The sequence below is a fragment of the Balaenoptera acutorostrata genome, chromosome X (genome assembly GCF_949987535.1).
Source record: "Balaenoptera acutorostrata chromosome X, mBalAcu1.1, whole genome shotgun sequence".
NCBI lineage: Eukaryota > Metazoa > Chordata > Mammalia > Artiodactyla > Balaenopteridae > Balaenoptera > Balaenoptera acutorostrata.
In genome coordinates, this window is record NC_080085.1 from 117,761,567 (window position 1) to 117,905,745 (window position 144,179).

The 144,179-nt window shown below is 43.3% G+C and overlaps 3 protein-coding genes across 12 annotated transcripts; 2 read left to right on the forward strand and 1 right to left on the reverse strand.

Annotated features, from left to right (window-relative positions):
- The first annotated feature begins 10,402 nt into the window (after window positions 1–10,402).
- On the forward strand, window positions 10,403–70,788 carry FHL1 (four and a half LIM domains 1). Of its 6 annotated transcripts, none has more exons than XM_057538065.1 (8): window positions 10,403–10,553; window positions 33,540–33,613; window positions 66,199–66,380; window positions 66,522–66,696; window positions 67,309–67,478; window positions 67,925–68,111; window positions 68,690–68,889; window positions 69,244–70,788. In XM_057538065.1, the coding sequence occupies exons 3-8, from the start codon at window positions 66,225–66,227 to the stop codon at window positions 69,325–69,327; spliced, it is 972 nt and encodes a 323-aa protein (XP_057394048.1). In that variant the 5' UTR covers window positions 10,403–10,553; window positions 33,540–33,613; window positions 66,199–66,224; the 3' UTR covers window positions 69,328–70,788. The 6 variants fall into 6 exon arrangements, with proteins under 6 accessions (XP_057394048.1, XP_057394049.1, XP_057394047.1 ...); XM_057538066.1 differs by lacking the exon at window positions 10,403–10,553 and adding an exon at window positions 10,751–10,769; XM_057538064.1 differs by lacking the exons at window positions 10,403–10,553; window positions 33,540–33,613 and adding an exon at window positions 59,227–59,361.
- LOC103019103 (chromobox protein homolog 1-like) lies at window positions 16,680–20,706 on the forward strand. The gene is made up of 2 exons (XM_057537702.1): window positions 16,680–16,716; window positions 19,997–20,706. The coding sequence occupies exons 1-2, from the start codon at window positions 16,680–16,682 to the stop codon at window positions 20,566–20,568; spliced, it is 609 nt and encodes a 202-aa protein (XP_057393685.1). The 3' UTR covers window positions 20,569–20,706.
- A 4,219-nt stretch (window positions 70,789–75,007) lies between the features above and the next one.
- MAP7D3 (MAP7 domain containing 3) lies at window positions 75,008–110,484 on the reverse strand. 5 transcript variants are annotated; one of them, XM_057538668.1, is made up of 19 exons: window positions 110,356–110,484; window positions 104,308–104,406; window positions 104,129–104,212; window positions 102,744–102,907; window positions 99,702–99,813; window positions 99,054–99,152; window positions 95,846–95,935; window positions 91,140–91,465; window positions 90,747–91,067; window positions 90,069–90,199; window positions 89,595–89,803; window positions 85,207–85,339; window positions 83,564–83,702; window positions 82,512–82,616; window positions 81,444–81,497; window positions 79,682–79,784; window positions 78,439–78,631; window positions 77,243–77,514; window positions 75,210–76,659 (listed from the first exon to the last, which is right to left on the reverse strand). In XM_057538668.1, the coding sequence occupies exons 1-19, from the start codon at window positions 110,408–110,410 to the stop codon at window positions 76,652–76,654; spliced, it is 2,697 nt and encodes an 898-aa protein (XP_057394651.1). In that variant the 5' UTR covers window positions 110,411–110,484; the 3' UTR covers window positions 75,210–76,651. The 5 variants fall into 5 exon arrangements, with proteins under 5 accessions (XP_057394652.1, XP_057394651.1, XP_057394650.1 ...); XM_057538667.1 differs by having other exon boundaries at window positions 75,213–76,659; window positions 89,595–89,800; window positions 90,747–91,465; XM_057538666.1 differs by having other exon boundaries at window positions 75,213–76,659; window positions 90,747–91,465.
- Between the last annotated feature and the right edge of the window lie 33,695 nt (window positions 110,485–144,179).

Genomic DNA, 144,179 nt, shown 5'->3' on the forward strand with positions numbered 1-144,179 from the left:
CACATACCAGCATGGCTATACTAAAAAAGACAGGCAATAACAAGTGTTGGTGAGAATGTGGAGAAATTGGAACCTTCATATATTACTGGTGAAATTGTAAAATGGTGCAGCCGCTTTGGAAAACAGTTTGTCAGTTCCCCAAAAGTTTAAACATAGAGTTACCATTTGACCCAGTATTTCCACTCCTAGGTCTATATCCAAGAGAATTGAAAACATATGTCCACACAAAAACTTGTACACAAATATTCGTAGCAGTTTTATTCATAATAGCTAAAAAGTGGAAACAACTCAAATGTCCTTCAACTGATGTATGGATAAACAAAATGGAATGGACAAACTAAATATCCATGTAGTGGTCTGTTATTCAGCCTTATAAAGGCTGAACCTTGAAAACACTGTGGTAAGTGAAAGAAGCCAGACACAAAAGGCCACATGTTGTGTAATTTCATTTATATGAAACATCCAGAATAGGCAAATGCATGGAGAAAGAAAGTAGATGAGTGGTTGCCAGGAGCTGGGAGGGGAGGGATGGGAAATTGCTAGGGGAGTGACTGCTCACGGGGTTTGTTTTTGGGTCATGAAGAGGTGCTGGCATTAGATAGTGGTGATGGTTGCAACTCTGTGAATATGCTAAAAACCAATGAATTATACACTTTTAAAGGGTGAATTTTATGGTAGGTGAATTATATCTCAATTAAAAAACCAACAGGTGTTAGTTAAGGCTATAATGGCAGTCATATTGTAATATGTAAATGTATCAAGTCAAGATGTTCTATGAAAACAGCAAAACAAAACTTGGAAGTAAAATCATAAACAACAAAAACACAAGAGTTGGAGGTGGAGGTGGGAGAAATTGTTTGGGAGAAGGATAGAGATACTCATTCCAGTAGGCTAAATGATCTAAATAGAATGTATAACTTCTAAAATGATGGTGGCAGGAAGAGAAGGAGAGGAATAAAGTCATGATGTTGAGTCAAACAGATAAACAAAAATAAGTTGCAGAGTGATATATACTAATGGTACCAGTATTATACATCAAACATAAAATCGTAAAATAAAACCAACTCATAAGAGTGGTTGACTCGGGAGAGAGAAGGGAATAGAACTGAAGGCAGTGACCAGTATTAAATATTAATCTGTACTATTTAATTATCTTATTTCCCAAAAGAGACTTAAAATATAAAGTGTTAACAGCTGTTAATTCTGAGTGGCAGAAGCATGAGTGTTTAGTCTATTACTCTTTGTACATTTTTTTTAAATGTCTGAAAGTTTAAAAAAATACATAGGGAAATGTCAAATTAGATTTTCAGCCCACTTTTATTGATTTCATGTGTAATCTTGAGCAAATCACATAACTTTTTTCTAACATGATTTTTAGACTGTAAAAAAAAGATTTACCAATTGTACTTGTAAAAATGGGCATTTCAAGGTGGAAAGGTGGGGAAGGAATCTAATATTTGCTGAATATTTGCCGACTGTATGTCTGACATTATGCTCTGCTCTTCATGTGGTATGTAATTTAATTCCATCTTCATATTAAGCCTGTGATTTAGATAATGCCAGTCCCAAATTGCAGATGTGGAAACTGGGATGAGGAAATTAAGTCAAACTAGGTTACGAATATCACTGGGGATACGTGAAGAATTGCCAGGAGTTCATGTGCACATTGAGTTGCAAAGAAATCAATGTCTAGACTTTCAACTTCCTAACATGGATCTTCGGAGAACAGTGAATCTCCCGCGGGTGGGTTCTGCTTTCCCACCTCCTCTTTGTCAACAGCCCTTCTCACATTTTACAAAAGAAAAACAATCCTCTTCCCCCACCCCCCTCCATCGCTAATCTGATTTTGTTAGGACCTCCTGGTACCTAACAAAGGGACCAGCCAAAATAAGGGTGTTGGTGTGGAAAGACGAATGACCCTATTTACTGCTTAAGGAGAACTTTTGCAACACATGTGGATTCTAATGCTTTGTTTTCAACAAAATTGCTGAAGGATTTAATGGAGTTGTCAGTTAATAAAGCATTAAAATTAATTTTTGATGATAGATCACGATGGGATCTTGGGTACGCAGCTCAGAAGAAATACAAAGAATTGTGTGACAATGCTGTGAGAAAAAATTTCATTTCCTTCTAACTGTTTCTGTGACCAAAGGTTCTTGGTGTTTACGTTTTTAAATAGTAAAAAAAGAATCAAAATAAAATCGATACTGAACCCTATCTCATTGTAGCATTAAGTCATATTTATCCACAAATGCATGAACTAATTCAGAAACACCTCATCCACCTCTAAGATACATTTCCAAAACATTTTTACATTGTATATTTAAATTATTTTTCAAATTTTATAAAAGAGTTAATTTTTTGGGATCAATTGTTTATTAAGGATAACTATTCAGACAACTTTTTTAAAACACATAGAGAGCCTTATGGTGATAGGAAATATTAAAAATTCAATTTAATTACTCTGGCGATTGATGGGAATGTAAATTGGTACAGCCACTATGGAAGACAGTATGTACGTTTTCAAAAAATTAAAAATAGAACTACCATATGATCCAGCAATTCCATTTCTGGGTATTTATCCAAAAAAACCAGAAACACTAACTCGAAAAGATAAATGCGGGACTTCCCTGGTGGCCCAGTGGGTAAGACTCCACACTCCCAATGCAGGGGGCCCGGGTTCGATCCATGGTTGGGGAACTAGATCCCACATGCATGCTGCAACTAAGAGTTTGCATGCCACAACGAAGATCCCGTGTGCCACAACTAAGACCCAGCACAGCCAAAATAATAAATAAATAAATAAATATTTTTTAAAAAGAAAAGATAAATGCACCCCAGGTTCACTGCAGCATTATTTACAATAGCCAAAATATGGAAACAACCTAACTGTCCATCAATGGATGAATGGATAAAGAAAATGTGATTTATATATACAATGGAATATTATTCAGCCATAAAAAGGAATGGAATCTTGCCATTTGCAAAACATGGATGCACCCTGAGGGCATTACACTAAGTGAAATAAGTCAGACAGAGAAAGACAAATACTGTATGATCTCTCTTACATATGGAATCTAAGAAAAAAAAACAAACAAAAAACAAGCTCATACATAGCACTGATTAGTGGTTGCCAGGGGCAGGGGGATCGAAAGGTAAAAATAAACAAATTAATTTTAATTCATGTTTTTATTTTTGTTGCAGAGAATTATATATATAGAGAGCGATCAGAAGCCAACTTATAAGCATAAAATATGTTACATTAGGACAAAATTCTGTGGGAGAAGTGGAATGGAGATATGAGTTTAAGGAGAAAAAAAGGAATGATGTAAAATTTCCAACTGTTAAAGATATTAATCATGTATTTTTAAAATAGCTGATGGTGGGTATGAAACGGCTATTGTATTCAGATTCAATTGGACAGACTCAAAAAGTGATGTAACCATTTTATTTTAGAATGTCAGTATTTACTTTATACCCCCAAATAACTTCCCTTGTAACTATTTAAACATGGGATGAAAAACGTTTAGATATCAACTTCCAATATGTGAGCAGGTAAATAGGTTTTCAAAATTATTTTAGGGAGCATGTGAGTAAAAAATGTTTTACTTAAAATTTTTTTTCTTTGTTTTTAACCTTTTTTTCTTTTTACTATAGTCACCAGAAGAAAGTTTGAAGACACTTGAGTTTATAATGTGCCCTGGGTCGTACAAGCAAGAGGTGGTCAAGCTCACTAGCTACACAGCAGTGATTACAGCACTTACTTCAAAGAGCTGGAAACTTTATAGGTGAGATAAGCTGTCTTGAGTATATTAAATGCAATCAGAGCAAGAGACATTTATGAAAAATGTTATGAGAAAAGGGAGAGGTTATTTTCAGCTGGGGTATCGGAGAGGAGTCTGAACAGGTTCTGGCATCAGGGTCTTTGTAAAATGGGTACAATTTGGACCAGGGGAGACGTGGGTGAGAGAAGGTATGAAAGATTAACTCACCCATCCGTTCATCCAAGAACCATTAACTAGAAACATATCAGCCAAATATAATAAATGAGCCTTGAAAATATCCTGATTGGAATAAACAAACTGTAAAAAACGTTTGGGAGACATCTGGGAAATTCTGAATCCTGACTGGGTATTTGTTGATATAAAGGGATTTTAGTTAATTGCTTTGAGGTATAACAATGATATTGCACTTATGTTAAAAAAAAAAAAAGAAAATCTCTATCTTTTAGCAACATATACTGAAGTATTTCTGGATGGAATATGATGTGTTGCATTTGCTTTAAAATAGTACAGTGGGGCTTCCCTGGTGGTGCAGTAGTTAAGAATCCACCTGCTGATGCAGGGGACATGGGTTCGAGCCCTGGTCCAGGAAGATCCCACATGCCGCGGAGCAATTAAGCCCGTAAGCCACAGCTACTGAAGCCCGCGCACCTAGAGCCCGTGCTCCGCAAAAAGAGAAGCCACCGCAATGAGAAGCCCGCGCACCGCAACGAAGAGCAGCCCCCGCTCGCCGCAACTAGAGAAAGCCCGCGCGCAGCAACGAAGACCCAGCACAGCCAAAAATAATTAATTAAATTGTAAAAATTCCTTTAAAAAAATAAAATAAAATAGAGTGTGTGTGCGTGTTGGAGGAAATGGATAGGGAAATGTAAATGAAATAAATAAAATTGGTGTTGATAACTGTTGAAGATGGATGTTGGGTACATGTTAGTTCATTATACTATTTTCTCTGTTTTGTATATGTTTATATTTTATAATGAAATATTTTTTAAATGTGAATTTTATTTTAATCTCAATTCCCTTATGCTCTTGCATCTAATTTTTTTCTTTAATTAATAGTAATCTTTTATTTATTTATTTATTTTTATATTTATTTTTGGCTGTGTTGGGTCTTCGTTTCTGTGCGAGGGCTTTCTCTAGTTGCGGCAAGTGGGGGCCGCCCTTCATCGTGGTGCGCGGGCCTCTTCACTATCGCGGCCTCTCTTGTTGTGGAGCACGGGCTCCAGACGCGCAGGCTCAGTAGTTGTGGCTCACGGGCCTAGTTGCTCTGCGGCATGTGGGATCTTCCCAGACCAGGGCTCGAACCCGTGTCCCCTGCATTGGCAGGCAGATTCTCAACCACTGCGCCACCAGGGAAGCCCTATAATGAAATATTTTTAAAAGAAATATTAATTGAATGCCTACCATATTCCAAGTGACTAGAGGTATAAACAGGAAAGACACATTGCCTGCCCTCAAGAAGCCTATGATCTGGTGGGGGAAACAGATCCCTCAAATCAACAGGTCTGTAAATGATCACCTGCTGTACTCACAGTATAAACCAATTGCCTTGGGAGCAACTAATTCTGACTGACTTGGTCCGGGTTTACTCCAAAGACGAGGTAAGGTTTGACTGTTTCACGAGTAGAATTTACAGGACTTGGAGACCTATTATACATGGAAGAAGGAGGAGAAGGAAATGGAAGTTTACCTTGGGCACCTGGGCGGGGGCGGCGCACCATTAACGAAGACAGGGAATACAGAAGGGGAAATGGGTCGGGGTAGGGGTAGGCATCAGGGGTATACCTTTGAAATGTACAGATGTCCAGGAAGACGTTGAAACTGTGTTCTAGGCAGAAGTAACAAAGGTTTCCGAGGGGGATGTATAGGGTGCGTTTCAAGACCCTCCTAGGCCTCAGGCTGATGGCCCATAGGGTCTGAGAGGGAAGAGGTGGGAGGTAAGGCTGGCCGCAGCGGTAATGTGCTCACTGGGAGTTAAGCTGGTCTCCACCATTGCCACCATGTGTGATGATCATGAAATGGTGCAACTGTCAGTAGGCTTGAGGCCCCTTGTGGAAGAAGGGGCTTGAACTCTGTGGGTTACATGGATAGAGAAGTCATGAAGATGAAATATTCAGCATCACTTTGTAAAAAGAATCATTTACCAGAAAGAAGCAGCCACTTTGGCTGACCACAGTAAAATTGATTAACTCTCTTCTTTCATTGATTTGGACTGTGGGCTCTGGAGCCATGCTGCTTGGTTTTAAATCCTGGCTCCAAAGTTTCTTAACCTCTTTGAGCCTCAGTTTTCTCACCTGTACAGTGTGGATAATAGTGTCTAACACAAAGAGTAAATAAAATGAGGAACAAATAAAATGATGCATATAAACTGTCAGGTATGTAATACAGTTTCAATAACTTAGAAGCACTGGTCAGAATGCACTTTTTGAAGAGAAGGCAAAGGACTCGACTACTTCATATGCCGATAAATGCTTCATATTTCCTTCCCAGGGTGCTTTAAATTCTGTCGAAATCTAAGACCCTTCTCCTCAGGCCTATTTCATTACTCAAACAGAAATGAAAAAGATCAGATCTGAGATCATACCATCTGATTTCAGTCTGTTTAATTTCTTTTTGCTTCTTGATGCTGAAAACATTACCAGAATGTGGCACACAAGTTCACAAGTTGGGCCGCCTCTTTCCTTTCATCTGTTTTGCTTATTCTGCAACACAGTCTCCCACATATTTTAAGTGGAACATTTTGTTTCCATGACCCACAAAAGTTGAGTTCAAATCCAAGGAGATGAAGTGTTCAGAGGCAGACAGGGCTGGCCTAGGGTGTAGACCAAGCGTGGGCAACGTGGGAGATCTGGGCCTTGCACCTAGTAGGAGCACGTCAGGAATATCTAAAGAAGGGAGGAAGGGAGGAAAGAAGGTGGGGGGCGGAGAGGAGGGGGAAGGAAAGATGGAGAAAGGAAGTGGGGAGGAAGAAAAGGATCTTGTGAGGAATGAACCAAAACTAACACTGATGAGTGCCAAAGGATGGCCAGAAGGGTCCCTGGGAGAGGGCCCTTCATAGAGCCCTCCATCTTGGACGTGTCTTGGCTGTTTGGGGGCTGGGCGCTGGGCTGGTACTCTATTCCGGGAGTTGCCTGCAGTGGAGCTAATTGTTCAGAACCTTCTTGGCATCAGGGTCGGGCAGATCGACTTCTTTTTCTAGCAAGCCTGAAGCCACAGCCTCTCCTGCCAACCAGAAAGACCAAATGTCAGTGCTTCTGAGGGCTCGTTATGAGAAAAGGGAAGGGCCACGCGCCTGGTGCAAGGGCTTAGGCTCTCTCATAAGGGAGGTCAGCGCCCAGTTTGTGCACCCCTGGGGAAAATAGGAGTCATCGGACTGGATTTGCTTGGTCTATACTTACGGCTGGCCACCCTCCACCCAGCCCCCTGATCAGCATCTTTACAGTGGAGAATTCCTTTCAGCAGATGGAGGGCCCGTCCTCCTCGTGGACCCCAGCTCTCATTTCCTCTGGGCTAGGCAGGCTTCTCTCATCAGCAATCCCTCCCTACTGATTATCCCTCCACATGCTCTCATCTCTCAAATGAAAAAGAGAGAAAGGAATCTTCCCTTGTCCCTAATTGTCCCTCCCGTTCCACTCCACTTCTGTTCCCCTTTACAGTGAAATATCTCAAAACAATTGTCTATACTATGCTGTCTCTACTTCAACTCCAATTTCCTCTCCGAACCTCTTCCATCAAATCCTTCCACTTCCCTTCACAGGCACCACCCTAATCGAAACCACCATCCACTTTGATAGGGACAACTGGGAAAGCATCTTAACTAGTTTCCCTGTTTCCATCTTCAGTCTCCTCTGAATCTTTCTCCACATGGTAGTCAAGGTAGTCTTTTAAACATATGAAAGAATGCTCAACATCACTAATCATTAGAGAAATGCAAATCAGAACTACAATGCTATATCATCTCACACCAGTCAGAATGGCCATCATCAAAAAATCTACAAACAATAAATGCTGGAGAGGGTGTGGACAAAAGGGAACCCTCATACACTGTTGGTGGGAATGTAAAGTGATACAGCCACTATGGAGAACAGTATGGAGGTTCCTTAAAAAACTAAAAATAGAACTACCATATGACCCAGCAATCCCACTACTGGGCATATACCCTGAGAAAACCATAATTCAAAAAGAGTCATGTACCACAATGTTCATTGCAGCTCTATTTACAATAGCCAGGACATGGAAGCAACCTACATGTCCATCGACAGATGAATGGATAAAGAAGATGTGGCACATATATACAATGGAATGTTACTCAGCCATAAAAGGAAACGAAATTGAGTTATTTGTAGTGAGGTGGATGGATCTAGAGTCTGTCATACAGAGTGAAGTAAGTCAGAAAGAGAAAAACAAATACCATATGCTAACACATATATATGGAATGTAAAAAAAAAAAAAGGTCATGAAGAACCTAGGGGCAAGACAGGAATTAAGACGCAGACCGACTAGAGAATGGACTTGAGGACACGGGGAGGGGGAAGGGTAAGCTGGGACGAAGTGAGAGAGTGGCAGTGTACATATGGACATATATACACTACCAAATGTAAAATAGATAGCTAGTGGGAAGCAGCCGCATAGCACAGGAGATCAGCTTGGTGCTTTGTGACCGGTTAGAAGGGTGGGATAGGGAGGGTGGGAGGGAGGGAGACGCAAGAAGGAAGAGATATTGGGGATATATGTATATGTATAACTGATTCACTTTGTTATACAGCAGAAACTAACACACCATTGTAAAGCAATTATACTCCAATAAAAATGTTAAAAATAAATAAATAAATAAAAATACAAATAGAACCTAGAATACCACTCGACAATAAAAGAGAGCAAACTATGGATACACACAACTTGAATGACTCTCAAGGGAATTAAGCTGAGTGAAAAAACCAATCCCCAAAGGTTACAAACTGTATGACTCATTTACATAACATTCTTGACAGGACAACATTGTAGAAATGGAGGACAGATGAATGGTTGCCAATGGCAAGAGACTGGGGGGACTGGGGAGGGGGTTGAGGCTAAAGGAGCAACAGGATGGATTCTTGTAATGATCGAACTATTTTGTATCCTGACTGTGGTGGTGGATACATGAGTCTACGTGTGATAAAGTTGGATAGAATTAAATACACACACGAGTACAAGTAAAACCAGGGAAATAATAAGATTTGTAGATCGTACTAATGTCAATATTCTGGTTATGACCTTGTACTATAGTTTTGCATCGGGGGAAACTGGGTAAGGGGTACATAGGATTTCTCTGTATTATTTCTTACAAACGTATGTGAATCTACAATTATCCCAAAAGAAAAAAGAAATAGGAAAGAAATATAAATCAGGTCATGTCATGCCCCAGGGGTGAAGCCATTCATTCACTAGCCTCCCATTGATTTTGGAATAAAACCGTCTGACTATTTACTAGGATGCAGTCCATGATCAGGTCCGTGCCAGCCTGCCCAGGCTTATGCTACCCTCCCCAGCTCTCCCCGTGCCAATCACAACCACCACCTCTTAGTCCTAAAGCAGCAAGATTTGCCCCCTCCTGGCTTTCATATGTCTGCTCCCTCTTTTTGCAAGGCTTTTCCCTGGCTCTTCCTATGGTTGCTTCTTTCATAACTTTCAGAGCTCAGCTTAAATGCCACCTCCTCCTTTCCTAACCACACAATTTGCACCCTCTCCTTTTGCTGCACAGGCCTAATCCCAAATTTGATTATTTTCTCACTTCTTAATCGTCTGTCTCCCCACTAGATTGCAAGCTCCCAGGGCAGGGTGGAGGGTGTCCTGCTCGACTCTGCCATGTATCCTCAGCGCCTGGCACTGTGCCTGGCACACGGTGAGGGCCCAGTAAACCAAAGGTTGAGTGAATGAATGAGTAGCCACGTGCCGCTTTGCCATCAGTGCTTTTTCGAATGATGCAAAGCCCTCTGTATGGTAGCTTTGGGCTCATGATGGGGCTCCTTTCGCTCCCCCCCCGGCCGATTACTAAGGGGAAGGGTCGCCGGTGGGTCCTTCGGCGTCGCTCAGAACCACGGGGCTCCTGCAGTCAGGGGCCGAATCGGGGTGCGCTCCGGACGCGGGCCGCTTTGCAGGAGGTGCGCTGGCTAGCATAGGCCCCCGGTGAGGCCACCTTCGCCCGACTCTCTTTGTTGCTCCCACCTCCCCAGCGCCGGCCGCGGCTGCCTGCAGTGACTCGTGACTCCCCGCCGGCCTCGAGGGCTGCGGCGCGAGGGGCGGGGGTGCCCCGGGCGCCCCCAGCCTGCCCTCCCCTCGGCCTCCGGGGCGGGAGCCGGCCCTCCAGGAAAGCGCTCGCCCCTATCTCCTCGAAGCCACCTTCCCCGCGCGGCCGCGCCTTGCAGTCAGCGGGCCGCCCCCGAGGCGGGGGCACGTGGCCGCGCGGGGTGCGTGGCGCCCCCGCCCCGCCCCCGGCCGGGCCGGCTCCCGCGCGCGCGCGCGCCCCGCACAGCAGCCCCCGCAGGCCGAGCCCCGGCTGGCGCACGCCCCGCCCCGCCCCGGGCCAGCCGCGCCCGCCCCCGCCCCCGCGCGCGCGCACCCTCCCTCCCCGCCTCCCCCGCGTGCCCCTCCCCTCGCGCCCCTCCCGCGCCCTAGATCCAACGCCCGGCCGAGGGGGCTCAGTCCGCAGCGCAACCGCCGCCGCCGCGCCTTGGCCTCGGTGCTGGCAGCGGCCGCCGCCGAGACAGCCGCGCGGGCGAGCATCCCCAGGCAGTAAGCCCGCTTTCTCTCCGCGTGTGCGTGCCTGCGTGTGTGCCTCCCGCCCAGCGGGCCCGCGTCCCGGGAGAGAGGCTGCCTCCTGCCCCGCAGGCGCCGGTCGCGGGCTGGCCCCCGGGGCGGGTATCCGGGGCCTCGGGCCTCGGCCGCCCGGCCGGGGGCGGGGGCTGCGGGATGGCCGGCCGCGGGGTCCCCTCCTCTGCCCTCCCGCCGGTGCGTGCCTCAGCCTCCCTCGGGCTCTCGCCGCAGGGGTGGCGGGCGGAGGGGACCGGGAGCGCCTGGAGGTGGGGGAAGTGGGAGGGAGGAGGGGGCTCTCCCTGGTTTCCTCTGCGGAATGGTGGGGAGTGGAGAGAGAGGGAAGGGGGCCCCTGGGCTTTCTGCCCGAGGATGGCGGGCAGTGGGGGGTTGGGGCGAGGTGGGGGGCACCTCTCGGTTTTCTCAACGAGGATAGCCGGCCGGGTGGGGAGAGCGGGTGAAGATGAAGTGGGGGGCTCCCCTCGGTTTCCTCCTCGAGGACGGGGAGGGAGCGAAGGGGAACCGGCCTCGGTTCGCACGACGAGGCGGGCGGGAGTGGGCGTGGGAGGGAGTGGAGGTGAGGGGCTTCCAAGGTTTGCTCGTCGGGGATGCTGCGGTGGGGAGGAGGAGGGGGAGGATCCGCGCTGGTTCTTCTCTAAGGGGATGGCGAGGGGTTGGCGAATGGGGGTGGGGAGTGGGGGGGTTTCAGCTCCAGCGCGAAACCTAGAGAAGCAGGAGGAAGGTTTTGTAACATGGGTTGAGCCTTAGAAGGTGGATTTTCAAAACTGCAGGGTGTGACCTTTCCGTCTCAAAAACCGTGAAATCCCTACAAGGTGCCGTCTGTTCTAGGCTCTGGGAGAGAGGTTTCTGCTTTCGAAGTTTCTCTTTCTCTTCCATTCCTCGCGGCCTCTTCTCAGGCGTCCAGGACTAGGTGGAGGTTTGGAAATCAGCAAGGAAAGATTGTGTGTGGTTCGTGTTCGGTGCTGTATTATCTTCTGCGTTTGAGACAGTGCGGGATTCTCAGGTTTGTTTTGATTGCCCTTTACAATAAAAACCCTGTACCAGCGAGACCCCTTGGGAAAAGAAGAGAACAACGTTTATTAAGGGGACTCCAGGTTTGGTTTTTGAATTTCCTGAAGTGCAAGAGATACGTCGTTGTAGCATTTTGCTTGGCTTTCAGAAGACGTAGAAATAGAATAAACGTATGTCTTTGCTGGAAGTCCCCTATATTCATTTAAATTATTCCATTGGGATTATCTGAGCCCCCTTTGATTTGAATTTGGAATAGAACCAGTTTTCCTAATTGGAGCCATCATTTTGTAATTGCCTGTAATTCGTTCCTGGGTTATCAAATCTATGGCAAGCTTATAGAGCAGTAGGAATAATTTTTTTTCGTTATCTTGATTGACAGTTTTAATGTAAATTTTATGTTGTTCTTTGGAAATGTGAACATTTGCAGAATAGCATACATTTAAATTATGAGCCCCTTGGAATTTTGCAAAGCCTTTCCCTCCCCAGCTCATCTCCAGGAACAGAACCCTCCCCGTTCTTTACACTGAGGAAGCAAGGGCTTCTGGGATGGTAGCTTTGCCTTTGGAAACTCATGCTCATATTTGCTTAGGAAGAATACATATTGAAAAGGTTTAGGCCTTTAATGTGGTGACGCTATACGTGCTTTCCCATTTTGGTTACATAAGGTTCCAATCTAGTCTTTACCTTCAGTCTTTAAAAATGCTTATTTAACATTTTTCAGAGCAAATATAATCTTTATGCAACAGGAAATTGGTCAGATACGCCATGATTTGTGTGAACCACCTACCAGTAAGTATATAGTCTAAGACTACCATATGGATTCTGTAACCATATATGGTTTTTGAAATTCTAGGCTACCATTCCCATATTGAATTTTTGGAGAAGGAAAGCGTTTTTTTGTTTTTTGGGTTTTTTTAACCAAGTCTAGATTTTTGAGTGAAACTTTTAAAAAATGGTGCAAGATTTAAATTGGGAAAATTCTTCATATATGACACCAGGAAATTGAAGCTAATTTCATATGGATCAAACTAATGGACCACTTGATAATTTATTTGTGTACTGGAAATGATAAACTGGAAACGTTTTAAGTGGAAATAGAGGTATTGGTCTCAAAGGTGGACGAGAATGCATTTATTTTTTTTTATAAATTTATTTTATTTATTTATTTTTGGCTGTGTTGGGTCTTAATTGCTGCGCGCGGGCTTCCTCTAGTTGCGGTGAGCGGGGGCTACTCTTCGTTGCGGTGCCCGGGCTTCTCATTGCGGTGGCTTCTCTTGTTGCGGAGCATGGTCTCTAGGCGCGCAGGCTCAGTAGTTGTGGCGCACGGGCTTAGTTGCTCCGCGGCATGTGGGATCTTCCCGGACCAGGGCTCGAACCTGTGTCCCCTGCATTGGCAAGCGGATTCTTAACCACTGTGCCACCAGGGAAGCCCCGAGAATGCATTTAAACACTATTATTTGCACCATTTCTAATGTTAATGTGATACCCATTCTATATACTGGGCAATGATCTTAAAATAATACTTTAAAAATACAATTTAAATCTGACTGTTTTTTTCTCTTATGAATAGAATGCTGGGAGTGGTGAAATCTTTTGCAGAGAGAAGCATGTGATGGTGGTGGGCCTTAAGTTTCTCTAGACAAAAGGAGTAAATGGAGTGTCTTTTACGCAGCTTTTTAAGAACCTGTTGTTTGCCCCGCGGGACTGGAGAAGGGGAAAAAAAAAGATAAGGAAACTTGAAAAATTAACAAAAATATGATCAGATATCTTTCTAAATATTCTTTAAATTTTTGCTCATATCCATTTGAAAAGTAATTTGTAAGTCAAGGCTTTGCGTAAGACATTGACTCTTACCTCTAACGTTTTGAGGTTAAGAAAAAAAACTGTTCACTGAAGGATGGCAGCTAACCTCCTGAGGCTGATCCTTCCCTCTTTTCCTGCTTCCCACCTCCCGGTTGCCTTCTTGCCCTCTTGTGCCAGCAACTTTGGCTTTTATAATCTTGTGGGAGTTGAACAAATGTTCGTGCTTGCTTGAACTTTGGGCCTTATCTGTTTGGCTGCTTTCCCCAACTTTTGCCTACAAAATTTTTTTGGTTAATTGAATTTTCCAGTTGTTTAGGTTTGGAGTAAAAGGGAGCAGACTGTAATTATTTTCTCTTAAAAGATCTTTTCTTTCAGCTCCTGTTGGACGAGAGCAAAGAAAGTTTCTTTCTTTCTTTTTTTTTGTCAACAGAGTACTTAATTAAGCAGAATATATGACCATTTATTTATTCAACCAACATTTACTGAGTTGCTGCCTCTGTTAGAGGCTCTGTACTAGGTGCCGGGATGCACAGTGGATAAGAAATGGCTCCTGCTTTCTGGTGCAGTTATTAAAATGAAAAGTAGACAGTGAATTCGTTGTGCATAATCAAGAGTTGTCCAGAGTCTTTTGGACTTTAACATAGCACTTTATGTACAGTAAACATGCTTCAGCCATGCAAACAGGGAAGCCGTTTCTTTCCAGGGTATTAGTCACTGCATAAATTCCATCTCACCTTCCCAATGAAGACATACTTTGTCAGTTTGGGTAATAACATGGTTTATAAGTCATCTTAAGGTCAATGGCCTTTTAAAATTTTATGTAAAGTAATTAGGACATAGCAGATTCCTTGATATTAAAGTTCAGCATTTTGTATGACGGTATAGAGTAGTGAAAAGACAACCAGGCCAGCATTCTTTCCTGTGACTTAAAGCAGCTTCTGACAGCAAATTGGGCCAAAAAATTTATTTTTCTATGGTCACCTTTGAATTACAGGTACTAACGAATGATGGAGCCCAGAGGAGTAGATAAGACTAAATGGGAGGGCGAGTAAACCTTTGTCCTCCTGCTGGGTTGCCTACCGAGGTGGTGGAGAATTCCCATCTGCAGATAGTGCTAGACGAGTGGTTTTTAACTGGGGCAGTTTTGTCCCCTAGGAGACATTGAACAATGTCTGGAGACAGTTTTGGCAGTCACAGCTTGGGGTGTGTCTAGTGGGTAGAGGTCAGGCAAGGGGCTTAAACATTCTAGGATGCAAGGGGCAGTCCCCCGCAACAGAGAATCATGTGACCCAAGTTGTCAATAGTGCTAAGGTTGATGTAATTTCCTCTATGAAATGCAGTAGAACTTAACTTCAGGAGAGTAGAGAACACTAACAGTGTCTTGACGTGACTGAGTTGTTGGCTGAGCTTACTTTACTAGTCTTTAAAGTGCCTAGTACCTGAACATCGACCCAAATCACGAAGACCAATAAAAGCTACCATTTATGGTATTTAGCTCTGTGCCAGGCACTTGTATACATTGTCTAGTCTCTTCATTTTTTAAATTAAGAACCAGGCTCAGAGAGGTAAAGTAATTTGCCCTCGGTTGCACAGCTGGTCGCGGTTAGGAGACATCAAAATTAAGATTGTCTTACTCCTCACAAGTTCATGGTTTTGAGCACAACGTCGTACTGTCTCCCTTGTGGTGTGCTCTATTCAAAGTCTTAACAAAATTAAAATTACTACATGTCCTATATACCATTGAGTTTGCTGGAGAGTAATTAAAACCATGAACATTAAACTTGATCATACTTGAAGTAAGTGGCCAGGAGTAGGGGGCGAAAGGGAACTGGTTACTTGAAGGCCTACTATAGTTCTAGAAAATATGTGAGTTGAATTTACACCCATTATGTAATTTGATCCTCAAAGGAACTCTGCAAAGTGGTTATGATGCACATTTCACAGATGAGGTTAGTTAAGTAACTTGTCTAAGATTGCACAACTAATAAGCGGCAGAGTTGGGATTTGAACTTCAGTCCCGTGACTAAGCCACTGTCCCTTGCTGCTTGGTCTGGAGCTTGGGGTTGCTGAAGGCGAGTGAGGCAAGGAGCCTGCTGCAGAGAGGTGGGTGACTGGTCCTGGGTAAAAAGTCACTTCGGAGGTAATGTGTTGTAGACACAGATCACATCCAGGTGGAGAATGGAGAGGTGAACTCTTATACTCTACCTTCCTCAGCTGAGGAGAATTCAGTTGAACATGAAGTTTGTTCTAGAGATCTACCCGCACTGAGCCTGCCGTTGTCATTTTGGGGAACTTTATTGTCTATCTTCCTTGAAAATTTTACTTTTTATGGTGGTAAAGCTGGAAGTTACCTAATTGTGTTTATATCCTTTCTGCAGCTTACCTTCAACCTTTTTTGGACTGTCGTATAGAACTTAACAAAGATAGCATTTAGTTTTGTAGTCTTTGTACACAATTTAAACATTTGTTTTTGCTGTGGACGTTGTTTTTATAACAAGCGTCATCAAATTCATATTTGTGTTTTCCATATGGGGGGTGTGTTTTGTTTTGACAGCTAAATATTTATTTTAACTTTTGATGTGTTGTGTTTTAGAGCATAGCAAGAGGAAAAAAAAAAAAAACCCAGCCCAATAGCAACCATATTTTGTCTGGAAAGCTTTTTTTTTTTTTTTTGTGGGTAGAAAAAGTACCTCATGTTTCATTTCATTTACTTTAAACTGGAAAGGAATTTTAACCATGATTCTCAAGGGCCAGGATGCTGGAAAAAAAAAAGTTATTTAGATAAAACGTATGTTTTGATTTCCACATAGGACTGTGAGCCATAGATTCTGATTATAATAATAATGTCCTGATTCTGACTACAGCAGCCAGCCACTTGGGTAATCAACCACTGTGTGCAGACACGCATTGCGATACTGTCTGATTTCGTACCCCCGCCCCATGATTTTAGAGTAGACTTGAGAGATCTGGTAAAACTTGCAAGAATGCACTAATCCTTTTGAAAATCAATTTTTTAAATGATAAGAGTGGTACTTTTTCATTGTAGGGAAATTTAGAAAATACAGACAAGCCTAAAGAAAATAAAAATCAGTTATAATCCACCACCCAGAAGTTAGTGACAATGTTTTGTATTTCTTTTTTAAATGCAGTGATTTTTTTCATGGTGGACTCAAGTCCATTGCAGAATCTCCAACTTATAAGTGTAGTCTAAGGTTTTTAAAAAATTTTACCAAAAGATCCTCTGAATTACTGTTGCATCTCTAGATAGACGTCATGGTCATGAAGAGTGAAATGGGAACGCCACCCGAGAGTTAGAGAATGATCATGTGGCCTCCTCATGTAAGCTCCTTAAAATTCTTCCTCCTCCAACTTGAGTAGTAGAATTTCACCACTAGAAGGGACTGTCAAGACCCACCCCCTGCTTTGTTTTAGAGATGAGAAAACTGAGGCTCAAAGGGGCCAAGCACCTGATCCAAGGTCATATGATGTGTTAATGTCAGAGCTCCAATTAGAAGTTTTAGGTCCTCCATACTAGGTAAGTTTTAATTTCCTAATTAAAAACTTCACAGCCAGAACTTTTTGTTGCCTTGTCCCTCAAAAGAACAAGTTATTATGGTGAAAGTATATTAACTATGTACTGAAGGATACCAAAAAGGCCAATTTTTTCCTAATTTCAGAAAATCATCAAAACAGTTGTTTGCAGAAATTTATCATATTATTTGCCTTACTGAAATTGAACATTAGTGGTGGGGAACCTCCTTTTTGCATCTAACCTTTGATTTCCTCTGGCCTAGGGAGCAAGTACTAGTACCGAGGCGTATCGAATATGCCTAGAGTCACAGAAATCCAGCAACGACTTCGTAAGAGTCTTTACACATACTAGCCTGAAAGACCCCAATTGGAGCCATCGCTGCATGAAAGTTTTCTTTTCCTTTATAAAATGAAATGTCTGTTAAAATTGTGGTAAAGTTCAAATTGTGGGAAAGAAATGGTAAAGACTGCATTTGCTTCCAGACTCGGGTAGGAAGTTAAGTTGTAGCAAATGCTGGCACAAGCGCATGCGCGCACACCCTCACATGCGATTGTTGTTTTAAATCTGGCGCTGTTAAAAAAAAAAAATACGTTCTTCGGCTTCCCGCCCTTTCTTTCTTCGCCCTCTTTGTTCTTTCTGTAGCTGTGTGGGCCCCTCTCTCTTCGTGTCTCCTTTGCCTGGGTGTCTATTTTACCCTCAGGGTGACCTTTTTTCGGTCCAGTGGACTCTGCCCACTTTTCTTTTTCCGGGCTCCAGAGTCATCATCATGTTTACCTGCCGCTGCGTCTTCCCCTTCCCGCATTTGCCAGTATTACAGTTACCCCAACCTGGGCCAGTTCCGTTTTCCAGCCTAGGATGGTCAGGGAAGCTGCTCTCCAGAACAGGTGTCGGGTGAGATCTGGTGTCCCTTGATACAGAAACGTCACTGTTCGAATAGAATTAAACAAAATACATCTGGAGATTACATAGGCTGTGTACACATGTAAACCTGTGAACGCAAAATCATCCCTTTTCTACGGCCAGGGCCCCAGCAAACACTGAAGCTTCGTGAAATAATGAACATGGATACCCACTGCCAAGGGCTTACTATTTGAACAAATGAGAAAATTGTACCCTTGCCTAGGGGTGTGCTGTGAAGTAGTTTTTGCTCCTGTTCCTCATTATTGCCTGCTAATGAATATGTGCATTGTCAGTGAGCCGCCAGCTCTTCCCAGCTTCCTGCAGTACACTGTATTTCTCTTCTGAAAATGGGTTTTTCTCTGTATTTAAACCAATGAGATTTGCTTGAGCTTCATTTTGGAACTACTATGGGTGTAAAATACACAGATAGAAGATACATGTGTACTGGCTTGGTAAGTGCAGTGAAACCTAGGAAAAGAAAAGAGCAGTCAAAGTAAGTCTTGGTTGCCAGCACTCTACGTTTTGTGGGATTTATATTTTATTCACGCACCTAAAAACTCTGGTTCTAGGGGCAGGACAGGAATAAAGATGCAGACGTAGAGAATGGGCTTGAGGACACGGGGAGGGGGAAGAGTAAGCTGGGACGAAGTGAGAGAGTGGCATGGACATATATACACTACCAAACGTAAAATAGATAGCTAGTGGGAAGCAGCTGCATAGCACAGGGAGATCAGCTTGGTGCTTTGTGACCACATAGAAGGGGGTGGGATAGGGAGGGAGGGAGGGAGACGCAAGAGGGAAGAGATATGGGAACATATGTATATGTATAACTGATTCACTTCGTTATAAAGCAGAAACTAACACACCATTGTAAAGCAATTATACTCCAATAAAGATGTTAAAAAAATAAAATTAAATTAACAAACCAGAAAAAAAAAACAACCCTGGTTCTTACATATATTCAAGGCATAAAATGTTCCATAGACTTTCTAATCACAAGAATTTGCAATATCCACCGAGTTCTAAATGTGCTTTTCAATACTAAGGACGTGATAGATAGGAATGTAGAGATGTTACTGTCAAGGTTGTTTTGATGAGGATGGTACAAAAGTAAATTTCTCTACTCGATTAACAAGTTTTGTTATTCACTTTCAGTTTTAGAGTGCGGATAAGGCTGCTTGGCTCCTGTCAGAATAAAAATGTGTGATTTATTAGGAAGAGGTTAAGGACTGGTTTTTCAGTGAATCTCTGCCGGGTCTAGTATTAGACTTTATTCTTGTTTGGGAAGCTGATGGCCAGCATCTGTCTATAGACATAATCAATCATCTGTACTTTCCTGTGACCAGTTGAACTGAAGTAACAGGTGCCCCCCCCCAGGTTTCTTAGAGACTAAAGAGTACACACACACACACACATAAATTCCAAAAATTTGTGTATCACTAAGCCATAGTAGTTGATTTAGACATTTGAATTAACAAAATTTTATGTTTTTCAATAGTTTGTAAGAAATACCCTGTAAATAATGGTAGTTTCACATACTTAAAACAATTTTTATAAAAAGTCCTCAGGCAGATGGCTTCTAGAAGCTAAGGAGACACTTTAAGTTCCTTGTCAAAGATTCTATGTCTCCAGATGCCAGGGTCAGTTCAAATTTTCAAATTCTAGGCCCTTCCCTTCTAGGCCATAAGATGCAGAATTTTCCAATGTAGTAAGCACACCTAACCACACTAAGGAAAGAAACCAAGCAGCCAAGCTAATAGGAGGTGAAAATGTATACTTGCATCTACAGATAAAGCAGTCGGCCTTTGTTAGAGACACTTTTTAAATATCAACTCCCCCCCAATTTATTAAAGAATAACTAACAGATATAATTGTATATAGTTAAAGTGTACGGCATGGTACAATAAATAAATCTATTTTAAATAAGTTACAGTAGATAGATTAGTTTGGGATGAACAGATACACACTACTGTATACAAAACAGAGGTTCGGCTGAGGGGAGGGCCGCTTCAGGGAGGGGCTCAGCCTCGGTCAGCAGGCTTGTTGCTTTTCTGGTCGCCACTCCCCCGGCCAGCCCGACAAGACGCGCCAGTAGCGGGGCACCGGTTCCTCTCGGGCTCGTGGGCGCTGCTCTGAGCCCCGTCACCCTTTATACCAGAAAGCTGGAGGGCACCATGGGGAAAACAAAACAAGAAGAAAGTGGAGGAGGTGCTAGAAGAAGAGGAAGAAGAGGAAGTGGTGGAAAAAGTTCTCGACCATCGAGTGGTAAAGGGCCAAGTGGGGTACCTCCTAAAGTGGAAGGGGTCCTCAGATGAAGACAGCACATGGGAACCAGAAGAAAACCTGGATCCCCCTGGCCTCATTGCTGAGTTCCTGCAGTCACAGAAAACAGCCCACGAGACAGATAAATCAGAGGGAGGCAAGCGCAAAGCTGATTCTGATGCGGAAGATAAGGGGGAGGAGAGCAAACCAAAGAAGCAGAAAGAAGAGTCAGAAAAGCCACGAGGCTTTGCCCGGGGTTTGGAACCGGAGCAGATTATTGGAGCTACAGACTCTAGTGGAGAACTCATGTTCCTGATGAAATGGAAAAACTCTGATGAGGGTGACCTGGTCCCTGCCAAGGAAGCCAATGTTAAGTGCCCACAGGTTGTCATATCCTTCTGTGAGGAAAGGCTGACGTGGCATTCCTACCCCTCGGAGGATGATGACAAAAAAGTTGACAAGAATTAACTCTCCTGAGTACCAGCCCCTGTCACATCTGACTGTGGGTTTCAAGTGGGGAAAGAAAGAGTTCTACTTGTCTTGACACCATAGAGGTGGCTTGAGAAGATGTCCTTTGAAGAGCCAGTATAGCTTCTGTGCCCTACAGCAACCCAAGTGCTTTAAAGCTGCTCCATGCTGTATAGTTTGCACACCCATCCCTGTGGAGGGGAAGGAGGGTCAGTGTTTCAAGGCAACCCATTCTGAACTTTGCTGAGAAAAGCAAAGGGCTTTCTATGAAGGACAAAACTTGCAGAATGGGATGTGGGAGAGCTATAAAGATACTGTAGATCTTCAAAGAGCATCTCTGCAACCCACAGCTTTCTTCCCAATAGTGTTAACTCTGCATTTTTACAGCATAGCATGTATGTAGTTTTTGGCTATTACTGGTGTATTATTTGGGGTGGGAGGGATGGGGGGGAAAGAAGGGAGATGGGTTAGGGTCATTTTTGTTAAAATTTGGGGCCTGATGGGGGAAGTGGTGAAACAAAGGAAAGAACAACTAATGATGATTTGATTCTGTGTCCAGAATATTTCATCCTTTCAAAAAATGTCATTGGCAACCTAAGTGAGGACTGTGAGAGACTGTTTAAAAGCTGTGAATGCCTGAAACTTAGAAGCCAAGGTGTTTCCTGCCTGAGCTTAATGCTGTTCCCAACAAAGGACCAAGCCAGTTAAGTTACCAAAGCTGCCATTTGGGGGATGGAAACTGGTTGAGGAGGAAAAGTCTTATTGGAGTGGATACACAGGCAGGTCATTCTGTCTTAGAGGTGATGATTCTTGAAATTGACAAGAAGACCCTTTCTTTTCCAATTATGAAGTTATAAATATCAGCTTCTCCATCCAAGCCACTGGCTGAAGTATTTGGGGAAGGGCAGAGGGTGGTATAGGAGGTGGGAGAGTAGGGAAAGACAAGGGCCGGTGCTCTTAGGGTGGAAAACTCTTGGAACCTCTGTTTTTTGAACTTTGAAACCATTGGTGGCAGGGTTCAGTCACTGACAGCACGAGTTCACTGAATCACTTCAGGAGTTGAATGATTTCTGAAGCCCTGGTCTCAGGAGAAGATTAAACTTTCATACTGGGGCAGTGGTTCACTTTAAAACAAAACAATATTTTTTAATCCTAAGAATTAACTAAAACCCAAAATGCTGTCTTGAATCATGAGATCCATCAGTTCTTGACATCGTCTAGACCTGCATCTAGAACCCCATTGTGAAATCATTTTAGGCATGTGTTAGGTTTCTGTGAAAACTTTTGTTTAACTGTTAAACTTTATACCAACACTGTCAGTTTTTGTCTTAATGAAAGTATAGATTTATAAAAAAAACACAAAAAACAAAATAGATGAACAACAAGGACCTACTGTATAGCACAGGGAACTATATTCCATATCTTGTAATGGAAAGGCATCTGAAAAAGAATAGATATATTCATATATGGATAAGTGAATCACTTTGCTGTGTACCTGAAACTAACACAACATTGTAAATTAACTATGCTTCAATTTAAAAAATGGTTTAAAAAATAACAAGAAAAAAGAAAATGAAGTGTACAATGTGATGATTTGATATACATGTACGTTGTGGAATGATTATCAAGATAATTTAATACCCACTGTATGGAGTATCATTTATGTACAGTAAACTGCATCCAGTTAAGGCACACAACTTGACGAGTTGCGGCAGCGGCATAGAGCCGTGTGGCGCTCAGTCCCCCCACGCTTCCTCGTGCTCCTTTTGCAGCGCATCCTTCCCCAGGGAACCACTGATCTGCTTTTGTGTGAGAGCTGCTTTCTAAACTTAGATTTGAAAGTTTGTGGATCTTTCTCAATCCAAAGACCAGCTATGAATCCAGAACGCTGTTTTCTTCTCTACATTTAAGATCAAATAATATGACAAGGAGATTCCAGGTTTGACTTCTTAGAACCTTTTCCTGGTGGCCTAAAGACGAGTACTGAAGATTTTGCCTGCAAGTAAACCACAGTCTCTTTATTGAATAGCCTCATTACATACTTGGATTGAGGGGAAATCAGAGCCAAGAGAGAAACAATCCTGATAAAACAGAGAGGCAGCATATGCTCTTCTGAAGTAGATAGGGTGAGATGTCAAATCCCTCAAGGACAGGACAAGTAAAGTAATTTGAATTTTGCTTCACACTTATTCATAAATTAAAAATGAAAGCATCAGGATAAATGTTTTACACCTGTAGGTCTATACCTCCAGCTAGTGTGTGTATGTAATCATTATTCAGGAATAACCCTATCCCTAGAGCCTTCCAAAAGATTTGAAATGGGTTTCAGAGGGAATTTTCAGTGGATGGAAGATGTACCATCTTTACACACTTACGTGCACAGCCGGCTTTTAACATGCTGAATGTTGCTTTCCCATTGATATATTCAGTTGAATGAATGATTAGGCAATTTAAGGGCTAGAGTATTGAGACGCAATTTGTCCCTTCCTCACTCACCCCCTCAAAATAATTCATGTCACCGTCCTTTTATGTCTAGCTGGCTCTCCTTTCCATTGCTGCCGCTCTGTCCTGCATCTAGTGTCCATCTGCCACTCCTGATTTCTACTGTTTCTGCCCTTCCCTGCTTTCCTTTCCCAGTTTTCTTCCTCCTCTTTTCTGTCTCCTGATGCTACTTCTCTTACGCTGCTCTGCTTTCTCATGACAAAGCTGTTTTTATAAACATCTCCAGACCAAGTCATCAGCAGACTAATTCCAACATGTCAGATGTCATCTTGGAGACTCTTTTTCTTTCTTTTTGTTTTGTGGTCCAAGAATTTCTTCAGACTCCTTTTTTTTGGGGCCATACTGGAGGTCTGAGAGTTGTGAATGGTTGGTTTTCACATAATCAAAGTTGAATATGTTTGCAGGGCTATGTTATAGTCAGTCTTTGAAACCATGAATCATTGAAAAGAAATGAATGATGTACATTACAGCGTTCCTGTGAAACTTCCCTTTACAAAGCTACAGCAATTAAAATGGTCTTGAGGTAAGGAGATGTATTGTGCCTCAGAATGTACTGGAAAGGTTTTTTTGGTTTGGTGTTTTTTTTGTTTTTTGGGTTTTTTTTTGCCACACCATGCGGCTTGTGGGATCTTAGTTCCCTGACCAGGGATCGAACCCGGGCCCTCGGCAGTGAAAGTGTGGGAGTCTTAACCACTGGACTGCCAGGAAATTCCTGGAAAGGGTTGGTTTTTTTTGTTTTGTTTTAAAAAACAAAAAAACTTCAATATTTGTCAAAATCTCTAGAATGCACAGCAGAAAGAATGAACCCTAATGTAAACTATTGACATTAGTTAATAATAATGTATCAGTGATGGCTCATCAACTGTAAAAAAAAAATGCAGTAATGCAGGATATTAAAGATAGAGGAAACTGGGAAGGAGGTATTGTGGAGGTATGTGGAAACTACTTTCTGCTCAATTGTTCTATAAATCTAAAACTGCTTTTAAAAAATCTATTATAAATATTATTTTTCACTTGGGATTCAGAAATACAATGAATATATCAGTCACTTTTTATTATTAATTTGTAGATAAAAGCGCAGTGTTTGTTTTTAAGTACTAGTAACGTAAGAGAAGTGCCTCTTCGTGAGTGCTGTAACTTGTACCATCGGTTCCCTGAATAGTGAAAATGTGAGTTCCCGGGAGAGCTGCCTGGCACCGTTCACTGCTGTCCGGTTGCACAAGAGTTACTGAGCAGGTTAGTGTGAGCACTGTGTTGGGGCTTTGTCTGTCTGCCACCACTGGGGCATCGTGCCATCTTTGTGGTGGAGTGGAGCCCTTGGCTTGACAAATCCCGTGCCCTACAACCCAGTGAGCCCTTTTTTGACCCTTGCATTTGTGGTATCCCTAGCAACAGTGACGATCGGTGAGCTCATGCCAACTCTTGCAGCCAATATCCAGGTCAGAGTTTGATTGCTTTCGGCCAGAGGCTGTTGCTTGGCTTGTAGTAGCATGGACCTGAGACCAGAACCTCTGGGCAATTACTCAGCGTGGCCAGTGTGACAGTAAAGCATGTGAAAAGATGAGGTCTTTTAAGGTCTTATTGCCAATGGTTTCTATATACTGGAACTGGGTGATTCTTTTTTTGTTGACCTGGGTGATTCTTACGAGCAACTGCAAGTACGTGTTGCTTCCTTGAGCTGGCTGTGTAAACAGAACATTCTCTGTAGGCGATAGTAGGTGCGGGGGGCAGGGGGGGTCAGGCCTGAGAAGGACGTTGAGGCTGAGGGAGACAAGCAGACATTGGGATGGTGTTAAAGTCACTGGAAGAGGAAAAATTGAGAAAGCATCAAGAATTGGAATATAAATGACGGCAGTCACTCAAGGAATCAAGGAATGGATGTCTTGGGGATATGGTTGTTCATGAAATGCGTCCATCAGGTCTGTGATTAGACGCAGGGTCAAAAACTTCATACAGTTAGCTGCAAAAATACTCATGAAGGGGGGAGTTGGTTATGGAGTTCACCTATTTAACTCATTAAATTTTATTGTATATTGGAAGAAAATTTTTAATGTATGGATCTGTTACATATACTCATTGTTATACCTGTTATTAGAGAAGCTTTCACGTATTTTTTTTCTTGATTCGCTGCTTGACTGGTCGACTGTACATGCGGTCCTACCTCTGTTGGAAGCAGCAGATTTTAACGGGGGGAAGGGGAAAGAGGGGACAGAGAGAACCTCTCCCTTGAGTCAGAGTCCGCGATGGAGGCTGGGGATTCCAGTTTGGCTGCCGAGATCAAGGGTTACCGTGGGCTGGTGGTGAACCAAACGGTGGCACAGCCGCTGCATTCCTTGTGGTCACCTTCACGATTGACACCGGGTTCTGTGAGCTGACTTGATTGTACAGCAGTTCCTGTCCATTGTAGAGGCGGCAGAACTAACCGTCTGGCCGAAGCATCCTGCGTTTGCCCCACAGGTGTAGACAGGCCCGGTCAGTCAGGAGGCCTGCCCCAGTCATGCTCCTCTCAGCCACGCTGCTGGAAATAGCTAGAAGGCCTGTGGAGGTGCAGTGGCGATGGCAGGCAGGGCGGGTATGTCACAGCGTCCTCTTGCCCCCTGTTGCTCACCCAGCCACTGCTCGCTGCCCTTTGGCTCCTCTTCATCTCCCTTTCCCTCTATCTCCTGTTTACCCTTGATTCAGTTACTTGTGGATTTTCTGTTAAGGAACAAGGAAGTAGGACCTCAGCACCAAAAAGTCAGGGTCCCTTGGCTGAAGCAGTCAAGCCCAGACTTCCCCCACTGCCGGGCTGTTACAGCTGCGTGGGCCTGTTGGGTGTCAGATGGAACTTGGGGTACTTGTAAAAGTTTCTAACATACAACTTGAAAGTTGATTTGTGTCACCTTATAAACTTATCGTTCCTTCCACTTTTAAAACCCTATAATTTTCCTTTATGTGTGTGTTATTGTCCCTATAGCAGACACTGGCTGCGTGCATGCCGATGTGAAGGGTTTATTCTGCGGCTAATTGATTGGAGCAGGGCTGCCCAGTGGCCAGCATGTAAGGAAACAGTTCATAGGGTACCAGAGGCAGCTTCTAGAGTATGAGTCCGAACACTTCCTCACGTGAAATCAGCAAACGTTTATTGACTGCTTGCTCTATGTGCTAGATGCTGTGGGGAACGTTAAAAGCAAAAAGGATCTCTTCAAGGAAGGAACATCCATTCTAATTGGAGAAGCTGTTAGAGACGCATTAAGGATGTGGTAGAAAGAGTACTGAACTGAGAGGGAGGAGGAGGGAGTCGGGAGTGTTGAATCCCAGCCCGAGTTCTACCAATACCCATCTGATCCCTTGGGCAAAGTACTTCCCCTTAGTACTTAGTTTATAAAAAGGGAATCGGACTGGATAATCCCTAAGACTTTCTATAGATTGGTTCACAAACAAATGGGTTCAAAAGGTAAACAACAGTACAAGGCAGTAATAGGATTCCAGAAGACGGTACCTTCTCTTTTGCCGAATGGAATATGCATATAATTGTTACTATTATGTGTAAATGATGCATATATTTATACTGTATAATTATCCTGACTATAGACCAGTATTTCTCAGGGTCGGGTCCTTGGACCAGCAGCATCAGCATTACCTGGGAGCTCGTTAGAAATGCAGACTCAGGGGCCCCATCCCAGACCTACTGACTCAGAAGCACTGGGAATGAAGCTCAACACTTTGTGTTTTAATAATCCCCACCCCCCCGGAGGCTGTCATGCCCACTAAACTTTGACTGTGGGCTCTAGGAATTCGGGGCGGCGGTTCTCAAACTTGGTTGCACATTAGATTCCTCTGGGGGAACACGGGGGGCACCGAGACGTTACTTGTTGCTCTGGCTCCCCAGGTGCAGCCAATTTGAGAATCACTGGTGTAGGGACGGTGGCGTGCACCCGAGCACCTGTTACTCAGTAGGGGTGACAGAGCTCAGAGGCCTGGAGTCAGCCAGAGCCAGAGCTGAGTGTGGGAGAAGGGGAAAAGCGGGCTTGAGTGTGACTGGAAGGCCTTGAATTTCATGCTAGCAATTTGGCCTTTAGATTACAATGGAGGAAAGTCGGGGGGAAAGGGAGTGATCCGTTCAAACTGGTACATTTGAAAGGTTATTCTGGCGGTTCTATGAAGACGGGAGTGCGTCCATAGTCAGGAAGTCTGGTGAAGTAGTCTAGGTGTGAAGTAATCATGCACCAAACTAGGAATGTAGAAATGTGATTATAAGGAAGAAAAAGTATGAAAGCTCTCTTGTAGGACAGATGGCTAGGATTTGGTGATAGCTGTGGGGTGAAGGCACGGTTAGAACGAGTCTTTGGCTCAGGAGTTCCTCTCTTCTGGGACAGCCAGTGCTCTCCAGATGCAGCTATCAGAATCGTCACGTTTTCTGCATCTGTACTTATCCTTTGTCCCTCATTGCTTTGATTTTGGAGTTCTAATTTGGGGGGTGGGTATTCCCCAGTGACTTATAGAAAGACACAAATTATAGTCGTCCAGAAAGCTACCCATGGTCATCGGGGTGGGGGGGAAAAATCCTATTTCTCTTGACGAAAGAATGCTTGGAGTTGTGGGAAAGTTGTAAACTTGGCAATGACTAATTCAAGCCTATCAGTCAATTAAGTGAATTTTTATTTTATCATTTGTTTTATTTGGGAACTGTTGTTAATAGTCACTGAAAGAACATCAATCTCCGTATTTTTAAAACAAAACAAAACAAAAATACCATTGAACATTAGGGCAAAGGGCAAGAATTTCGAGGTTTTACCTTTTGACTTTAGCAAATATTTGCTGCTCCATTTTTCTTGCTGGATTTTGCCATTTAATTTGTTTTTGGTTTTTGGGTTTTGGGTTTTTTTTTGCATTGTTCCTACTTGTTCCTCATGCCTGATAATTTTAGTTCCCTTTATTCTGTCATTGATGGCTTTTTTATTCCTAAGTATTCTTAATGTTTTATTATTTTTTTTTTGTTTTTCTCCTTTTCTTTAGTCTTATAAAGCTCATTAGCCAGCAGTTATGTAAAGACATATGCAGAAAATACGTATAGTCTGGGTTTTTTTAACCTTTTGTCCCCTTCACCCATTTCCCCACCCCCTGCCTCTGGCAGCTACCAATCTGTTCTCTGTACCGGTGAGCTTGTTTTTTGTTTTTTTAATTTTGAGATGCTGTGTATAAGAGAGATCATGCAGTATTCGTCTTTCTCGGACTAATTGCACTTAACATAATGCCCCGGAGGTCCATCCATGTTGTTGCAAATGGCAAGATTTCCTTCTTTTTATGTCTGAGTAGCATTCCATTGCGTATACATGTACTGCATCTTCTTTATCCATTCATCCATTGATAGGAACGTGGGTTGTTTCCATATCGTGGCTATTGTAAGTAGTGCTGCAGTGAACATGGGGGTGCAGATATCTTTTTGAGTTAGTTTCTTTGGATAAATACCCAGAAACAGAATTGCTGGATTATATGGTAGCTCTATTTTTAATTTTCAGAGGAACCTCCATACTGTTCTCCATAGTGACTGCACCAATTAACATTCCCACCAACAGTGTAAGAGGGTTCCTTTTTCTCTACATCCTTGCCAACACTTGTTATTTGTGGTGTTTTGATAATAGCCATTGTGACAGGTATGAGATGATATCTCATTGTGGTTTTGATTTGCGTTTCCCTGATGATTAGTGATGTTGAGCATCTTCTCACGTACCTGTTGGCCATGTGTTTGTGTTCTTTGCGAAAATGTCTATTCACCTCCACTGCCCATTTTTTTTAATTGGATTGTTTATTTTGCCATTGAGTTGTATGAGATCTTTGTATATTTTGGATACTAGTTCCTTATCAGATACGTGATTTGCAAATATTTTTCTCCCATTCCGTAGGCTGCCTTTTCATTTTGTTCATCATTTCCTTTGCTGTGCAGAAGCTTTTTTATTTTATGTAGTCCCACTTGATTATTTTTGTGTTTGTAGCAAAAGTATTCTTAATGTTTTAGTGTGCCAGTTAAAAAGGAACGCATGTATTTTTATTTCTTATCCCCCCCTTTGTGACCACAAATTCTTTAAATTTGCATCCAGAAATGGCCCATCGAAATTGCTCCTTAGAGCTTACTTGGGGCCTGGTGGGCACACTGCTTACCTTTCATCCTTTTGTTAGTTTACAGGTTGTGCCATATCTGGAAGGAAAGACCTTTTCTTACTAGTTGCAAACCTGTAACAGCAAATTTGATATTTTAAAGGGTTCTATATATTCCAATGCAATATTTTAAAATGGTTACCACTCTAACTTTGGAAAAGTTGTGCACTTTTTAGTTTTCTGAAGGAACTATAAAAATCTAAGGATGAATCTAGAAGGATCACAACTTGAAATGTGTAGTATATCTAGTAGATACCTTTTAAAAATATAACCTCTCTTTTCCCAGACTGAGTAAAGATAAAACCTTTCTCTTTCCAAATTTTGAAGAATATTATAGCATATAAAATAATAAATGTAGAAACTTGTGTGGAATAAATGATCTTCCAGACATAGTATAGAGTATATTATACTCCGTCTAAGGACACAAAATTAGATTTTATTATATTTCTATAACATAATATCCTCTTGGACTTTGTTTATTAAGTTAATGTGCTGGTAAAGACTCGATGATGTTGCAGATCCTGATTATGTTGAAATTATTAAAATGAGGCATCTTTTATCTGAACCATTTATTTATACCAATTAATTATTTTGCCGGATAAGAGCCACTCTATCAGTTCTTCTGCTAAAGGAAAGAAGCCAGTGGCCATCTCGTTTGTATTTCTTATTGCGTGTTATGGTAACATTTCAAATGTGTTTTTGGATGGTGCAAATGCCGATGTCTCTAACGACCATAGCAGCGTAAGCATTTGAATCGAAGCAGGATAAATGAGAAGTCTGAGCGGCTGCTCAGTACCATCACAACTGTACCTAATTAAGAAGGTATTTGGGGTTCACTGCTCTTTGGTTTCTTAGGTAGGAGAGAATATTCTGAAGGACATGATTAAGGAATGGTTACCATGACAATCGCATTCAAAGAATTTAGAGGAGACAATGAATCTGTGGGGCTCATCCATTTTGATTGATTCAACTGGTCTTTTAGATTCATTCAAACAGCTGCTGTCTCTGGATTTTATTTTCCACGTAATTCACCCAATTGATTGGTGATTTGGGGATCATTTAAGCTTGGCTGTCCATAGTGATAGGATTGCCAGTGTCTGTGACCAAAATACCATTGTTAAACCTGAAGGAGAATGATTGTGTATGTTAAATGTCACTAGAACATAGCTTCTGGCTTCTGGAATAACATAAATGGTTTGTCTAATTTCACTTATTAATTCTGTCAGGGTGGGATAAGATTAACGTGATTTATTTTAAAGCATGACTGACCCCGAAGTGTTTGGGTTTTATTTTGGATTACTTTGCTGTCATCACATTTTACCCAGTGTGTTTGGCTGCTGTTCTGTTTTTACTCTTTGACTTGCGCAATATCATCAACACAATTTGTGTTATGTCTGGTCAGAGCCACAGTTACACACTGCAGATTGAAAAGTGTACCCAACTCTACGGCTCTGAGTGCCTTTATCCCCAACTAAATGTTAAGCGGAACACAGTAAAGTGAACTGGACATAGAAATGCTGTTAAAATCTTGCTGTACGTTTTTATCTTTCTTTGTGGGCTAGTTCTTGATGGTGAAACTATGAACCGTGCAACTCAAGACTCCTCTGGCAGGGGCCCAAGTTGGACCCCCATGCGAGAGCTCTGCCTGCTCAGCCTTTGGGCCTTTCTCTCTTCTGCCCTCTGGAGGGCATCAGGGAATATGACATCCAAGGACTTCCTCTGCGAGGGAGAGCCGGCATCTTGGTGCGGTTACTAGATGCCAAGTTGTCTGGCCTCCCCTGGCCCCATCAAAGCCTGAATTTGCAGAGGTAGGGAGCAGACAGAGAGAAGGCAGGGAAGGTACTGGCAGGGTTGGGGTCTCAGGGAGGAAGCTATTCTGGTTCTTTAGAGAACGGGATTCCTTCAAGTAGAGCCCAGCATGTATCAAATCCATCTCTAGGAAAAATTGGTTCTGGAAGGGTGAGTAAAATGGGCTAGTATAATAAGGCTAGAGTGTGATGGATTCAGGTTCAAAGTTTAAGTTGGGTTCGATCTAAGTAGGGGTATATTTGGGGCCAGGTATCTGAGGCAGCATATGAAATGGTTATCCAGTTTTGATAACCTTTTCACTCTGTGCCTGCTGTAATAGTAGTGATAATTATATATCTGATATTCAGTGAGTACCTTGTATGCGTGAGGCCCTGTTAAGTGCTTTATACGCACTGCCCTGTTGCCACCTTACAGCCTCTCTGTGAGGTCAGCTAACATGAGGTTCACAGAGGTTGTACAGTTAATATGAGGCGGGGCCAGTATGTGAACCCAGGCAGTCTGACTCTGGCGCCCTTGCTATGAACAGCTGCGCCATGCTGCATTCTCCCCGCAGCTGCATGAAAGGGTGTGGCACCTTCTAGAAACTGAGTTCTGTGTGAGTGGGGTGTGGGTGGTGGGAGAAGAGACTGAGCGAAACCTTTTGTGTGTGCATACCATGCTAAGTCCTGGGAGATAGAAGAGAAGTCAGGGATTTCTGTCCCTGTCACCAAGAAGCTTAAAGTCCTTTAAGACAAATGAGGTATAATATAAAACCAATGATGAATTATTCATATGATAGAATAAGAAAATATTATCTCTACTTAAGTATAGGTGGGAAGGGGACTAGAAGGTATTCTATTGGAGTCAGTCACTTTCAAGCATTTGCTTTTGAAAGTTAGCTCTTCATCGCTGGCACAGATTTGCCTTCCTCTGGGCTTTTGATCTGGCGGACAAGACCCCTGTCCCTATAGTCAGCAGACTTGTCCATTTCAATTTTGGAAGAGTTGTCTTCAACTGTGACAGTTGTCATTAAGGTCTCTAAACAGATGAACCCATTAGCCTATTGAGCTAACTGGACCAGGTACTTATTTTCCCATTCATTAACAGTAAAAAAAAAAAAAAAAAAAAAAAATCTCTCACCACTGCTTGTTTGATGATCAGCCTGGAACCGGTTGGTTGGGGCGCGGGGGGCAGTTATGAGACTGGTTATAATCCTTGGTTTATGTTTGCCTTATTTCATTGGGTGGATGCTTCTTGAGCGCCTCCTGTGTGCCAGGCACTGTTCTGGGTGTGGGAATAGAGCAGTGAACAGAGGAGACGGGGCTGGGGGGGCCGTCCTCTCTGGGAGCTGTCTTTTCCTCAGATTTCATTTGCTCGTGTACATTTTACAGTTCATATAGAAGTGCCTTTGGTGTGAGTTTCAGGATTTCACACGTTGGGGATGATACAGTGATCACACTGCCTTGCTCCTCAGCCCCAGCCAGTCCTTTCTGAATGATGGGGGGCGGCTAAGGTGGTCATGCCAGCGTGCCCGTGGGGAGGCCTCACGGGTGAGGAGAGGGCAGCATGTCACGGTATACCGTCTTTGTGTCGTGATGGGAAAAGCACGGGGCACACCTGTTTCCTAGGCATGCCCACCAGCCTAGTCCTAATCCTGTTGTTGATTGTAGATAACTTCAGTGGTCGCAAGGCACCTCATCTCCATGGCAACACCTCTAAATATTCCTCTGGTGACTTGTGCTCTACATTCTTTCTGGATCTGAGCCCTCCTGTGGCAAAATATTCTAGAGCTGTTAAAAGAGGGGGAAAAAAAGGCTCAACTAATAAATCTATTCTAAAAGACTGAGTCATTTGTTTTGATTACCCGGGTGATTGCCAAGTGTTAATTTAAAACTGAAATAGGCCATGAGCTCACTCCGCTAACAATGCTGAGTGTTTGAGCTAATACAGCTTGATAATGAGGGGGCCAGATCCACTGCCGGTGCGAATGTTATATGATAAACAGACATTTGGGGAAATATGCAGAACATCTTGGCAGTTTTCCTTTAGCTCTAAGGGTTGTAAATACAAAGTAGAATGTGTTACCGTGAGCCATTTCAAAGGAAGTTGATTTTTGTTTTTTTTTTTGTGTGTTTTTTTTTTTTTTTTTTTGTTTTTTTTTTTAATGAGGATCTTGAATCAGATGCGTATGTTTGATTGATTGATTGATTGATTGATTTTGGCTGTGTTGGGTCTTCGTTTCTGTGCGAGGGCTTTCTCCAGTTGTGGCAAGCGGGGGCCACTCTTCATCGCGATGCGCGGGCCTCTCTCGTTGCGGAGCACAGGCTCCAGACGCGCAGGCTCAGCAGTTGTGGCTCACGGGCCCAGCCACTCTGCGGCATGTGGGATCTTCCCAGGCCAGGGCTCGAACCCGCGTCCCCTGCATTAGCAGGCAGATTCTCAACCACTGCGCCACCAGGGAAGCCCCTTGTTTTTTAGGAATTTCTAACTTTTCTTCTGAAAAGGTAACTTGACCTCTTGATTCTCATTGTTTCCTAACTTAGGTACGTCGGAGGTTGTTGTCAGCTGCGTCCCGCCCTCACTGAATACATCCCGTTCTGCACACATCCAGTGTGAGGTAAGTTTTCCGAATCGCCACCCATTCTTACCACTGATCTCCACCTCCTGATGTGTGGTGTTAGGCTCAACGTTGTACAGAGATCTCTGTCTGTACCGTAGACTTTAAGGGGGTTTGTTTTAACTGAGCTGAGCGACATCACCGCTTACCCTAGATGCTGGGTCTCTGGGGAATGCCTTTTCAAGGGCAAACACATCTCATTTGCTTTTCATTTGGGGGCGTGGAAAGTGAACGTGGCAAGCACAGCAGAACGGTTAGAGGTCTGCTTGAGGGTATAGATCTGCTCGTGTTGCCCATGAACAGTAGGGAACAGGAAAGCTGCATGGAGCAGACCCTGGGCCGGAGCCCGGCAAGGCTGGGCCGCCCGGTCAGCTGTCAGAACTCTCACGCCTGGGGTGAGCCGAGCCTAGGTGTGGAGCTGCCACTGCAGAATCTGCTGATTTGGAGTGTTTCCATGGAGCCAGGTTAACGTGGGCCGCCAGATCTTTTTCTCACTAGGACTGAAGTTCTAAGCGCAGCCGCGTGGGTGTGAGCAGTGGGGTGCACCAGGCCTTCCATTTAACATGCCCTGGATACGCATCCTCCGTCCTCTTCCTTTCGCCTCGGCGGCCTCTGGACACTCTGTGATGACGCCGGCTTACTCATTTCTCTCTCTTGAGAGATGGGGGACGTTCACCTTTGGATGTGGAAAGGGAGGGAGTCTGCAAGACGGTTCCTCCAGGCACAGTGTAAGGGGTCACGGTCTTTCTGCTTTCTGGGCCCCAGTCTCCTTGTGTTTATAAGAGAGGTGGTGACAACTACTGAAGCCCGTGCGCCTAGAGCCCGCGCTCCGCAACAAGAGAAGCCACCGCAATGAGCAGCCCGCGCACTGCAATGAAGAGTAGCCCCCGCTCGCCGTAACTAGCAAAAGCCCGCACGCAGCAACGAAGACCCAACACGGCCAAAAATAAATAAATAAATTAGTCTAAAAAATAAATAAAACACTGTTTAAAAAAAAAAGAGAGAGAGAGGTGGTGACATTTGCTGCACCGGACCACTCAGGATTTCCACTTGCATCCATCGAAAGGTGGCTGCGTTTTTGCCTTCCCCTCCACCCCACCCCATTCCATGCTCAGTCCCACATTCAACGTAGGGCCTTTTATTTCAGTTAGGGTTGATGCTTCCTCAGTGGTGAGAGTTGCCTTTCTTACATCTACTTGATGCAGGATTCTCCAGAAATTTTAAAATATATATGCAAATATATTAAACCCTAAATACGACTATAAAATATAAACCCTAAAGAGTGAAAAAGTAGGACAGCTTTTTAGAAGTGTTTAATCTGAATTTGATCAATTTCATCCATTACAATGGTAGCTGGCAGTCGTTCCCAGGGCCTGAGGCTTTAAACTGGCCCTGTGACAAAAGCTTCGGCAGTTTCTCTCAGCTGTCAGCCTCAGTCGACTCTTCCATTTTCAGATTTAAGCCCTGGCATTACTATCATCCACAGCCTTTACCTAAAAGGGTTGTTTTCAGACTTTTTTTTAAATGATGAAAGCCTGTCTTCAAATAAAAACATGAGGTCTAAAACCCCAGTAGAGAATACCCAGCCAGAACTGCCTGGGCTCAAGTAGGAGGCTGCGACTCTTCTCCTCCAAGGAGCCCTAGGGCAGTTGAAAAGCAGTGTCCTGTTTAAGGAGCAGAGGTTTTCACTCTGTGCCCTTTCACAGCTCTTACTTTTATTTTTCCACAGCAAGAGAGACTAGACTGTTGAAGGACATACACAGATGAGTCAAAAACCCTCCCATCAGCTGAGTTGGAAATGCTGGCCAGGTGAGGCTTGGCCATTCACATGCATTGTTTGCCCTTAGGAATTCCACAGCAGTCTGCAGCCTTGACAAACTCTGTCAGTAAGAAAACTTTAATAGAAACTATGTGTACAAGACTGTATTCTTAAAATGGAACATTTTAATTTGAAGTCCTTTGAACACATATTTGAAGTGGTTTTGTGATACTAAGAATACCCCAATGACATCTTTAATTTGACCAAAACTTAGCATCTTTGGGTTTTCTTTTAGAGCAGTGAGTTTCTCAAGCGAGTTAATGAAATAGAATCCATTAAGTTCTGTTTCACCGTGACAGAAATCTATGGGATTGATGTAAAACAGTTCAACAATCACGATGCAGTGGTATCTTATGATCTTTCTTCCTTTCTTTTATTCATTCATTCAGCCCTACTGTGGACTAGGCCAGGAATGTAGGAGTGAGCAAAACAAAAAGAATGTGACACATTTTCATCTGATATTCTTCAAGTATAGGACATCCCTAGATTACTTTTCCTTTTGCAGAAGAGGAAACTGAAAATTGATTTTCCTTTTTAAATTAAATTGCCCAGTATTGAGTAGACCAGTATGGGTTCAGGGGTACAAACCAAAGTCCCTGTCTCCAGTCTGCTCCTTGAGCCTGTGAATTATGCCACCTCCATATAAGTGTGTGCAAATAATAAAGGATGCCTTAATTCCTGGGGATGCAGCTGTGCCTGGGACCCAGATGCCCCCAAAATGAAAACAAATGTAAACTGTATATTTCACACTCTAGTTTTTTAAAGTTTATTTGGAAAAATTGGACAGTTTAGGAAAATGGACTCTGCAGTTTCCACATGAGGATATATATATTTTTTAATGGTAATGTGTCCCGTTTTATGTTCAGTACAGTATTTATCACAGGTAAACTTTATAATTCAGGAACTTGAAATTGTTCCATTTGGCTGCCCTTTAGGTATGGAATTACTTGGAACAAAAACTTGAACACAACATAATTCTTAATGCGTACTTGAGCTGGGTACTCTACGTATTTGTTTTTGTAGTAGAGACGATAATGAGACATTTATTTCACATCTAGGAAATATTTGTATCATTGACATATGGTCACTTTCATGATTGATTTGGCAGTTTTTAATAATCACAAACAAAATTTTTAAAAGCAGTAGTCATAGTTATTTGATTTGTACCATTGATCTTTTTTTTTTTTTAACTTACTGGGTTGACTCTTTTTTTTTTAACATCTTTATTGTAGTATAATTGCTTTACAATGTTGTGTTTGTTTCTGCTGTATAACAAAGTGAATCAGCTATACGTATACACATATCCCCATATCCCCTCCCTCTTGCCTCTCCCTCCCTCCCACCCTCCCTATCCCACCCCTCTAGGTGGTCACAAAGCACCGAGCTGATCTCCCTGTGCTATGTGGCTGCTTCCCACCAGCTATCTATTTGACATTTGGTAGTGTACATATGTCAGTGCCATGTACCATTGATCTTGACGTGACCTCTCTTCTTGGTGCACAGATGGGTCACACAGGCTTAAAGAGTTTGGAAACCGTCCATCTGGAGCCAAGGTCTGAAACTGGTGGGCTGGATCTGGCACACAGAGGGGTTCTTTTAAAATTTTAAGTGAATTGCCAAGCATTTGGGAATTGAGAGATTTCACATTTTTAAAAAAATGCAGATTTTCCTCTTCTCTTGAGATATCAGAAGATCTGGCAGCATGGAGCCTGCATTCCTGTTGGGCAACGCTAGGCTGGAGCCAGTAGCCGCTGGATCTTTAGATAGAGCATGAACTCTGAAACTTGCCACGGTCGCCAGCGCTGTGTTATCTCCTTGACACTAAGGACAAGGGTCAGGTGCCATTATCTGAATGTCTTACTCATTTGTAAGACCTGCTTGGCTCTTACGTGCATGTGACTTTTCAATCCCAGGTGTGGGTGGAATTGCGACTACAAAGTTAGAGCCATCCTTCCTCTCAAAACCTCAGCATGTGAATTTTCAGGTGCATGATACGCTGGGTGATGTTCATTTGAAGGGGGTACTTTAAAAGGGTTGAGGGTAGACATCTGAGGGGAGGGATCCCTTCTGATGGTGCCTGGTTCAGAGCAGGAGCATCGGCAGAGCTGGGGGGAATCCCATGGTCTGTGTCGGTGCTTTTCAGCCTTTAACATGTAGATTCTGGTGCAGCAGGTCTGGGGGCAGGCCTGAGGTTCTGCAGTTCCAGCAGGCAGCTGCTCATACCACGGCTGCTCTGAGGACTCGCCTCTTTGAGTGGCGAAGGGGACTCTACCCTAAAGCAGTCCTAAGAAAGAGCAGTCATGCAGTGGTGGTTCTAAATATCTCTTCCTTTGGCCCGAGAAAGAGAAGGAGATCTTAACCAGGCTCTTTGGGGTTGACTCTTCATTAACAAACCTGGGTTCACTTCTGGTTGCAGCAGGATAAATTTTTTTTAATTAATTATTTTTAATACAACATAGCCTGTGTAAAAGAGAAATCCAACTTTTATTTTAAATCTTGTTTTAAGTTAAGTGCTTCTGATAAAAAAGCTAGATATGTTAAAGGTCAAGAATCATGAAGTAGGAATTAGAGCTTTAAATTGTATAATTATAGGAGAATATATTTATGAGAGACTCCTAGAAACTTATTTAAATAAGACCACAGAAAATAGGATAATAATCAAATCCCTGGAAGTATGATAACCTTGTAACTATAAAATGATATAAGTCAGGGGAATTCCCTGGCGGTCCAGTGGTTAGGACTCCGCACTCTCACTGCTGTGGCCCAGATTCAATCCCTGGTCGGGGAACTAAGATCCCGTAAGCCACGTGGTGCAGCCGAAAAAGAAATGATAGAAGTCAGAAAGGAAGAGATCAATGGATTCAAATATATAAAAATGTGCTGAGAGAGTAGATCTTAAGTATTCTCACTACACATACACAAAATGGTAACTGTGGGGTAATGGCTGTGTTAACTTGATTGCGGTAATTATTTCACAGTGTATGCATATGTCAAGCCATCACGTTGTATACCTTAAATATGTACAATTGTTGTAATTATACTTCAGTAGAGCTGGGGAAAAAAATACTGCAAAGGAAAACAAAACAAAAGGAGATGCTCCATAACTGTTGGCTGAGTGAATTCTCCAGTAGGTGGATGGGTAAACGACATTCATGTTCTAGCACAGAGTAAATGAATGCATGAAAAAATGTTCAGCCTCACTGGTGTGCAAAGATGAGCATATTCAAACAGCAGTGAGGTACATTTTCCATCTGTAAAATCAACAAACACAAAAAGAAAGCCCAATGCTAATATGGTTACCTTGGAACCAGTAAACACTTACTCATTGCTGGTAACATTGTAAGTTGGTAAAAAGCTTTTTGGAACATTATTTGGCAATATATGGCAAAAGTCACAAAGATTGGTACCCCTTGATCCAGTAATCCTATCTGGGGAAATGTGTTCGAAGAAACAAGCTGTTTTAAGAAAAGAAAAAAGCTGTGTGTTATGGATATTCCTCACAGTGTTATTTGTAAGGACAAAAAATTAGAATTTAAACATCCAACATTAGAGAAATGGTTCATTTATTCAACAGATAGTTTTGGCTAAGTAACTATGATATCTCTATGAAGTGGAATTCCATGAATTTGTTCAAAATTAAAATGTTGATGCCTGCAGAGCAGTATGAAAATCTGTATAATACAGCTTTACTAAAAACTGCAGGATGCAAAACGGTATATGTGCTCTGATTATTACCTTGTGAAGTGATGTGTATATATGGACAAGACCTAGAAGGCACCTGGACAAATGTAAGTAGCACTCTGAGCTTTTGTTCGCATTGTTGTCCTATTGTTTGTACATTTTGGAGGTTGAGAGTCTTCAGCTTTTACCTCCTTAAATCAACGCCACATCACAAGCAGTGATGTTTCCACTGATCACACAGTAGGTGCTTAGTAAATAGCTGTGAAACATGATGAGGACTCCTGCTCAGGGCCTAAACGCTGAGTTCCAATGGTATTGTTCCTTCTTGATTGCTTTGTTCCACCAGCCCGAGCCCCCCTTTTGCTTCCTGTGGTCGGTGGAGAGGCATCTTGGTGTCCCACGTGACAAAGTGTACATGTCTGTCTCGGAGCTTCTCATTGACGTGCAGCAGGGCTGGGGCCCGGACCTTCGCGTGCCCGGGTTCCGTGTTTGCCGCAGTAGAGCCTCGGTGGAGCCGCGAGGAAGGGCAACGCCCATTTCAGCTTCTGGTTTCCTTCAGAGAAGCAGCAAAACTCCACCTCAGTGTCCTGAGCCTTCTCCCAGCGCCCCCTCCCCTCCAGTTGTGTTCCCCATGTCCCTGCTCTCAGTATACTTTTCTCCTTTAATTAGGTCAGTTACTTCATGTCTGTTTTTCTTTTTTGACATGGTTTCCTCTGGCTGTAGTGCCACATATTTTCCCCATTTGTCATTGCCTCTGCAGCTTCGTGTTGCAATCGTTTTTCAAGTGGAACAGAGAGCACACTGCTGAGGGGGGCAGCTCTTGACTCTTTGCCTGCCCTTTGCCTGCATGAGTGTTGCTATTTCTTTTGGGCCTAGTTCTGTTTGGTTTTGTAGTCTTCATCGTCAGTTATGTTTGGACTGAAAGATACTTAAGTAAAAATAACGGTAAGTCAGAGAGATGTTTGGCAAAGGTGCAGCACATTTGTTAAGGTTGCTGGTTTATTTATCTCCCCTGTCTCTATGGTGACTAAATCCGGGGCTGGGATTTAATGGACTTAATTTTGACCTCTTGTACATCTCCTGACTTTCCCAGCCTCTGATATAGAAGGAATTCACTTTCACTATAGGAGAGAAATTGCCTCACTTAGAGAAAGGGTCCTAACTGGACTCTGGAAAAGTGGTATCTCCAGAGTCTTCGATTCTTCTGCTGTCTTTGATCAGAGTTCGTGTAGCACTTGTAGAGAAAGCGGAGAAGTCTTCTAGATAAATATGCACGCGCGCGCGCGCACACACACGCACATTACCAGTGGCTCCAGTACAGCTCCCAAATGACCATGTGCTCTGCCACAAAGGGAGAAATGAATTCCTAATTTTAGTCACATGGTGTCAGATCATCAGTTCCAAAGGCCTAATGGCATATGTTACGGACAACAGCCTTCAGGGGACTCTTTGAGTGGCCCTCACTTGCTTCCAGACACACCACCCGTCAGCCTTCCTGGCCAACCCTGGTCCTCTTCATGAACGGTGTTTTCAACACCAAGTGCTCTCTGTCAGTGGGCCATAACTCAGCCTGGCCCCTGGATAAGAGCAGCATCAGAATTGGGTACGCCTCTTCTGTAGAGCCGGAAACTTTCTTGCTTTAAATAAAACGCGTACACTTGAATTATGTGAGGCCACTGCCTGGTTCTGTGCTAGCCCAATTCCTGGAGTTTTAATATTCACGTAGTTGGTTACTGTCAGCAAGCGCCATCCTTTTTTCACCTGAATGAATAGTCTTTCACGTCCTTTAAAGTGATCTCTGGGTGTTTTGTTAATCCTACTATAAGCAGTCTTTTAAGTTACTTGACCTTTTCTGTTTTTTTACTGTTAAGGAAATTGAGGTTCCCCGGGTCTCACATTGAAGAAAATATAGGTATCAATAATATTTCCCAGGGTCATGTCTTTATTGTTTGTTAATGTGGGTGAACTTTCAGTGAGAACTTTTTATAAGAGAATCTTTTCTAAGAATATTAAATCAATGGGAACATTGATTGGATATTACATTTTTTTTTTATTTTTAAAAAGTATCTCCTTTGGGCTTCCCTGGTGGCGCAGTGGTTGAGAATCTGCCTGCCAATGCAGGGGACACGGGTTCGAGCCCTGGTCTGGGAAGATCCCACATGCCGCGGAGCAACTAGACCCGTGAGCCACAACTACTGAGCCTGCGTGTCTGGAGCCTGTGCTCCGCAGCAAGAGAGGCCACGATAGTGAGAGGCCCGCACACCGTGATGAAGAGTGGCCCCCGCTTGCCACAACTAGAGAAAAGCCCTCGCACAGAAACGAAGACCCAACACAGCCAAAAAAAAAATAAATAAATAAATAAACAAATAAATAAATAAATAAATAAATAAGTATCTCCTTTATCCATTACAGGATTCTAAGTCTCCATGCATAGAAATGTTCAAACCATATATCAGAGTTCAAGTGTATTAAACTGTGCCCATGGAAGTCCACAGTAAAGGTTAGGTTTGACTAGGATTCGCACGGAAGAAGTCAGGTTTGGACATTGGAATTCAAATCTAGTGTTCTGTCCATACCTAATTGATATGAAATGAAGACATGGATCTCTGACCTCTAAGGTAGCTAGAGTCAAACTATCTTGAACTTGAGTTGGTTCAAATGATCCTTTAAAACTTTTTCTCCTCTTCCATATGATGCTTTAAGACTCACAAGGACACTCCAGTGTTAGGAAGTTTAATAATGTACCCCAAATCGAGTCAGAGTGCTTTATTTAATGCTAGTGTATACTGTGTTAGTTTACTCATGGATAATTTATCTATTTGCAAGTCCTTTCATCCTCTCTAGGAACAAATTCACTTGTGTGAATTTTCTTTAAAACCAAAACAAAGGAGTTAGTAAATGATTAATAAGGATTGTACAAAGACTGAGACAAGAGAAGCGACTTAAGTGCCCTTACATTCTTATTCCTCAATAAAATATTAGAGTTCAGATCTGTCATCAAGTTCAGTTCAAGTCCAATAGGAACTTGTGAATACTCAATGTTTTTATTAAGATTTTGTAACATCGTAAGACTCAGTGGATATGGAAGTTGTTTGAAGATTTTCTCCATCATCAACTCTTCTATTAATAGTACAGAGACTTGAGAAGCCAACACCAGATGCTCACTTGTGAAAGAGATCCATACTTGTGGGACGAATGTTGGATACTCATTAAGTTCTGGGGTTGAAACCTTGCTCATGTGGCTTATAACCGTGAACTTAGAAAACTTGTGAGATTAGGGCCATAGCTAAATCATATACATTTTATTATGGTCAGTACAATAAGCATAGCTCAGGTCCAAGCTTTTAGAGAAATCAAAACATTAAGGCCCAAAGCTGTTAACAGTGCTTGAGGAAGAGCAGCAAGCACTTCTGTTCCCATCACTATCATTGTCATCATCATTATCATCATATCAACCTTGTGTGTTGAAAGCCCAGTGTGGAGAACTGTGCTAATAATAGTTATAATTTATTTCCTCATCTCTTTAATTCTTAATATTTCAGTTTTGTTTAAACAGCTCTAGGGATCGAATCAATTTAAATTTAAAAAAGGAGAAAGTATATAAAAATGTACTTGGAATAGTAGCCTCATTCTCCTGTCCTGTCAACCAGATAAGCTTCCCCCTTTGTATAGCATCTCTCACTGAAGGATCTCCATTTACTGGATGAACAGTTAGTTTCTGTAACAGTTCTTCACCAAGGTAGGAAAGCAGTGGTCCTTAGGTAGTTTGGTGAGAATTTGTGGTCTTTGCGGGTCTGTGGACACCTCTTAAACCATGTGATACGTGTGTGTGATATGACCATTTTTATACCTTCTTCAGGGCTATGAATTAATAATTTACTTAAGATATTCCAAGTGTTTCTTTCCCAGAACCAGTGGAGTTTTTTCTGTGGATTCTGGTGACGGGTTTGTGTATGTAGTTCTCAGTGTACGTGCCTAGGGGATTCATAATCCATAGTGTCTTTTGCTCACTAAAGTGGTTCAAGTGCTAATTGGAGAGGCTGAGTTCCACCCTTGGCATTGGGCTCACGTGATGGGTTTGAACCTGGAAGCAGTACAACATATTCTGTTATTTGTAGCCTGTCCTTTATGCTCCCAGCTGTGTCCTCTGTATCGTCAGTCCTTGTAGACTTTACATAGGATCTTGACCCAACTCCTTTGGTCCTCTCCTGTGCGCTCTTTTTTATTACTAGGACAATCTAAGGCACAAATTGAGTCAAGGATTTGGTTGGGGTTACTGCCCTAAATAGTGCTCTCCTTCCCCAGGAAGCTCCCTGGGAGCAAGAATTACTGATGATTTCTCTGGTGTCCTCCAAGTCATTTATGATTTATGCCAGAGGCATTTACTGGAGATAGTTAATTAAATGAAAGGCATTTTATAAATTACAAACCATAGCATTACCGTAGTGTTACATAGGACACTCTTGGGATCTTTGTTTGACCTCCTGTTCCTCTAATATCGGTATTCCTGACATGGTTGGAGCATATTCTTGAATAGAACAGTCCCTCCTGCCTAATCCCTTATAGCATAGCATCACATTTTCCCAGCACTTTGTTATGAAGTTTTTCAGACAGACAGAAAAGTTGAAGTTACACAGTGAACGCTCCTTGCCCACCACCCGGATCCTATAGGTAAACATTTTGCTAAATTCGCTTTACTACGTACCCCTCCGTCCATTGGTCCCTCTTCATTTCTTGGCTGCATTTCAGAGCAGCCTGCGGGCATCCATACACTTTACCCCTAAACACTGCAGCATGCGTATCATTGTGTGGTTGCAGTTCTGACATTCTTAGACCTGCTGTCAGATTTGCTAAGATTCTGACATTTATTTTGCTGGTGGCTAGGAAAAGATGGTAAGTTGAATGTGAAATAAGCTCCATTTTCAGACCCGGGAGAGTTTTTGTTTCTAACTACCAGCAACTGAACAAACACTTTGTATCACTGCCCTTTTTCTCCCACTTTACACGGTCACATTATTTGTACTGTTGACATTTGGAAGGCCAGTCTAGGAAATAAAGTTGAGAGTCTGGTTTATATAAGTAAAAGCGGAGAATTGGGGTTGAGGATAGCGGGGCAGGAGGTTACCAGCGTGATACCGCTTACTTATACAAGGTCTCGAGAGGCTTTAGTGGCTGTTTATATCACCCAAGGGTGGTAGATTTAATAAACACTAACAGTACAAATAGAGGGTCCTTCTAACCTATTGGTTATATTCCGTGGAAGCCTAGAACTCATAGAAATGTTTCAGAGGTTTCACCAACATTTAAAAATCTAACATGAATTAGATTTCTTTAGAAGTGTATCGAGCTATTTAGAAAGCACTAATAAAAAACAACAGACATACTCAACCGTGTTTTGTAGTAAATTTTAACATACTGGAGAACACTTACTGAATGACTTTAAAATAAGTAAAGGTTATTCATGTCAGCTTAAAATAAAATTTTGAATAACACATGTCATTCATCAAAGTCAGGATAATATTTCTGTTGTGGGAATAAAGACAAAAGGTCTTCAGTGAGACCATTACACTAAAGCCATGGTGTTAGGGCATCGTCCTGCAAAAGCTGAAGTTACATTTTGGTTTCCAGTTACAGTGAGCACTTATCCATCTGTTATATTTAGATTTTTTTTTTCTAGTACCTTTAGGAATCTGGAAACAGACAAGTATATGCTTTCAACTTGAAACCACCATAAAAGGGGAGAGGCAGCGAAGAGGCCCCGGAGGCCGGCTCCAGTGTCATCCCTCAGATGGGGCCGTGTGAATGGATTAGGGAACCTTTCGAAAGGTCTCTCTCTTGGCCCGTAGCTCAAACCGCTCAACACAGGTCTGAAAATGCATGGGTGCAATAGTACGGTTCGTTATGAGATTTTCAGGGCTTCTTTGATTACGCCCGAAAAGCCTTACAATGGCTCTGGCAGATTTCTTTCACTTGGAGGCCGCCGTTCTCACTTTGGTCCCTTTGTTCTGGGTGGTACCACATTCTGTGCCTGTACCTAGGCCAGTACCTGCTTGTTTGTAGCTGCAGTTGATTTTTAAAATGTTTGCTCATCTATATTTTATTTTCTCCTAACATTTTATTATGAAGATTTTCAAAGTTGAAATGATGTTGCAGTGAACACCTGTATCCCCAGCATCTGGAGTCGTCTACCATTAACATTTTACTCATCAATGCATATGATTTTGGGATGCATTTCAAAGTAAATGTGGTAGATTTCACCAGTCAAATAAGTTCATATATTTTACACACTTTGAGTCTGGCTTTTCGAACATTATACAAATGTGCCTAAATTGGCATCGAGTCCTGTGAAAGAAGCTGTCAAATAAATGCCCCCTTTTCACTGGGAAAAAATTCCGGAGCCTTTTTTAAAAGTCACAGATTTTCTGGGGAACTTCCCTGGCGGTCCAGTGGTTAAGACTCCACGCATTCACTGCAGGGGGCACGGGTTTGATCCTTGGTCAGGGAACTAAGATCCCCGCATGCTGGAGCACTGCCAGAGAAAAAAGTCACAGAGTTTCTGGAATTCTGGCATGGAGTTGGAAAAGAATACTGGCTTATTTTGAAATCTGAACTTTTTTGTGACTCAGACGTTGCTGACCTCTGATAGAGAAGGGGGTTATACTTGTAAATTTTGTTTTCATCCTTGAGACAGGAGCCAGATAACTTCCAGTTCTTATAGAGAGGCAGGAAGGATCATCTTTTAAAGTGTTACAAAATACATCGTGTTGGTCACTCCAACAAAATCTGTTATATTTGGAAAGCAGGGGAGCAGTTAACTAAGGACTAAATTTGGTCTATGCTGGATCCCATCCCAAACCCTGGTGTCAAGGTGTTAAGTGCAAATTATTAAAAAAACACTCTTGTTACAATTGGAACCGTGAGACCGTGATGGAGATGAGAGATTTTAGTGTGTGGCTTTTGCCCCCTTTATGCGGAAAGCACTCCCTCCATCCTTGCAAAGCTGCGTCGTCGTTCCCTTTATTCTCAATCCCCAGAACCTTGTCTAAACACTCTCCCTTGGCCCCGGGGCTTGGCTGGGTGTATTTCCTTCTGGAAGTCTTCCCTCGCACTCCTGAGTTAGCTGGCGGGAGATCCCTTAAAAGCATTTCCCCCTATAGGGGCTAATCCTGCAGTTTCCACTTCAGTTCCAGCTGCTATTGCCTGGGTAGAAGCAGATCTCTGCGATGCTTCCAATCTCTGGACCTTGCAAGAAAATTTAATGTTTAAGAACAGAAAGTTAGGAGAGAAACTCTTTGGGGCGGGGACTAGGTGGCAGGCTGTGGGTGAAGAACTGGGCGGTTAGATACATCGTAAACGTGTCAGTAGGACATGAATTTAAAAATTACCTATAGGGAGTTGTAAAAGCTTAAGCAGCGCCTTCAGACAGACGCACTACTCTTTAAAACCTGTAAAAAGTCCTTGGCACCGTGGAAGGATAATGCCCTTTGGTCTTGGAAGAGACTGTTAGGTTGCAGAGGTTTCAGTTCCTCTACCACCGACTTGCTCTTAGATCTCAGAATGTGACTGACTTGTTCTGTGATGGTTTCTTTCATAAGCAATGATAATAAAACTGATTTACTGTATATAGTATAATAGGGACATTTAAAACTATATCTAGTTTCCGTTATAGCTCAAGTTTTTGAATGATTAACATTTAGGTATTAACATTACTCCGATTTAATTTTGTTTGAAAACTTGTTTTGTATATGAATACATTATATTCTGTCATTCATATGTACAGTACCACCCTTAAGTAAATGATAGGTCCACAAATCAGTTTAGAAGGTTCATTTCCTGACTGCAAGACAGATGTCTAAAACACATAGAAATTGATTAGACTCTATACCTGTTGCTGGCAGGAAGGTGGAAAGTTTTCTAGATTTATGATTACGACAGGTGACAGTGTGAGCTTCTATTCTTAGTTTGACCTTGTTCCCCTCTCTTAAGGCAAGACACTTAATCTTCTTAACGTCTCAGTTTATCCATGTGTAACACCTGTACTCTTCTTTCATGAAAACAGTACCTGGTTTATATTTGATAGCATTTGAGGACTTGATATAGAAGGTGGCATCAAGGTTCAAATTACTCTGTAGAAACTATTTGTATGTTGAATGATAATCTTGACAAATTACTAATTACTACATTTAGAAAGTTACAACTCTGGAGGGAATTGATATTTGATATTGTTGTCCTGTGTGTTCTAAGTTACCATCATAACAGTAGGAAAATAAACCCTGTCTTGGCTGTGTTTCAAAGGGATAAACTCACTTCTTCAAGTGGTTACTAAATCTCCAGCCCTTTAGACAACAAATAAAAAGTGCTCCTTGTTTTATTTAATTTTTCTGGAAAAAAAGTCTTCTGACTAACCTTGGCTTAATTTTTTCGTTTGCTGAGAGCTTGCCAAGTTGTTCTCTTTGTAAAGAATGAAGGATAAACCATGTCAGTTACTTAAAGCAGCAAAAATTACTCTCTACAAACGGGCAGGGGAGTATGCTTTTGATTTTCAGATCAAAGCAAAGAACCAAGATTATGTGGAGCTAGCTTATAATACATTTGTACCCAGCTACTTGTGCCTTTGCAAAGAATCAAACGTTAACTAAATAGCAAGAGGATTAAATAGCTAGATGCTGAGTAAAACTAAAATACCCATATGACTTTTTTAAATTCTATATCCTTGGAAGTTTAGGCTAATGTGAGAGAGATCGCCAGTCTTTTCACAGTGATCTGCTACTAGATTTTATGGTGTATGGTGTATAACTGTATGTGTTTACTGTGAAAATTTTGTAAGTCGTGTGAAAAATGAAATCCACTCGAAAAATTAGAAGACACTGTCTACTTAGGTACAAAGCCTGATTTTTATATATATTTTTTCTTTTACAGATATTTTATTTTGACATTACTTTTCAGTTCATACAGTACTTGGACACACATGATTTAATTTGGTTCCCAAAACCAAATTAAATCCTATAGGGAGAGCAGGACAGGTATTCATGTCCGCATTTGATCGAAGAGGAAGAAAAAATAACTTGGCTTGTGAGTAGGTCAACAGAGTCAGGGATTCTACCTGGGATTTTTGATTCCATATCTGTTGCTCATTCCTTGAGTTACAAAACAGTGAAGCCAACCAAACGTTCACTGTTCTTTTCATTAAATGCCAGCTTAACATGAATTTAGCTTTTATAACATTGTCTCTGATTACTTTGACAGAATTAACTTGTAATTGATTTTGCACTTGCTAAAACTTTCAGAATTAAACGTCCTGTTTCACAGCTCCTGAATTCGTCTCTTCTCTGTACACTTCCTTGTCCAATATGATCATTGATGTAGCATGTACTTAGCATGTGTTTCTGACATTAAATGAGTAGACAGTTGGAAGGGAATTGAAATGAATTAGCGGTATAATTTTTATTATACTCCTGGTCCTCCACACTGACCTGCTGCAACACCATGACCGAGGACCCCTATTTTAACACCTAACAAAAACTGCTGGTAGACATACTTTTTAATGATTTACATATATTATGCTGATTTATAAACATGAACCCCTTTTCCCGAAACCCAAAGAGTTAATTTTTTAAATGTTCACTGTGAGATTGGAGTCGGGGTACAAATGACACTTCTGTTTCTTGTTTGTCGGAGAAACAGGGAGGTACAATCTAAGTTGCGAAATCAGTGACACACAGAGCACGAGTCACCTGGCTTCCGTTAGTTATGCGACCTTTTAAAAACCAAGTGCCCGTTTCAGAAAAGAGTGACTTTTGAGACGACAGACATCAAGCTACTCTTCTTGCAGGGTTCATTTAAAGCTCTGATGCAGACAGAGCTGGAAAATCCCTGACAGGTTTCCATCAGGAAGGTGTGCAGTGTTGCCTTCCAGGCAGGCGAGGTGAAGGTCAGCCTCGTGACTCAGCTGCACCGGCTTGGTGCTGAGCATGGGCACCTGTGCCCAGCTCAGCTGGCTCCAGACCCTGGCTGAGAAGCCACCTTTCATTTTGTTCAATAGATAAAGAAGAGAACGTGAACACTTGAAAGTCAAATACCATAGGTACTTTATAGCTTTTCCACCTAAAGACTTGATGAACGCTAAGCGCCTCCTTAATCTCAAGGGGTAACGTCTCCGTTGTCACCAGTGCATCACGGTGCGCCACAGTGAGCACGTGTGTACGTTGTCAGGATAAGCGTTTGACTCAGTTTATTGTCTTGTAATTCATTGGCCAAGACTTGTGGTTTGGTGCAAAGAGCACTCAACTTGGAATTAAAAGCCACTTCCTGTCTGGGTGGCTTATTAGCTGAGGGTAACCTTAGCATAGTTGGCATGGGATTTCCAGATGGCGTCTTTTCTGCCTGAACAAAAATAATCTACCACTTCAGTAAGCCTTGGTGGGTGCTGCCTGATCCACTTGAGATCCCTTCATCCTTTTCCTTTCTCTGTCTCTCTTTCCTTGTAAATAAATCACAGCGCTGGTTCTTTGAGTGCAGCTGACCCTTGTCAGGTATTAGGGGAAGGCAATCTGGTCAAACTCACTACAGTACTTTTTTTAGTTGATTCATTCCATCGTTTTAAACTTTGTGTATTTCTTACATCATTGTTTGTAATAACAGGCTGGAAACAACTTAAATGTCTATCAGTAACGAACTGTAAATTGTGGTCCATCTACACAGTTGAATACTATGTACCTGTTACAAAAGTGGAGGCTCTTGACGTACTAACATGGAAACTCTCTAAAATATATTGAATAGAAAAGGCAAGCTGTAGAAGAGTATGTATAGTATATCACTGTTACGTTTTTAAAAAAGGAAAAAGAAAAAAGTGTACATGGCCACCTACTTTTCATATGCCCAGTACCTCTGGAAACATAAGACACTGGTATCATTGGTTCCTGATGGAGAGGGGGGAAATAGGTGTCTGGGGCCGGCAGGAGAGGAAGACTTTTCACTACCTTTTCATTAATAGATATTTTAAAAATGCAATAAATCCACGTGCAAGAAAGAATGTTCACAGCAGCATTTTTCATAATAGCTAAAAAGTAGAAACAATTCATGTCCATCAACTGGTGAATGAATAAATGCGGTGTGGTATATCCAGACGATGGAATATCATTCAGCAATAAAAAGGAATGAAGTACTTACACATTTACAACATGCATGAGCCTTGAAAACATGCTAAGTGAAAGAAACCAGCCACAAAGGGTCACACATTGTGTGATTCCATTTGTATGAAAATGTCCAGAATAGGCAGATCCCCAGAGACAGAAAGTAGATTAGTGGTTGCCAGGGGCTGGGGGAGGGGGAATAGGAAGTGACTGCTGATGACTATCGGGTTTGTTTTTTGATGATGAAAATGATCTGTAATTAGATAAGGCTGATGGTTGCACAACTTTATGAATGTACTAAAACCCACTGAAGTGTACACTTTAAAGGGATGAATTTTATGTTGTGTAAATTGTATCACAGTAAATAAAATTAAAAAACAACTTGGTGAAGTCATGAACATGGAAACTTTAAGAATCACTGTGAGCATATTAAACAAGGAACAACTTTCTTAAGTTTCCACCAAAGAAATCTTTCCGTTGTAAAATATTTTACGTAGTATCGCTGATGACGCCGGAAGACTTCGTATCCTTTAGCTACTTTCACTAACACCCACCAGGGATCTTTTTATTTTCTAGGGGAATATTGTTAACCCACATGAAGCCCTGGTTGATTGAATTTTAAGCAAAATAGCCGGAAAAAAGGATTTACAGTTATATGAGATGGAGAGATTGTGGCTGCAGGCCTTCCCCACTCCCTGCCACGAGGAGAGAAGGTTATGGGAGTTCTCAAAGGAGCCTCAGAATCTTTGGAGCAGCTGCCCTTCCTCTCCCCGCAGCTGATGTCAGAGCAACTCCTGCCCCTAGCCTGCCTCGCCAGTGAGCCGCCCCACACCCTTCCTTGGGTTCTCCTGGGTCAAGCTGAGTCTCGGGGTTTGAGGAGCCATTCCTAATAGGAGGGGGTTAGCCTTAGGGCTCTCGGGTGAGATCGGTGGACCTGACTCTGTGACCTCTCTTCCCCTAGTCACGGAGTGTTCACAGGTGCTGGGCCGTTGCCATCATAGCATCGGCCTGTCCGTAGGTTGGTCAGATAACAGTCTTCTGTCAGTCTTCCCAACTCCAGGTGCCTAAACCTGAGCTCATCTTGGGGTTGGGCATGGGGGGTTGAGCACAATGTATCTTTGCTCAGGGGTGGGGTAGACGACGCACATCTCAGTTCTGCCGCCCTGAGACTTTCGGCCTGTCTGTGCTCACTCAAGCGAAGTCTCTCCCCAAGCGGCCTTACCTCAGCCGAGCTGCTGAGTTCTCCTTGTAAGTGGCCTAAGAAGATAGCGTCTTCAGATGCGTGTCCTTGGCATTCATTCCGAATGAACTCACGCGATCCAAGACTAACCTGTGTTCTGGCCGGAGCTGTGGCTCCCAGTGATACAGGCAGCCTCTTCTCACTGTTGATCTTCATAGGCCAACTGAAGACCAGAGATGTGAGCCGCAGGGGGCCTACCTCGTTAATTAGTCTCATCGAAGCAAGGCTTATTCATCGTGTACGAAGGTCTGATCATCCATTGGGCTCACTGGGCCCTTACTTGTAGGAGGGATGTAGGGAAGATCCCTCCCCAGCCCAAGACTGAGCAGGAGACCTAGACCTAGTGGGTCTTTTATTTTCACTAGAGGATCGAAAGGGCAGAGTTTTGTCCTCTGTAGGTCTCCGTCATGTGTTCATAAACCCTCCTTGTCCATATGGGAGGTACAGCTCTCCCCTCTGGGCTGATTCCTCTGAGTTCCTAGGACTTTCAGAATTGTTCTTGGGTGCCCCAGTCATTCTCAGGCCCGTAATCCTCGCAGCTGGGCTCTGGGCCAAGATCCTGAGCTCTTGTCTCTTTCCACATATCCCTTGTGGATTGGTAAACTTGAGGATAAATTCCTCTTTTGCAGGAATCTGCTTCTTGGGACATCCGTATTTTTAGAGTGAAATTGAATAAATAATAACACATTGTGCTTACTGTGTGCCAGTCACTGTTCTAAATGTTGCCAGTATTTACTATTTCTCATGACAGCCCTGTTAAGGTAGGTACTCTTGTTATCCCCATTTTAAAGATGAGCAAATTGAGTCACAGCGAAGTTAAGTAATACTTGCTCGCACACAACCACTAAGTGGTGGAGGCAGGAGTCGATTCTAGACATTCTGGCTCCAGAGTCCATGCCCTTAGCCACTATGCTGTATTCCCTTGAAACTTTATAAAACAACCCCATATTAAACCCAGGGCAAATTCTATGTTATTTGTCTTAGAACAATGTTGGTTGCTCAAACAATCTCATATAAAATTAAGACTTGAATTTCTTTCGTGGAAGCCTTCAAAAATAGTCATGGTCCAGTCTAAAGCATTTCGCCTGAGTTCCATTGAATGCAGTGATCACCATCACTGTTCATCGGGTTTCCCTACCTCCGACAATCTGGTCTTGTTTACACTCGGTCCGTAGTCACATGCTTGTTCTCTTTGATTATCACACTGCTGGAAAACCAACAAGAAGCGTTGGAGTTTGAGGTGAACGTGATGTAATCTCTCCGAGTGCGTGACCTGTGGTGGCTTCTGCCACTCCAGCCACAGACTCCTTCTTGGGCTGTGTTTGCTGGACCTCGTGTCCCTGTCGTTCTGTTCGTGTGCTGCCCGCCTGGCACGGTGAACGTGCTGCTTGACTTCCAGAGCTTTGAAACGACTCGCTCGTGCTTCTGGAGTGTCAGCTGTTCCAGGGAGACCCTCTGCTCCTCCATCGACCGGGCCCTGCTCTCTCGGCCCCGTATCAGCTGCCGCTTCCCACTGAGCTCGGCTGAAGTGTACGGTCACTTTGACTAGACCCTGGCTGTAGCGTGAGAGAACCTACGAGGTGTTTTCATCCACAGATTGTAGAGCTGTCCCTTAGTCTCGGTGTTGGTGACTCAGGCACCCAGCCTCTGCCGATGATGACCAGAAGTCAAGGGACCGTGACCCCCATTGAGCATAAATAAACCCGCGTGCAGGTTTTCTGGCGACGTGAGTAGAGCCCTTGCTGGCAGCAGCGTGACGTGCCTGGAGTGGCGCCCTGGGGGGCCCGACACCCGGGTTCCAGACCTGGAGCTGCTGCTAACGCAGTGAGGAAGTCACCCCCCGTCTCTGGGCCTTAGTTTTCCCGTCCATAAGATGAGGCCTCTGCGGTTACTTCCGACTCTGTCATCATGCGGTCTTGATGAAGGTGGAGCCCGTGCCCCCGTGCCATGTCCTCCCCATGCACAGACGGATGGGGCAGTAACCTCACGGCAGGGCGCACTGACCTTTACCCCGTCTCACCACTGAGTTTTCCGGTAATAGTGCCTGTCCTCGCCAACAGGGTAGCTCTTCCCGCAGAAAGATCTTCACGTTTGCTCTCTCAGACATGAGTCACTGTGGACCAGCACCCTCCTGGGTCAGGCAGACGAATAATGGCCCTCGGGGAAACTTGGCAGATGGGGACCAAGTGAGGCTTTCAATCCTCCAGAAACCCGATTGGCCCTGCTATCAAACAGTCAACCCTGTTGCCTGACAAAATCTAGACTTCCTGAGTGATGCCCAGATCGCGGCTTGACGCCCTTCCTCCCCCTGTGCTCCCACACCCACTTCTGTGCCCCATGACCAACCCCAGAGAACCACTTGTGTTTCCAACCTCTACCCTGAATTCTGGGGCTTTCCCCTGTTTCGGAGTTGAAAGCACCAGTGCATAATGAGGGGATGTAGTAATTCCAGTCCTTTGGTACATGAGCACAGGTTGTATGTTACTAGTTGAGATCTCACACCCCAAAGCAGGGCTCGTGAGTTATTATGATCACACCTCTGGTCAAGGCAGTCGGTCCCAGGTAGCAGAATTAAGAGTAAGGAGATGGAAGCTTATTTAATTTGCTGTTCTGTCCTGTTACGGATATTAATCAGCTGGCTAAATTATAGACTAGGGTCATGGAATGTTTAGCTCTCAAGCATCTATCAGAGGCTTGAAATGTCCATAACAGGTGGGCTTGGTGAATGCCAGGAGTTAGCATGATTGAAAGGGTGTTTTGAGTCATGGCACATGGCAACGTGGAAATAAAACAGATATATCACAAGTGGGTGGTGGTGGTAGAAATAGACTGGAAGAGAATTTTAACACCTAAAATATGACAAAGATTTATCCCTACAAGCTTCTCCGTTTCATGAAATATTCGTTTTCCTCTGATCTGAAATTCTGTATTTGTATTGTGTATTTCCTTCTAAAACTATTTCTGATTTCTGTTTCGTTTCTTTTATCACTTTCTCTTTATTTCCTCTTTTAAGTGCCACTTCAAATATATATTTTTAAATCTGAGATCATCATAGTGGCTAACTTTGAAAGTCATTTGTTCATGTTGTCCTGATGGTGATTTCTGGTTAGAAGCCCACAGAAATATCTCTGGGGTGCGGTTGGTACAGTTCCTACATCTTGGCAAGAGTCTAGGAGCAGTATAGGAAGGGGCAGGCTTTGGGGACAGGAGACATTTAAAACTGTTACTAATCATGGAATGACATTTTCAAAAATCAAATGGCAGAGGCCACGGCACGTGTTTAAATGCTTAATCTCTGAGTCTTACACGGAGATTTTCTAAGCCCTGGTGAATTGTGAAATGAACAGGCCTTCACTGGAGTGAATTAGCACTTCCAAGGTGCTTGGCCATTTCCAGGGTCTTCTGTTTCATGTATCTTATCTCATTTGTAACAGGTCTTCCCCTTTCATAGCTACCCTTTCTCCTTCGCTTCGAGATTCAGAGGCCCTTTGGGGAGGAAGAATTCCAGGTTTGCTTTCATTCGGGCCTTACCTGATATAATTGCCCCTCGTGTGGTTCGGGGAGGGGGTCCCCTCGTTTTATTCTTTGACTGGTGGTCACACTGAGTTGTGACACTTAAGCGGTGACTATGCAAAATTTGGCTACTCAGTAAGAAAAAGTACCCTTTCCCACTCTGAAGGTTGACAGGAACATGAGATGGCAGAAGCTGTCCTGGGCTTTTTCTGGCAAGAGCACCTAGGACAAGAAATACTCTGGAGCGCTCAGCATGGAATCGCATTGTGTCTCGGTGCATTGCTAGGTGCCTTAATCTCGCGGTTGGAGTCACTCGGGAAAATTGTTGGTGGAGGGACTGGGGAGTCTGACAAAGTTATATTGAGAAAAAACTTGCCGTGTGTTAATGCATTAGTAGTAGGCATGGGGAGAAGAGGAAGAATGGAAGAGAAAAATTAAGATGAAATCACTGATACATCCACAAAGACTCCATTCCAGCTTGTTATCATTCTCTTGCCTCTGGCGGCGACTCACAGCCAGTAAGTGAACCTGAGTAAGTTTTCAGATTTCTTCGGGAGAAGAAAACTACAGTCAGGGGAGAAGGGTGACCACAAGCCAAGCCGTGAGTGAGGAACTCCCAAGATGTGGGCCAACTAGGTCACTGAATTTGTCATGTTTGACTCTTAGGTTGCACCCCTTTGAACTTTGGAAGTTTGATCCTCCCAGTGGTATTTGCGAGGTAGAGATTCTGAGGTTCGATTGCAGGGCAAGAATCCCCACAAACATGATTCCACTGGAACCTCACCCTCATCCCTGTTTCTCTCTTGGCTTGACAACTTGGACCCTATTAAAGGGGCTTAGTTGTTGACATCTCAGAAGAACCTCCTTATAAAGCCCAAAATAAAGTGCCGTTTTTCCCCACACCGGCTCCGCCTCCCACGTCCCCCATCGCTTCCCCGATCACCCAGAATCACGACCTCAGAGGGGTCACGGCTCCTCCCCCTCTGACATACCTAAGCCGTCCTCTTGGTCCTGCCCCACAGTGTCCCTTCCAGCTCTCCTCTCCGTGCCCACTGCCCTGGGTGCCCTCATTCAGGCTGTTGCCCACGCCATTCCTTGCCAGGCTGTGCTCTCCCCTTGCATGTGGCTGTGTGTGCCACCGTGCTCTCGTCCTGCGCTCCTGCCTGCAGGGGATCGCGTCCTGCCTCTGGAGCGGGCCATGCTCTGCTCGTACCTTTGCTCACACTGTACCCTTTCTTGGAATGGCCCCTGCCCTTCTCTGCGTGCTGCAGTATCCCCCGTTCTTCAGGGACCAGGGCACATACCATCCCAGCCATCTAGTCTTGTCCGATCCCCCAAACCCGATGTGATCTCTGCCTGTGATAAATCCCGACACCACTTTCCATCTGTCTTGTCATACTCACCGTGCTGTGCCTTGCGTGCTAGTCATCTGTACGTTGATCTTGGTACACTGCAAAGGAAGGACTGTCTCTTATTCTTTGTGACCAGCAAAACATCTTGCACTGCACAGTAGGACATGTGTTCAGCAAGTGTTCTTATAAAATCAACGAATGGGTGGGGTGGTACTATCTACAGGTGGAGCCAAAGGCAGGTTAAATGTAAGTGCAGCGTGGTTGGAGGACAAGAGTGTGTAGATAACCTGAGGCAAGTGGAGTCTCGGGGGTTCTCAGGCGAGAGGGGGCCGAGGAGCTGTGATGCCCGGCGCTCATTGAGAAGTCATCCTGATGTTCGCTGGAGCAGGGGAGGCCGGAAGGCCCGAAATGCGGCCTTCAGACGCTGAAGAGATTTGTTCCTGAAACACCAGCCAGCCCCACCAACAGCATATGAAGGTGCTTTGTAAACAGTACAGTGATTATTAGGGATGCTGGTACACACATAACGTGTGATGTGAAATGAAGGTGGCTCAGACGCTGATGAAACTGGTGCCCATTCGGGTGTCTGCTGAGGGACCGTCAAAGTTTCTGAACCACTGAGCCCCCCACTCTTCTTGCTGAGAAATTGATTTTCAGCTGACAGAGGGCCTTCTCTGTTTTGGTTTTGTGAAAGTTACAGCTTTGTGACTTGAGGACATGGGCAGTGGGGACAGATGTCAGAGCAGGTGCTGGTCGTACCGCATGAAGTTCTTCGGGAGGCCGACTTCACCTGGTTGGTGCAGACTGCAGAGTGAATGCTGTCGTCGTCGTCCGGGCTCCCGGCTCACCCCGGCTGGTCGGAGTGGCTAATTTCGGGCAAAAGAGATTTCAGTTTATTTGCTCATTTTATATGGCTCTCGGTCTGTCCGTAGTCCGTTGTCACCTTTCACTTCGTGGAGGAGAGCCTTGGGCGCGCCGAGCTTATCGTTCATGGCACGGCGAGAGGGGCGTTTAAAAACACCTCAGCTCTACCTAAAAATACACCTCACTAAAACCGAAAATTTAGTAAAGGTTAATCTTCTAATAAATTAAGAGCGTTTCCTCTGGGTGAAAAGTTTGAGTTTGTTTGAGGGGCGTGGCGTCGTTCAGACTGGCCGGTCTCCCTGCCAGAACGCAATCAGCCGAGATAAGCAAGAGGCCGCGGAGGCACGCTGGGAGCGCAGTGCCCCTTCCCTTCTTTTCCCAGGCTTTCTCTCCTGTTTTTTTATTTTTATTTTTTTGACATGTAATAAATCTGCCTGTAACGTCCGGGGTTTTACTGTTATATCATTTTCCAGCTAACTAGGAGTTACCGACAGTTTTAGCTATCTTTTAGAATAACTTTTTTTTTTAAGTTGAATGCATACCATACTTTAATAATCCAAGACAGTTCAGCTGTTTCTCTTGAGTATGTTTCATATAACCCGTATATAACAACATTGCTGTGTTTTTAGTCAGTTTTACATTTAAGGGTCCAAAATATATTTAGAATAACTTTTCATTAAACGTTTGAAGAGCGTAAGAGCCGTGAAGCTCATTGATTCATTCATCGTGAAGCGTGTATCGCTTACCTGCTGGTTCTGGGAGCAGGAAGCCAAGTAAAGCATGACCCCGGCCCTCAGCCTGGGGGGAAGATGCATGAAGAGGGTGACACCAGTGACAAGCGCTAGGTGAGACGTGGCCTGACCCGGAGCGCGGGTCGTCCCCTTTCCTTGAAGTTCAACGGCTGAAGCCACTTTTGGGTTCCAGGTGGGACCACATTTCCGTTTCATATGTGACTTGATGAACACTTTCCACGTCTTTTAATTCATTTTTTCAACATAGAGTTTTCGCGGGGAACAAATTGGGGAAGAGGTAGGGAGAGCGGGGGCGGGGAGCATGTTTGCGATGTTAAACAGGGTGGCCGAAGAAGACGGCACTGCAAAAGCGACTTGGAGCAAAGCCTTGAAGGAAGCAGAGAAGCAGCCGTGAGAGGCTCCGTGCTGAGGGGATGGCCGCCAGGACCCTGAGGTGGGGCGTGTCTGGAGGGCGCAGGGGCCAGCAAGGCGTGAGGGCGAGGGGGGCAGGGATGAGGCTAGAGGAGGACCCGGACGGGGGTTGGTGGGGGGGACTCACAGGCCCTCCTCAGAACCTCGGCTCGCCTGGAGCTCCATCCCGATGACCAGCCTCCGGCCACTGGATGACCTGTTGAGCCGTTACAGCATGTTAGGGCGCCATGTTTTCGTCCATATTTTTAACATTCATTGTTCCTGACAGTGAAGAGCGAAAGATTTCGTTTGTGGGACAATGTCTCTTCCTTGGTGTACATAGCGGGCGTGTATGTCTCTCCCTCCTGCCCTGCTCTGACACTAAGGAGATACGAGGCTAGGATTGCTGTCTTCAGTATTCTCCTGATCTCTGGTGCAGACCAAGTAGGACAGAGATAATGCCCTTGATCTGTATATTCATAGTGTCTAATTGCTTTTAATTACACTGGTAGCACAAGTCTGTCTCTTATAGTTACTTTTATCATTAACAGCACAAAAATGAATTCTTCAAAGGACCAAATGCAAGCTCTTTAGGCATATAAAGTGGATTAATGAGGGTGGCTCAGCGTTAAGGTATGCCAGAGCCGAGTCCAAATTTTTTTCCGGTACAGGGATCACTTTCTATGTGGCCTCTCTGGCTCTGGAGCTAATTTGGATGCTGAGTAGCCCCACAGGTATTTATATGTAGTGTTTGGTATTTTTACTGGGTCCTATTCTTCTCCCTTGGATCACCTAAAATGGTTAAGAATTTTCTAGTGGGATTAAGGTTGTGATCTCTGGGGAGGGGTGGGCCATCTGCTCTTGGTTATTTTTGTGTTAGCCGCTTCCCCTTAAATGTATGTTCACAACTGAGCCACAGCCTTATCAGCTGGGCTTGAGGGAAGACTGGTCTAGGTGCTGCTCCTGAACTTGGTCTCTAAGCCATGGCTTCCCATAGACACTCAGGTAAAAGCTTCATATTCTTTATCTTCTAGGAAGCACAATTTTATTTGGGCACTGAATCTTATGATTTGTCTAAAAGATACTTTTCGACAAAATGATTTTAGCCTTGTCTAAATAGTAAATCATAGCTCGTCTCTGTTCTGTCCTTGCCTTCTTCGAATGCTGTTTCCAAGACAAAAGATTATTCTTATTCAAGTAAAATCAGCAGTTTGGGTGCCTTATTTTTTTTTAATGTATAAACATACTACTGTATTGTACATTTTCCAGGACATCTTATGAAGCTGAAAGAGACTGTATGAGGAAGGAGGTTTTCTTTGTTGTTTTAGGAAGTTTTTTATTATTTATAAGATACAAATCTTCATCTTGACAGTGCTATAAATCGAATTTAAAGTGTTTAGAAAAGGTCAATCGAATATGGAGCTGGAAGGAGGAAGATTTATAACTAAGAAAGTCCATACTGACTTAACCACATCTTCTCCTTTTCTCAGAAAAGGAGAAGAACATCTTTTCCATGTTTTTTCTTCCTGAAGAAATTGCTATGATACTTTTGATATGACACGTAGGTTATTAATTGTTCTGATCAGAAAAAGGGGCAAAGGTTCGGAACTTCTAGACCGTCATTACCGTGAGAGTCTTCCTGACATTGAGGAAGCCCCTGGGCCATGGCCAAGACTCCCCCGGGATGGGGACCGAAGGACAGCCAGTTTCCCCAGAAAGCCCGGTTCTCCGGAGTCAGCCTGCTGCCGCTCTCTCCTGCGAAGCCAGGAATGTCGCCGTGGCTCTGCTGCCCTCTGCCTAAGTAACAGTCCCCTTTCGTAGCAACCAGGCACTTCGTCCCATCTCCCAGCTTTCAGATTAAGGGGCAAAGTATTATAATTATCAGCGGCAGTCTTTTGGAAAAATTAATTTTGAAAGCTTGTAACTGCTTGTCAATATATATATATTTTTTGCCTGTCAATACTTAAACAATGGAAATACTTTGAGAAATTTCTCTTTCGTTGTTTTAAAACAAATATGCTGTGATGGAATGCACTGCTTTAATGAATCAGTGTGCAATGTCTTCTCTGTTCCCAAGTGTTCAAGAGCTGTCTGTCTTTCTCCCCACCCCCCAGGAGCCATTTAACAAACATGGTACCACACGCCTGAGATTGTGGTAATCGGCTAACATACATATTCTCTGGGTGTAGACAACAGTCAGCTGTAGCACTTGTTCCAATGGACCTTGAACTCACGTTAACTCCCCGTTTTATTTACTAATTAAATGACAGAATAGGGAAATGTATCTCAAAGGTGACATATTTATAACACACCCAACCTTGGTTTTTAAAGTGCACCAAATCGTGACATTATTCTTATAGTAAATCTGGAGGCTATAACTGTGACTAGACAGATTACTGACACCTTCTAGATGATTTTTAAAATCAGGAACTATCATCTTGTGTTACATTAGGTTCATAGGTCCGTGAAAGCAGTTGAGAAAGAAGTGCTCACAGAAAGAAGCCCCACAGTACCCTGAAATGGACTTTGTGTGGACAAAATAGAGGCTCGGATAATTGGATGGATGAGAACCATTTTTAGGGACCGTCCACATACTTGAGAGGACGTTTCAAGGACAAGAATTGATCCTTTTGTTATTGAACACTTACCATCTGCAGAGTTGTGCAGATTTCATTCCTTTACCCTTTGGCTTTTCAGGTTGAGGACGGGGTGGGTGGGAGGGCAGTGAAGTCACCCAGCATCCTCTCCAGGCAGGGGTGTGACGGGAACGGGTGGGCGAGGGGAGCAGACCCGGTGGACTGACTTCCTGAAATAACTGGAAAGTGGTAGTCAGAAGCCTTGGTCGAGGGTGAAACTGAACGTCTTGTACTTTCAATGACCACCAAACGACCGCCTGCTACTTTGCCACAACTAGAAAAGCTGAAAACACATGTTGTGTTGGCTACCAGGTCAGAAGCCCTTTCTCTGCGGTGCGAGAGGCAGAACGTGCTGCACGTATTGTGTGCGACGTTCAGAAAAGCCCTGTGTCAGGACAGAGTGGCTCTGGCATAGGATCTGCCCGGGGTAAGTGCAGGGGCACGTAATGTTTCGTTTGATCATCTCTATGCAGCCCTCCTGATCCCGGGTGTCATCTAAACCGGGTTACCTGTGACCAGCAAGCCAAAGGAGAGTTGGCGGGGATTTTCCTAAACGCAGCGTACCGGCGAAGTTGCTAATAACATGGAACTGTTACCTGGTCTGTTTGTAAGGGAAAAACCACTTTCCGATTTTCTGTGCAATTCTCTGAAAGCCCACTTTTCAGTGACTCGTGAGCCCCTCCCTGTCGCAGCTGTGCAGGTGTTTATCCTCTGCGTGGGGCGGCGCCTCCAGGTGCGCAGGCGCGACTGCTGCGCAAGCCTCCCTTTCATCAGCGAAGGCTTCGTTCCGTGTGTTGAATGTTCTCATACGTGGAGTGACTAACGTCCTGGTATGTTGCACTTAGCCATTAACAGACCAGAAATAACCTGCATATTTTCCCATTTGAGTCGCTGTTCATTGTTTATACTGTACATTATACCACTCGGGGAAAGCACATAGTTAGAAAAATGCTACCTAGTCATAATACTCACTTTTTCCCTAAATATTCTTATTTTGAGCCACTTGGGCAGGAGGGGAAAAATGAAGATTAGCAAGAAATCCATGAGAGAATACATATAAAGCAGAAACAAGATTATTAAATACAAATTGGATCGTCTCTAATGAGGTTTATAGTAAAAAAAAAAAAAAACAGATGTTGCAATGTTATATTTCTTGTATGTGTACATGATTAAATCGGAAGCCAAAACTTTTTACTGAGATACTGAGGTTTATATAGGCCCCTCTTAGAATGTTGGATGTACTTCAGGAATTTTCTGAAAGAGGAAGCTTGTTTATTAAGTGAAGAATGATGTGTCTTTTGAAGCAGGCATAGCAAGAAAATCAGGCTACCATCTTGGAATAAATACCTAAAATCTGACACATTTCCAACTGCATTCCAACCAGCTAAGTCTTATAAAGGACTGTCAGTTAGACATCAGCACCTTAGGGTCACAGGCGCTGCCCCCTGATTTTCTAAAACAGAAATCTTTGTTATAAAATGATTAGTCAGAGAGCTTCCCTGGGGCAAACATGTCCTGGACAAAGGCAGGAAGGGAAGTAGTGTCCTACTGGTGTGTATCCAGTGTTTCATCTCACGATTGATGATGCCCTTTCCCAGATAACAGCAATAGGTCAAGGCAAACAGATCTGGAAGTTTTTGAAGGTTAAAAGGTTTTGTATTTCATGTACTTACAAATTGCTAAGGGGGTAAAAAATTATTCCCTAAGAGATACACCTAAGTCTATGTCATTCACTAAGATTAAAGAGAGCCCCAAAGAGGACGTGAAAATGCCACCTTCATTTTTTTCTCTATTCTTTTATTTCTAACAAGGGGAAAGAAAGGAAAGCGTAGAGCTTTTCTCTTCTCATGAAGTCAGTGCTTAACTGTAACTCATTTGGTGCAGCCCACAAATCAGGGTATTTGCTGTCTTTTAGGAACCTCTGTCAGCGTCGTCATTTATAAGCCGTTTTCTTAGAGTTGTTAACCTCTTAGAGGATAAGTAGTAACGAAATATTTTGCTCTTCTGCACATTGTCCATATTTTATGCAGAGGTCTGATGTGGTAACTATCTCATCAGCAGGAATGTATTACTCCAACTTCTTCCTAAGTACACTGTGTGAAGGTTTGAAATAGTTTTGGACCAAATAATCATAAGGTTAGAAAACCACAAGGTAAGCTCATTCCCGTTGCCCAAAGTTCCACTTACTGGATTTATTGCAAAAAAAAGTACTAAAGTTCATGAATTTGACATCGACATTGTTAACATGCTTTAAGTATTTCCAGCCTGTTTACTTATTAGGCAATAAAGCCTGCATTCCTAGAAGTGCCTATTTTATCTTGACAAATAAGTGTTCGCACACACATGAAAGAGGCTCGAGGCAGCTGTGGAAAGCTGTTCTAAAGGGTGTGCCCTTTGAAATCTGTCACTCATCTGGATACACGCTCTCTGGGTTTAAGTATGCATTGGCGGGGAATATGAGATGACCCTGGGCTTTTCATACTGAAGAAAGAAAAAATAATAATGCCTACAGCTAGGACTCAAAAACACCAAGTGGTGGGACTTTCCTTAGTGGTATTCACTGAATTTCCCTTCTGCTTGGTTTTACGACCCTGCACTGTAGGTGTGATAAAGTGGTGAACAGATTCAGTGACTCCATTTTCAACACTCTCTGGTTCTGCCATGTTCATTGCTGAGCCATGGATTAGTTCATCGTGTGGATGCCTAGAAACTCTTGGGCGAGTCGTGTTCTAGAACGATGAAAATAACCAATGAAGAACTTGGCGTTGGTAAAATAATAGTTTGAAAGTATGTGGTTTTAAGGTGGGAAAGGCTTGGCAGGTAAGATCTCTCTGGTAGTATGAAACCATAGTGGTTTTCCTTCTCTCCAAAAGCTCTAAATGGAATTCACTGTGTCTTCTGGTAGTTTGTTTTCTTGTGTGACATAAATACCTGTATTTTTACCATAAAGCTAGGATTCAGAAATACCATGAGACAGAACCATCCCTTAGGTGGGTCTCTGTATGGTACTCTAGTATAGAAATATTTAGAATCCATTTCTTCTTTGAATGACATCAAAAGAGAGTGATATTAAAATGAGTTGGGTTCAGACTTACTCTAAATAGAGACTTCGGTAAGAGAGGAGGGATTTTCAAATGTGGTCCAAGAAGATAGTCTCTAGCCACGCAGGAAGCCAGCGCTGTCTAATCTTACAAATTCTGACTTCCTGCCAAATGGCATTTAGGACCCACTGATAATTTAATTTCCTGGCACTTACTGTTACCGGAGATTTATTTGGTTTCTCTACACAGCTCTAAACAAGAAAGTAAATCTTCGCTGAGTGCACAATTTCAATATGGAAGAGCTAATAAGACAAGGATTTTATGTGACATGTGAAAGGCCAACAAGAATGAATTAAGGAGAGTGATTTTCAACATTCTATCCCTGTGACAGGCGCTCTTTCCAGTGTACATGGGGGCTAAAGACAGTTTAAAAGCTGCCTTAAGTAAACAGCGCGTAGTTCAAGGAGATAGACCCTGGTTTCATCATGGCTCTACTTTTCCTTTCTAACCCAGTTATGTAAGGGAACACCCCGGTTTTCTTTTGGGGGAAAAGTGCCAGTAAGAACTGTTCTGTAGTCTCAGTAAATCTCTGAGCTGGAACACGACTGTCCCAAGCACCTGTCTTCGCACAAGACTGTCACTCCTTGGCTTCAGTGCTCAGGGGTCTGTGTGCGGGAGCAGGAGCCGGCGGGCCTGGGGGTGCTGCCCACCTGCCCTTGTCGGCGGCCGGTCTGAGTGCGAGTCCGCCGCCTCAGCCCAGCCCCGGCGGTGCTCAGACACAGGGTGTGGTTTCCTTAGCTCACTCTGCTGTTTGGTTGCCTACGGCAACAGGATCCAAACAACTTGGACATGTGTTTGTATTAAAAAAACTGGGAATGGGACCCAAAGTGGGAGTCTGGGGCTGGCCAGTTAGTGGAAGAGCTGTGGTGAGTACCGGGCAACTGCTCGTTTCTTTTCCCTCGTTCTTTCTCTCTAAATTACTCCTGGGGTGTTCGCTTGCACAATAACCACGTTTGTGGGTAGTTGGAGAAATAGTCTCTGTTTTCCTGTTTCCTGGGCAAATTAAATAATTGCTGTCTATTTACCCGTGTAAGTTTCTTTCTCAGGGAGAGAGGAAGAAATTAGCGTCTGCTTACAGAAGTTGGGAGCTAATAGAAACTCACATTTGGTACCTCTTTGGTGGCAGGATTAACAGAGTGCTCTTTAGTGCCTGTGATTCCGGGGGCGGGGGCGGGGGCCGGGTGGGACGGAGTAGTTCATATGAAGGCGATGGAGGGGGTTCTTGGAATAACCATTTTCCCCCAGATTATACTTTAAAATTGCAAATGTCCTAAATCGTGTAGTTCATTGACTGTATTGACCCTTAGTTGCTTAAACAAAGGGGGATTTGATTTTGGCGCATCACAAAACCGAATGTCACTGTGACAGATAGTTCACATTTGCAAAACTGGCCGGTATGCGTCAAGAGTGCCTTTTAAATAAGTCCTCTCTTGCCTGATTGCTTGGGCCTCAAAAGTCAGTAAACTATCTTGGAAATAATTCTTTAGGATCTTTTCAGGGATTAAAAAGTGCTCTGGCAGATTTAAAATAAAAGCAGACATTTAAAATAAATTAATAAGCATTGCTTACGTGCCTAGCGTGGTCCAGAGTCAGCAGTAAGTTTCTGTTCAGATGAACTGCATTTTGCAGGGAGGAGGACAGCCGGGCGTCCGGAGGATGCTCTACCCGCTGAGGAAGTTGTAGGCGGGGGTTCCTGGTTCGGTCTCTAGTGAGGGCCTGGGCACCTCCCTCCCTGCCAGCTGGGCTGCCCGCCTGCAGACTCGGCCCAGAGAGCTGTGTCCTTGTCCTTTGGTGTAGGCTCGGCCTCCCCTCTCCTGCCTGCCCCGTCCCAGCCCTGCCCTCACTCACCCCACCATTTGGGGCCCCGTGCCCACCAGAACCCCTGTCCCCCTCCCCCAGTGTCCTCTGTGAGGCAGCGCTGTGGTGGGATGGCCCAGCGGGACTCTCTCTCCCGGGGCCCTGGGGCCTAACCGCGGGGCGCTTTCATCGCAGGAGTCACAGTGAAGCGCCTGTCACCTGGGTCCCGTGGTGGCCTCCCCAGAGCCCCTCGGGCCACGCTCCGGCCTTCCCGTTGGTCATTTGTCCCACCTGCTCGTCCCCCGCAGGTCCCTCCAGCTACAAGGTGGGCACCATGGCTGAGAAATTCAACTGCCACTACTGCAGGGACGCCCTGCAGGGAAAGAAGTACGTGCAGAAGGACGGCCACCACTGCTGCCTCAAGTGCTTCGACAAGTTCTGCGCCAACACGTGCGTGGAGTGCCGCAAGCCCATCGGCGCCGACGCCAAGGTAGCGGCCGCGGGGGCGGGCGGGGCTGAGGGTGGACCTGGACGGGGTGCCGGCCCTTCCGCTCGGGCTCTGGTGTGAGGGACCGTGTCATCTTGACGGGAGGCCCCGCTCACGGCGTCCGGCCCCCTGCTTGGTTCCCAGGAGGTGCACTACAAGAACCGCTACTGGCACGACACCTGCTTCCGCTGCGCCAAGTGCCTCCGCTCCTTGGCCAATGAGACCTTCGTGGCCAAGGACAACAAGATCCTGTGCAACAAGTGCACCACTCGGGAGGACTCCCCCAAGTGCAAGGGCTGCTTCAAGCCGATCGTGGCAGGTACCGGCCGCACTCAGCCCCAGGGCAGCCAGGGAGGAGGCCCTGAGGGCAGACGTGGCGTGGGGTTGCTTGCGGTGATGGGGCTGGTGCTGCTGGGAGCCGCGGCCGGAGTTCAGCGTATATATGCACGCATATATATACACGTATATATGTGTACACATATATGCTCGCACACACGCACACACTCGGCAACTAAAGAACACTGGAGAGAACTGTCTGTGGCAAGAGAAGGAAGTGAAAAGTATGTAGCGCTTTCTCACTTGGGATAGTAAGTGATCGAAGCATGCTTCTTCCTTAGGGTGTAATTCCGGGTCACGTAGTCCCCCGTTGAATCTCGGAGTCCACGAAGGCCATGGGGGTGGGGGGGGGCGGGGGTTCAGGCATCTGACCCTAAATCACTACAGCCGGGGTCCCCTCCCTGACAGAGTCTGGGTTGGCATGACCACAGGAGGACACGGTAGAGAAGCCCCTGCGGGTAGGTGAATGGAAGCGTGAGGCCAAGAACTGCAGGGCCTGCATTTCCTCCCCTCTGGAGGGCCCAGGACGGCGCCAGCGGATGCAGCCCCCTGCAGAGCACTGTCAGTGGGGCTACCCCGTCTCTTCCCCCCGCAGGAGATCAGAACGTGGAGTACAAGGGCACCGTCTGGCACAAAGAGTGCTTCACCTGCAGCAACTGCAAGCAAGTCATCGGGACGGGAAGCTTCTTCCCTAAAGGGGAGGACTTCTACTGCGTGACTTGCCACGAGACCAAGTTTGCCAAGCATTGCGTGAAGTGCAACAAGGTACGTGTCAAGGGAGTTCTGCGCTGACCATTGCTTCTAGAGGCGTTTGACAGTTTGCAGAGCACTTGCACACACACTATCCCATTCCATCCTCACGACAGCCCTGCGACGTAGGAATTACTATTCTCGTTTTACAGATGAGGAGACTGTGGTAGTAGAAAGCCGTGCCCAGGCCAGGGCAGGCTGTCCGTGGGCACACTGGCTCTGGAGGCCGGCCTCCTCCACCCAGTTGCTGTGTAGTAACCTCGCACAGGGGCCTGCCTTCTCTGAACCTCAGTGTCTTCATCTGTAACTGGGGGATAATAATAGCGCCTGCCTCCCATGGCCGTTGTGGCGATTCAATGAGATATTGTAGACCAGAGCGCCCAGCACAGTGCCTGGCACGTAGTAGGCATTCAACAAAATGGTTGTTGAATCTGAATCCGGTGCTACACTCCCTGGTCTAGGCCATCACATCTGGAGGAATCACTTACCAGGATCAGCCCTGGCATGCCGAGTGCTTTGTGTGTGTTACCTGCTCTAAGAAGCTGGCTGGGCAGCGTTTCACCGCTGTGGAGGACCAGTATTACTGCGTGGATTGCTACAAGAACTTTGTGGCCAAGAAGTGTGCTGGATGCAAGAACCCCATCACTGGTAGGCTAAAGAGTCCTTGCTAAGTCTGCCAGGCTAGGTTTTGCGCATGGTAACCATCTCTCATTTTCCTACGTCGTCGGTTTCATCCACAAAGGCCCCAAAGAATGCCCTCTCCCCCTGCCACTGTGGTCCCGAAGGCCCCCAAATAGTTTGGATTCTCCCCCAGGCCAGGTTAGCCTTTGCAACACAGAACACTTCTGACGACTGCCGACTAACTAACGCTGCTGCCGGAGATCACGAGCCTGAGACCCACGGCCACGGGCAGGCACTGCGCGGGGATGCTGGGGGGAGGGGTGGGGGGAGAGGAGCGGGATGGGCTGAGGTGGGGGAGGGGAGGGGAGGGGAGGGGAGTGGGGGGAGGCCGGAGAGCGAGAAGCTGGGATGAGAACACCCCATAGCGGAAGGCTAGCTGAGGTGCCAGTGGGCAGTTCTTTTGCGATCAGGAGCCGAGCTAATCACTTCATTCCTCATCTCGCGGCCGCGGTCCACGTGCCCTGGGCCCTCTCCCCCACCTCCAATTTTCCCATCTCCCGGGGAGCCTTGAAATGTACATTTGAGAAGACTTTTGCCATCCTCAGGGAAAAGGACTGTGTCAAGAGTGAGCCACCCAGTCTCTAAAGCTAGGAAGCCCCCAGTGTGCCACGGGAAACGCTTGCCTCTCACCCTGTTTCCCAGCGCCAACCTCCGGGGCAGGCATCCGGGTGGAGAGAGGACTTGTCCCTCGTGGGTGGTGGTTCTTTATAGAAAAAATCGAAGCTTAGCAGCTCCTCGAGGCCCGGTAAGTGCACACCCCACAAACAGCCCAAGTTTGCCTCCTGGTGGCCACTTTGATGCCATGGCCCTGACCTAAATCAAAGAAACTGGTTGTGCTGGGAGGTCGGTGCGCGTCAGTCACAGGGCGATGGCGGTGGCAGGGGATGTGGGTTCTGGAGAGCAGGGGGCCCTCGACTGAGCTCTGGCATCTTCTCAGGTCCCGGCGGCGCGGGGGACGGTGCGCGGTGGAGCGGGGGGCCGGGCGCCGGGCGGACGCTGCCCGCGTGCTTGTCGGCTCCGTGAATGGGCAAGGCGGCGGCCTGGCTGCCACCTGTGTCCACTCAGCTGTCGCTTTTGTTTGCTTTTGTTTCCTCCACAGGGTTTGGTAAAGGCTCCAGTGTGGTGGCCTATGAAGGACAATCCTGGCACGACTACTGCTTCCACTGCAAAAAATGCTCCATGAATCTGGCCAACAAGCGCTTTGTTTTCCATCAGGAGCAAGTGTATTGCCCCGACTGTGCCAAAAAGCTGTAAAGTGACAGGGGCTCCTGTCCTGTAAAATGGAATTTGAGTCTTGTTCCTCGTGTCCTCGCCCTCTGCCCAGCACCACCCATAGGGCGAGAGCGGCCTTTCACCTCTTCAGGGTTGCTCCTTCTGTCTTTCCTCCCATTTTACAGTTACTACTCAAGTAAGGGCACACAGTGATCATGTTAGGATTTAGCAAAAAGCAACCCTGCAGCAAAGTTAATTTCTCCATAGCTGCAATTAGCAAACGAACACTTAGCTAGATTGACTCTTCTGCATGTTTATCATAGAGCAGAAAAGTGCTGACCATGTAGCTGCTTAGTGATGTAAGCAAGAAGCCTAAGAGATAAAGCCCCCCACTGAGATGCCTCTTGTGGCTCAGCTGGGACCCACCGTGTCGGTCACGCGACACGTCAGAGTTGCAGCGGCTGCTCCAACTCGGCTGCTCACCCTGTTCTGTGAGCAGAAAGAACTTACCGAAATGCATGGTTTAACTTCCTCATCAAGACCTTCCTTCTGTTCTTTTGTGCTTTCAAATGACTAACACGGATTTCCAGAAAATTAACAACATTTGAATTTAGCTGTAATTCTCAACTGACCTTTTCCCCTGTACTAACTAACGTTTGATTTCCCCGTGTGGCGTGTTTTCTGAGCGTTCCTACTTCCAAACATGGAACGTGCAGGTGACTTGGAAAGTGTAGGCAGATCTGAGAAAACAAGCCTGTTTCAGAAGAACGTCATCACAGTGAATACTTCTGGAAGCTTAACAAAACTAACCCAGCTGTCCTTTATCTTTTTTTAATTAATAATATTTTCGTTTTAATTAATAGCAACATAGCTTATTGGGTTTGGAGACTTGCATGGAAATATTTTAGCCCCCTCAGACGTTCCTGCAGTTTTGAAAGTCATCCTACAGAAGTAACCATAAAACTCGAGAGGGATAGGTGAGCAGGCGCCAGGACTGTCATTGACACGGATATGACATTTCCCAACAGTGACAAGTGGAATCCCTGGTAACACAGTACTTGTCTGCTCTGTGTCCGTGTGTTAATAAACAGGCCCGCCAAGTCCCTTCTCTTGGGATTCTGAGGACTGTTCCTCAAGAGCTTAGCTGGCTCTCTGGGGGCATGCGGAGGCCACTGTCCCCGCAGGCAGAACCGGATTTCCACGTAGCGCTTACCTGAGATGCAGGATCACCTACTTACTGTATTCTAGCTACATTGTTATATTACATAGTATAATGAGACGATATCAAGAGTACACATGTAATGACAGTGCATATTAACATTCTTGTAGGAGTGGTTAGAGAAGCCGATGCCTCATTTCTACATTTTGTCATTAGCTATGATCATCTGACAGTTCAGTGTATCCTTACAGAAATAAAGCAGCATATAAATAACTTGCCTCCTGACTTCTGATTCTGTCCGGTGCAATTGTTCTAAGGTGATGATACTGCTGATCCAGAAACCTGAATACCTTTTCCTTCCTCGAGGAGATGCTCAGTTCAGTGCGGTTGAGTGCAACTACACGAATTACAAACAAGATAAAACAAACCTGTAACAGCACTTGGATCCAGTTAAAAACAGTAACAAAAAACCCCATTCTGACCCAAAATAACATTTCCCAGATGTTCATATCCCTTAAAAAGAGCACACTGATTTCCTTTGGCCAGGGGGTTGGGGGTGGGAAGGGAACTGCAGCTGGTTTGTCATCGAGAGGTCATCCCGTCCCTGTTTTGTCGGCTGCCCTTTCCCTGTGCCCCCTGGAGCCCCGAGCTGTGGCGAACGCTGCTGTGCCCTCAACTGCCGCTCCTCCACCGTCGGGCCTTCAGAAGAAGGCGCCCCCCCTTGAGGCTGCCGCTTATTTGGGAGGCTGCTCACCGGGGCCCCTGTATCTCAGGGGTGGGGGGCATGGGGACGGTGTGGGCAGAGGTGGAGGTAGCTTGTAGATCACGGCCACACCCCCGAGGCTCAGGTTCTTCGGGCATCCAAGCCGTCCATGCCATGTGGTCGTTTCGGGACGGCGTTGGGTGCCCAGCGACACGGGTGTCTGCTGCAGACTCCTCAGGTGGAAGGGTCCCCAGGATACTTCAGCTAAAGGCAGAGGCGGGAGGAGAGGGCCTCGTCTTTGAGGAGCCTCATGCCCAGGGTAATCAAAGGACAGAACCCCTTTGGGGCTAACATTTGCTGTGTGTGTTTGTTAGGAGTCCAAACCTGTCTATAGGAAACCGTGAGCATTTCTATGAATGGGGAGAGTGTGAGTGTGAGTGTGAGTGTGTGTGTGTGTGTGTGTGTGTGTCTGGTCATCTCCTGGGGTACCGAGGAAGTGGGGGTGGGGTAGGGAGTTGGGATGGCACCCCTCTGCTTCCCAAGGGAGCTGGGTGACAGGCAGTGGCAAGGGACGGAGCCTCTGCGCGGGCAAGCCCTGGACCTCGGCAGCACCCAGACCTGCCTCTGTGACCTCGCGCCTTCCCTTCCTGGTCCCCCTCCTCATCGCACTGAATTTATTACTTCTTCGCTCTCCAGTCCACTGATGGCTCCAACTACCTCTCTCAGCCCCTTCTCCCGCTTTATCTGCCCGAGATTCTACCCTGTATCACTTCCACCATTCTTGGCCCCCTCAATCCTGTCACCCTTTGATTCCCATCCCACTCGGCCTGCAAAACCCCGGCCCACGCCAGGGCCGAAGAGCTCTGCGGAGAAAAAGCTGCACAGCTAGACTCCAGCCCTCAACCCTGCCTGAGATGGCCTGTATCCCCAAGCCACCACCTTCTTCCCCCAGCAACAGGCCCACCAGCAGTGGGCCTCTAGCTATTGCTTGCCACGAGACACCTGCCCTCAACGCTTAAGTAAGCGCCTTACACAATTATACCTAGTCCTCAAACAGCCAACACGGGCACTATTGCCCCATTTTCCAAGTGAGAAAACTGAAGATCACACAGCAAGTAAGTGACAGAACACCACCCTGGGCACACCTCTAGCCCAAGCTAGAAGGCTTATGACACTGCACTGTCACAGAGCGGGGACGCCGTCTGTTCACCGCATCACAATGAGGAAAGCATCACGCACAGTGCTCAGGAGTCAAATTTAAGAGTGACAACCTAAGACTCAGGAGGGGAAATTTCTAGTTACCAAATTTTCAGCCGAGAACACTTCTCTCCCTCATAATGAAGGGGAATCAGAGTATCACGAACATAATCTACTTTGGGGTAACAGGGTGAGTTCTGGAGCTGTACTGCCTGGCTTCAAATCCTGGCTGCACAGCCACTTTCCAGTTATGAGACCTTGGGCAGGTCACCTAACCTCTCTGAGCTGGCTTCCTCGCTTGTAAAACGAGACAGAAATCCTGTCTTACAGAATCACATGCACATTGCGTGATAATACAAACGCTTATTTTATTAAACACAGCAACTGACCCAAGAAAAGCGACACCCAAGAAAAGCATTCAATAAACGTTAGCAGTTATTTTTATCTCTAGCACCAAAGATAGTATGTTATGTTACTCACCATGCAAGCCACAAGATACTGTTCCCACCCCCAAAGCGATATGGGGTGTGACTTGAGAATCAGACTTGAATTTGAACACCAGGTCTGCCTCTTTCTAGTTGTGTAACCTTGAACAAATGCCAATCTCCACTAATCTGTGTCCTAGGTAAAAATGAATACCCACAGCTCACAGGGTTGTTGTGAGGGTTTAAAATGATACCTATAAAGTACCTGGCACATAGAATGTGTAAACATAACTACGGTTATTACAACACAATTGTTGGGGAAATTATGAGACAAGCCCATCTGGAAACAAACACTGGAACTGGATTGGTGGGGAGAGAGACCGAGGGCAAGGCGGCCTTTCTGGGACCTGCTTCAACTGACCAGGCCTGTGAGGTGTGTGGGGATCAGACTGAGCCCTGATAGGACGGGCCGGGCAGTCTGCCTCCAGCTGTGCATCTTGGCACCAGCTGCTGCTGCGGTTCTACGCCCACCTCCCGACCCTCTAGCTCTCGCCACAGTGAGTTAGCGACTCCTGAGAACTGAGGGCCCTCCGAGATCCTAGCGCAGCCCCCCAGCCCGCTCACCAGACAGGCACGGCTCAGAGGGGCCATGACGGGCGCAGAGTTGCTTGGAGGGCTTGCAGCCCCCTCGGCAGGAATTCGGGTCCTCAGACCTCCTGTCCAGCATCCTTTCTAGTGTTCTTACCGCGTTTTTCTGGCTGCCGGGGACTGGAGCTGTTGAAAAGCTTCACTGCACACAGGGGCAGTGGGGGGATGCGGATGACACGGGTGTGGGAAATGCGCTATCTGCAGAATCCACCGGGAGAGGCGAGGGGCCTGCCCTCAGCCTACGGCAAGCACGGAGGCCGGGTCAGCGTCCATCACCTCAGGGCTGTCAGCAGGGTGCTCTGACCGTACTTCAGGTTGTCTGCGCACCAGGGAATGTCCTGGTTCAACAGCCCCAGTGGATGGCCCGGTACTGAATGCCAAGTGGGGAATGGCTGCCACTGTTCTCAAAGCACCAGGTGCCAAAGATCGGGGATAAACAAGGACCTCACCTTATCAAACACAAAACCTAGTGCAGTGGAACATGTTTCCAGATTAGAAACTATACATTTATGGGCAGATCAAAACACTGGTTTGGCCACACACCGTAACAGTGATGTCATGAAGGGATGCACATGTTAACAGAGCACAATTACTGCCTGAGCGCACGCTCAGACTTTCAAAAGCAAATGTGTTTTCCTCATGCGCAGCCAGCACCAAATGTGATGTTTAAAAGGGCTTCCCTGGTGGCCCAGTGGTTAAGAATCCGCCTGCCAATGCAGGAGACATGGGTTCGAGCCCTGGTCCAGGAAGATCCCACATGCTGTGGAGCAACTAAGCCCATGCGCCACAACTACTGAGCCTGCGCTCCAGAGCCCGTGAGCCACAACTCCTGGAGCCCGTGCTCCACAACAAGAGAAGCCACCGCAATGAGAAGCCCGCGCACCACAACGAAGAGTAGCCCCTGCTCGCCGCAACTAGAGAAAGCCCGCGCGCAGCAACGAAGACCCAACGCAGCCAAAAATAATAAATAAAATAAATAAATTTATAAAAAAAAAAGGGCTGGGCTTCCCTGGTGGCGCAGTGGTTGAGAATCTGCCTGCTAATGCAGGGGACACGGGTTCGAGCCCTGGTCTGGGAAGATCCCACATGCCGCGGAGCAACTAGGCCCGTGAGCCACAACTACTGAGCCCGTGCGTCTGGAGCCTGTGCTCCGCAAGAAGAAAGGCCGCGATAGTGAGAGGCCCGCGCACTGCGATGAAGAGTGGCCCCCACTTGCCACAACTAGAGAAAGCCCTCGCACAGAAACGAAGACCCAACACAGCCAAAACTAAAATAAATTAATTAATTAAAAAATAAAGGGAAATAATTAAAAAAAAAAAAAGGGCTGTGGGGAGAGGGAATGGGGAGTGACTGTTTAAAGGGTACTGGGTTTCTTTTCAGGATAATGAAAATATTCTGGAACTAGATAGCGGTGATGGTTGTACATTGTAAATGTACTAAATGCCACTTATGTGAATTTTACCACAATAAAAAGAAAGATACTTTAATCACTGGCCTCAAGTATAAGTCAGAGCCGTCACAGGGAAGAGTTAACAAGCATTGAAACAGGTGCAGGAAGAAGACCAGAGTTCAAAATTCACATCTTAATGTCCCACGGTGGAACGCCGCCAAATCACCAAGTGACTGCAGAGTGGCATCAGAGGATTTGATTACTTATCGAACATACCTGTTGCCTGTGTTCATAGCTTGGTTAACAACTGGTGTCACCTTTATACCACCACCAGTACCTTTTTTATTATTAAAATAAGAAGAAAACTTGCTTTACCTGCAAAGTTTATTGCATAGAGCACACACATTTATATGAAGGCGTAACAGTGTTTCAACATGTGAAATCTGTACAGAAAAATATCAGAATCACATCTGTTAAGATGACTGTCTCTGCCTTTTTTATAAAAGAGCTAGTGTATAAAAAGTTTTTAAATCTAAGGCACCAAGCTCTATTCTATAACAAAGGTACAGTACTCTGAATAGCAAAGAACTAGGGAATCAGAAAGAATAACTACTTCCTTTTACTAATTGAAGACTGGTGGCTACAAAGGAACACAGGCCTGCTTCAAACTATTTGTGATTCACCAGAAAACTCATTAGCATTAGGACCACTAATTTGAATTCAAGTTTTAGTCAATGGTTTAAGCAGGATTCAATGAATTTCAGGAAACATATATCCTGTGTACACGTGTGTGCGTGTACACTGTGTATGTCTCTGTGCCTATCAAGGGGGCCAAAGAATAACACTGCTCCTGTACTCACTCGCAGCCAGCCGCTAGAGAAAGGCAAGCAAATTTTGATTCCACATCTCAAGCCTGAGTGTATACTGAAGGGCAGGCCTGGAGAGCACAAGCAGAAAAAGATTATACACAGTAAACTTTTAGAGGAATTCAACATACCCCATCAGACAACAGCCAAATACTGCCCTATGTACACAATAAAAATAATAACATGTTTTTATAGATAAACCGCAGTATGTACTTCAAAATGAAACACTGACAAAAGCAGGGAAGATGCTGAAGATCACACCTTCTAGGACTCCCAGTATTTGGGGGTATCAGTGCCTGTGTACGGGGCTGGCAGACTATGGCAGAGTTAGAAATATACGTACATAGCGGTAAAATGTGATTTAATATTTTGCAACCTTCTGTATTTGTATATTAAGAACAATCCAAACAAAGCTCTTGTGAGGAATCTTGAGGCCCTCAAATAAGCCATCATGTCCTCTACAAGATCGAATGTGAGTTGTTATTGGTAAATTAAAGTAATTGTTAAATGGAGTAAACGTGATTTTAAGATTTCAAATATATACTGAGAAAAAACTATTCCTCTGGTAGAGATTCTCTTAGAAACTCAAGAGTTAGCATTTTATAAAGACACCCTCGATACACACTCAAACGTGTTGGTAGGAAAACACAAGAACGAGAGACATGAAGATTTTTACAGGAAGACAAAACGACTCTTTACTCAGAACCCTTGCTTGTGGGCAAGAGTGAAGATGATATGAGCATCTTCTGAGATAAGTTAAGATGACGTTTTGATGTTTCCCTTTTTTTTTTTTTTGAGAGTCATTTTCTTTGCCAGGTTCAAGTAGGAGGTGGAGAAATTTTGAGAGATGTGCCTGGAGGTCAAAATCCAGAGTGGAGAATGGATTCTCTTCCAGGCTGGATGAGGTTTACATATCTGACCAGAGGGAAAAAGAAAAGAAAGAAGGTTAGTAGAGAAAATGCTGGTTCCACACCAAGTGGGCCCTGGCTCCCCTCTGAGGTGGGCCTGGGACCCTCAGTAGCACCCCCGCAGTGGCTGACACACTGGTGCTCTTATAAACGTTCCCCAACCCCCAAATGGGCCCAAGCTGCCTCTCAATTTCAGAGAGCTTCTCAAGGAAAGAAAAACACAGGCCTTTTGGTTTTGGAAACACAATTTGAGAGACTGATTCCAAAAAACTCACTAACCCTCTGCCCTAAATAATTATCTGTGTGCTGTAGAGCAGCCAGTGGATCAGGAGCGCAGAGGAACCTGAGGGGTCTGGGGTTTGAAATGAACCCTACTTTGTATATCTGGCAGGAAATGCAGGACATAAAAATTAGAATCAAGTCATTTACCCTCTCAAAACTAACTTAATGGAGGGCTCTTCGACATCAACCTAGTTTTGGACCAACCACTGTCTTCTCCCTCACCAAGACAACCCTGGAACAGCTGGAAACACAGGAGGGTTCAAGGTCAACTACCTTTCACATGAAGTGAAGATGGGATGAGGCCTTACCTGATAGAGCAGAAACAGATTTGCTTGTTTTCTTGTTGTCTATAGGCGGCTGGTGACTTAGGCAGGATGCCATGGGACCTTTCAGATGGTGTTTTCGGCTATCAGGAGGGATACTGGACTTAGGTGATTCTATCTCGCCTGTGATGTCAATAATCTTGTCACAGACCCAATCCTGTGCCTCTGAATGTAAGCTCTTGGAAGGTCCCACGGTGTTGCTGGTTTCTGCCTTTCCGGTTTTGGCTGCTCGGTTGGCTGTTCTTTTGGTGGAGGATCTGGAAAAAGATATTTTAGTTATAATCCGGATTATCCCCAAACCAAGGCTTTGCCTGAAAGAAGCTTTATTATTTAATTCTAAGAAATGCCTTGGACATAAATAAACTTTCAGAATCACAGAATGGGAAGGCTGGATGGAAGGGACCCTGGAGATCACAGAACACACTGGTTTCCAAATTGTGTCCTCCCAGGTCCTAGGGTTCCATGGGAATGCTGAGGGGGACGAGGAGCAGCTAAGCACGCAGGGCTCCGGGGACGCCGTCCCTACTTCAGGCACATCCAGGACATGGCCAGTAAGGCGGAGTGAGGACTAATGTGGGTTTACCAGCTCCAGTGCTCTTTCCACGCCATCACTGAGTCTCTTAGCAGATTGTTTCCACAGGCCTTGCAGGTTAATGTCTTTTCAGGCTATCACCCAAGGAGCCTTCCTTTCCAGGAATCTGGTCCTGTTCTTCTAACCTAACCTCTGACCCTCAGTTTCCCGTATGTACAGTGAAGACTTTAATATCAAACTCAGAGTTGCAGTGAGAATTAAAATAGTTAAAATGCCTGGTATACTGCAGTCACTCAATCAATGTCCCCTTCCCTGACTGTATGAGACAACACTAACCAGCATGAATAAAAGCACAGTTTGGAGTCAGATGTATCTGGGTTTGAATTTGGGCTCTGCCCTTGAACAGTGGGATGCTGGGCAAATAAGGCCCATAATCTCTGCACGCCTGAGTTTCCTCGCCTGTAAAAATAGGGATGCTCATCCTCACTAGGCAAGGCTGCTGTGGGGATTAGTTTGTTTCTATAAGTCGAGTGCTTGACACAGTGTTTGGTACAAACTAAGAGCTCAGTCAATAACCTCATGCATCATTCTAAGAATGCCAATCATAACCCTTCCAAGTGTATTCTGATGAACTCACCTAGGGACTCACCTGGCACTCTTTGTCTGATTCAAAGGGTCTTTCACTCTTTTTTGTCTGAAGGTTTTCATGTCACAATTGAAAAGTGTTGTCTCTTTACGGATGTAGCTAGAAGTCGCATCTAAAAGCACCAGCTTGCGAGTGTTCTTCACGTTTTTAAAATGTGTTTTTGGTTTTGTGGATGACTCCGTGCCGTTTATAAAAGCTAGAGGAAAAAAAAAAAAAAAAGAGCAACAAGATTAAAACTGGAGTTTCAACAAGACAAGCAAAGCGCCTGCCGGCTCGGGAGGGAGCCTGCCTGAAGGCCGGAGCGGTCTCATGGCAGCACTTCCCGGAGCCACGGCCTGGGCTACTGCCCAGGGCACAAGCCCAGCCGGCCCTCAAAGCACAAAGCACCACCTTCAAGGAACCTGCCCTCTCTCCTTTGCCAGCAAAGAATGACGGCCAGAGGGCAGGATGGCACCACGCTCCTTGCCCCTCCTCCTGATGCCCCTCTTATTCTCGCCTCACCTCCGACCTCAGCCTTTCCCAGCGCCCCGAAGTGCTGCGCCTACCGCTCCGTCCTCGTGGATTCTGGCCAAAGTGCTTTTAAGTGCGACCAGCTTGTGGCAGCACCACGGTCTGTTCACGCCTGGCTCCCCACTGGCTGTGGTTCCTCGAGGCCCCAGTAGCTAGCAGAGCACCCGACTTGTGTGTTTGATGCCCGCTACGCCATAAAGGGTGAACGAATCGTGTTTTCTCAAATGCCATTACTGTGGCCATCAAGTGGTTCCTACTCACCAGGGAATGAACGAGACTCAACAATACACCTTAGGGGCACTCATATCACGACATGATTCTCATTCTCTCTCAGTGAGGCGGGGAGTGGCGTTCTACCTACGGTCAGTCATGAATGCGCCACAAGGTCCTGAACTGCGAGATGCTAGTAAGCCTCACACTGAGCTGAGAAAGAGCTGCCACTTACAGTCTCTCAGCACAACCTGAAACACAGTAACAGCTGCAGCAGCAGCTAATATTTATTGAGAGTTTGCTATGTGTCAGGCACTATTAGCACTGCATGATCTCACTGCAATCTCATGCCCACCCTAGGGAGAGAACAACATTGGTTTCCCCTTTTTCAGACGGGAAAACTGAACACAGAGAGGTTGAGTAACTTGTTCAAATCCACACAGCTCAGAAGTGGAGAAACCTTTGGATGAGCCTAGACAGTCCAGCTTCTAAACAGTGACTAACAGAACTCAGAAGGCAAGCAAACCTGATGGATGCATGTCATCAAAGGAATCACTGTCACTTTCCGACTCGTCCTCATCGTCTGCCTCGTCCTCCTCATATGCATCATTGCTGAATGTTTCTGTAGCCTACCATGAAAAACGAAAGTCGTGATTACATCTAATATTCAATCATCCTGACTTAGTTATTTCAAAGAAGACAGATTTCAGGGCTTCTCTGGTGGCGCAGTGGTTAAGAATCCACCTGCCAATGCAGGGGACACGTGTTCAAGCCCTGGCCCGGGAAGATCCCACATGCCGCGGAGCAAGTAAGCTTGTGCGCCACAACTACTGAGCCTGCACTCTAGAGCCCATGAGCCACAACTACTGAGCCTGCGCTCTAAAGCCCCCGAGCCACAACTACTGAAGCCCATGCGCCTAGAGCCCGTGCTCCACAACAAGAGAAACCACTGCAATGGGAAGCCCACGCGTCGCAAAGAAGAGTAGCCCCCGCTCGCTGCAACTAGAGCCCATGTGCAGCAACAAAGACCCAATGCAGCCAAAAATAAAAATAAATAAAATAAATAAATTTTTTTTAAAAAGACAGATTTCACACCTGGATTGATGGCTAATTTTTGTCATTTCAGTTAAAAGGTAAAAAAAAAAAAATCTAACCTCTTTGGCCCACAGAATCTACAGAGGACAGGACAGGTGGCCCGTGTCTTGCAGCTAGGGAAAGCCACTCAAGAATGAAAGACTTCCCTGAGTGGGAGCCAAGGGGCAACAGCTTTGGGCTGGCATGGGGGCTCTGCCAAGGTGGGGCCTTGGCTAAAAAAGTTCTTGGCTGCTGCTTGAGGCAGGGCGTCTCAGGCCAATGGGCTAAATGATCCTTGAGATGGCGACTCCCAGCACTTTTCAGGAATGACATTTCTATTCTAAATTTTCATGATATGAGTGACCACAACTGGGCAACTGTAAATAGGCAAAATATCAGTTTTGTAGCTCAGAGGGTAAAGAACACAGAATCTGGGGGAAAAAGACCTTAGATGCACGCAAACCATCAAAAGACAGGACACTGGGGCCGGGGAGGGAAGGGTGGCAGTAAACAAATACTTATGAGATATACCCTGAAAGCACTAACCATAAAGGAAAGAAACAGCTAAATTTCAGTTCATTAAAATAAGCTTCTGTTTATCAAAAGACATTATGAGAGTGTGAGGCAAACTACTGCACGGGGGCTAATAACTGCAATACAAATGTCCAAAGGGCTCAGAAGCAGAGCAGGTAAAATCTACAGATCAATAGGAAAAAGGCAGGTGACCAAATGGAAACAGGGGCAAAGGACTTGAAAAGGCACTTCACCAAAGTGAATCTCTAAATGGCCAATAAGGCACCCGACTCCATTAGTCATCCAAAAATACTGATAAATTCAGCGATGTGAAAATCAAGAACTTCTATGTAGCAGCAGACAGCAAGAAGAAAAGACAAGCCACAAACTGGGAGAAGATATGTGCAACACATACAAGCAAGGAGAAGTTTCTAGAACGTTTAAAGAACTACCAATGAGTAAGGAAAAGACAAGGCAGCCAGAAAGTTTTGGGCAAAAGACCTAAACAAGCGTTCCACACAAGAAAAAACATGAAAGCTAACTAAAGGTATGAAAACATGCTCAACCTTTTTAATAAGCAGGGAAACGTCAATGGGATATGTTATTTCATTACCACCAGAGATTGGCAAAAATTAAAAAGTCGGCAAGAATGTGAAGCAACAGGAATTCTTATACACTGCTGGTAGGAGCACACAGACTACCTTTGAGGTATTTGAATCTGGCCTTCTTGTCCGCTTCATAATTTCCTCAATTCTCTATTTAAAGGAAAATAAAAATTCAAACATGAAAACAGATTAAAAACAAAACACTGGTCCTGAAGAAGTTGATTATTTCCATGTTCCAGAAGCGGACCATATCAGTGACTGCTCCAACGCCACAGATATAACCGACGCAAGACCCTGGGCCGGCAGCTGGGTGCCTTCCTTCAAGCCCAGTTTCATGACCATCTAGAAAACACCCTGAGCAGTGACAGGTGTACTTGTTATCCTAACACAGAAATCCAAATGACTTCTCACTCCTGATTTTGCCGACATGGAAGTTTATTACTTAGACTAAGCACATATTATTGCAAACCAATTAGAACTTGTGAACATGATTTTAGTCTGAACAGACCACGAGTGAAGCCGAGTTAATGAAAAGAATGCACCCCAACAATGCGACCCCGTCAGAGGTTTTGTTACTAGAAGGAGCACAGGCAGGAGGGATAAGAGCTCCCTTCTTTCCTGAAGGCGAGGAAAGCTGCAGCTCTCTGGCCTCATCAGGGTGACTGATCTCCTGACAGAGACGCCGTGAAGTACCTTGCCCTGGTCCAGGGCCTTCCTTGCTCCCAGACAAGCCACGTGGGTTGCACAAAGTGAGTTCCTACCTTACAAACAGCCTGCACCTTGGCCTCTCAGGGAAGCCTCCACCTTCTGCTTCTTCCCACTCAGTTGCTGCAATTTCCAGCCCAGTTTAGAAGAAACTCTAACTTCCACCAACCCCTACCATGACCTGAGTGACTCTGTTCAAAGGAGCTTTGTTCCCAGAGATTTGCTGTATAGAGATATCCCTGTAATGGTCATCAGTGGTCCATGAGGGAGAGGTATGATCAATAAGAGGAGATCATTCTAGGGAGAAGGGATCAGATCCTTGGATAAGAGAGTACAGAGGGAAAACAACCAAGGCTAGCATATCACTTACTTGTCATTTTCAAAAACATGTTTTGACATCATGTGCCCAACATTGTTTTAAACAAAGAATCAAACCCCCCAAACAGAGAGAAGGAGTACCTTTTTTCTTTCTAATCTCTCCTGCAAATTCTGTAACATAATTCTCTCGTGCTCCTTCTTGCGTTTGTCAGCCTCCTCCTGAGCTTTTATTTTGGCATCACTTTTCTAGAAAATTTGTATAAAAATGTCATTTAATCTCAATATATCTGAGTGACATCAGTGAAACAGTAAGATGTTATCCAGAATAAAATAATGTAACCTTTTGACTGAGAGTACCCACATATATAACATTCATGGATCATCAATTTTCAAAGCATTAGCAAAAATATACAAAACTAGCCTAACTATTACCACAAGGATTTACAAGCCATGTTAATCCCCTTCAGGACCTCAGGGTTGTCAGACCATGATCGTTTCAAGTATGTATGTGATTGTGTAGTCTTCCACTGACACAGGCATCAGAAGCCAAGTCTTATACTTCTCAAAAGCAGCAAGAGGATTCCTAAAGGTACTTTCTCAAGGAATGCAAATGCATACAATCATTTATGTAACATATTAATTGATTTTGATAAATGATACACTAAAACTGGAATATAAATTAGGCTACAACAATAATTTAAGCTGAGTATAGTCTGAGCTCAGTTTGGGGGTTTATTTACCTGGTGATTTAAATTTACATGGGTGACATTCTCATCGGTGAATCTGATGAGGCATTCATAATTTGTATCTTATCTGTTGTGGCGCAGGTGTTAAGTGTCACCACAGAATGCAGGGCTGGGAAAACTCACACAGGACGTTTAATCTCTGTGAGCGATCTGGATTTCCCGAAACCAAGCTGTAATATTATTTATGGAGACAAACTAAAGGACTGCTCATCTGTAATTTGCTGCTTTCTGCTTTTGTTTCACTTGGAAAACATTCTGGGATTCGGCCAAGGGTGGCTGAGAACAGCTCACAGCGACACTGGTAATAGCGAGGCTGTGATGTGAATGCAACCAGAGCATGCAGCATCTGCTGGTTTTCTGTCTTGGAGAAACAGACTTTTGCTTTGGGTTTCTACTGAATTTTAGAATCTGGTTCTCATCCCTTGATCAAGTGGGGAGCCGGCAAACCTGGAGTTCTACTTTTTGGTCTTCTTGTTCTTGACTTCCTTTCTTCTTTTTTATCTCCTTTGGTGGTTGCCCATCTCCAAATTTTGAGAACTCCTCTTGTTGGCCTTCAGCTGCTTTCTTTGCTATGTCTTTCATTTTCCTGATGACACAGAATATTTAAATAACTCTTATTATGTGCATTTTTATAGTAAAGCTGCTTGTGTACAGTAATACAATTTCTATTTACACCAGATTCACCACTTTTTCTGTGTTGTTACTACACAGGATTTGCATAATTTCATATTTTTTAAATGGGGAAAACTAGCCCTTGGGAGTAGAAAAAGATTTCTATCAAGTAGTGGGCTACTTTGCGTCTTAAAACACAAATGCGCACACGCACACACACACACACATATATAAAATCACTCCTTCTTAACTGTTTTAGACGTATGCTCATACCCAGTCTCACATGGGGGTGTGACACACGGAATTTAGAGGAGGGTCTGGTGGTGCTCAGAGGAGAAAAGCCCAGTCTACAATGACTGGTATTCAAGGCTTTTAAAATGTTAAACTAGCTCTGTTTACATGAAGCAATGAATAATATTCTTCAAGTTATAGGGGTGTTTTTTCTATTCATAATGTCTCCTCCTCTTTTCTCCCAAACCCATATAAGGTATATAGAAAGCATGTGACTGTGATTCAAAAACACTTAATACTTAAAAACAAAGTCAGGACTGTAGTTATTCTTTGCAGGCAGTGGACAGAGGTTTACATTAGAAGGCCCCAAATCAAATGGGCCTTGAGATCGAAGATCAAGAAACCTTTAGATTGAGGTAGAATGCACACAACTGTACATGACAATGGCAGCCCACAAGTCATTGGAAACCCAGTAAAACACAAGAAGTATCCCTTCCAGGTTTACAAATTTTTTCTTTTTTTGGTAACTTTTTATTTTCAAACTTACAAAAAAGTTTCAAGCAAAGTTGCTTTACCAGTTACTAACTCTACGTATGTGTATATATTATTTTTATGAACCGTCTAAGGATTGAATTCTGAACTAAAAAAAACTGTATAAAGAATGTCACTGGGACAAATGGCAAATTGAACTGCTGACTCTGAATTAGAAAATAAAATAATAAATTTCCTGATATTAGTTATTATACTCTGGTTATGTCAGAGAATGCTTTTGTTCTTAGAAAGTATACACGGAAGTATTCAGTAGGAAAGGGTCATGATGTATGCAACTTATTCTTAAACAGGTTTACAAATTCTGAAGTTATAAAGGACTTTTGAAATAAAGAAAGGGGCTGATGCCAGTGAATGGCAACAGAAAGAGTCTTGTGTGATCACTCAGGTGCTCCCACTGAGATCCAGGCCCCTGACATGAGTTCAGGTCTCTATGCATCTTTACAGCACACCTGACGGCACATGACACATAGAGACTAAAAAGGACCATACACTCATCTACACACCAGCGTCCTGTCTGCTTGAAATGCTCCCCACATTTGTTTAGAAGGCGACGAGTCATTTCTGATTCACACTGAAGAAAAAGTCAGTTACTATTTGAGAATTTATAATACATCTAACTGGAGGATAAAGTCTGACTTTCAGAATTCAGGCCCCAGCCAAGATTTACAGTATAGAAAGGATGATTTTGTGCCAACCTTTGTTCCATCTCTTTTTGTAGTCTTTCTTCCTCTTTTTCTTTTTGTTCACGAGCAAGACGTCGTTTCTCTGCCAAAATTTTTGTTGCCTCCTCGGCATTCATAGGCCCTGGTGTGCTTTTATTACCAGACTCTAATTTAAATTAACATGTAAAACAGTTAAGTTTAGGGAACTTACTGCCTCTAAGTCCAACAAAGAGGTACAAGACAACCTGTGATGTTAAAAAAACCAAACAGTATGTCCGTGGTCTAAAATGTATAAATAAACTATAAGTGATTTATGTAACAGCTTTTGTTCAAAAGCCCAACTCCTGCCCCCTCTCACCCCCACCCCCCAACAAAAGAAGTAGCATATTGTTGATTTTTAACAACTACCTGTTCCAAAATGAAATAATGTACTCCTGCTTTGGTTTAGTTGTTTTGAGATACCTGACTGAATTGCCTCTATGGGAAAAAACTTAAGATATACTGAATATAGAGGAAGACAAGCTTATGCTCGGTCCAAATGAAGTGTACAGATCTTTTATTTTTTAAGTTATTTTGTCATGCCATGCAGCTTGCAGGATCTTAGTTCCCTGACCAGGGATCAAACCTGGGCCCTGGCAGTAAAAGCGTCAAGTCCTTAACCACTGGACTGCCAGGGAATTCCCTGAAGTGTACAAATCTTAATTACTCGATTAACCAAAAATATATCCAGCGTACATTGTGCATCATTTTTACTAAATAAATACTGTTTAGCTAACTGTTGATAATCGTATGTTAACATATTTGGTTGATCATAAAGTGGCTAACTGTAGATAACAAAAGAAACCAAGACTATCAGTAAAATAAGGTGACCACATGGAGGCATAACATTTTAGTTCATGTGACGAATTTGTTTTAAGTATGATGAATTTGATTCAAATAAACTACATACAAAAATGAGGATTTAAAAAAATCAGGAATAAATAATTTGTAATAAAAAGATCGTTTCTGTTACAAAGAATTCACAGTGGAATTCCTTCAAAAAGCAAAATTCATGAGTGTATTTAAAATTAAGTAATGTCAATGGATATTAAGAATGCATTTAATACCAAAAAAGAAAATTACAGGCCAATATCTTTGATGAATATAGATGCAAAAATTCTCAAAAAAAATGTTAGCAAACCGAATCCAACAACACACAAAAAAGATCATACACCGTGATCAAGTTGGATTCATCACAGGGTCACAGGGATGGTTCAACAAACGCAAAGCAATCCATGTGAAACACCACAACAACAAAAGCAATGACAAAAACCACACGATCATCTCAATAGATGCAGAAAAGCCTTCTGATAAAATTCAGCATCTCTTCATGATAAACTCTTACCAAAGTTGGTATAGAGGGACCATATCTCAACATAATAAAAGCTTCGACAAACCTACAGCCAATCTAATACTCAAAGGTGAAAAGTTAAAAGCCTTCCTGCTAAAATCTGGAATAAGACAAGGATGCCCACTCTCACCACTTCTATTCAACAACAGTATTGGAAGTCCTAGCCATAGCAATCAGAGAAGAAAAAGAAATAAAAGATATCCAAATTGGAAGCAAAGAGGAAAATTGTCATTATATGTAGTTGACATGATATTATATATAGGAAACCCACACAAGACTCCACACAGAAACTACTAGAACTGATAAACAAATTCAGCAAAGTAGCAGGATACAAGATTAACATACAGAAATCTGTTGCATTTCTTTACACTAACAATGAAGTATCAGAAAGGGGAAAAAAATCCCTTTTAAAATTGCATCAAAAACAATAAAACACTTAGGAGTAAACCTGACTAAGGAGATAAAAGAGTTATATGCTGAGAACTATAAAACATTGATAAAGGAAACTGAAGATGATTTAAAGAAATGGAAAGATATCCCATGCTCTTGGACTGGAAGAATTAATACTGTTAAAATGGCCACACTACTCAAAGCAATGTACAGATTTAATGTGATCCCTATCAAATTACCCATGACATTTTTCACAGAACCAGAACAAATAATCCTAAAATTTTTATGAAACCATACATAAAAGACTCAGAATATCCAGAGCAATCCTGAGGAAAAACAACAAAGCTGGAGGCATAACCCTCCTAGACCAGACAATACTACAAAGCTACAGTAATCAAAACAGTGTGGTATGGGCACAAAAACAGACATATGGATCAATGGAACAGAATAGAGAGCCCGGAAATAAACCCACGTATCTATGCTCAATTAATCTTTGACAAAGGAGGCAAGAATATACAACAGAGAAGACACGGTCTCTTCTGTAAGTGGTGTTGGGAAAGCTGGACAGCCACGTGTAAGTCAATGAAGTCAGGACACTCCCTCACACCATACACAAAAATAAACTCAAAATAGCTTAAAGACTATTAAAATATAAAACAGGACACCATAAAACTCCTAGAAGAGAACATAGGCAAAACATTCTCTGTCATAAATAGTAGCAATGTTTTCTTAGGTCAGTCTCCCAAGGCAATAGGAATAAAAGCAAAAATAAACAAATGGGACCTAATCAAACTTACAAGCTTTTGCACAGCAAAGGAAACCATAAGCAAAACAAAAAGACAACCTATGGACTGGGAGAAAATATCTGCAAATAATGTGACCTACAAGGGCTTAATTTCCAAAATATATAAATAGCTCATACAACTCAGTAACAAAAAACCAAAAGTCCAATCAAAAAATGGACAGAAGAACTAAATAGACATTTCTCTAAAGAAGCCATGTAGATGACCAAAAGGCACACGAAAAGATGCTCAACACCACAAATTATCAGAGAAATGCAAATCAAAACTACAATGAGGTATCACCTCACACCAGTCAGAATGACCATCATCAAAAAGTCTACAAACAATCAGTGCTGGAGAGGGTGCGGAGAAAAAGGAACCCTCCTACACTGCTAGTGGGAATGTAAATTGGTAGAGCCTCTATGGAGAATAGTATGGAGGTTCCTTAAAAAACTAAAAATAGAGCTACCATATGATCCTGCAATCCCACTCCTGGGCATATATCTGGAGAAAACCATTAATTCGAAAAGATACATGCACCCCATTATTCACAGCAGCATTATTTACATTAGCCAAGACATGGAAGCAAACCAAATGTCCATCGACAGAGGAGTGGATAAAGAAGATGTGGTACATATATACAATGGAATATTACTCAGCCATAAAAAAGAATGAAATACTGCCATTTGCAGCAACATTATTAGGATCAAGACATTATCATACTAAGTGAAGTAAGCTAGACAGAGAAAGACAAATAACATATGATATCGCTTATATGTGGAATCTAAAAAAATGATACAAATGAACTTATTTACAATATAGAAATAGACTCACAGACATAGAAAACAATCTTACGGTTACCAAAGGGGAGGGGCGGGGAGGGATAAATTAGGAGTTTGGGATTAAAATATACACACTACTAAATATAAAACAGAAAACCAACAAGGACCTACTGTATAGCACAGGGAACTATACTCAATATCTTGTAATAACCTATAATGGAAGAGAGTGTAAAAAAAGAATGTGTATATTTATATATATATGTATAACTGAATCACTTTGCTGTACACCTGAAACTAACACAACATTTTAAGTCAACTGTATTTCAATTAAAATTAAAAAACAAAACAAAACAAAACAGAAACAGACTCACAGACATAGAAAACAAACTTATGGTTACCAAAGGGGAAAGGAGCAGGGGGAGGGATAAATTAGGAGTTTGGGATTAGCAGATATGAACTATATATAAAATAGATAAACAATAAGGTCCTACTGTATAGCACTGGAAACTACATTCAATATCTTGCAATAACCTATAATGAAAAAGAATATGAAAAAGAATACATATATAGCTTATTCACTTTGCTGTATACCAGAAACTAACACAACATTGTAAATCAACTGTACTTCAATTAAAAAAAGAATGGCAGAATACCAATATGATACTTTTTGGAACCCACATACTGACCTGACGCATGTATGGTCTATGTATGGAAACTGCCCTACAGCTCCTGAAGGAAACCTGCTCAGCCACAAATGGCTGGAGTGCTCTCTCCAAGGATGGAAAGTACCTTAGAGCCATCCACTATCAGAGCTGGAAGGAAATGCAGGGACCACCTAGACCATGGCGCTCATCCAACCCACCCATACTTCCAATATCAGTTCCAAAAATGGGGGTAAGAAGTTCCAGCAAGAAAAAAAAGCAGTGTGCCAGCGTGACTGGTGAAATTCTCTTTATTTAAAAGAAAGTTCGCTTCCTAAAGTTCTCTGAACTGGGGAATAAAATGACGTTGACAGTTCCCAAACTACCTTAAGATTTTCTGTGTTGCTGAAATGAACTTCTTAGTGAAGGAACTCACCTTCACAGATCATATCCTTTTGGCTTGCAGCCTCAGAGCTGTTAATGGTGTTAGAGATGGCTTCACTTTTCATTCCAATAGTACCTAAAGCATTTTGTGCAAATACGGTACGCTGCATAGGAATTGCTCTACAGGAAAAAGAAAACTGTGTCGACTGTTTTGACGTGACGGGTGAAGGTGACGGGGGGCGATTCTTTTGGATTTGCCTGCTGGGAAAAAGTAATAGTTAATGGGGGAAAGCTGGTATGGTTTTGTAATACATATGTGATGATTTTTAGTGTACCATTTCATAAACTATAATGTCTTGACTTTATGATATAATGATATTTTATAACAGACAAAGGTAAATCCATTTTTAAAGGCTTTTCCCTTTATATTTACATTACTATGCATACTACATTATTTATGAAACACTGATGTGAAGTTTATCCTGGTAAAATATGTATCAGGAACAGTGGCAAATAAGCTACTTACCTAGCACTGATGGGAGATGGAGGACACCACCTGCTTGTAGGAGAAGATGACCATCTATAACACGGTATCTGCGATGGTGGTAGGCGCTTCTTCGTAATCGGGTTTGAGGCCTGTTTGTCCATTTCTGATTTCTGAACAGATCAATACAATCAGATAAGAAATTACTAGCATTACATTTTGCAGCTGGCTTTTCAAGAGACAAATATTCTGAATAAAATATAATTATAGCTCCTTAAACTCCCAATTTTCCTTTCATGCATGAGAATTAGGTACAGAGATACATTCTTCCAGACTAACAATTTATATTACACAATTCAAGCATGTCAAAGAAATAATTTAAAAGAATTCTTTTACTTCAAAACCTACTTTTATTTTTAAATCCTAATTGAGGTTTGCAATAGTTCTCAAAAACATTCCTTCAGAGTTTAGAAACACAGTTCCTATAAACTGCTTTATTTTGTCTCTTTTACTAAAAATTAACTAATATTCCAGCTTTGGGGGTTAAACTCTGCGACAACGAATATCATATAATTTTAAATTATTAAAGTGAATTTATTTTATCACAGAACGCTATAAATAAGGAGTTGCTTATGTTGTGAAATCTGACCTATCATAATCTATACAACAAAACATACAGATTTTAATAGAAAATTTCTCAATGAAAGGCACTTGTCGAACCTGTGGAGAGTCTTTCATTTTCACCTTGGAAGACATTCCCATGGTCACCTCAGGGGAGGCCTCGGGGGGCGCCTCCATACTTGCCTCAGAGGGCACTTCTGTGCTCTCCTCTGGGGATGCTTCCACGCTCGCCTCAGGAGATGCTTCCACACTAGCCTCAGATGACGCTTCCGTGCTCACCTCTGGGGACGAGTCCACGCTCACCTCTGGGGATGAGTCCATGCTCACCTCTGGGGACGGATCCACACTCGCCTCGAGGGATAGATCCTCGCTTGCCTCAGGTGATGTTTCCACACTCGTGGGGGGTGTTCCTGCGCTCGCCTCGGGGGGTGCTTCCACGCTCACCTCGGGGGATACTTCCAAGCTCGCCTCGGGGGGTGCTTCCACGCTCACCTCGGGGGGTGCTTCCACGCTCACCTCGGGGGATACTTCCAAGCTTGCCTCGGGGGGTGCTTCCATGCTTGCCTCGGGGGGTGCTTCCATGCTCACCTCGGGGGATACTTCCAAGCTTGCCTCGGGGGGTGCTTCCACACTCACCTCCGGGGGCACTTCCACACTTGCCTTGGGGGCCGCTTCCACGCTTGTCTTGGAGGGTGTGTCTACTTTCTCCTGGGGAGGTATTACCACTGTTGACTTGTGAGGCACTATGGTACTCTTCAATTCATCACTGCTATGCTTAAGCAGGGGCATGTTTACATATTGGAATATATTGTGGATGCCTGTAGGTAAATGAGGACAGAGAGTGAAATTCCACACAGCTAGAAATTTGATAAGACAGAAATGCACCATGTAACAATATAAAAACAAAAAGAGACTGCGTTTATTAGGAAATGACAGGGATTACACATAACACAGAAATGTTTACTGAAATGGATCACAGACATAGGACAGAAGCATCGCAAAGTTGGTACTTCAGAAGCAGCACCACCACCAAGAGAGGCATTGTGAAAACAACAGTCCACTCCAGATGAAAATAAGATGCTTCTCCAAAGCTGATGTTTGCCGTAAGCCATTTCTATTTTAATCACACTATAGTTCAGAATGATTTTCATAAAAAATTACAAGACCTTCAATGCTTTTTTTTTTTAATTTTTATTTATTTATTTTGGGCTGCGTTGGGTCTTCGTTGCCGCGCGCAGGCTTTCTCTAGTTGTGGCGAGCGGGGGTTACTCTTCGTTGCGGTGTGCGGGCTTCTCATTGCGGAGCATGGGCTCTAGGTGCGCGGGCTCCAGTAATTGTGGCACGCGGACTCAGTAGCTGTGGTGCACAGGCTTAGTTGCTCCGCAGCATGTGGGATCTTCCTGGACCAGGGCTCGAACCCGTGTCCCCTGCACTGGCAGGGGGATTCTTATCCACTGCGCCACCAGGGAAGTCCCTCAACGTTTTTTAAAAGTAATCTAAACAACGTCACCAAGGCCAGGGATCTTACCATTACAGGTGATTACATAAGGCATTCTACATATGATTGTTTTAAAATAGAGTATAAAAAAGAGCATTTTCTCACCCATACTAAAAATTGTAATAAGACATTAATCAGAATGGGCTGGATCTCCAAGGTCTCTTCCAGCTTTAACAATCTAAATATTTTTAGCCTAACAAATGGACAAAAATTATAATACCCGGTACCAGCTAAGATAGAGGAAAGTGATAATACCAATGTTGGGAACCAGGCAACCTCATGCACTGCTGGTGGAAGTATGGATTGGTATATGCTCCCTGGGAAGCATTTTGGCAATAGTGTATCAAAAGTCATTCTAAAAAGTACACACTCAGGACTTCCCTGGTGGTACAGTGGCTAAGAATCTGCCTTCCAATGCAGGAGACAAGGGTTCGATCCCTGGTTGGGGAACTAAGATCCCACATGCCGTGGGGCACCTAAGCCTGCACGCTCTATAGAGCCCACGCACCACAACTAGAGAGTCTGCGTGCCGCAACTACTGAGCCCACGCGTGCACACCAGAGAGAAGCCCGTGCACCACAACGAAGATCCCGCATGCCGCAACTAAGACCCGACGCAGCCAAATCAATCAATCAATAAATATTTTTTTAAAATAAAAAGTCCACACTCTTTGTTCTTGCAATTTCACTTAGGATATTCTGAAGAAAAAATGAGATAAATAAATGAAAATGTATGTATGAGATTACTTACTACAGCATTGTTTAATAATATAATTTAATAATTATATTTAAATATAACCTATTCAACACAAAATTTGGACTATACTAAGGCAGTCATTAAGAGTAATAATATACAATTTTTGGACATAGAAAATGGTATATGTTGAGTTTAAACAAAAGCAGGTTATGATCCCATTCTATTAAAAAACATGTAAATGCAAAGAAAAATATTCAGTTATCAGTGGGTATTGGAATAATAGAAAATTATATTTAAAATTTTTCTACACTAAATATTTATTGCTTTATAATAAAGTGAGCTTTTTTTTTTTTTTGGCCGTACCACGTGGCTTGTGGGATCTTAGTTCCCCGACCAGGAATAGAACCCGGGCCCTCGGCAGTGAGAGCATGGAGTCCTAACCACTGGACCACCAGGGAATTCCCTAAAGTAAACATTTTAAGGAAGGTATTTGGTGGTGGCTTTCTAAAGACTTGGTAAATATAAGACTCGGTTATTTTTTAGTCCCTCACTTTTGGTAGAGAAAGCATTTTACTTACATACTTGTATGTGCCTAAACAGTCACTTATTTAACACTGACTGTGCTACAGAAAATATAGTAAGTATAATAACTAGATTGCTAATAGCTACAGAAATTTAAGGCAAAATATTGAGGTTTTTGATGGGAGTAATATATTAAAATGAAAGTAATTAGAATACCTTACAATAGACTGAGGGGAGACTGGTAGAAAATAATCTGACACACATACAACTAGGCATAAACAAAGTTGGGAATTTGAACCAAGAGAAGTAAAGCTGCACTACCACAAAGTCTATGACAGCACTTTGGTTTACTAATCATATGGATATTGACATAAAAATAAGCAAAGGGGGTGGGATATATTCCGGAAAGGAAAAAGTGGAGAAAAAAAGACAAAAAGGATGGGAACAATGCACTAGAGCTCTCCACTACTAAGGACTTACTACCTAGAGGCATGTCTAACATGATATGTAATCTATAAATGAGAAAATCCACATAACCCTGAAGATCTGTTTTATTTTACTAACAATTTTTATGTTCTTAATTAAAAGCTAAAGAGCCACTCAGTGTTATTCTTCCACATTTTAAGAAAAAAAGAAGGGTGGAGTAGGACACTTTCTCCCTTGATATTATTTAAGTTTTTCTATATTTTTAAAATCCAGTACTTTTTACAGTACTGTGATACACTTAAGCACAGGTTAAGAAACCCCCAGTTTTACAATTTAACAACCAAAGGTCCCTATCTCATCCTATAAATTACACTGATAACTATTCTACCCTGCTAGAAATCATAAATATGCAACATAAAATGTTGGGTATAATCACTCATTTGCAAAGTATTGATTCAAATTATTTTTATGTCTTACTGTAAAAAATAAAATGATACAACCTACTTTTTAAGCACAAATTCTAACACTTTCAGGCACTCTACTCTATGCCTGTTACCTGGAGTACTGCTTCCAGAAATTAATAATGAAGCAGTACTTTTGTTCCTGGCTACTGACGCTTTTGTTGGGATGAACAGGCGACTGATTAAATTATTCTCCCAAAGACTAGTATATAGCTGACAAACTAAATGATGAGAACAAACAGAAAGGATTTGATTTGAGGTCTCACAAATAAACGCAAAGCAAGAAGGAGCAACGTGAACTGCTGCAAATGATAACTTTCCCAGCCTAAAAGCAGAGGCAATGAGAGCCACACATATATAACAGGACTGAAAACTGCCACCTGATGGGACTACACTGTCAGGGAAGAGAATACCTGAATAGAGGGGCAAAGGCCCCAGCATACCACAATAACCCCAAAGCAGGAATCCAGGTAATGTATCTAGCAGAGCCATACCCAATGTATTGGAGTCTCTACAGAGGAACTCACACGTGGAGAAAATAGTTGTACGTGACAAAACAACTCTGACATGGATTCCTCCAGATGTATGTCACTGACAGTCATATTGGTCAAGTCAATTGCCAATAGCTCCAAGAGACTGAGTGAATTATTCTGTTAAAAGTAAATCTTGTAAATAGCTTGCTCCAATAAATTTTTATGTTCAAAAAGATCCCTGTGGGGACTTCTCTGGTGGCGCAGTGGTTAAGAATCCACCTGCCAATGCAGAGGACACAGGTTCGAGCCCTGGTCCGGGAAGATCCCACACGCCGCGGAGCAACTAAGCCCCTGAGCCACACTACTGAAGCCCGTGCGCCTAGAGCCTGTGCTCCGCAACAAAAGAAGCCACTGCAATGAGAAGCCCACACACCGTGATGAAGAGTAGCCCCTGCTCGCTGCAACTAGAGAAAGCCCGTGCACAGCAATGAAGACCCAACACAGCCAAAAATAAAAATAAATAAATTTATATAAAAAAAAATCCCTGTGACAATGACATTTGTTATAACAGGATGTGACCTGAATCAATTAAATGGAGAGTCTTCTGTAAGTGAACAGTTTGTTATGGAAAAAAAGGAAAATCATGTTTAACAGGGAAAACTTAGGGGGGTGTTAGAAACAACTTTACATAAAGTACTTCAGTAATAATTTTGAAATCTTGTGTGTAATCATCAGCAGTGAAAACACGCCCAAAGGATAGATGTGGATTATGCTGTGAAGCAACAAAGCAAAGCTTTGAAGTTCAAAATGTTGCCGATAATTTAGAACTTCAATGTGCGAATTGATGAAACGTTTGAAGGGAATCAAGTGCTTCAGGACAACTCTGTCTATACCAACATTCTGTGATCTAGCTCCTCAGCTTCATTGCAGAATTATATATTTCATTTAAAGAGACTCTTCTGGCTTCAGCCAAATAAGCATGGCACCAAAGTACATTTTTTAGTTAAAGAAGGGAAATTTTGGCTTCCAATGTTTTGGAATGGCTTTTCAAGCAGCTGAATGTTGACATAAATATAACACTTTTAAACCACCATTTAAGATCGGTACATAGAAATAACTAACCAGGTGTTTTTTCTTCCACTTGTTCTGTAGATGAATGCAGTTTGCTACATCTTCTATTCAGAGATGAGCTTCTCCTCTTTTCTGTTGTTTCTGGAGATCAAGGGCAAAGAATATTACCTTTTACAAGCTGTTTATATATATTATTTCAGGGGTGAGCCACCCGTTTCCAAACATTTTTTATCTTATTTAAATTTCAAGTGTTATGTAGAAATTTTACATGCCCAAACTTAAAACTAGTTTACTCTTTAAGTAAGTTATCCGAAGTGAAAGAAAATTATTTAGGAAACAGTAAAAATTAAGCGGGAAAGTCTGATACTGACAACATCAAAGTTGCCAAATTAGGAATATACAACATTTAATTTTGGACACAGTCCATAACATCTATTACTGAAGTAATTTATAGTTTAGTTTTAACTCGTATTTTTCTTTTTTTTTTGGCTGTGCCACGTGGCTTGCGGGATCTTAGTTCCCTGACCAGGGATTGAACCCAGGCCACGGCAATGAAAGCACCGAGTCCTAACCACTGGACTGCCAGGAAAGTCCCTTAACTAGCATTTTTTAAATAAAAATGATCATTAACATTTGGTATAGATGTCACAATTTTAGCAATCCAAACCAGTCATATGGGAAAAGACACTTTTGTGTCTTTTCCATTTCACTTGAAATATTATGGCTTTTGTGTAGACACTTTTCCATTTCACTTGAAATATTATGGCTCAGGATACTGATGAAAGTCTTTAAAGAATAACTTCTCTTTTGGGAACCTCTATAAATTAAAGTACATATTGACAATATAGCGTCTTGTGAAAATTCTTGAATTGATAATGTAATTGCACAGCATGAACCACAGAAGTGTAATCAATTCAACCATGTGATGAAATCACCTATCCCTCATTATCACACTGCAAGAAATGACAAAATAGTGTGAACAGTTATTATAAGTCAGCAATGAGCAGAAGAAAAACAGACTATTTGAATCAGTCAAGATTTAAAGCAACGCTATTTAAAATATCACAGGTTAGATTGTGAACTTCATTTGAGTTTGAAATGTCCATCTCTCTGGATTGAACAGGTTTGATTTCAATTTGAAGGGATTTTACAAAGGTAAGCCACTGACGATATTGATTTTATTTTCAATAAAATTATTGGAATCATTAATTTAACAGCATTCATCATTTCAGAGTGTGCAATATACTGTAACTTTAAGCAAACTCTTTCATAAAGTATCTTCCACACATACTTTCTTATATTAAAAAGTTACTTGGAATTGTTCCTTCAGTGCAATTTAACTAATTATTAACTTGAAAGTCATCACCTGTCCCTTCTCTTTACATGTCTCATTGATACAGCAGGCACACATATTAATGAAAACACACTAGTGTTTGCTCATTATATTAAAAATGTAATAAATGTCTGTGCAAGAAATCTTTGCTAATTCCTCCAAGCAATTAGATAGTAAAACATGGCCAATGCTTATGAAACAATTAAAATAAATTAAAATGAAAGTATATAAACATAACATTGCAATGAATGTTACCTAATTTTTCTAAAGGATTGAGTTTGTGAATAATAAATTAATTACACGACAAGCAAGGTGCTAGAGAAAATCTTCCCACATTAATCTATGAATGAACCTGGGCTATACATAAAAGTGCTCTGGGAAAGCATATTGAGGGTAAGGGTGGAAAGTGGATCAACTTTTGTTGGACCATTACAAGAGAAAATTAGATGCACCAAGACACAAACAATGAAAGACCTCTCAAGTTCATCGCTGGAAACTGTAAGAGTTCTAAAAGTACAAATAACGTAGGACGAACAAAACAAAAATCCTTTTCAACATATTAAAACTATAATATTTAGACAAAAATGGAAATCTTTCCTACTAAGTTAACCACTGCTACAATTAACTAATTATACTTTAAATGAGGTCCAGAATCTTTTGCTGTAGTGGAATTTTAGAGCAATCAGCATTGCTCAAAAAACTGCCAAGGCACCTAATAATACAAAAGAAACATTTTTAATTCAAACTATAATTATGCCTACGTCTCAATTCACAAGGTACAAAGGTGGTATTTCTTCTTTTCTTATGGCTAAGTTTGAGGGAATGATGTGGAATATGCCTGCCATGTCTTTTTCCTGCCCAGATCACTTCTGTTTTTTTCTCCGGATGGGTATGGTTGTCTAATCCATTTCAATTATCAATGAGAAGCACCATGTACTACAAGCCAGAAATGGTCACTGACACACACTCTGGTAAAGATTTTTTTAAAAATAAGGAACTCTAGGGAATTCCCTGGCTGTCCAGTGGTTAGGACTCCGTGCTTTCACTGCGTAGGGTACGGGTTCAATCCCTGGTCGAGGAACTAAGATCCCAAAAGCTGGGCGGCCAAAAGAAAAAAAAAGAAAAAAAGGAACGCTAATTAAAAGTGCAAACACTAGGAGCAAAAGGTATTTGAAGTATCCATAGTAGATAACTTTGTTTTATTTTAAAGAACACTGCATTACCTCTAGGAAGAGTTGTAAAGTGGAGCTTAGCAATACTTCTCTCGTTAAACACTGTTACCACTTTATTTGCTTTGGGGGAAAACATGGACTTGCTAGTGGAATGTACAATTTAAATACCATGATCCATCTATCAAATGACCAAAATATAAACCATAAGTTAAGTATGGTGGAGTGGAAATCACCGAATTTCTTGGGGTCTTAACTATACAACTAGGAAGGTAAATTATACTTGCCTGTCAACTTTCTATATATGTGAAGCAGATCAACCTGTCCACTGCTATATATATGCTATTATTTTACTTAAATGAGGTAATATTCATGAAACTTAATGAAAATTGAATGACTAGTCTAGTCCCTAGAAAAAGTGATTTCATTTATAGGTTAGATAGAATATGAATTAATTATAAAATAAATTATTGTGCCACCTAATGGCAATGTCTTTTGGTCAAAAGATGTTTCGTATTTGTTGGGCTACCTAAGCCCAACAAACCCATCTGATATGATTAGTACACAAATCAAGAAACAAGGATTTATACTGATGAAAATACAGGATAGTAATGACCATCTCTACTGTAAAACAAGGTGGTGCTCTTCTGAAATATTTAAATGTCCTACAATCTAAAGAATAAGTGGTACTGTGGAAATACATATAAAGAATTGATTTCATTGGTTTGAAACTCAGTAGAATACATGAACTACTTACTCTTGGCAATAGAATTTTGAGAACTTGCAGACGACATTTGTTTATGTAATCCAGAAGTCCCCTGTTCAAGCTTTTCAGTAGATATAGAATGTTTGTTGGCTGAGAAAAGATATAAGATTTACTGTACTCATATTTAAAAAAAGCATCATTAGCTGAAACAAAATGAGTTCATGATGTACTTCTATGGAGCATAAACGTGTATTAATTAGGTACACAATGCTCACTGTCAGTCATTCCTTACAAACTATATAAATTTAACTTATATTTTATGCAACTGTATAGAATTATGTCCACACATAGGAAAAATTTACAGTACATCAATATTAAACAGAACTATTTTAAAAATATGCACTGGATAAAGCTGTGTAAAGCTTATCAATTATTATTCATTTTTACACTGATTACAAGTTTAAATGGTAAAATTTTGGATATAGTGGATAAAATAAAATTACTGTAAAATTTCACCTGGTTCTTTGGCGATCTCACATGACACAAATTTAAACGCATGCCAAAGAGTAAGTACATGGCAGTGTTTTCACCTAGGATACAAAGCTCAAAACCTTTTGTAGTAAATGCAACCTTATACTAGTAGCCAATATTTACATGTGAAAATGAATGAACTTAAAGTTTAGCAGTTGTATTAATTACCAGCTTTATTCTGAGAGTTTACTGTTGTAGAGCCTTCCCATGACCATCTTTTTTGATGATCCACACGGCTGCTCCGTTCCAGTGTACGATGAAGGACAGCTTTGAATCTCTCCTATTTAAAATACATGCCAACACATTTTTACATATGCATTATATTGGTCAGTATAATTTTGATCTGTTGGTTATAAAATACCCCCACCACCAAATTTTTCAATCAGGCAAATTTTTTTTAATAAAAGAATAGAACTGGAAACATCTCAAGTAAAAAGTTAAAGTTCAATACATCTTGGGTATCAATCCATGTTCTCTCGAATAACTAGGTTTTAATCTTATGGACATGAATCGAGGAACTGACTGTGCTTCCATCTTTGCTTATATCATTAGGAAATTTAGAACCAAACGTGTAGCCTATTCTAGCAACTATACAAAGACTGAGTGGTACACTTTGGTGTATGCTAATCATCCCTTATGTTTTATTATTTTCTTACTTTAATTTCCCCCTCTGCTTGATTCCCTCAACCACTTATTTTCTCATCTGGTTGTGGTATGGCTTTTTTAAAATATACCTTAAATTCTTTGCAGAATGAGGCAGGAAAAACAAATCAACTAATACACATATGTGAAATCTATGCCAGATCATCTGTTATACCCACATTTGTAACATCTGAAATTCTGGTGTTAACTAATCAAATTTTTAAAAAGAGGTGTGTTTGTCTTGACCTCAGCTTCAATTTGAACTGGGCAGGATAACAGCTCTACAAATGTAAATGCTACACTGTGGCGAAACAAGGCCACTGCTGGAAATGAGAGGCAGTTTTCTTTTCTCAGCTATTCCTCATCCTGTGCTGTAATACATCACGGACTACACTCAGGTAAGCAAATCAACTCAGGGCCAGAAGGTTTTCTATTCTTCCCTGATGACAATCGTTTCATAGCAACATCATCCTTACGATGTTCCCACCGTTTCTCTGAGGGCAAATAGGGTAAACATACTAGGAAAACAGAGTCACCCATATCCTCTGAGGAGAAAAGCAACTGCAATTCTTAAAATAAAACTTATCTAATGGCAATGTTTTAAATTATATTTTCTAACAGAAAGTAAGTTGTTCTAAATTACTTAGACACCTAAAAAGTATAATAAAGACTAAAAACAGAGAATATTCTTGTATTATTAAAACATCTCTGATTCCTAAGCATTCTAACCTGCCGTTTCCAGATGTGCTGACCCGCTGTGCTCTTTCAGGTTCCTTCCGGCACCTGTGGCTCACGTGCAAGCTCCTGTCCTGTCCCCCATGTAGCCCCGCCCGCACTCACCCCCGCTCAGCACCACCGAGTTTGCGCTTTCCCCTGCTCTACTGAATCATTCTCTCTCTTCTCCGCGCGGCCTCCTCACAGTGTCGAACGGTCCCTGCTCTGTCTGGGACGCCCCCATGCTGGCTCTCTGGGGTCGGTTCTCTTTTGCCCTTTCTCCTTGTCTTCCGGCCTCTTCTCCTGCCCTGTCTCTGGCTCCCGCTCTGTCTACAGTATCATTTTGTTGCTTCTTCTTTCTCTGTGTTCTCTCTCTCAGGTTCCTCTTTCTCTAAGATGGTCTCTTTTTCTCGCAGTCCCCGGGACTCTCTCTCCTCCAGGGACCCTCCCTGACTCTGCGCATAGTTTTCTATTTTACTTTCTTTGGTTCTCTCTTTACCTAGTTCAGTCTCTCTGGCCTTCACTCTCTTTACCACAGAGAAGTAAATTAAGGAGGTGTTTCACAGAGGAAGACAGAGAGTGACACAAGTTCTGAATGAGAATTTATTAAATACTGGAATGTGCTGAAAAAAAAAGAGACAGAGAAGGTGCTAGTGGACCATGGACAGGGAAGAAACAGCACAGGAATAGTCCTAGAATAAGGAAGATTCGCCAATGGGGGTAAGGGCTGGGGGGTGAAGCATTTGCAAGAGCCAACTGTGTGCAAAAGTTAGGAGGAAAAGCGAGCACCACAGAGAAAGACACAGAGAAGGGGGCTCTTGGGGAGAAATGAAACCGGAGAGCAAAGGAGAGAAAAAAACATTTAAAAATTGGAGCAACAGAAAAAAAGAGAGGGAGATAAAAATCCACATACTGAGAGAGGCAGAAACTCTAAAGATGGGGAGAGAAAAGAGGGACAAGCTAAGACAAAGAAAGCAGAAAGAAAAGGGAGGTGCCTCGGGCAGAAAAAGGCCAGAGTCAGTCAGACAGAGAGCCGAAGACAGACCAAGACTCACTCAGGGACACTTGAGAGTCACTGGAACAAAGAAAAGAGAGAATGACAGCAAGGAACAGGACAGAACATGTGAATTCAGAAGGAGCCAAGGACACTCAGAGTAGAGTTGTGGAACAACCTACAGGAGAAAAACTTGGTGCCAGAGAGAATCATACAGATTGAGACAGGCAGCCAGATACCCACACAACAGTCAAAGACAAACTGAATGAAGAGGGACAGAGGGGGAAAGAGAGGGCACAACAGAGGCAGTGACTCATACCAACAGAGTGCCAAAGACACCAAAGCAGAGTCCAGACAGGAAAAGAGAGAGCAGGGCTACAAAACAACAGAGAGAAACAAAGGAACAAGAAGGGGAGGGGGGAGCACACAGGAGAGGGGGCCAGGGCACCGTGGGAGAGTGCAAGGCTCTGGCGTGGCTGGGCCCTGCCGCTCGTGTGAGCCAAGTGCTGAGAAGCAGAGCAGAGCAGTGAGAAGCACAGAGGGTCAGGGTCAGACGGGGGCCTCTCAGGGGGCCTGGGACGGTGGGTAGGTGAATACTAGGCAATGGACAACACCTTTTGTAGGAGAGAAAGCCGCTCAGAGCAAAGCCCAGGCCGCAGGCACCCTGCAAGTGGACACGGTTCTCTCCCTGGACGTGCAACGCTCGGATCAGGATGGGGCAAGAGGTGCTAATGCTGAAGGAAAGACGAAAGAAGAATTGGGATTGGTTCCCGTAAAAGCAGAGAAGGGCTACGAAAAAAGCACTGCAGAACCAGGCAACACGGTGCATCATCTGATTAACAGGCTAGAAGAACATGTACCCTTTCTTCCTGTAACTTTTCGTTTCTCTTTTTTTCTGCAGATATTCTCCGTTGTTCATCCTTTTCTTTCTGTTCCCTCAGCTTTCGCTGCTTTTCTTCCATCTGTTTTTCGTATAGGATCTTAGACTTTCTTTCTTTTTCAAGTAGTTGTGTCTCTTTATTAGCTGAAATATTCCAAATGCAAGGTAAGAGCCAAAAAAATATTTAAGTTTTCCACATTACAGACAGAGAAGGAAAAAGTTTATATTTTATTCTCTTTCTTAAAAATAACATAACCTGTGCTAATGACTAAAGACTTATTATATAAGTGAACAGAGATGGCCACAAAAGAATCATTTCCACTGGGTGTTCATTTAACTCCTGAGAACTGAATTGGCTTAGATGACTCTCCTCCTGTCCAAACTAAAATTCCAAATTCAGAAGAAATATTTTCTTTCATGTGATGTTTCTGCTGACTTGAGCTGAAGTCAAACCCCATCAGATTAATATGCTATACATTAAAATAAGACGTAAAAAAAACACATGGCCAGAATATACGTTTTTTTCCCTTGTACTAGGAAACTTCTTTTCAAAGGCCTCATCTAGACAGACCATATTAAGCATGCCAGTTTGACCTTCGTGGGCTTTAGGCACATTCCACATTACTGACCAGCATGATGTTTTCCTACGTTCAAATTTCCCCTCACTAAAGCCTGCAGAGCCACCTATGCAGTTGTAAAACACTCTTCTAAAGAGCTACAAGAAGAAGACACAGCTCCTCACCAGAACAAAGACAATTGCTATTTTATTTGAATGAAGTTGAGCACTAGTTTTGCAGTGGATTTACAGGGCCAGATGGGAAAAATACATAGTTGAAAAAGCATTCTCTCAAGGTGTAGAAAGAGTATTCTTCTAGATCCTAATTGATCCAAAGTTACACTTGAAAAGCACAGCAGTCAGTGAAAGATACCGTATCTATGTTAGGATTATTAGCAACTCCATTTTTTGTTTTTTGCTTTTATTTTTGAACCCACCCCCGGCAGTGAAAGCAGACTGCTAACCACTGGACCACCAGGGAATTCCCTCATTTTTGTTTTTAAATCATTTTTACTGAAATTTCATTTTGCTTGTTTCTACAAATGTTGAAGAAATTTTCATACCTTCATTTTCAGAAAATTAAAGCTAACAGAAACTACTAGTTCAAAAATAAAACGATTTGGTCAAATATTTTTCATGGACCTTCTTTATCTCATTTAGTATAAGCTTTTAATCCAATATAACACATACTGTAAAATGTGTAATCTATCATATGAACAGATTAAAAAGTAAGTAAAACCACTTTGGAAATATACAACCTTAACATAAAATTCATTTATTTTAATTTTTTTAAAAAGTCTAAAATATACCATCATCTTGTCTTTTTTTCTCCTCTCTGCGCTCCTTTGCTAATCTTTGCTTTACATCATTTTTAAGCACAGATCCATCTATTACTAAAAAAAAAAAGAAAGAATACAGTTAGACATAAGATATCAAACTTTAAGGACATAACACTTTGACATCTATCAAAGCATTCTAGAAATTATACCTGGTTTAAACGCTGATTTTATATTTGAGGGCTGTGATGGAAGAGCGCTAAAGCTACCCTGACTCCGTCTTTCTTCAGCAATGGCATTAGCAGCAGCAACTAAAATACAGGGAGATAAAGGAAAGGGATTCGATATTAAGAATACAAACAGCAGGACTTCCCTGGTGGCACAATGGTTAGGAGTCCACTTGCCAATGCAGGGGACGCAGGTTCGAGCCCTGGTCCGGGAGGATCCCACAAGCTGCGGAGCAAGTGGGTCCGTGTGCCACAGCTACTGAGCCTGCACTCTAGAGCCCGGGAACCACAGCTACTGAAGCCCGCGCGCCTGGAGCCCGTGCTCTGAGACAGGGGAGGCCACTGCGGTGAGAAGCCCGCGCACCACAATGACCCAGCTCGCCACAGCTGGAGAAGGCCCGTGTGCAGCAATGAAGACCCAACACAACCATAAATAAATAAATAAATTTAAAAAACAAGAAAGAATATGAACAGCTAATCCAGGGGTGGCAAAGCACAGCCAATTGTATCTTCGATGATAAAGGACAGAATCTCTTCTACAAGGCAAAATCATGACAGACTCTGGGTCAGGAAAGACATACTGAGTACCTATGATGTTCAACAATAATTCAACAAAGAATTAACAGTGTTTACCGTAGACATGCCAGCCTATCTGTGCACACAGAGTTGTCAGTAGAAGTAGTAGCACGAGCTGGTGGGTGAGTAAGAGCTAATGATTAATAGCTTTCAAAAATGCCTCAGACAGACATTATAGCAAGTACTAGAAAAACTGAGTTGGCAAGGATTTGGAAAAATGTTTCGCCATAAATTGGGGGAATTTAGAAAAGATTTGGAGTTTATGGATCTGAATTTGGATGCAAAAGTGTCAACGGTGAGAGCCTCAGAGATTGGGCCCAATATAAGGAGTACATTTATAAATTACCCAGATCAGGGGCTTCCAACCCTGGCTCCACAGGAGAGTCACCCAAATTGCTTTTAAAAAAAATTAGCAAAGCCTTCCCCTCCCCACCTCCACTCTCTGAGAATGGGGCCCAGGCCTTTGCAGTTGCTAAAAGCTCTATTCTGATGCACAGTGAAGGTGGAGAAAACACTCAAGGAATTGCCAATGTGATGGTATTTTTCTAGGTAGGAAAATGTCAAGCAAATAAATATAAATTATATAATATAAATTTACACATCTTATGTGAACAGGTAGAAAATGGCAAATAAACTTCAATAAGGGTGAAATATAAGAGTATGGGAGCACAATTTGAGGGAAAGTAAGAAAAACTAAAATTCTAAGATGATACAAAACAAGTTCTTGGGGAATTCCCTGAACTCTAATTCCATATACGGCTGTATCTAAAATGCCCCATAGTACCAGGCATCTTCAGGAAGGAGCTGGAGAATAACACTGAAAACTCTCTTCTACTCTCGTATAAAAGCACAGGAAATATGCCCCTGTGATACTGCATACAATTCTGGGTTCTACAATATCAAGAAAAATATAAAACAGCTGTAGATGGGCAACTATAAAATAAGGGAATAGAGGGATGTGGTCGTACTCAGAATGAATGGACTTTGAGATGTTACTTGCCACTGAGGAAAAATATCTGGGAGCCATTTTATAGAGTAACCTTGAAAGTGACGTCACAATTGTTGCCATAGAGATCGCCATTTCAAAAGGGGAAAAGGATTTACTTTTAAATCTCAGAGACCTAACAGCTCAGATAATCCATGATCTAGCTATCTGAATTGAAGATTAGATTCTTGTCAGCTTCTTCAGTTATTTAACTAGCATCAATTTTGTGGACCACGATTATCCTCTGAATTTGAGTACTAGTGTATTAAGAAAATTCTTAACTATCGTCTATAAGTTAATTAAACCATCCTACACACCTCCCTTCCACTCACAACATTTCTATGTGAGCATACAGAAAACCACTGTTGCTTCTGCACATTCAGTTTTCCTGCTTAAAAATCCTAAGGAAAGTCCATATTTTGGCATAATTTAGTTGGCCATAAGGACAATTCTTCTCAAAATGTACAATTTTACCAGATTTAAGATCTTATTACTCAGAAGTAACCTTAGAAATAGCTGTGGTGGCAATAATGAACCAAATCATATAAAGGTTATAATATCAAATCTGATTTTTATTTATTTTTTTAAAATTTTGGCTGTGCCGCACCACTTGCGGGATCTCAGTTCCCCGACCAGGGATTGAACCCGGGCCACGGCAGTGAAAGCACTGAGTCCTAACCACTAGACCACCAGGGAACTCCCCTCAAATCTTATTTTTAGATCTTTACATCCAAATTCCTACTGCCAAGAAATACATTCACCAAAAGAACAGGCTCTAAAAATGTCCACACAATGGGAGAAAGCCTTTATGTCTGGACTTAACGAAATGAACATTTTATTCAACTCCATTCAATGACAGAACTTACTTAATTCACTTTCAAGTAACAGGTGCAATAGAGTACTTCTATAGTTCTTATACTAACTCTAAATCCAAAATTAAAGTTAAAAGTTACCTTTTGCCTGGAGATTACGTAAGAAAACATGTAGAGTTTATTACTAAAACTGAATTATGAATCTTAATCTGTATTTCCAAAAAATTGCCATAACAAATAATGTATACCACCATTTATGAAGTTGTTTTCATTGGTTATTACCTCATTTAATTCTCATAACAATCCTATAAAGTGGATATTATTATTTTCCTCATTTTTTTTTTAACAGATGAGAAAACTGAGGCTAAACATAACTTTCCCAGATCACACAGGTAGCAACTGGTAAAGCCAGAACTTAATTGTAGATTAAGAAGCAACTTAACTTTGAAACATTACATAATTATCAAGGACCAGACTGTACAAAACCCACATCAACCTTTATATGACTTAGTTTAATATTCCCACCTCAGCTACTTCTAAGGTTACTTCTTTTTAAAATACCACAATGAAGGAATTAAGATCTAAATGTATAAAATTTATTCAACAATAAGTAAATGAAATATATGGGCTTTGGTTTAAAATATACTTTGGAAATACAGAATGGAAATATTTTGGAAATGGAAATATTTTAAAATAAAGCATTTACTTTTTTTTTTTCCTCTAAAGTAAGCACTGTTATGCTGTGGCTAGAAAAGGCCTAAGTTTAGAGAAAATGTGTAAAAGACATTACAAAAAGAAAATCATTCTCCATTTTTTTTTTTTGGCCGCATCTCGAGGCTTGTGTGATCTTAGTTCCCTGACCAGGGATTGAACCCGGGCCCTCGGCAGTGAGAGTGCAGAGTCCTAACCCCTGGACCACCATGGAATTCCCCCATTCTCCTTCTATTATGGGAAAACAACAAACTCAATCATCCCAAACTCAATCATCCTAGCCATCTAGCCCAATAAAAACCTCAGAATGAAATGAACCAAAAATAGATGCCACTAGGATGCCAAAATTAAAGAATGCTTTACACTTGATTTCTAAAAGATGTCATTGAAATTTTGAGGCCCCTTCTGGACATAAAGCATTTTAGGTCACTACTGACTTCAACATAGTGGAATATTTCTGCTTCTCTCCAGAAACACCACTCCCCCTTCCTCAACACACGCGCGCGCGCACACACACACACACACACACACACGATCTGTGTCACAAGAGCTCTGCTCCACTAGGGCAAGCTAAATGCAAGAAAGGAAGAACACTTTTCCATGACAATTAGTTCAAGAATCTTCCTAAAGCTGCACCCAAGCACAATCACCCCAAAATGCTTAATCCCATGAGATGCCAATGATAAATACTCATCCCAGTACTTATTAGCAATTCTGTATTGTCTGCCTCAGCTGTTGCTCTAGACATCACTCTCAGTCAGAGTTCGACCTAAAATCTGTAGCCCCACCTCTCCATGACCTTTCTTCTGTACTGATTAGAAACATTAGATCACACAAACTAGTAAACTAGTACTTCTCATTAGGTAGCAAAGGGCGTAGATTGCAAAAAAAAAAATGATTGAAAGGTTTTTAAAAACTTATTATAAAAAGGGCTACGGTTGTGGCAGACAGCAACCCTACTAGGAAACTAACTGCTACAGATTAGTGGATACAGTGCTACTCACCATTATTTAGATAACAGAATAAAAAGAAGCAATTGCTACAAAGCCTTATCTTGCGCTCCTGCTGGATGTAGCCCTCAAAGTGTAGGCTGGGGGTGTCTGGCAGCAGACGGTCTTCCAGCAGCCCAGTCCCAGACCCTTCCGCACAGTTGCCGGCCCAGACCTGGATCCACCCTCATTCAAAGCTGAGCAGCTGGGAGTGCAGATCCATTCCGCCCACACCAAGGGTCTCTCTTCATGGCCTTGTTACAGTTTGCATGTCATTAGGCCAGGGAGAGGGTGAGAAAATATTTAGAAAAAAATAGAAAACCAAAGACATTTGCAATCAGGGAACCACAAAAATAAGGCAGATTCAGGGAGCTTTGCCTAAAACAGCAACGAAGTCTACTCACTGTTATTTGGATAACAGAAAAGAAGCAATTGCCACAAAGTGGCAGAATATTTCACTGACTCTTTGTCCCCTTCAGGAAAACGCTGAGACCATGAAGTAAGTTCTTTCTGGTCAAGGTGGTCCTCTGTAAAAGTTTAACATGTGATGTTTTCCATTCCTAATACAAAATGGGCAGCAAGGAGGTCAACTAGGGTTCTCGGTTAAGCCTTTTTTTGCTTAAGTTTTTAGTTTAAAATACTGGGAATTCAAGCAACTGTCCCATATAAAATTTAAAAATACTTTTCAACATTCAGTATGCAAATACTTTGGGGGGTTATCCAGAAGGCCGGTCAGTTTAAATCAGTGAAATAATTCAATGTCAGAGGACCTTAGGTGTCACTAAGCAATAAAACAATGAATTTATTGCAAACTCTCCCTGTAGGTGAACCATAATAAGCTAGAGACAGAAGAGTTTTTCACCCTGTGCAATAATGAAAGTGTTTTTGCTTCTGACATTATTCTCTGGGGAGTTGATTCAAAGCGTTCTGAAGTAACATAAACCCTCCCAATCGCAGCCGGTCTAATTTTTCAACTGCAAATGAAAAAAATCCCTAAGGATTTCAATAAAATCATCAAGGCTGTTTTATTCAAGCTCATATAGGAGGAAACTAGCCCGAGAACTAAAAGCAACCTCCCACAAGCAAGAAATACTGTCTCGCTCAAGTAGTGAAGCAGTCTCCTGGCCTAAGCAATGCCAAATCCTGACAAATTTTATAAAATTAACGATTTTGCCGGGGGGGGGTACTTTTTGGCGATGGGACCAGTTTAGAAGAAAGCACTCTGAAGCGCTGAGTCCCGTTCAGTTCAGCCTAGGGTCTGCAAGATGTCCCACGGAAGGTGACGTCCTGGAGAAGTCATGTGCTGAGGCAAACCAGGAGGAGCAGGGGGACCAAGTTTCATCCCAAATTTCAAAGCCAGACCCCCAAGGCCCCCTCCTCACCGGACCTTAACCAGACCTTGACCAGGAGGATGCGGGAGAGACCGGGGTTGCGACCGTGGGAGAGGATGAAAGCGCGAGCGCCCCGGGCAGAGGGAAGATTCCAGGGCTGCCCCGAGCCGCGAGGGCCGTCCCGGCGCCCGCACCTCCCGGGCAGCGGCGTGGCCGTTCCGAAGGCTGCGAGGGCGTCCGCCTCTCCCCAACGGCAGGCGGGGCTCGGGACCGTCCGCGGGCTACGGGGTGCCAGGCCCCCGCCCTCCCGCCCCAGCAGCGCCCGTTAGTTCTCTCGCGCCCCGCCCGCCCGCGGGGGTACGGCCGTTGGCGGTGGCAGTTGGGCCGCGGGACTTGGGCCGTTGGTGGCGCGGGCCGGCCGTCTCCCCTCCCGCCCGCGTCCCCTCTCGGCGCCCCGTCCCGTCCCAGGGCGCTCCGGCGGGGGTGAGGGGAGCACCCGACGGCGCGCGAGGCGACTCCGGAGTGAAGTTTTCCGGCGCGGGCCGCGCCGCTCCGACAGTCCCCGGGGCCGCGGGAACCCCGCCTCCCGCGCGGGCCCGAGCCCCCCCGGGAGCCGCCGGCCCGCTCACCCATCCGTTCCCGCAGCCCCCTCAGGGATGTGCCAGCACCGGCGCGCTCCGCCATCTTCAGAGAAGGAGCGGGGAGCCGCCGCAGGCGCTGGGGCCCCAGTGCGCAGGCTCTGGCGCGGCCGCCGCGGGGGCCGGGGCCGTGGCGCCGGGGGGCGGGAAGGGGAGGGGCCCAAAGGGCCGCCGCGACCGCCTCGCTTGGACTAGCGATTGCCGCAGCGCTGCTTTTTGCGCACCACGTGGTGAGCCGTTGGGCGGCGACCACCTGGTGTAAATAAACCCTCTCCTGTGTCCCGCGTTCTCCCCGCACCCTCCATCCTGGATGCCAGCCAATCATCAGCCGGCTTGGCCCTCCAACATTCCTTTTTCCTTTTCATCTCTTTTACCTAGAAACGCAGTAATGTTCTTTCCTTTCTTCATTCGTTCACTTAGGGAGCACTTCCTGAGTGCCTCCTGGGTGCGCTTGCATCAAGAGTTTGCTAGTCTTTGAAACACGACAGAAAGGCCCAAGTTGGGTGAAGAGGCCTAGAGAGGGGTTGGGAGAGAGAGAGGTTCCTGTGAGGTGCTAGGGGTCCTGATCATGAGTAAAGACTTTAAGTTGTTGAGAATAAATCGTGACACTGTTAGGTCTCAAAGTTGTGTGAATTATCTTAGGGTGTCTGTGGGTCTTTAAAGTGAAGGAGAGGACTTATTGGTGTTAATCTCGCCAGATAGATATATAATATTCATAAATGATTAGTATCCAGAATGCATAAAGATTTAAAAATTACTTAAGAAATAGGCAACCCCCCAAAAATGAGCAAAAGGCATAAAGATGCCTTTCACAGGAAAGAAAACACAAATGGTCAATAAGCATAAGAAAAGATGCTCAAACTCTTAAGCGCTCAAGAGAATACAAATGGAAACCACAGATATCATGTTACACCTACAGATGTGGCAAAAATTAAAGAGTGGAAAATAAGTTGGTTAGGATGTAGTTTAATATTAGTGGAGAAAAATAATACTGTAAATCAACTATACTTCAATTAAAAAAACACTAGTGGGGGGAAAAAGTTTGGCATTATATCACCTGAAGCCCTGCTGCTGCATATATACAGACACCAATGCTTTGCATGATATACATGATGGTAGCTATGATTATTATGACACACATGATTAGGGCACCAGCGAAACACATATACCTACACACAAATTCAGCTTTGATGAATTTATCTGGAACTTCACAAACAGAAAATCTAGAAAAATGCAACATCACCTTTGTAGTTTCTTGCAAAACTGTTGAAAATGTTGACCCCCACTGTTAGATGTTGAACCCATCTAATAATAAGGAAACATTCACCCAAATCCAAACTGTGGCATATTCTGCAAAACAACTGACCTGGATGCTTCAAAATGAAAGATTAAAAACAAACATCAGGGAAGTGTTTCAGGTCAGAGGAGGCTACAGAGACCAAGTGTAATAATGCATGATCCTTGATTAGAACCTAGATTAAAAAAATTTTTTACAGGGCATTCATTATTGGAACAATTGGGAAAATTCAAATATGAACTGTATATTATATATTATTGTATCAAAGTCAAATTTCTTGGGTGTGAGAATGGTATCGTGGTCATGTAGGAAAATGTCCTTTTTCTTAACAAGTAACTGCTGGATAAAGCATCATGTCTGAAACTTACTGTCAAGTAGTTCATAGGAACAAACAGAGCAAATATCACGAAATATTAAAAACTCGTGAATCTAGATGGTTACATAGAGGCTCATTTTACTCTTCTTTCAACTTTTAACATGGGTTTGAAATTTTTCAAAATAAGTTGGAGAATTTATTTTAAATCTAGAAAGATTGTCTTCAGCTTATTTCTAAGCATCACCACTTTGAAAAATAAAACTTGATTTGGCATTACGTATACAGGGAGGCACCCTCCATAATCTTTGCAGCATTTAGAACTTCTAAAGGTCTTAATCCTGCCCAGGTGTGTGTTGGGGGGGAGGAGTAGCAATAAGAGGTCTACAAGAAAACAAATACAGGCGGCATAGGCTGGGAGCTGGGTGAGTAATTAAAATGGGTCCCATCAACAAGAACCTACTGTATAGCACAGGGAACTCTTCTCAATACTCTGTAATAACCTACAAGGGAAAAAAATCTAAAAAAGAGTGAATATATGCATATGTATAACTGATTCATTTTACTGTACACCTAAAAGTAACACAACATTGTAAACCAACTCTACTCCAATAAAAATTTTTCAAAAAAAAAAATGGGTCCCAAGAGCTCAGAGGGATGAGAAATCACTCATGGTTGGAGTGATCAGAGAACTCTTTGTGGAAGAATTGGCACTTATTTTGGACCTGAGGACCAAAAGAGAGGTCCTTGGGTAGCCTAGTGAGGCAACGCGTCCGTCTGTGGCTAGATTGCACTATTTCTCAAAATAAGATGCAAATCTAGGTTTTAATGTAAAGTCTCTTTCTAAACAATGATGACAAAGTTAAAAGTTTTGCAAAACAGGGTGCAGGGCAAATAAAATCATCAGATAGCTAATCAATATTCGACTTTCCCAATTATCTCATTTTTTATGTTCAAATGAAAATCCAAACAAGGTCCACACATGGCATTAATTGATATGCCTTTTAGGTCTCTTTTAATCTATAGATAAACCCTTCTTTTTCTCTAACGTCTTTGACAGATCACTGTGAAATTTACAACTCATTCATTCATTCAGTATTGGGGAGAAAGAGACAGGGAAGATCCCCTCAGATGTTTCCTTGGGGCTAGAGCAGCTCCCTAAGGAGCCCCCCCATGGGACTGTCTGTACATTTCTCAGAAAAATATTGGAACTGAAGACTGCCAGCTTGGGGAGAGTTAGTCTATTCTGGAGCCAACTCAGACTCAGAGCTGGGAAAGAACCCAGGTGACTTGACTCCTCTCTGCCCCTGTTTGGAAAGTCTATGTTCCCCAGTGAGCAAAAAAGAACTGGAATCCTGCTCACTATTTTTTTCCTACTTGGCTATTTTTTCCCTTCAACCTGACACCAGCAGGAAAAAATATTCAGAAACCCCGCAGTCATAATAGGTCTGGGAAGTGTCACTAAAACATTGAATTCACATGTAATAAACACTCAGTGGACTTATCAAGTCTAACAAATTTGCATTTAAACTGCCACCATCACAGCTCTGTAGTAAGAGTTTTAAGCTTCACAGCCTTGAGATGGCTGTTCCTCTCCATCCTTAACTAGCTGTCGGATTCATCCGTCACACACACAGCAGAGTCAGGCCTCTGGTTTTTCGTTCTCCTCTCATTTCTGACTCTTGCCTCGCATCTGTTGCAGCTTGGCTGGGATGCAGGGGGAAGAGTGATGTTTCATTCTGGGCTCATCTCTTGCCAATTCTACTCACATTTTCCTTTCTTTTCCCAAATCTGCACTTTCCTTCTCTCCTCAGTTACAGACTCACCTCAGGCTTTGGTCATTTCTTGTTTGGTTGATGGCAGCTTTCCCAGCTCCGGAATTCCTGCTGCAGCACCTTGCCCCCCCCACCCCACCCCCCGCTCCCCACAGTGACCCTTCACCACCCCTCCCCCATTCCCCTTTCCCTTCCCTTTGCACTGAGGACCAGGGTGACCTTGCTCTCTTTCCAGGGATAGGGTGGGGGGCTGGGATCTTCCGAGGAGAGGAAGAAGAGGCACCACTGTCAGTTGGATCAGACAAACCTCAGCGGGGAAGAGCACGGTGGCAGCAATGGCAATCTGCTTGGAGCAGTAGGTGCGTCTTGGATACTCACAAGTAAACAGTAAGAGATACGTCGTTTGTCCAGTGCCTACACACTGGCAGGCACAGTGCTTAAGGTTTCACATGGATTGTTTCATATAATCCTCACCACCGCTTCATGAGACAGCTTCTGTTATCATCCTCATTTTACAGATAAGGAAAGGGTTAACCTCCCCAGGGTTAGCACAGCTAGGAAGTGGCAGAGCCAGGATTCAAAGCCATGTATATCTAGTACTAGTTCCACTGTGTCTCCCAATGTACCAGGTGATGAGCCCTAGTCCACTCAACTCCTAACCCATGTCTTTACTTCTCCATTGATCCAGTCCCCACACTCAGGCCACTCACCTTGTGTCATGTGGGATCTTAGTTCCCGACGACCAGGGATCAAACCCGTGCCCCCTGCAGTGGAAGCTCGGAGTCTCCACCACTAGACCACCAGGGAAGTCCCGAGATGCACTTTTTATCAGTGGTAACGTCTTCGTACAGCTACGTCTCTTAACCCAAGTATCACTATAGCAGTCTCTTAAGTCTTTACTAGGATGGACTCAAACTATTCCATAAGAAACCATTGAAAAATGGGTGTTTAATATGTCTGGCAGTAAAGATAAATAAGACTCCTCTTAAGCAGCCTTCCTTCTAGAAAGGCTCACAGGGTCCATAAATGCCAAGTACTCAGGACTGACTTCAAAATGCATGTGTGAAGGAAAATGTGCCACATCTAGTGCACTGTTTATCCTGCAATGAATATTTGTTGAATGAATGAAAGAGTACTGAAAGCCTCCACAGTACTGAAGGAGGAATTTTCGATGGCCACTGGGGTGTTGAAAAAGTCTAGACTTAAAATTATTAAAGGGCAAGACAATGTCCTCATTTTTTTTTCTTAACTTCAAATAAAGTACAGCGAACATGGGCTGTGCCTTCTCATTCTAAATACAGGGCCTATCATATAAAGGAAGCTTCAGGGGATGCCAAAAAGCATAAAATATCAAGGAATGCCCTTTAAAGACACTTTGGAATTTCTAATAGAGCTAAAAATTGGTAAAATCTAGATGGGAGAAAATGAGAAGAAAAGAAGAGTCGGGATGGTTTGTTAAAACGCAGATTGCTCGGCCTCATTCCCAGAGTTTCTGATTCTATAAGTGTTATTAGTTGTATAACTAACATATACCACTAAGGAAATGTACCGAATGTCTACTGTGATGTCAAGTACAGCTGAGTGCTTAATATCATTACACTCTGATGATGATAAACATTTAAAAATTCTAGTACAGATCTAGTGTCGTGTACATCCTGACACTTGACATTTGTTTACTAAGGGCAGACAGATACTTTGCCCTAGGTTTCACTGAAAGTCAAGATCTGGCCAAGGCCTTGTGGGTGAGCATCGCAATGGAGGGAGGGGTATCACAGGCAGGGAGCTGCCTGCAAGGATGCCTGAGAGCATTTTGTACTGCAGCTTCCTGTGAAGCGCAGAGTGTAGTACAACACACTGCATACACGGTTTTCCTTCTCTTCCCCACTTCCACCTGCACAGGACAGTCCACGCGCATACACACCTACATTTGAAAAGGAGTTAACATAGGTACGGGGAAAGTAAAGACATCCAGATCACAGACAGGAAATGAAATGCAGAAGAAACTCCTCTCCTCACGACCCAAGAGGGGAATGTTTCCCAGGGTCAGAATGGCTAAACAATTGTGTCCTTAACTCTGGCTCTTCTTGAGGACCCCTTTGCAAAACTCAATTGTTTGTCGCTGCACTGATACAGTTGCAGAGCCGAAAGCCTGCACTGCAAACCTCATTGTTTGTTCATGGCCAGCTCCCAGATCTATTTAGAGAATGTATACTTTGAGAGACAAAAGGACCCGAGAGGACAAAGGGGAACTGTGTGCACACTCTTCGGGAAACGTGGGTCTGTGGGGATGCACACGTGGGCAGCGGAGAGCTGAAGCAGGCTTCCAGCAGGGCTCTCATCTCTACGCAGCTGGGGTGAAGGACTCAGCAACAACACGGAACAAAACTTCTAAGGGCCAGCCCCACAGCCAGCCCCTCGACAAGAAAACCCTCCAGAGTTTTCAGAGAAGACTCTTGGGGTGGATGGGGGAGAGAAGAGGAAAAGAGATTATCCCTGAGGCCAAGTGAATAGACCATCTTTCTCTGCTCTCAGGAAAGACACATACCCTTGACTTTGCTTTTCTTTAGTTTCCAGATATTAGTGTCTGTTGAGGACACATCACTGAATGTGAGAGCTGGGAAGGAACGTCAAGGCCACTAAGTTGAGTCCTCTCATTTTCCCCTGAGGCTCAGAGAGGCGTGTTGACTCAAGTCCCCACTGCTGGAACCCAGGTCTCCCTACACCCTATCTAATGCCCTTACCTCTGCCCACAAGTGAAAGGCTGCCCAAACCATCTTTTGGAAGAAGAAAAAAAAAAGTGAGAATTGCTGACCCAGTGCTGGGAACCACTATGTAATCCAGCTGGAATTTGACCTATATCCTCCCAATGAAACTGAAACGGACATGGGAGGGAAACAGATGGAGACCCCGCTAAGTTGAGAAAGACACACTTAAAGGATGTTGAACAACCGTTATTTTTGCGAAGGAACCAATGAGCTGGTCCCTACCTGCTGCCCCACACAATTCTCATTACTTCCTCTCAGGAACCCTATTCTGCAGCAGCAAGACCAGGCAAACGCCTGGGCTCCAGCTGGCCTCTCGATCTATTCTTCCCCTACCTCACGGAAGTGTGATTCAAGTTCAGGATAATCTGACTCCAGACTTCTCTCGAGCTTTCCAGAGGTCTGAGGAGCCAGGGCAAGAGGGGGCTGCTCAAAACAGTGCCTGGTGGTCTATGCCGGGGCTACAAGCACGGCCGTATCCAGCTGCTATTTGAATCTAGGAGTGGAGGTGGGGATGGAGGAGATGGCCAAGCCCCAACTGAGCCCGAGAGGCTTCATGGAAGGAACGGCTCTCAAAAGCAGGCTTTATAAATGGTGGATATTTATTGGCTAGTACATTCTTATACGTGTTACCCTCAGAACCCTGCGCAGTGCTCTGTAGAGGGTTTGTGTTCAGTATGTTTTTGTTGTCGATATTATTATGCCTGGAGATAATTCATTCAACTGAAACACACCCAGGAGGAACTGTTCAGAACGTGTGGGTCTTCGTTTCTGTGCGAGGGCTTTCTCTAGTTGTGGCAAGCGGGGGCCACTCTTCATCGCGGTGCGCGGGCCTCTCACTATCGCGGCCTCTCTTGTTGCGGAGCACAGGCTCCAGACGCGCAGGCTCAGTAGTTGTGGCTCACGGGCCCAGTTGCTCCGCGGCATGTGGGATCTTCCCAGACCAGGGCTTGAACCCATGTCCCCTGCATTGGCAGGCGGATTCTCAACCACTGCGCCACCAGGGAAGCCCACCACCCAGTTCTTTTCTCTCTCTCTTTGGAAGGAGAGTGTATGGCGAATTCTGGTTCCTTCTGGATGCGCCTGCCCTGGGAAACTGCCGACGAGGCTGCCTTCAGAAAGAAGGTGTGAGGAATAAAGCACTGATTTCAATTGTAGTTCTGTAGAAATATTTGAGCAGTCTGCTTGGTGGTGTTTTCATGATTAAAAATGACCCCGTGCGTGCACTCAACAGGAACATGGGCCACAGCCGGCCTGACATATGCTTTTTCCCATCTCCATATGTTTCAATTATATCTTAATCCCCAGCCTGCTGGGAAAGAGCCGGGTAGGATGACACTTTGGGGACCGCTGTCAGTTGGTCTCAGGCTATTTTCTTAGCCTATGGTTTTCACACATCCTTCACTATGAGCTGGAATCTGGCGCCGCGCCTGTGGAATTGCCATAGGGCTGACTGCAGGGGAAAGAAAATTCGAAATGTGAAATGACTTTGTTCACATGTGAGTCGGGGATGTGTTTGCTCTGTTTATAGAAGGAGGAAATGACATTTGAAGAAAATTGGTTCAGGGAGAAATGCTGTCATTATATAAGCATTCGAAATTTAGTGACTGACTGGCATCCTCATGAAGTTCCCAAACGTGCTCTTTGCCCGTTGCCATGTGGCGAAAAGAGCATGGGCTTTGCAGTGCAGTACATCTGGGCTTGCTTCCCAGTCCTGCCACTTAAAGAATCTTCGACTCTGAGCCTCAGTTTCCCCATCTGTAAAATGAGGATAATAACAGTTGCTTAAACTGTTTTATTGATCTTGAAATCAGTTGATATAAAGCTCAATATACAGTATGAGCTCAATATAAAATAGTAGTAGGGGCTTCCCTGCTGGCGCAGTAGATAAGAATCCGCCTGCCAATGCAGGGGCCACGGGTTCAAGCCCTGGTCCAGGAAGGTCCCACATGCCACAGAGCAACTAAGCCCATGCACCACAACTACTGAGCCTGAGTGCCACAACTACTGAAGCCCGCACGCCTAGAGCCTGTGCTCTGTAGCAAGAGAAGCCACCACAGTGAGAAGCTCGTGCACTGCAACAAAGAGTAGCCCCCGCTCACCGCAACTAGAGAAAGCCTGCGCGCAGCAATGAAGACCCAACGCAGCCAAAAATAAATAAATAAATAATAAAATAAAATAAAATAGTAGTAATAACTATAGCTAATATTTCAGAGGCAGGTACTGTGTGCTGGGTACTGAGTTATGCACTTGTTTTTTTCACATTGTCCCACTTATTTTGACAATAATGCCATGAGGTCAGTAGAACTATCCCCTAAAATGCTAGTACTATTAATCGTTGCCATATACCACACAGCTCAGATTGGGATAATCGCATGCTTTCTCATCTTGTTTTTTCTCCCTCATCTGCCCTCACACCTCCCCACCCCCGTCCGCACTGGTTTTCATTTGTGGTCAGAGGGCTGGAGATGTCTCACCAGGTGATAGGGGAATGGAGACAGGAGGCCAAGGGAACAAGCATTTTGCAACCCAAATGCTGGAATAGGGCTTTGCAGTCAGAGACAAGAGATCAGATTTTCATGCAAAGAATACTAATTGTGTGGAACTATCTAACAAAGAGGCTTGTTTGGGGGGAAACAAACACGAGAGTCATTCAGATACTTGAAATCTTTTTTTAAATCAGAATACTGGAGCTTCACAGAGGCCAGTACCCTTTGTGTTCCTGCTCCCCGCCCCCCTCCCTTCTTAGCTTCCCTCAGCGGCTGGGGGGCGGGGGAGAAGGCCTGTTTCAGAGCGGGACCAGGTAGGGCCTATTCCCTTCAGGTGGCGGCAAAGCCTGAGGTGCAGAGACCCAGCCGCTCCCTCCCCCGGGCACGTCCCCCTGTGGGGAAGGCACAAGGCGGGAGCAGATACATGGCAGCCACGAGGATGCTTTCAGCCCCCTCATTTCTTACAAACGGAAACGGCCTTGCTGGAAGTTAGCTCTTGCGATCTCTCTCGAGGGTAAGGCAAAAGCTGAAGCAGCATCAGATGAGAACCTGCCTCAGGAGCTCAGAGTCAGCTTCAGCGGCTTACGGCACAGAGGGAAGCATAGGGGCCTTGAAGGTCTAGAAGGGGTTAACCCAGGTCACGTGGCTGAACACACCGCCCCGCCCACCTCCGAAAGACGGCAGGCACTCGGAAGTGAAGCCCTCCTGCGTGAGAAGCTTATTTAAATGCTAACTGAAAACAGCAGATTCTATTTTCCCTTTGGCCTCCGGGAAGCCACAGCACAGAATTTTGACATTTTTCACTAACACTGTCTGTGCATGGTCCCAAATTCTCTCTGAGTACGTCTCCCCCCCCCCCCCTGCCACTTCTGCCACATTTCTGAGTGTGGTAGAAAAGAAGCGCTTTCAGTCTGGTCCCCAGAATTCATGGAAATATGAAAAGAGAGTATTATAACATTTTGTATTGTGTCTTGTTTTAAAATCGAAAAGTCCTGTTTTTCTCCAGTGGCGTTTTACATCACACTTCAAGACAACCTGTTGTGAAGGGACACTTTTGGGGTAAGGCCAGGGACAGAAAAACTCAAATTAGGACTTTTTAGATAGCTCAAAGACAATTTTGAGAGCTTAGAGATTTACAATTTAGTCAGCTTCCCTCTTCATTTTACAAAGGAAGCAACTTAGAGAGAGTGACTTATCCAAGGTCACACAGTGAGTAAATGGCAGACCCATATATTTTAAAGTCCCATTTTCAAAATGCTGTTATACACAATCCAAAGTATCATCTCAGCAGGGGGCATTTTTGTGTGTAGAAATTGACAAGCTGATGAGTTGTCCCAAGGATTAAGTAACAATAACGTCTGCAAAGTGGCATGCACAGTAGCTAAGCAAAACGAAATTAAAATGTTCTATCCATTACACATTTCCTTTCCTTGATATTTATGTCCACATACATTTTGAGTTTACAGAGTTGTAACATTTGTGTCTATATCACATCTTGATCTCTCTTTTTCACTTAACACAGACCCCATACTTACCATTTTAATGCCGAAAGAACATTCCATCTGGTCCGTAGACTCTACTTTTTTTAAACATGCTACCATTATTGAACATTTGGGTGGTTTCCAGTGTTTCACCATTATATATAGCAGGGCTTGGAACAACCTTACATAGCTTCCCACCCCCCCCCCACCCCGTGCTCCTTTTTAGCTGATTTCTTTGGAGAATGTTCTCAAAAATGGAATGAGACATATAAAGAGCTTTCAAAGCAGATTGCTCTCCAGAGAAATACCACCGGTTTACTGTGTTTGTGTGTCATCGGTGATGGGAGACTGTAGCATTGGAGAAAAAAGTGGTTTAACTCTTCTGTCTGGGCATAGAAAAGGAAGTTGGGGGTTCTTGACTGAAACTTCCTAGCCTGCCCCTGGTCACCCCACCCTTCAACCCTCGGCAGTGTTAGTGCTTTCCTGGCCTTTTTTTCTAACTTCCCCCTTCTGCACAGAGTCTTGGAGCAGAAGCAACCATGCTAATACAGAAGAGGATGAACAGTTTTGAATCAATAAGAGGTAAAATCTAACAAAAGCAACACACGGAAGTGTGACTGTCCCTAGTGCTTCACCAAATAAAATGTTGGGGATTCACTTGTAAATTTCCATCATGGACAAAAAGGTGATTTTAGTTTCAAAGATCAGTTGATAAGAAAAGCCTGCCAATTCAGAGAGAAAAATCTCACTGTGGCTCTATGTATCCATGTGTTTGAATTTGAACATTTGGCCTAGTGGACTTGGGGTGTCTCTTCTGACTTCTGTCACTCACTAACTGTCAATGATTCAATAATAACAAGTTACATTTTTGAGTGTTAAGGCCCTTTGCTTCCATGCATCATTTCATTTAATCCTCATAACCACCTTTGGAGTGGATACTATGATCATCCCCATTTTACAGATGAGGAAACTGAGGTTTAGAAAGATTAACTTGCCCAGAGTCACACAGCTGGCAAGTGCCAGAGCTGTCATATGAACTCAGGTCTGTTTGATTCTAAGGCCTTTGTGCTTGATCTTGTCCTGCCTTTCATACCTTCTTGGTTTATGTGATGGTGACTTATCTGCCATACTGACTCCAGTGTTGTTTCAAGGATCAAATGAGAGAAAAATCCCAAAGTGCTTTGTAAAGAGTAAACAAAACATTGTATAGATGTGCAGGCATTTTATAAATGTGAGGCATGATCATCACTTGGATTTAATTTAGCTACTGTGATGCTATAGGACTCTACCGGGCCACATTACCTGACCCAGCCCTAGGCTTTCCGGAGAGACTCCGTCATTTCTGTTTTAAGAACAATTTCTGAGAAGTGGGTCCCCAATTATAGTTACACTGTGATATTTGCAAATGCAGTGCTCCCCCCACGATAGAGCTGTTAGGAGAAAGACGAGACACACAGGTGCTGGCGCTCCCGATGGCCTGATCCGTGTTTCAAAAGGAGTCACGTGGACTAGATGGGGGCGTGGTACTCATCTGGCCCAGGTCTTACTGGAGTGGGTAAGTCATGAAACTGGCAAGTTAGCGAAGGAGCTGCTGCGTCTCATTTCCTCTCCTGAGGGAGAAACCAGGAGTTAGGCACAGTTCACCTTAATACCTGAACCAGAGACTGTTGGGAGGCTGTTAGCCGTGAAAGAGGCCTTAGATAGCCTCTCACCGGACACCGACCCCTCCCATTTCTTATTTCCTGAATAGAGCTTTATTGTTTTTGTTAAAAATGCATGCACTGTTCGTTGACTTTAATGAGCTCTGATGTGGCACGGTTGTTATTTCTATCATTCTTCTCCCACACATAATGTGTTTCATTATTACGGTACTAGAAGGTTTCCCCCATGAGCCTACAGGGGATTTGTCATGACAGCTTTAAAAAAAATTTCTACTTGCAGGGGAGGGGGCTGCAAGATGTCAGAGAGTAAGGGTTGGGAAATAGGAAAGATGTGTTGTTTCTTTGTGAAATTATATGCTACAAAATGAGTGATTATTACATATACAATGTCATATATTAACATGAAAAAAAGTTCAGTTCCCAAGCTTGCAAAAAAATTTACATGAGCTCTCTAGAGTCCATGTTTCTAATGGAATGTAGAGTGGTAAACAGATCTTTTAAAGATAAAGAGAAGTTTTAACAGAAAAAAATAACAAGATCAATGGATGAATGTTGTTTGTCATATGCTCAATAAATTATGTTAATTCTTTTTTTTTAAATAAATTTTATTTATTTATTTATTTATTTATTTATTTATTTGGCTGTGTTGGGTCTTTGTTGCTGTGCGCTGGGGCTTTCTCTAGTTGCGGCAAGCAGGGGCTACTCTTCACTGCGGTGCGGGGGCTTCTCATTGCAGTGGCTTCTCTCATTGTGGAGCATGGGCTCTAGGCATGCAGGCTCAGTAGTTGTGGCACATGGACTCAGTAGTTGTGGCTCACGGGCTCAGTAGGTGCGGCTCACGGGCTCTAGAACACAGACTCAGTAGTTGTGGCGCACGGACTTAGTTGCTCCACGCATGTGGGATCCTCCCGGACCAGGGATTGAACCCATGTCCCCTGCATTGGCAGGCGGATTCTCAACCACTGCACCACCAGGGAAGCCCTATGTTAATTTTTAATTAAAAAAAAATGCTTGCACTGTCCCTATGCAGAAAAGAGAAGGAAAACTGTGTATGTCATGTGTTGTATCAGACTCTGTCATGGGAAATTGTGGAACAACATGCCTTTGGGCATACCTGTGTGTGATGCAGCTGCCTGTGTGACATGCCTGCCTGTCTGTGACACGTCTCCCTGAGTGTGCTCTGCTTCCCGGTCCCCTACATGCGTGGTCTCTAATTCTAGTAAAACCCGATGAGGTAGACGCTATTATTATGCCCATATTACAGACGAGGAACTCAATCTGCCCCAGGGTACATACAGACGAGGAACTCAATCTGCCCCAGGGTACACAGCTACTAAATGAAACTATCAGCATATTCACCTCCCAAAAGAAGGAAAGGAGAAGACATGGGGATTGTGACTTAAGAGACCCGAGTTCTAGTTCTCACAGTGCCACTACCTACCTGGGTGACCTTGGCCAACTCACTCCAGTTCTATTCCATCCTCTACAAATTAAAGGCTCCTTACTCCCTTATGGCTTTGGTTCTTTCCTGGCTTTACATTCTATGTCTTCTTCTGAAGTCTGTATCATTATTTGCGATTACTTGTAATTGGAATGAAACCTGTTTAGTTGCTCAGGAAAATAGAACTAGAAATACTAAGTGTCAAGGTCCCGAATCCAACATATAGGTGAGGCGGTCATCATAGAAACGACAGTAGAAAGGACACTTGTTTCTATTGATATTTGGCAAAGCTGAGTGTTGCTGCCACCTAGTGGGGAAAAGGAGCGTGGCTTCCAGGCAAGGCCTGCTCCTTCTGTGCTGACCTAGGGAAAAGCGAGCAGAAATCATCCAGTTGACCAGTAATATGGGATTTCACAGATACGTTAAATCTTACAAGGTTTCTACAAGCCAATCACTTTCCCTTTGACTAAAATGAAGTTGGGAGAATTGCTTCTCTGGGCAGTATTATTAAGTAGATGTGATATTGTGTATACACTGGATCCTTTCCCGAGGTCCTCTGTCTCTCTCAGGTGGAATCCCAGAAACCTAGAAGGTCTGAGCAGGAAGGAAACATCCTCAAAGAATTTCTAGGGCAACCCATTTCATAGTACAGAGGAAAAATGTTTTTGCCAATGTCACACAGGTAGTTAACATAGGCAGAGGTGACAAGAGACTGGTCCCAGAACTCTGAAAACTGATCTGATAAAATCCACCCCAAATGGACAAGATTAGATATTTGTAAAATCACCTTTTGAGGTGAATATAGCTCCCGGGCCTGGAACAAGATTAGGAGACGTAATCAACGATATTTACATATTTAAAGAAAGCCTGAGGGTGCTGGTGGGAAGGCAGGGGTGGTCAGGCTGGAAACCAGGAGGCACAGACCCTGAGGGGAGCTTTAAACACTAGAAAGCACTCTCTGTGCAGGGAGGAGGGAAGGGCTCGGTCCCTGGGACTCCTGGAAGCCCCCAGCCAGCGATTTCAATCTTCCTGAGAGGCAGTCCCACCCTTGGGGGAGTGACCATAGCTCCCAGGGAACCAGGCTTTATCTTACCTTTTCCTCTGCCTGTAAGAAAGAATATCAGAAGTGAGAGTGAAAGCAATGGTTATTGCTGGATAACTTGCCTCTGCTAGAATGTATTTAACAAGTCAAAAGCTTTTGCTACTATTATAAGAAATCACTTGCAACAAACTCATAGGCCCTAGTTGAAGTGGCCCACGTACTCTTGTAATGATCCTCTGCACAGTCAACCACCTTTAATGATGATGATGATGATGATGGCTGACATCACCAAGGGCATCCACTGAGGCAGGGCCTTTGCCTTTATTATCTCATTAACATCTGACAAAAGCCCAACGAGGTAATAATTACGATCCTCATTTTACAGCAGAGTAAAATGCGCTAATGCCGAGAAGCAGGAAGTGTACACTCTGGCTAGGGGATTTGTACCTTTCCATCTCTAGGACAGGAGTCCCTTCTTGCCACGCGGACCCCCATTGTAAATGTGCGCAGATGCATTCTAGTAATCCAGCCTCTCCTCAGGGAACTGATCCAGCAGTTTGGTAGGCTAGTTGCCTGTAGGGGGAGAGATTACCTCGGGAAAACATTTTCCTAATTTGCAACAAATTGTTTGCTGGGCGGAGGTGGAGGGGGATTTAGATGTAGGAAGACAGGTGATTAAGGGGAAGAATTTTTGATTATCTGTTGTTCAGCTCATCAGAACAATTGCTGCTCACTCTTAACATGGATTCTTAAGAATTGGCTGTATGGTTAAGTGATTCAAACCTTCCTTCCTCTCTCACACAAAAGTCCCTTCAGTAATCAACAAGCATGCCCAGAATTATTCACTAAAAGGGATGGACTTCCTTCCAGTGTTTGTTGTGAAATATGAGCCTGTCTTCCTCCCATTACATTATCAATTAGGTGAAGAGTTTCCATGAACAAGAATCTATCATCTATTATATATAAATCCATGTAATATGGACAGAATATGCACAGTAGTAATTTTACTCTTGCACCACCCCTCTTCGCTTTTGATCTTTTTTTTTGGTTCCTTAGGCTAAGAATACATGCGAAGGCTTATATAGCATTTTATGCTATCTCTCTATGGATTTTTGTTTTTAAGGCAGAGAATAATAAACAAGAGCATTTAGAAAAGGTCAAAAGGAAATAGTTGAACACAAACTGAGAATGCTGTTAAAAAAAGAGGAAGTGAGTCGGGGACTAAAGACAGCCTTGTGTCGGGAGGGTCATCAAAAAAGAAAAGAGAGGCCTCACCTCGTGCCTAGACTCCACACACCAAGTCTAGACTATCAGCAGAATTTTCCGCTGTTTCCTGAAATAAACCCACGCTGCCTGTAGACTGACCACAAGTTGCCTCCAGGGGTTGAGATTATGTCTTCTATACTGTTAAAATCCCCCAGATTGCCTACTCTAGTTTTAGTATGTTTTAGATCCTCAATAAATACTTAGTGAGTCAAAATGGACTTTGTAATCAGATTCCAGGCTTCAAGAATCAAGGTGCTTTTTTTTGGCGAAACAGCAAAAGAAATGAGAAACTACAGATTTCATTTCAGAGTGTGAAGGGGAGACTGTAAAGGTAGTAAATGTTCTCATCTCATTGTATATGAATCATAACTGTAATAATGCAGCCAGCAGTGCGTATGGGAAGTTTTTCAGTGACTTGTTACAGCCGCCTTCCAATTTAGCTGTTACCTTTACTGAACGATTCAGTGAAATAATTTTTTGATTAAAAAAAACTCCCTCCGAAAAACTCCCTCCATGGTGTGCGTGTGTGTGTGTGTGTGTGTGTGTGTGTGTGTTGTTTAATCCAAAGAAGATAATATTGAAAAGCATTTTTAGGATTAGGGCAATTCTTACTACCAGAAGTCTGCGGTCACTTACATGGTGTGGTGTGTGAGAAATTCCCAAAGACAACCCTTTCTCTCCCTAGCTCTCCCATGCTTTTCTCCTCAAAATCCTGAGGGGGTAGGTAAGGTCTTATCTCTTGATGACCTCTGTTAAAATCATGTATTTGGGAAGAAGGGGGTAGAAACCACCTGAAATCTTGGAAGGGAGCAATGATTATGTGCCAGGCATAATGTTGGCAAATATGCACATGAAAAGATGCTCAAACCTCATTAGTCATTAAGGACATGCAAATTAAAGCCACAGTGAGATAACACTGCATACCAATCAGGATGGCTAAAACAAAAAGCAAACCCAAAACTGATACTATCAATTGCTGACGAGGATGCAGAGTATCTGGACCTCTTGTATATTGCTGATGAGATGAGAAATCTTCAAGGAAGCAGGATGAAAATGTGTAATATTTGGTCTCTTGTCTAGAATGGAGCTTTTTTTATTGGGGGCTACAATGAAGTATTGTTATGAGCAGGGGCAGTAGCTAAAAACAGTAGTGGCCAAGTGTTATGTGGCGGCTAAGTCATTCCAGAGTGACATAAAGAACCCTAGAGAAAGACTTAAGTTCATTATATCAGCCTGAAGCCTGGTCCAAAGTGGGGAGTTTATTTGACATTCTTTCTATTAAAATTGCAGGGTCTCCGGGGGCCAGACTAATTCAGTGCTCCCTCTAATGACTGCGTCATGCTGTCTTTTTTAGTCCTCAGGTTTATGTACAAATTTGCTGTGTCCTGAATTAGTTGCAGCACCCTGAGCTTCCCAGGACTGGTGTGTGTTGGAGAACATCTCCTGATAAGGGGATGCGTGTGGTCACAGGATTTGCTGTACCTTTCACTATCAGTACTGATTACTTCCCCTCATTGATGGCTTCGGCTTTCATTGAGCAAGAGTAGGGCACTTCCCCCGTTCTGTCATTTCCCTGACAACTATGAAGGTTGTCAAGGTTACCTGCTTATCTACACCTGACTCAAATCACCCTCCTGGCCTGGGAGCTAGGGGCAGCTTACTAGACAGATGTTGTCACGGTTGTGTTTGCCTGACTACCTGCCAATTTGGTGAAAGTAGGCAAATAAATACGCTCTCTGCCTTTTACCTCTGGAAGGAACCTGTCTGGAGTTAATTGAAGTAGAGAGCATCAAATAATCTGAATAAATATACATTGTGTTATACAGGGCAACTAAATCAAGCTGAAGAGTAATCTAAAGTGACAACTACTATATATAAGCAAGAGTGTGTGTTGTTATTACATCCCTGGATTGCTCATGTGGAGGTCATTTTTTTGGACTAGAGATTGCCATCTGGTTGATTTTATTCCAGTTAGTTTGGCTGAATACCATCGACCAGAAAACAGTTCATCTGACTGTGGTCATTTCTAATCTTTCTGATAGAACTGAGGACTTTTTCAGCCATGGAAACAGACATATTTTTGTATGGCTTTATATTTAGGAATTTGGAGTCCCTTCCCTCTATAAAGGCTTCAAAACTTCCATTCTTTTTCTTAAAATAAAACACACATCTGCCTGAAGGCTGAAAGTTTATAATATGTTACCTATTATTTGTATAATGAAATCACTAAACACTCTGAAAATGATCTTCCTCTTTACCTCCCGTCTTTCACCATCTTGGGGGTGACTTTAATATCTATATCTCTTCTCCATCTAGAACACTCTATGACTCCCAGCATCTTACAGGGGCCCGTTCAAGTGAGGGGCCCTGACATTTACCCGAAGCTTCATTAGCTTTTTTAGCTTAGTAGACTAAGTTCTGTTAGAGCAGGGACCATGTCTAATTTTGCTGATCATTAAATCTTTAGTATTTAGTGTGGTGTCTGGAATAGAACAGGCGCTCGCTAAATATTTCTTTGTCCAGCTCAGTGCCTGATGGGACCCGGGGCTGGGCTGAATGAAACAGAGTAAAGCCCTATACTTCTCAAACTTTCTGTAGGCACAATGCCAACCCCTAAATAGCCTGTGTAAACGATAGGATCTGGGCAGATTTATGAATGGGGGAATGAGGAAGGAAGCAAATCACATGCTCACATTGCCCTAGACTAGGAAGCCAGGGGTATTATGTGAGTGGGGTTACCTACCAGTATCCTTCTGAGCCTTACTGGGGACGAGCTGTTCCCCAGGAGGCTGTTCCCCACAGCCAACAGAAGGGGAAAGGAACAGGGAATCAGAAAGCAGTCAATAAGCATCACTAGAATGGCCTAGCACTAATCATCGTAACTGCCATTTGCCAAGTTTCAGGCTCCATGCTCAATATTTTCCCATAGATTATCTCATGTCTTCCTCATAATCAGTCTCTAAGAGAGATCTCACCTCCATTTCATGCTGTGGAAACTAGGCCTCAGGTTGGTCCAGAATTTGGCAGCATTCCCACACAAGTCCAAGGCGCTCTAACCCTGGTCTTTCTGAGTTCAGAGCCAGAACTCCCTTTTAACCACTATTAGCTGGAAGAAGAGTCTAGAATAGCACAGAGCCTCCCCCAAGTGAGGGTCAAAGTAGCTTCCAGGGTACACCTGGGTCAGCTGCTAGAGAACCAGACAGGTTTCTTGCCCATTGGTCAGGGGACCCGTGGGAGCAGGATTTGGTTTGAGCAGTGGCTAGGGCCGGAGGCAGGGTAGGACCAGGGAAGGACAAGGCCAATACAATTAAAGGGAAATATCCAGCACCTAGGAGAGCTCCAGGTTTGCTTCTCAGAGGGGCTGGACCTGGCAATGCTCCTGGCCTTCTCATTTGCTCAAAGAGCTTCCCCAGATCAAGCAATCTGTTCAGTGTGGTGGCTGGGTGGCCTGGGCTTCTGCTGTGTTAAGATGAGACGTGCGCCAGACTTCTAAGCTGTAGCCCAGCTAAGCGCCTGAACCCGGCCCCTGCCCTGAATTCTTGAGCAATGGAAACAGCAGTGACAGCTGTGAAAACACGCAGCCTTGCTCATCTTGGCATTGAGTTATAGGGCACATTATCATTATAGAGGGAATCAGTAACATCTGTCTTTCCTGGCCTTTATTTAACTTATTCGAGTTATGAAACCTCTCCATGTTCCCACTCTGTAACTACTGTAAATGATGCAAAAGAGGAGAGAGAGACTTGAGACAGAAAGAGGGAAGGAGAATTAATTTACCACTGGGTGAAATGAAAATGTACTGAAGTGTAATGGAATTTCATTAACTTCGGAAATGATGATGAATGCTGTCCAAATAATTCTTACTAATGCATAATTCACAGCTGAAAATAGAGCCAAACTCTCCTAAAAAGCACATCCATTTATGCCCCCAAGTTAATTTGGTGTGTTATTCAGGATGGTTGACAGAATAAAAGATCTACTATGAAATGTAATCATCTATTAAGATTGGGAACCTATGAGTCTTTCTAGTTTAGTAGATGATGGTAGCTGATAACAAGTGGCATCTTCAGAGGCAGACACCCACAGTCCTCATTCTCATAATTTGAATCTCCCCAAAGACATCATTTTAGACAGAACCACAGACAAGATAGGATGAGCTTTGAGATCTCCATAGCAACCATGGCCCAATTCATATATACCCCCAAAGCAAATTAAAATCAATTTCAAAAGATTCAAATGGGGTCAGGAAAAGGCCTATACCTTTTCTGACTGGAAATGTTTTTACATTATATGGTTATAGAGTATATAAATTATATAGACCATATATTATGTACATTTACATATAACTACGCAGAAAGATTTAAAAATTCCTTTCCCATTTTGTGTAATACTGTATATCCTATTTCGCAAACTCTCATCGACATTTATCTCTTAACGTTTCAAGATATAATAATCCCTTCATTAAAACTCGCTTATGCTTTTTGTATACTCAGGAGAGTGGTAATGGGAGAGAGACCTTTTCACCTTTAGGTCTAACGGAAACCACCACGTGGTTGGCAGAGTGTAACTATATTAAGTAGGAGGACAGCTATTGGCCCAGTGCCCACCAATGGGAATATGTAGCTTCAGAGGCCAGTTGACACCTTACAGTGGAGGCATCATGGCTTCTCCCCCCATGGGACCCTTCAGCCAATTAGAGAGAACCTTGGTAAGACATATGCACAGTAATGTCAGGGATGACTTCTGGGAACCCTCTGAACTCCTTTCCCAAGGTGGATTGCGCTGTGTAGAGGTGGAGGTGTGATAGGAGGAGCATTACCTTCCAAGACCACCCCTATTTGTCTTAATGGCCAGACCTTATGATTTGGGGCACTGGGGTGCTAAACAGCACCTCGGCTGCTGATACAGGATATGTGATTAAGTAGGAGGCAGCCATTGGCCAGCTTCCACCAATGGGAGACCTAGTTTGAGGGCTTATCGATGCCTCACAATGGAGACATCATGGCTCCCCCCCCCACCCCCTGCCGGCCTGTGGGTCCCTCAGCCACTCAGAGAACACCTTGTACTCACACATGAATATTGATGTCAGGGAATGTATCTCTCCCTCTGAACAACTTCCCTTGGGGCAGAAATGCAAATATAGAAGGCAGTTATTTACTAGGAGGTCCCTGAATTCTCCCTTCATCCCTTTTCTTTCCCCTCATCCCCTCGTATCCTCACCCAGTTGCCCTGCTGTTATTCTGTAATGTCATAGTCTGCCTTCCTCACAGGTAACCCTTGGTAAAAACACTTGTCCCTGCTGGTTCCCATACCTAGGTACACTCACATCGAATCACTCCATTTACCTAATTATCCAATGTATTTTCTGAGTCATATCTAAGTTTTCCACACCTCAGAACTTTTGAAAACTGTTGAGTGCTTGAAAAGGAGCCCAGCCCTGCTCGTTACCAGGCATTCAGGACCCTGTATGACTTGTAGCTGTTCTCCCTCCAGCCCCATCCATCTCCCAAGGCTTCTCCCCATCATCTCTGCTCTAGGTATTTTACCTAGAACTAGTGTCAGTATTAGAGCTCGCCCTCGGCCTGAAATGCCTGTTACTTCATCTTCACCCCTACAAAGGCCACTTATCTTTCAAAGTCCAGGTGCATTATCTCCTTTGAAGCCTTCTACCCTCCAGTTTAAATGCTCCTTTTGCTGCTAGTTTGAATTGAGACCCAGTGTCAGAACTGCATCTTTCTCTTGCTCCTGGACTAGCTTACCTGCTTAGTACCTTTAGTCCTTTGCCCTCTATCTTACTTTATTTAAAATTTTTTTAGATGCCTCTATTGAATGAATCCTTATAAGCTGTCTCCAAATCTTTTTGCAGCAAATAGAATAAACAGTAAATATACAGTCTTTCGGAGACTTTCACCTTGAAACCATAGCTTGATGACCACTCTGCTGCTTGTTCTATATACCCCATCCACCATCCCTCCCACTACCTTGTTCTTTTTCGGGCAAGCCTGCTGCTTCTGATGGGAATTGATAGATGTCAAGTGCAAGTGTTCTCCTGGTGGGTGGATGGATGTTGGTAATTCTCTGGATGTGAGCCTCGCCATGAAGGTGGGTTTCTGATGTCTTCACCTAGGCTCTTCTCCAGAGTCTGAGCTGTCTCAGGGAGTGAGTCTGTATTTATACCCTGCCCTGCCCAGATTGCACTACTCTGTGCTAATCAACCTACTATGACCTGGCTTGATCTGTGACGTAAGTGGACCAGGACTAGGTTATATATGAATATATTTCAATGATTGAATACTTTTCAAGGGAGAAGACACATATTTATATATAAGCACAAAGACTAATACAATAACTGTTAACCACAAAATTTTTTTCCAGAATTCTAGACTCACAAACCCACTTCCCCTCTTGTTCATAAAGAGTGTGAACAGGCACTAGGAATACTGCCTTATCTCCATGGCACTCATCAGAGGCCTATTGCTTACTTCAGCCTTTGATTAGACCCTGTAGCCAAGACATATCCCACTTCTTTAAAAACTAAAACAGCAGTAGCAAAAGATGGGACATTTTCAGGGAGTTTAGTTCTAACTAAACTTCATGGATCTCCATGCTGTAAAACCTCTTGCATTAAAAAAAAAATGCTCACCACTTTTTATTTATATATATATATATATTTAACATCTTTATTGGAGTATAATTGCTTTACAATGGTGTGTTAGTTTCTGCTGTATAACAAAGCAAATCAGCTATACATATACATATATCTCCATATCTCCTCCCTCTTCTGTCTCCCTCCCACTCTCCCTATCCCACACCTCTAGGTGGTCACAAAGCACTGAGCTGATCTCCCTGTGCTATGCAGCTGCTTCCCACTAGCTATTTTACATTTGGTCATGTATATATGTCCATGCCACTCTCTCACTTCGTCCCAGCTTACCCTTCCCCCTCCCCGTGTCCTCAAGTCCATTCTCTAGTAGGTCTGTGTCTTTATTCCCGTCTTGCCACTAGGTTCTTCATGACCTTTTTTAGATTCCATATATATGTGTTAGCATACGGTATTTGTTTTTCTCTTTCTGACTTACTTTACTCTGTATGACAGACTCTAGGTCCATCCACCTCTCTACAAATAACTCAATTTCGTTTCTTTTTATGGCTGAGTAATATTCCATTGTATATATGTGCCACATCTTCTTTATCCATTCATCTGTCGATGGACACTTAGGTTGCTTCCATGTCCTGGCTATTGTAAATAGAGCTGCAATGAACATTGAGGTACATGACTCTTTTTGAATTATGGTTTTCTCAGGGTATATGCCCAGTAGTGGGATTGCTGGGTCGTATGGTAGTTCTATTTTTAGTTTTAGTTTTTTAAGGAACCTGCATACTGTTCTCCATAGTGGCTGTATCAATTTTCATTCCCACCAACAGTGCAGGAGGGTTCCCTTTTCTCCACACCCTCTCCAGCATTTATTGTTTGTAGATTTTTTGATGATGGCCATTCTGACCGCTGTGAGATGATACCTCATTGTAGTTTTGATTTGCGTTACTCAAATAATTAGTGATGTTGAGCAGCTTTTCACGTGCTTCTTGGCCATCTGTATATCTTCTTTGGAGAAATGTCTAGTTAGGTCTTCTGTCCAGTTTTGGATTGGGTTGTTTGTTTTTTTGATATTGAGCTGCATGAGCTGCTTGTATAGTTTGGACATTAATCCTTTGTCAGTTGCTTCATTTGCAAATATTATCTCCCATTCTGAGGGTTGTCTTTTGGTCTTGTTTATGGTTTCCTTTGCTGTGCAAAAGCTTTTAAGTTTCATTAGGTCCCATTTGTTTATTTTTGTTTTTATTTCCATTTTTCTAGGAGGTGGGTCAAAAAGGATCTTGCCCTGATTTATGTCATAGAGTGTTCTGCCTATGTTTTCCTCTAAGAGTTTTACAGTGTCTGGCCTTACATTTAGGTCTTTAATCCATTTTGAGTTTATTTTTGTGTATGGTGTTAGGGAGTGTTCTAATTTCATTCTTTTCCATGTAGCTGTCCAGTTTTCCCAGCACCACTTATTGAAGAAGCTGTCTTTTCTCCACTTTATCAAAGATAAGGTGACCATATGTGCCTGGGTTTATCTCTGGGCTTTCTATCCTGTTCCATTGATCTATATTTCTGTTTTTGTGCCAGTACCATACTGTCTTGATGACTGTAGCTTTGTAGTATAGTCTGAAGTCCAGGAGCCTGATTCCTCCAGCTCCGTTTTTCTTTCTCAAGATTGCTTTGGCTATTCAGGGTCTTTTGTGTTTCCACACAGATTGTGAAATTTTTTGTTTTAGTTCTGTGAAAAATGCCATTTGTAGTTTGATAGGGATTGCATTGAATCTGTAGATTGCTTTGGGTAGTATAGTCTTTTTCAAAATGTTGATTCTTCCAATCCAAGAACATGGTATATCTCTCCATCTGTTTGCATTATCTTTAATTTCTTTCATCCGTGTCTTGTAGTTTTCTGCATACAGGTCTTTTGTCTCCCTAGGTAGGTTTATTCCTAGGTATTTTATTGTTTTTGTTGCAATGGTAAATGGGAGTGTTTCCTTAATTTCTCCTTCAGATTTTTCACATTAGTTTATAGGAATGCAAGAGATTTCTGTGCATTAATTTTGTATCCTGCTACTTTACCAAATTCATTGATTAGCTCTAGTAGTTTTCTGGTAGCATCTTTAGGATTTTCTATATGTAGTATCATGTCATCTGCAAACAGTGACAGTTTTACTTCTTCTTTTCCAATTTGGATTCCTTTTATTTCTTTTTCTTCTCTGATTGCTGTGGCTAAAACTTCCAAAACTATGTTGAATAATAGTGGTGAGAGTGGGCAACCTTGTCTTGTTCCTGATCTTAGATGAAATGGTTTCAGTTTTTCACCATTGAGAACAATGTTGGCTGTGGGTTTGTCATATATGGCCTTTATTATGTTGAGGTAAGTTCTCTCTATGCCTGCTTTCTGGAGGGTTTTTATCATAAATGGGTGTTGAATTTTGTCAAAAGCTTTTTCTGCTCACCACTTTTTAACTTGTTACCTACTTCCTGTAAAGTGTTGCTGCTTTCTCCTTCAAGCATCACCGTCCATTCCTGCAACACTATAAATCCAGCCTCTTTCCTTTGCTTAAAAAAGGAAACCTCAAAAAAAAAAGAAAAAAAAAGGAAACCTCATAACCTCTGTCAAAATAGCAACAACAAAAAAGTATTCATTGTTGGGGCCCAGGGCAGGCTGCCCCAAAATATGCTTTATTAGCATGTTCATCATTTTGAATTAAAGTTCTTTAGGAAATGGCTGATGCAGGAGGGGCACTTTGACCCTCCTTTCTCTCTCCCTGAAAGCGGGAAATAAATCTCTCATGTGAAAAGTGCAACTCCCTACATCTGGAGGTAGAAGGACCCCCTTATCACCAGAGACGGGGAATTCACTTCTTTCATTGACTACCCCAAGTTCATACTCTGTTTAGATTCTTCTCTAATTGAGCACCTCAAATCTACCTTTCTTTGTCCTGTCAATTCCTGACACGTTTATTGTTTCTTTGTCTAAAAAGTATAGAAGCTGCCTAGCTTTGGCTACTTCTTGGGTCCTATTTCTAAGAGACCTTCGTGTGCACAAATTAAAATTTGTTTCTTTTTCTCCTGTTATTCTGTCTTGCGTCATTTTGTTATTAGTCCAGCCACAAGAACTCTAGAGGGAGAGAGGGGGAAATTTCCCCCTCCCCAACACCATACACTGCACAGAACTTCTAGAGGCTTCCTTGAGTAACACTAATTTAATTGTGTTTGTTAATTGCTCACACATAAAAAGTAAAACCAAAATTGACAAACAGGATATGCTATCACAGAGTTACATTTACTTTTTAAAAAAAAAATTTTACTGGAGTATAGTTGATTCACAGCATTGCATTAGTTTCAGGTGTACAGCAAAGTGAATCAGTTTTACATATACATATATCCACTCTTTTTTAGATTCCTTTCCCATATAAGCCATTACAGAGTATTGAGTAGGGTTCCCTGTGCTCTACAGTAGGTCCTTATTAGTTATCTATTTTATATATAGTAGTGTGTAGACGTCGATCCCAATCTCCCAGTTTATCCTACCCCCCTTACATTTACTTTTAAAATATAAAGCTCTCATAGAAATTAAATCAGTTCAGATAGCTTAATTGGTTGCCCTCACCTAGACTTACCTACTGACAAAGGAGAAAAGAAAATATTTATATTTGTTGTAAGTATATGGCTTTAGGTTAATTTGACTTCAAAATGCTTTGAAACAGAGAGGTTTTCTGACCTTCACAGAAACACTTATAAAAATGGACTAACTAAAGAACCTTTAGATGCTGTTAACTTAAGGAAATAGCTATAAAAAAGGCGGAGCATGATTCAAAGTGCAAGGACCCAGCATCTCACGATAAAACCTTAGCGGACTGTTTCACGACTAAACAAGCAGCTTTCACCAAGATAATTGTTCCTGTAATCACTCAGAAAGGAGAGGCCTTAGAGGAATTAATAGATTCCTCTAAGATTGTTGTTAACTGTTGTTAACTGTCAGAGAGAAGCCTTTAATTTGGAAAAAAAATAACTGGGAAAATTTGAAGGCTCATTGCATAAAGATAGTATTTGGCACTCTCAGTATGGCTAACTGGTAGCACCAAATCCGTTAAAATGGATTTTAGCCAGATTTCTTCATGGTATTAACCACAACAGCAGAGATAAATTGGCCATGATGTTACATTTAACATTGGTGGGATGGGGTAATTTTAGAGGCATTGTCAAAGATGTTTGCACAACATGCCCTACCTGCTAACAACAATCCTGGTTAAACTCTAAAGGTGAGTCATGGAGAGGAGCGGAAGCTTGGAGGGCCCTTTGAATACCTCCAAGTGAACTGCAAATGTCTCCTCACTAGGCTATAAATATGTCTGATTATTGTTTATTTTCAGGGTGGGTTAAAGCTTTTCCTGTCAGAGAGCTACAGCCCTGGATTAGTTTGCTCAGGCTGCTGTAATAACGTACCCCAAACTGGGTGGCTTGAACTACAGGAATTGATGGTCTCACAGTTCTGGAGGCTGGAAGTCTGAGATAAACGTGTGGGCAGAGTTGGTTTCTTCTGAGGCTGTGAGGGAAGGATCTGTTCCAGGCCTCTCTCCTTGGCTCATGGTTGGCTGTTTTCTCTGTGTTTCTTCACATCAATTTCCCTGTTTGTGTGCCTGTTTCTGCGTCCAAATTTCTCCTTTTTATAAGGACACTAGTCATACTGGATTAGGGCCCACGCTGATGACCTCATTTCAACTTAACTAATTACATCTGCAAAGGCTATTTCCAAACAAGATCACATTCTGAAGTACTGGGTATTAGGACTTCAACATATGAATTTGGGGGGTACACAATTCAACACATAATAGGCTCTAACTGTGGAAAAATAAAATCTTTTTGTTGCTTTTTTTTTTGGTTATGCCACGTGGCATGTGGGATCTTAGTTCCCTAACCAGGGATCAAACCAACACCCCCTGCAGTGGAAACGTGGAGTCTTAACCACTGGACCACCAGGGAAGTCCTGGAAAAATAAAAACTTGATCTCATTTTTTGCCAACCCGGGGCATTCCAAATTATGTCTGTAGTCACAGGGGAACTCATTTTACCAGAACCGTTATTAAAGAGCTCTAAACTTCTCCCTTTTACCCAGAAACTTCCACTGTCCTTATCACCCAGAGTCCTCGTAAAAAGTAGAGAGAATTAATGGAATACTTTAGTATTTTACTTTTAAGTAAAGCTAGAAATGCTGTCAGAAACCCTAAAACTTCTATGGCCTAAAGTATTACCGTTAGCTTTAATGCCCATAAGATCAACCCCCTCAGGGACCCGCAAGTTAGCTTATGAATTAATAAGGGTTAATGAAGTAATAAACCCTATGTGTTTGGGAATCTCACCCTCAGCTTTCGATTCTACCCTATTACAAGCAGATATGATTAGTTAATGCAAGGGACACATACAATACCTCTGACTTTATCACCAACATGTACCAGTCACATTTCCAAAATATCTACCTGAGCAGCCTCAACGCGCTCTGGCGATTTTGTCTTCTGGAAAAGACACTGGAGAAAAACTGCTCTTGAGCCTCAATTAAAAAGACCTGGGGCTTCCCTGGTGGTGCAGTGGTTGAGAGTCTGCCTGCCAATGCAGGGGACACGGGTTCGAGCCCTGGTCTGGGAAGATCCCACATGCCACGGAGCAACTACGCCCGTGAGCCACAACTAGTGAGCCTGTGCATCTGGAGCCTGTGCTCCGCAACTGGAGAGGCCGCGATAGTGAGAGCCCCGCGCACCGCGATGAAGAGTGGACCCCGCTCGCCGCAACTGGAGAAAGCCCTCGCACAGAAACGAAGAACCAACACAGCCAAAAAAAAAAAAAAAAGACCTTATCAGGTACTGTTGACAATTGTCACAGCTGTATGGCTCCAAGGTATTGATCCTTGGATTCATGGTTCCCAACTCAAAAGATATATGTCAGTTCATCCTGATTACCGGACATCCGTTCTACTTGGAGAACTGAAACTTTGGATTCTTAGGAATCCTACAAAGTCTGTTGACTTCAGAGGTGGACAGCTTCTACCCAAGATGACAGGACAAATTGCTGACCTCAAAAGTGAACAGCTTCTGCCCCAAATGACAGAACAAGATGAATTTTCTGATTCTCCGACAATCTTTTCTATTCCTTTACTCTTCCACTAAACTTGCCTATTATTCTACTTCGATGCCCCCTAGAACACTAATGGGATATCCCTTATCTCCATCTGATTATTTTTGTTACCCTATGCCTCCTTCTACTACTTAAGAAAAAACAAAACTCTCTTACGTGTTTTTCCCGTAACCAATGCTCTTAATTTAACTGACTGCTGACTCTGCTGACAACAATTTAATAGCTGTTCCTTGAAACACTTCAGGAGGTAGATTCCCTTTTACAGGTGCCTTCTGGTACTTGTTTTCCTCACAGCGTTAACTTCAACCTTTAGTCTTGAAAAAACTGGACCTTGACCTCACATCAACAAAATGTTTCTGCTGAAGTCATTATCACCCTATCAGCAAGGCCGAGTCAATCAGGAGTAGACGCTAATATGGGGGATATTCTGACTGCAGCGATCTGTTTGTTCTCTTCAACCTGCTTTGCACGAACTATTTAATTCCACTAAAGAGATATGTCCATCTTGAGAGACACAAATTGGCTCACTTCTGTTGTAGTAAATGATAGTTGCATTCCTAATACAATCTGTGCTTCACTAGAGTACGACTTCTTACGTGGACATCAGCCTTATACCTTGAGGAGGACACCCAGAAGCCTCTAAAATGAGGCAAACACAAGTTATTCAGGAGAACTTCCAAGAGGGATAATTGATTTCCTCTTTACACCTACACTGTGGGCTGCAATTCCCATAATGGGCATAATTCAACCAGAAAGGGGGTCTGAAACTTGTCTCTGCCACTAATGGAAGTTATAAATGATACACTTCTGCTCTGGAAGCTCAACAAACTCATCTAAATTTATTAGCCAGAGTTGTCCTGGACAACCACATAGCCTTTGATTTCCTCTTAGCCAGCCAAGAGGAAGTTTGTGCTGTAGCAAACATTACCTGTCACACTTAGGTGAATACTACAGGGCAAGCAGAAGAGTTTGTGACTAGGTTAAAAGAAAAAGCCACCTGCTTGTCTAAAACAAACCTGATTGGTTTCTGGAACATGTTTACCTGGGTTTTATATTCTAGGCTCCTGACTTCAGGACCTATTACTGATCAATGATTCTGATAATTGCTTGTTTTGCAGTTGGCTGATGCAAAATGCCCAGTGTTTTTTTATATTGACTTCTTACTGTGCAGCCATTTTCATCTCAGAGAATGCAGCAATTCATCCTGCAGCAAGCAGGAGAGTCAAACCCTAGTCCAAGAACAGACTACGTGTTCTAAACAACCACCCCATCAGCAGTGGGGAAATCTGGGTATCATGGAGTCATGTCCTGTAGCCTGACTTCACCTGCCCTGGGCCAAAAGAGAAAGGAAAGAAGCAGCACCTGACAACCAGGCAGTGGTCTGATGCTCACAGCTGGGCCTCAGTGTTGGTACAAGCTGGTCTGGTGCTCACAGCTAGACCATGTTCTTCTCCCGTGAGACATAAACAACCTTATAGAACACCAGTGTCAGACAAGGTTACTCCAAGACCACGATCAAGTCAGACAAAACAAGGCCACTTCATAATTTTGTCTAAGCGCAGACAAAAACAAGGTCACTGCGCAACCCACAAAATGCCAAACATCGCCCTCTCCTGGCTAATCTCGGTGACTGCTGCTTCTCTACCAATTGTAGCTTTCGCCTTGCTCTAGTCAGATTTACTGAGATACCCAATGTTATACTTGTCCCCGCTTTCGGACAGCAGCTCACCTAAAGCAAACCCTTGCTTTCTTAAACTCTCCCCAAATTACCCAGCCAAAGCCCAAATCCTGTAAAAGGTCTTTTCTAACTCTCTCTGACTGAGACACCTTATGGTTCCTCATGATGTGTGTTCTCCTTTGCTGCAACAACTAATAAACTCAACTTGCTCAACTGCGGCTGTGTTCCTGGTGGCCTTTGGCTGGAGGGCATTGACATTAGAGCACTTTGATGGGGACCCAAGAGCTGCTGGTGAGACTCATCTCCAAGATCCTGAAGGAAATGTTTCAGAAAGCTAGACCCTTGCAGGAGGACTAACTTGAGGCATCTTACGGTTTTCCAGCTGGCTTAAAGGCTGTGACCTACTTGGGTGACCTTTGCTCATTGTCAGATAACAAGGGGAAGAAAGTTATTGCTGGGCTTCAATAAGATTTGGAGGGCACTGAGGGAAGAAGGCTCAAAACTCAACTGAGTTATTTCTTCTAATTAGTCAATTACCTCCCTCTTCCCTGTGCCCCAGGCTTCTTTAAATTCTGGCCTACCCATATTCCCAGGGTTGTCTGCGCAGGCCTGTGCTCTCCTGGAAGTCCTATTATCCCTATTTAATCTCAAGGATTCCAGCATCCCAGCCTTGGGGCTTCACTTGTATTATGGGGCCAGGTCTTAGTGAACCTGAGCTTCCTAAGGCCTCATACCAAGAGCGTCAATCATTATCCTTGATACATTAGGACAAAAAACCTGAAAAGGTGATTTTTATCTCTCTTGGGAGTCTAGAAATGTGACTGAAGGAGAGGCACTATGTTCCCATGATGGCCTGAATGATCGTTTATACCTGGGACGGGATGCAAGTGGAGGGAATAGCTCAGGGAAGGCTTCACAGAGGGAGAAAATAGCCGTGTTGAGTCTTGAAGGATGAGCAGAAAAATCATCAGATGGTCAAGGGGTAGCAGGACAGGCTGTGGAAAGAATATTCTAGGCAAAGGGAACAGAGTTTGCAAAAGTACAGAAGAATGAAACAGAATGGTGCCTTTTGGGAATTCTGAATGCTTCACTATAGGAAAAGTTTAGAATTTGAGGAATGGGAGCTATTGGGGATGAAGAGGGAGAAATCCACAGGGATCAGGCCATGGCCTGAGTCACATGCTCAGATTTGCATTGTAGAGAAAGCAGTCTACTCTGGCAACACCGATGCATCTTCCTGCTTTCTCCCTCGTCTCCTTAGAGTCAATTTTTAGCACAGCACTCTGAGTGATCCTTTTAAAACATGTCAGATCACGTTATTCTTCTACTCAAAACTCTGTCATGACCCAGATCTTGGTTTCTAGACACTATTATGCACTAAATGGAACCAGGGGTCCTAAGAGAAATGGTGGATTCTAGGTCTGAGGCATGGAAAATGCAAGATAAACCTGGAGTATCTTGTGCAAGAAGGTAAGAAAGTGCTCAAAGAATCATAGGGATGTGTCAAAAAGGACACAGAAGCCAGCTTGAAAGGGCTCCTGTTGGGAAACTTGTCCCATCTCGGACAATTTGAACATCAAAATAATAATAGATTGCAAACCACTGAATAAAGTAAGAATCCATGAGTTCGTACTGATAAAAATGAATGAATGAATATGGGAGAAGGGAAAACCCTTTCTGTAGAAAGCTGGCTAATAAATGCAGGACAAAGCATGGAAATAGAAAATTGGCATTTGGCAACCATCAGGCAAAAATTAACAATGACTGCTAAAACTATTGGTTGAAGGTTTGAGGAGTGCTATACACTGAATGTTTATGTCCCAAAATCATATGCTGAAACCTAGTCTCCAATGTGATGGTATTAGGCAGTGAGGCTTTTGGGAGATGACTGGGTCATGAGGGTGGAGCCCTCATGAATGGGATTAGTGTCCTTATAGAAGAGGCCCCAGAGAGCTCCCTCATTCCTTCTGCCCTGTGAGGACACAGCAAGAAGAAATCTGTCTGTGAACCTGGAGGTGGGCCATCACCAGACACCAAATCTGCTGGTGCCTTGGTCTTGGACTTGCCAGCCTCCAGAACTGTGAGAGATAAATGTCTCTTGTTTATAAGTCACCCAGTCTATAGTAATTTGTTCTAGCATCCTGAATGAACTAAGACAAGGACGAATAGGATATTTACACAGACTCTAAGTATTTTCCCACAGATCACTTACAAATTACAAATGGAAAAATTATAACTTTACCATGGAGAAATCTGTCAGACATCACCTTAACCAAGTTATCACAGTTAACATCCTCAATAATGGGATAAAATGACATCATGTGTGTCCTGTGTCATGCGCTGCAAAGGACACAACATCATTTCTGTGCTATTCCTGACAAAATATATAACCTGAACTATGAGGAAAGATTAGACAAACCCAAATTGAGGGACATTCTATACAATAGCTGCCGGTACACTTCAAAAATGTCAATGTCATGAAAGTCAAAGACAGGTTGAGGAATATCTCCACATTAAAGAAGACTAAAAAATAACGACAGCTAAAAGCAGTGTGTCATCCTAGATTGGGCCCTGGATCAAAGGGGAAAACCAATAAAGGACATTAGTGAGACAGTTGGCTAAATGTTAATATGAACTGTATAGGAGGTAATAGTACATCAAGGTAAGTTTCCTAATTTTGATAATTGTACTGTGCTTATGTAAGAACACTTTATCCCAAATACCTAAGCTGGCATTTTCCTAAAAATAATATTACATGTTGTCAAGGAATGCCTACATATGTAGCAAAAGTATGAAGGTACACAGAGAAACCACTACCAGCAGGGAATTTGTTGAATGGTAGTGTTTGAGGTAGCAATCAAATATAATCAAGATTGTCCTTGAAAATCTCTTAGGTAGTCACCAACCCTTCCACTGTGGTTGAGCCCTGAATTCAATAGCGTGCTTGTGGTTGGGGGGCCATGTTGTATGGAAATCATCAGACTCCTAATTGGTCTTGTGGGATGCTCATAGCAGGGAAGGGAAGAGGGAACAATGACAGCCTGGACCTTCACCAGACTAAGGGTCTGTTGTATTGTCAGAAACGGGGACAAAGTCTCACCAAGCTCAGCACTCTGTGTGGGAGGATACTTCAATCAGCAGAGCCATATGGCTATCTAGACCTTCGAGTTTCCAGGGATGGATGGCTCATAACATCCTATGATAGCCTTTCCTGGTGTTTTTGTAACCCCTTTAGTCAATAATGACTTATTTATGTTTAACTCATATCTCCCACTGCAATTTCAATCCATTTCCTATTACTCTATAGATACAGAGAACAGATGGTCAACATTCTCCTTATAACCTTCCTGAGAATGGAAGATAGCCATTGAAGGCCTTCCTCCTCAGGTGGTATTTTTTTCTTGACCAAAGTGTTCCGACCTCTTCATTTTTTTGCACATTTCGTTTTCCCGTCAATTATTTCATTTGCACTACATTGGATTAACAAAAACCCAGTGTTTTTCTTTGAAAAAGCAACACATACAGATGATTACAATTCTAATAGTACAAAGGTATATGCAGAGAATAGTGAGTTTCCTTCCCATCCAAGACCTCTCAGTCTCCTTTCCTAGAATCAGTTATTCTCACCAGGGTCTCCTTTCAAAGAATTTTTAAAACATATCCAAGTATGTATGAATATATTCTCCTCTAAATTCTTTTTCAATTCAGCAAATATTCGTTAAGCACCTACTATGTGCCAGGCACTGTGCTAACTCTCAGGGCACGAGAAGAGAGATGTGTTTTCCTGTCCTTAGGAGGGGAGAAAGATGTAGTCATTCATTCATCAAATCTTGATTGAGTGCTCTCTGTGTGCCAGGCAATGTGTGAACCACTGAATAACATGGGGCCCCAGCCCTTC

Coding starts and splice junctions, on each gene's coding strand:
- LOC103019103 (XM_057537702.1), top strand. CDS start 16,680: ATGGTCATGAAGAGTGAAATGGGAACGCCACCCGAGA. Junction 16,717..19,996: donor AATGGGAACGCCACCCGAGA/GTTAGAGAATGA, acceptor CCTTTATACCAG/AAAGCTGGAGGGCACCATGG.
- MAP7D3 (XM_057538666.1), bottom strand. CDS start 110,410: ATGGCGGAGCGCGCCGGTGCTGGCACATCCCTGAGGGGGCTGCGGGAA. Junction 104,407..110,355: donor GGGGCTGCGGGAACGGATGG/GTGAGCGGGCCG, acceptor CCTGTATTTTAG/TTGCTGCTGCTAATGCCATT. Junction 85,340..89,594: donor AAAGGATATGATCTGTGAAG/GTGAGTTCCTTC, acceptor AATTTAAATTAG/AGTCTGGTAATAAAAGCACA.
- FHL1 (XM_057538064.1), top strand. CDS start 59,340: ATGGCTTCCCATAGACACTCAG. Junction 66,697..67,308: donor CTTCAAGCCGATCGTGGCAG/GTACCGGCCGCA, acceptor TTCCCCCCGCAG/GAGATCAGAACGTGGAGTAC. Junction 68,890..69,243: donor TAGCAGCTCCTCGAGGCCCG/GTAAGTGCACAC, acceptor TTTCCTCCACAG/GGTTTGGTAAAGGCTCCAGT.